Source organism: Oncorhynchus kisutch, linkage group LG13 (genome assembly GCF_002021735.2).
Source record: "Oncorhynchus kisutch isolate 150728-3 linkage group LG13, Okis_V2, whole genome shotgun sequence".
Lineage (NCBI taxonomy): Eukaryota > Metazoa > Chordata > Actinopteri > Salmoniformes > Salmonidae > Oncorhynchus > Oncorhynchus kisutch.
This window is the reverse complement of record NC_034186.2, coordinates 58,950,720-59,094,898: the sequence shown is the minus strand read 5'-3', so window position 1 is coordinate 59,094,898 and position 144,179 is coordinate 58,950,720. Positions and strand designations below refer to the sequence as shown.

The window sequence follows — 144,179 nt, the reverse complement described above, 5'->3', positions numbered from 1 at the left end:
AATTGGTCAACATAGCCTTTTGTGGAGCATTTGAAGTCAAACTGTTTGCCTTTAACAGTACTGATTCATAAGCAGAATGTGTGTCACAAAGCATAATGTATATTTGGAGCATTCAGGTGTGCCAACGCTACTAACGGTTTTCTAGGAATGGGTGTGCTTATCTAGGTATACAGTGCATTTGGAAAGAATTCAGACCCCTTGACTCTTTCCACATTTTGGAACGTTACAGCCTTATTCTAAAATGGATTAAATAAATAAAAATATTTGTCAATCTACAAACAATACCCCATAATAACAAAGCAAAAACAGGTTTTTCACATACTGTAAGTATTCAGAACCTTTGCTATGAGATTCGAAATTGAGCTCAGGCGCATCCTGTTTCCATTGATCAACCTTGAGATGTTTCTACCACCTGTGGTAAATTCAATTGATTGGACATGATTTGGAAAGACACACACCTGTCTATATAAAGGTCTCACAGTTGACAATGCATGTCAGAGCAAAAACCAAGGCATGAGGTCGAAGCAATTGGCCAATGAGGATTGTGTCGAGGCACAGATCTGGGGAAGGGTACCAAAAATGTCTGCAGCATTGAAGGTCCCCAAGAACACAGTGGCCTCTGTCATTCTTAAATGGAAGAAGTTTGGGACCACCAAGACTCTTCCTAGAGCTGGCCGCCCAGCCAAACTGAGCAATTGGGGGAGAAGGGCCTTGGTCAGGGAGGTGACCAAGAACCCAATGGTCACTCTGACAGAGCTCCAGAGTTCCTCTATGGAGATGGGAGAACTTTCCAGAAGGACAACCATCTCTGCAGCCCTCTACCAATCAGGCCTTTATGGTAGAGTGGCCAGACGGAAGCCACTCCTCAGTAAAAAGCACAGGACAGCCCGCTTGGAGTTTGCCAAAGGGCATCTAAAGGACTCTCAGACCATGAGAAACAATATTCTCTGATCTGATGAAACCAACATTGAACTCTTTGACCTGAATGACAAGCGTCACCTGGCACCATCCCTACGGTGAAGCATGGTGGTGGCAGCATCATGCTGGTGGGGATGTTTTTCAGCGGCAGTGACTGGGAGGAGAGTCAGGATCAAAGGAAAGATGAATGGAGCAAAGTACAGAGAGATCCTTGATGGAAACCTGCTCCAGAATGCTCAGGAAGGTTCACCTTCTAACACGAAAACAACCCTAAGCATATAGCCAAGACAACACAGCAGTGGCTTCGGGACAAGTCTCTGAATGTCCTTGAGTGGCCAAGCCAGAGCCCGGACTTGAACCCGATCGACTATCTCTGGAGAGACCTGAAAATAGCTGTGCAGCGACGCTCCCCATCCAACCTGACAGAGCTCATTTTCGGTTTCCATCCTGTCGCATGTAGCCAACAGTATAACTCTGTCATTGTCATAGAGATCGATCTGAGGACGTCACTCATTCTCTATTACATAGCATATTTCCCCTTAATTTCACAGAATGAAATCAACTGTGTTCAAATGAGCTAGTTAGATGTAGACACATTGACCTTTCACAAACATCATCTATCATAGGTCAGACATAACAAAAAAAATGTGCGCACAGAACATCACACTGCATCCCATTGTCAAGGAGTGAATGAGATGATCACACTTCCTTGTAGCCTATGCATCTGTGTTCAAACATTGTCATCAGTGCTGACCGTGGGGACCAGCATACTGTACAACCTGGAGTGTGTGTGGTCTGATAACTTCGAGTGATTAGGAGGGATGTACTGTGATGTGTGTGATGGGAATGGCCCGGTACAGGATCTGCTGTAGCAGAGTGAGGGATGAAGGAGAACGAGGAGGGAGTGGGGCTGATGGTAACGTTCATTACACGCTCTGCTGCTCACACACAACGGCATCTCAGACACAGAGCCATCACTCACACATGTCCCCACAGGGGGAGCCGGGACACAGACACATCCACACGTAGGCTGCACACACATGCACTCACGTACACACACACATGCACATGTCAGTACACACACACACACACACACACACACACACACACACATACAGACACATACAGACACACACACACAAGGCAGGACCTTCAAGAGGCTCCAGTCCTCACTTTCTCTACTCCTAAGGGATTCCTCAGATATTTCAAGCAAATCAAATGTTTTTTATTGCATTTCATAGCTCAATTATCTCAACGCCTAGAAGTTTGCACTGGACCTCTTAAGATTATTCAGAGTAGTTCTACATATTATAAAACAGGGAATTTCTCTGTGTGGTTCTATCAAAATTATGCCAAATTGAATACTATAAATAGTTTTTTATTAAACATTTTTATTTCACCTTTATTTAACCAGGTAGGCCAAGATAAAGCAAAGTAGTGCGACAAAAACAACAACACAGAGTTACACATAAACAAACGTACAGTCAATAACACAATAGAAACATCTATGTACAGTGTCTGCAAATGTAGAAGTGTAGGTAAGGCAATAAATAGGTAAGGCAATAAATAGGCCATAGAGGCAAAATAATTACAATTTATCATTAACACTGGAGTGATAGCTGTGCAGATGATGATGTGCAAGTAGAGATACTGGGGTGCAAAAGCAAGAGGGTAATTAATAATATGGGGATGAGGTAGTTGGGTGTGCTATTTACAGATTGGCTGTGTACAGGTACAGTGATTGGTAAGCTGCTCTGACAGCTGATGCTTAAAGTTAGAGAGGGAGATAAACTGGAACGAATTTTTGCAATTCGTTCCAGTCATTGGCAGCAGAAAACTGGAAGGAAAGGCGGCCAAAGGGGGTGTTGGCTTTGGGGATGACCAGTGAAATATATCTGCTGGAGCGCGTGCTACGGGTGGGTGTTGCTATGGTGACCAGTGAGCTGAGATAAGGCGGGGCTTTACCTAGCAAAGACTTATAGATGACCTGGAGCCAGTGGGTTTGGCGATGAATATGTTGCGAGGGCCAGCCAACGAGAGCATACAGATCACAGTGGTGGGTATTATATGGGGCTTTGGTGACAAAATGGATGGCACTGTGATAGACTACATCCGGTTTGCTGAGAAGAGTGTTGGAGGCTATTTTGTAAATTACATCGAGTCAAGGATCAGTAGGATAGTCAGTTTTACGAGGGTGTGTTTGGCAGCATGAGTGAAGGAGGCTTTGTTGCGAAATAGGAAGCCGATTCTAGATTTCATTTCGGATTGGAGATGCTTAATGTGAGACTGGAAGGAGAGTTTACAGTCTAACCAGACACCTAGGCATTTGTAGTTGTCCACATATTCTAAGTCAGAACCGTCCAGAGTAGTGATGCTAGTCGGGCGGGAAGGTGCAGGCAGCAATCGGTTGAAGAGCATGCACTTAGTTTTACGAGCATTTAAAAGCAGTTGGAGGCCATGGAAGGAGTGTTGTATGGCGTTGAACCTCGTTTGGAGGTTTGTTAGCACAGTGTCGAAAGAAGGGCCAGATGTATACAGAATGGTGTAATCTGCATAGAGGTGGATCAGAGAATCACCAGTTGCAAGAGCGACATCATTGATATATACAGAAAAAAGAGTCGGCCTGAGAATCTAACCCTTTGGCACCCCCATAGAGACTGCCAGAGGTCTGGACAACAGGCCCTCTGATTTGACACACCGAACTCTATCTGAGAAGTAGTTGGTGAACCAGGCGAGGCAGTCATTTTAGAAGCCAAGGCTATAGTCTGCTGATAAGAATGTGGTGATTGACAGAGTTGAAAGCCTTGGCCAGGTTGATGAAGACCGCTGCACAGTACTGTCTTTTATCGATGGCGGTTATGATATCATTTAGGACCTTGAGCGTGGCTGAGGTGCACCCATGACCAGCTCGGAAACCAGTTTGCATAGTGGAGAAGGTATGGTGGGCTTCGAAATGGTAGATGATCTGTTTGTTAACTTGGCTTCCGAACATTTTAGAAAGGCAGGGCAGGATGGATATACTGTAGGTCTATAACAGTTTGGGTCTAGAGTGTCTCCCCCTTTGAAGAGGCGGATGACCGCGGCAGTTTTCCAATCTTTGGGGATCTCAGACAATACGAAAGAGGTTGAATAGGCTAGTAATAGGAGTTGCAATAATTTCGGCAGATAATTGTAGAAAGAGAGGGTCCAGATGGTCTAGCCCAGCTGATTTTGTAGGGATCCAGTTTTTGCAGCTCTTTCAGAACGTCAGCTGTGTGGATTTGGGTGAAGGAGAAGCGGGGGGGGGGGGGGGGGGGGCTTGGGCAAGTTGCTGCAGATGCTGAGATGTTGGCCGGGGTAGGGGTAGCCAGGTGGAAAGCATGGTCAGACGTAGAAAAATGCTTATTGAAATGATCGATTATCGTAGATTTATCAGTGGTGACAGTGTTTCCTATCCTCAGTGCAGTGGGCAGCTGGGAGGAGGTGCTCTTATTCTCCATGGACTTTACAGTGTCCCAAAACTTTTTGGAATTATTGCTACAGGATGCAAAATTCTGTTTGAAAAAGCTAGCCTTAGTATATTGGTTCCTGACTTCCCTGAAAAGTTACATATCGCTGGGGCTATTCAATGCTAATGATGCAGAACGGTCACAGGATGTTTTTGTGCTGGTCAAGGGCTGTCAAGTCTAGGATGAACCAAGGGCTATATCTGTTCTAAGTTCTACATTTTTTGAATGGGGCATGCTTATTTAAGATGGTGAGGAAAGCACTTTTGAAGAGCAACCAGGCATCCTCTACTGACGGGATGAGGTCAATATCCTTCCAGGATACCCGGATTAGGTCAATTAGAAAGGCCTGCTCGCTGAAGTGTTTTAGGGAGCGTTTGACAATGATGAGGGCTGTTTGTTTGACCGCGGACCCATTACGCACACAGGTAATGAGGCAGTGATCGCTGAAATCCTGGTTGAAGACAGCAGAGGTGTATTTAGAGTGCAAGTTGGTCAGGATGATATCTAAGAGGGTGCCCATGGTTACCGATTTAGGGTTGTACCTGGTAGATTTCTTGATAATTTGTGCGAGATTGAGGGCATCGAGGACAGCTTAGATTGTAGGACGGCCGGGGTGTTAAGCATGTCCCAGTTTAGGTCACCTAACAGTACGAACTCTGAAGATAGATGGGGGGCGATCAATTCATATACTGTATGGTGTCAAGGGCACAGCTGGGGGCTGAAGGGGGTCTATAACAAGTGGCAATGGTGAAAGAGTTGTTTCTGGAAAGGTGGATTTTTAAAAGTAGAAGCTCAGACCTGGATAGTATGAAAGAACTCAGTTCTCTGCAGGAGATTACAACTCCGCCCCCTTTGGCAGTTCTATCTTGTCGGAAAATGTTATAGTTAGGTATGGACATTTCAGGATTTTTGGTGGCCTTCCTAAACCAGGATTCGGACACGGCTAGGACATCCGGATTGGCAGAATGTGCTAAAGCAGTGAATAAAACAAACTTAGGGCGGAGGCTTCTAATGTTAACATGCATGAACCCAAGGCTTTTGGTTTCATGCATGTTAATAAACATTAACATGAAACCATAAATATCTCTTACCAACTCATAAACACTTAATGAATCCCAATTAGATTTGAGCTCAATATCATAACCCCCTATTGTCATCATCAAAATATGTCCATAAATATCGAGAGCTTTAAAATAACACAATATGACCTGGTTCATAAGAACTTACAGAGACACAATGAGAGAAGGGACAAGAGCACTGACTGCTCTACAATCCATAACCATTGCCTGAATTACACCATACCCTAAATGGCTTGGAGGTTATCACTATCACTGACCATTTCAGAACTATTGACCGGGGTGCAGTGAATTTGGTCCCCTTCCATCACTGTGTGACTCCATCCCATTACCCCAGATTCAGTTCAAGGGACTTGACAAACGAGTGTCCATGTCTTCGTGACTCTCTGAACCAATCACAGCGGCCACTCAGATGTAATCACAGGCAGCTAATATTGCACCTAGACTCATCATCATTAATTACCAGCCCTCTATCAATAACTAATTATCCTAGCTGTCTCAGTGCATGATGGGAAACGGAAGATAGTCTTATTGCATGGTATTTATGTATTACAATCAAGGAACTATAGTGGCATAACCTATAGTATGTTGGTGCCATGTTGTTACATATGACCACAATTCATGTTCTACTTTCTATAGGGGTTTATGGTGCAATTGAAGTCACTTAAGATTATTTCGCCATAGTTAATCTGGATAGCCAGTATATAATAATCTGGTGGTCACATTGCTTAACAGTAAAGCATGCTTACAGTCCACATAGCACTCTACTGTATTAGCACTACGGCATGTGTTTGTACACAGTTCATGCATTAGCTCCAGTAGCCAGCCTCGTTCTATGGCCTGTGGTTTGGCAGAGAGATCATCACTGCATTAATGTGTTTCCCGTGAGAGGATACAGCTGTCCTTGAGTAAGGCACTTAACCACTACTGCCTCAGTAAACACTCAGCTATGCAAAGGCTAATAAGTAAAATGGCCCTCATGGTTTGCCATAGCATAAAGGTGTAATTTAGGCAAGAAAATAATGTCAGTGTTTCAATACATGTCATATAGCATATAGAATTTGTTTTAGAAAAGAGATAGCTAAGAATGTGAAAGGGAGTAGGGTAGAGTTGAGAAGAACCAATATGGCAAGTGAAGAGATGAGAGTAGTTCTACTGTATAACAAAAAAACACTAGTCAGAGATAACATGCATTCTTAGGCTCTCTCTATAAATCATAGACAAAAACATACAAGATAAAGCTATTTCTTCATTATGGCAGAATATAATGTATTCTCTTATGATGAAGAAATAGCTCTGTCTTGTATGTTTTGGTCTATGATTCATAGAGAAAATCTAAGAATGCATGTTATCTCTGACTAGTGTTTTTGTCATAGAATAGAACTACTCATATTGACAATACATAGATTCCTATATAGATTCCTCTGTGGTGAACGGTCATAAACTGAACAGAATCCGAGATAAATGAGTTCATATTCCAAAAGGAGCCGTAATAGCCCTCCATCACTCTGAGACATTGACCACTGCCTTTAAAAGAACATAACACTTTGGAAACGTTGAGGTCAATTATCCGCAGTTAAGCCCCAGCACCTCAGAGCACAGATTATTTCACAGACGACTTCTGGGAAAGATAATCAATGTTCCTAGCTGTCAACCTGAGCAACCTCGATCCCCAGGCTTTAAGGACCAGAATAACCTCAGCTTTAGAGACCGGCTGCACATCCCTGAAACAGTTATGATTTGATTATTTAACCTAATCCTGCCCAGTTTTATCATGTCAATGAGACGGCCTTGCAGTTCATTCCCAGTATGTTAAGCAAGTATTATCCAGAGACATGGAAATCGTCGTATCTCTTACTGAGATCACACACAAAGACAAAGGGAAAGCTCACATATACACATTAAAGTGAATCTATGAAAGTGAAAAGACATTGACATCCTTTGAAATCCATGATAAAATGATACTGTGTCCCTATTGCCTAATCCCAGTGAGATAACACAGGAAAAAAAGTATACATGTTGTGTTGTAAGCAAACAAATAAAACTGTTCACTAAGACCTTATTTCCATTCGATAGAAATCCAGATAAATTGAGGGCTGTGATAGAAGACGATTAGCTGACCCCACAGCTGTGAACATCGGAAAAACAAAATCAAGTCTCCAAGGATTTGGGGGAAACCTCGTTGGCGTGCAACAGCCTGTCTTAATTCCCTTTAAATCCTCTACATCCGCACTCAACCCGTAATCAATGCCACAGAAAAGTAAGTATCTAAACGACAGTGGGAGTGCAGAGACGGAGAGGTACTAGAACTATAGCCTTAGGCAAGGGAAGAGAGGATTAAAGTTATTGTATTACACTTAGAAATATGAGAAATATGTGTAAAATGTGAAGCCACAGGATTTGGAAACCTAGTATGCTGGAGCTTAATCTCACATCGTGTTGAATAAGGCAACGAGTTACAACGCTCCACTAGATACTTGACCTTACAATACCTTTACATTGACAGTCCATGCCACAGTATAAAACCAACATCACACTGTTGTTACCTAAACCAACATTATACTGTCTGCATATGGCTACATAGGTGAGCATTTGAGACAACTGTTTTTTATATCACAGTGTAACACTGCATATTGAAAGTGTCTTTCTAGCTGAAATATCCTTTCATATTGGCCTGAAACTAATAAAAAGTACAATAACACATAATGTCATATAATGTCCACATTTCATCAGGGAGTTAGCAAGAAAAAGTGTCATCTCCGGTCTCTCATCATACCCCACACAGCCATTACAATCCATTTAGCCTCTCCTCACTATCAGTAATGGCTTCTACTATCGCAGCTCAGCCTTTTATTGCTCTGAATTTATTTCTCGGATTAAAAAACAACTACAAAAATAACGTAGCCTAGCTACGACTCTGGTAATTTATAGCACCATTTTCTTTGGCCAGTGAAGCAAACCCCTATGTAAATCTACTATTAGACACGAATGTATAGCCCAGAGCGGGCATCATAAGACTTCCATTCAAACAACCTCTGGACGCTCAACTCAACACTCAACTTCCCCCGAGACAACAGCCTTCAAGGACAGAGCTAGAAGACACATCATGCCCACTGCATTAATTATTCACTGCATGAAGGTCTTGTCGGGAGCAGATAAATGTGTCTTTTAAAATTCCTCTGTGCTCTCCACTGCAATTTGGTTGGGGAAAAGAGCACTGTTGCCTGAGAGTTATCATCCACTTTATCTCCCAAATGCCTGTCCCCAAAAACAAGCGTAATCCACTGAATTGAATGTGGAAAATGCAGGGTTTTCACTGAGGGTGATCACATTAGTTTGAATAGAAGACAACAGAGAGTGCTTGAAAAGTGTGTGTGTGTGTGTGTTTGTGTGTGTGTATGTGCTTGCATGCGCATGTGTGTGTGAGTGTGTGAACATCAAAGCATCTCTTCCACATCACATGCTCTCATGTTGAATGCAATGTCTACACCACTTACGGTCCCCCATGGATTACAGAGCACTACAAAGAAATGCAGTTTATTAGAACTGACAACAATGACATTATTACAGCTATTTGGTGATAAGCACCATTGCGATATCCTCTGTGACCCCCATGGTTTCTTTCCCCTGGTAATCAGGAGTAGTGACAGAGCCGAGCCAGCGGGCAACTCCAGGCCATTTCCTCATCGTGCCTGGGAACAAAACAAACATCTCTCTCCACCAGCTGATCCTGTCCTCTACATAATAGACTTCACTCACGTCTCTCCCACTTCATTTCACCTCCCTTCCCAAAACACAGAACCCCCTTGACGTCCCCCATGTGTAGCATGTCCTTTATGGAGGTTGTAGATGCAGCTACCATAACACATGCTAACAGCGATTGGCACTGGGGTGTACGAGGCTAAATCTCTTGCCAACGACATCACTTTGTTGACTATGATTAGCATTTTGCAGCAGACATCCATTGTGAGATTCTCTAGCTATTAGCCTTGAGGTAATGCTCTGCGAATCCTTTCTCAGACTCGTGCACTGCCATGTGGAGTACTTTGAAGTCATATTAAGTGACTTTATGAGAAGCCCTCGACTTCCAAGACAGACCAATAAAATCCAGCCAAAATGAGTGATGTATTTGGCCCCTTGCTATTCCAGGACTGTGACTGGCATTTAATTGGACGTCCTGCAAAGCTCTCTGCTATAGTTTGAACAGCTGTATGTCAGCCCATTGTTTATTAAAGTGATCCAACCCCCTTGGATAGCGTAGAGTACATCTCTAAGTATAGTGTCTGTGCAGGCGCCTCCTCTTGTACTACCCTGTCTGGCAGGAACAATGAATCAAAATCACATTTTATTCGTCACGTGCTTCGTCAACAACCGGTGTGGACTAACAGTGAAATGATTACGGGGCATTCCCAACAATGTAGATTGAAAGAAAATCGAGAAATAATAGAAAAGTAAAAAGAGATACACAATGAGTAACGACAACTTGTTGTACTAGTTGTGCAGGGGTACAAGGTCATTGAGGTAGATATGTACATATAGCTAGTAATAAAGTGACAGAAAAGAAACAGTAGCAGCAGCGTGTGTGATGAGTACAAAAAGTTTGTGTGAAAAGGTTCAATGCAAAAAGTGCAGCCCCCAAAACACTCACCTCATCTGTCCCTAATTTGTTGTGTTGCTGTCATGCTACAGTACTTTCCTGTGTCTTAACTAACTAATTAACACACTGACTCCCTCACACGCAGCATGATGACGTCCAGCAGTTCAATGTGAGAGTAGTTTTTAAGTCCATATAAACTTGTCATGAAAATGTCTGCTTTGTGTATAAATAAAAGAAAACACTATGTCACCGTTTTAAATACTGAAGTGAAGAGTCAGCAAAGCCATTTCCTTCTCTTAGTGGACGTGTTAAAAAGTTTTGGGAGTGAGGTAAAAACTGAAGGAAAAAAAACGCTCCAGTCAATTCTGAATTGGCCCGCTCAGCAGTTCAAACCACACTGAGACATTATTGGAATTGTACAGGACTGTGAAATAAATGTCCCCACTCTGAACTAAATGAAGAAAAAAAAAAATCTAATCCATTTTTCACTTGAGTGCAGATCTGCTGATAGCTTCCTTTTTGGAGACGGACTGCTCCTCAAGAAAAAAGACCTCATATCACTGTTTAAAAGTAAGGGGACATATTGCACTGAGAATGAGTAGGTATGTGTGAAACCTTCCTTTTGCTAGTGAGGGAACATGAATCAAATAAAACGTGTTATCGTAGACTGCAGTGCAGGTAAGGGATGTCTTCTGAGTTTCTTTTTAATTAACCACAAAAAGGCTAAACAAATTCAGGAGAATTTCAGGAGAGAATAAGAAAACTTTGATTAAATTGGAGAAAATGCCCTTGTTGATACATTATCAGTGTTTTTGCTCTCTGAGGGTATGGTATTTCAGAGCATGTTTCATATTATGAACCAATGACTAGCAGTATACTGGCCTATAGCCAAGTAAAACTCAACTCCACAATGTACTTCACATCCACGGAGTTGAGCGGCGACTAGTGTGGGCTGACTAGAGCTCCGACATTGTTCCTTTTAATTGCGGGCTATTCTGTGGTTGCTGCTTTTTGATTTAAAAACAACAACTTTTTATGTGACGCTGGAGCTCCAGTTCCCCCACGCTAGTCGCCTCTGAACTCTGTTGACGTGAAGTACATCGTGGAGTTTTACTTGGCTAACTGGCCTACGGTTATGTTACGAGCATGCTGTTGCTGTCATCTGCAGGTCACACATGGAACTGCATAAACCATCCTCTCCTACCTCGTGTAATGATGTTTCCAGTGAACTATCAATTATGTCCCTATAAAGCAGGGTTTCCTAAACTCGGCCCTCAGGACTCCAAGAGGTGCACGTTTTGATTTTTGCCCTGGCACTACAACGATTCAAATGGTCAACTAATCATCAAGCTTTGATCATTTGAATCAGCTGTGTAGTGTACGGGCAATAACCAACATGTGCACCCCTTGGTTTGGGAAACCCTGCTATGAAGAGTATTTCTACTCTTATAGCAAATAACTTTGTGACAATGCATTTCAGCATCACACATTGAGAACAGCTTACAGTTGTCCTACCTGCTGAGTGTTTCTCCATTGGGTTCTCCTAACGTGAGACATATCCCTGTGGGACACTGGGGTACCTGGGGAGACAAGCTTAGGGACACACAACTGACATGAATACAGCCCTCGTTGGATCTTCTCTCATGTTGAGGGGGGGGGGGGGGTTAAATAGTAAGGTGTATTTTAAGGTACAGTATGAGGTAATATATAATGTTTTAATTGAACCTGCTAGACATTGCCACTGACATATGTATTATATACATATGGTGCAATAACTGACAGGACTACAAAGAAAGAAGACTGCACAATCCATATCACTTCATTGGCAACACTCACTTTAGTCACTTGAAACTTCTAAGGACTCTAAGGGGCGGGTTTGCGGACACAAATTGAGCCTAATCCTAGTCTAAATTGCACTTTTAAACTGGACTAACTGAAATTGCATTTCTCAGACATGGTTTAAAATAGTTTCAGATTTGCCCTAGTCTTGACTTAAAAAGTCTGGTTTTGAGAAGGACGATTAGAGTTAATCTAGATCTACACTGAACAAAAATATAAACGCAACATATAAAATGTTGGTCACATGTTTCATGAGCTGAAATAAAAATACAAAGCTTATTTCTCTCAAATATTGTGCACAAATTAGTTTACAACCCTTTTAGTGAGCATTTCTTCTTTGCCAAGATAATCCATCCACCTGACTGGTGCGGCATATCAAGAAGTTGACAATAAAGGGCCACTCTAAAATGTGCAGCTTTGTCACACAACATAATGCCACGGATGTCTCAAGTTGAGGGAGCGTGCAATTGGCATGCTGACTACAGGAATGTCCACCAGAGCTGTTGCCAGAGTATTGCATGTTAATCTCAGGCTCAAGGGGACCCATGCCCCCTTTTTTTTAAAGGTATCTGTGACCAACAGATGATTATCTGTATTCCCAATCATATGAAATCCATAGATTATGGCTTAACAAATTCATTTAAGTTGACTGATTTCCTTATATGAACTGTAACTCAGTAAAATCTTAGAAATGGTTGCATGTTGCGTTTATATTTTCGTTCAGTTTAAGTGAAGGCTTAAATGAAACCTTGCCAGAGGCAGATTTAACTTCAGATTAAATGGATGTTGGTCCCCAGGTTGACCTTGGCAATGGAGGAAAATGGATTAGCTGGACTATTTCAACGATGATCAAAGAGCACCACCAAGGCCAGACAGAATGACAGTTATAGACAGGAGCAACCCACAGAATGATTTGGATTAAATCCATTTCCGTGACCATTTCTGTATGTACAAAGAAAATGCAGCTGACATTTTTTTGCTTGTGCCAAGGCTTTCATCTGAATCTCTTCGGGGACTCTATGCAGAATACTCCAAAGTCTGCAACGCTATATGTGAACTAAAAGACAATAACATCAAGTTCCCTGATGCTGCTGCCCAAGCCAACTACAAGGTATAGATGGATGTCACATTCCCATCAAGTGTCCCTCGACAGCAGATGCTGAGGAGTACAGGAATCTTAAAAACTGGTTCTCAATAAATGTACAAAGTGTGTGCACTTCCAATGCAATTTTCAGTTCTCCGACATTGCCCGTTGAAAAGGTGCATCTAATGACTCAAGGATCCTCTTTGTATGCTCAGCTTGAAGGAGGACAATGTTGAATCATACTTGGTGACAGTGGGTATGCACAAACCAACTATCTTCACACAAAAGGACCTGAGCAAGAACAGTACATTCAAGCTCATATGTACACCAGAGACGTAGCGGAGCGCATGTTTGCGCTTTCAACAAAGACGCTGCATTGTCATAATTGCAACAGCAGTGTTTCACAATTACCTCAAACATGGCTGCCCAGATTCTCGCATTGAAGATGAGGATGACCCAGATGTTCCAATAGTTGAGGCAGACAATAACAGAAATGGACAAGCCTGCAGAGACGATTTTGCTATGCAGCACTTCTCACACCAAAGATAGCAACACCCATGTATTGGTAACAAAAAGGTATTTAATTCACAAATGGAAATGTCGGGACCCCGAACTGGTGCTGAATCAAGAATAACATTGGTACTGTTGCTGCTTCCTGTTTCTCTCCTCCTCCTTCATAGCCGACTCAACATGAAGGGTTTGTATCTTCCTATCGTGCTCTTTTAAATACATTAGTTTGAGCTTATGAAATTCCATGGGCAGTTTCTCATGCATGCACAGCCTCTTTGTCTTTGTCCTCCGGCACCGGATTAGTGACACAATCTTCCCTCCTGGCTGCTGCAGATGTAGCGAGCTGACCATCCCGTAAGACAAGTCCCCTCCAAGTTACGGTGATCTGCCTCGAGAAAATGATGACATTGCTGCATTAGAGAACATTTTAAGAGTTGAGTTCATTGCATCATTTTTATTATGGGAGTGCAAGAGATGACTGACAACATGACATATTCCCTGCAGTCCAGGGATGGCACATGCTGAATGAATGTGTCCTACCAAATGAGGATTGGAACGGTCCCCCATCTTAACTGTCCAAATGGTCATCATCGGGGATACCTTCCACGGGTTGTTGGCTATTAATGATTCCGGTCAGCAAGTAGCTCACCTCATCGGTCGCTGGTCTTACCAGTCTTGAAACGCTCCCTAAGAGCAACAGCATGTCTTCTTTAAGTAGATTTTTATATTTTTCCACAGGACCTTAGAAGGACAAGACCATATAGAAATGATGTTAGTAATTATGTATGGTATTGTTTGTGTTACATTTCTGTCACAGAAATACATTTAGGCCCCACTATGTTGTGTTACACAAGAAGCGGGCCAACAATAAATACAGTATTTTACCTGAAGTTGTTGTAGCGTCCTTTTGAGAAACTTTTTTTCATTTGAGTTTAATTCATTACAAATGGTAGGCCAGGCATTTCTTTTTTTTGTTTTCTGTTGATGAATCATGCTGTTTGTTCTAGATAACCTCTTGAGGCAAATTTTTCGTCGAAGTCATTGAAATTCTTTGAATGTTTTCTTTTTACCTCCATTCACTGTTTTGTTTAGGTGACTTGCTCCAATTCCACACAATGCTTATGTATTAGTGTCCCATCTCTGGTTTTTGAAGCATCCTCAGGTCAGCACCAAGTGCACATCCTTCATCTAATCAGGCTTCACAAAGATTAACTGGTTAGTCCTTAATTATCGTAGTCTGGGACGCCCTCATCTGGAGCTAATTAATCTAAAGTTAAGCATAGTCTAATGAAGCCATTTTTAAAATCTGGATTTATTTAAGTAGAATTAGCCTAGTCCTGATTTAAATTAAACTCTGTGTGCAAAATCGTCTCATAATGCACAGCGAATGCAAAATAAATCATTACTCTGGACCCACAGAAAGTAGCATTATGCCCATAGACCAACACAAGTTTTTTATTTTCTATAATTTAATTGTTTATTTATTTCACCTTTATTTAACCAGGTAGGCTAGTTGAGAACAAGTTCTCATTTACAACTGTGACCTGGCCAAGATAAAGCATAGCAATTCGACACATACAACAATACAGAGTTACACATGGAATAAACAAAACATACAGTCAATAATACAAAAGAAAACAAAAGGTCTATATACAGTGAGTGCAAATGAGGTAAGTTAAGGAAATAAATAGACCATGGTGGCGAAGTAATTATAATATAGCAGTTAAACACTGGAATGGTAGATCGGCAGAAAATGAATGTGCAGGTAGGGATACTGGGGTGCAAAGGAGCATAATAAATAAATAAATACCAGTATGGGGATGAGGTAGGTAGATAGATGGGCTATTTACCGATTGTCTATGTACAGATGCAGTGATCTGTGAGATGCTCTGACAGCTGGTGCTTAAAACTAGTGAGGGAGATATGAGTCTCCAGCTTCAGTGATTTTTGTTTGTTCCAGTCATTGGCAGCAGAGAACTTGAAGGAAAGGCGGCCGAAGGAGGAATTGGCTTTGGGGGTGATCAGTGAAATATACCTGCTGGAGCGTGTGCTGTGGTTGGGTGCTGCTATGGTGACCAGTGAGCTGAGATAAGGCAGATTTTTACCTAGTAACGACTTATAGATGACCTGGAGCCAGTGGGTTTGGCGACGGATATGAAGCGAGGGCCAGCCAACGAGAGCATACAGGTCACAGTGGTGGGTAGTATATGGGGCTTTGGTTACAAAACGGATGGCACTGTGATAGACTGCATCCAATTTGCTGAGTAGAGTGTTGGAGGCTATTTTGTAAATGACATCGCCGAAATCAAGGATCGGTAGGATAGTCAGTTTTACTATGGCAGCATGAGTGAAGGATGCTTTGTTGCGATATAGGAAGCCGATTCTCAATTTAATTGGATTGGAGATGGATTGGATTGGATTGAATTTGGATTGGAGATGCTTAATGTGAGTCTGGAAGGAGAGTTTACAGTCTAACCAGACACCTAGGTATTTGTATTTGTACACATATTCTAAGGTATAAGGTAGTTGTTGTGACATTTTTTGATTATTTGTGGTATGTCCCAGGGAAAGGCTAGTGGAATGTAAATCCCTGTTTGGGGTTCTCTTTGGCAGATTCATCTTGGTAATTGTGGCTGACATGAACCTGGTATACCCCAACCTGAGTCTTATGGTATAGACAGGTATGCCTGCTCTCTGCATTTTATTTTCCAATATCTATGTCAAATTAAGAAGTTTATAAATACATGTTATAAAAAAAATCATATTGCCAATTGCATCTATGGACCATCATTTTCAACAAATGAAAGCATAACTACTGTGCCTGATCCTGCCTGCCTCCTGCAACATTTCCACCCTTACGACTGCCACAAGGTCCCTATTTTATAGGCCGCAATGGGAAAACCAATACTCTGCTTCTCAAGGAATAGAGTTACTGTCCTATCGTGAGTTTGGACCATTTATTGAGAACTGATTCCCATTATCAATACATACAGTAATATTTACGTTCCGTAGCAAATCCATATTGATGCATGTTTACATTTGATACCCTGTTATCACTTAAAAGATTGTGGAACAGGTGTTCTATTTCAACATTTCTCTCTCCTTTCTTTGGAGGAACCGAAACCGTGTCATTGCCAATGAGAACTTGAACTCTTTGGATTCTGACCAACATACACTGCACCAATCAGCTGTGATTGTATTAGTAATTTGTGTGGAGTTGTCATTCCAAAACAAAACACTGTTGGTTGTGTTTGAATAGTTAGTGATTGATATGTGACCACTGCCAAGTTGTGCATTATATGCTGCCAGCTGCTGATGTGGGCGCATAAAATAACGTTTTGCCCGCGCTTCAGACGGCTACATTGGTCCGCTAATACAGGACTAGTATAGGCCCAGTGCACTACCGTCTCCCCTGATTGCTCTAAGAAGAGTCTTGGTGGTGGTTCCAAACTTCTTCCATTTAAGAATGATGGAGACCACTGTGTTCTTGGGGACCTTCAACTCTGCAGAAATGTTTTGGTACCTTTCCCCAGATTTGTGCCTTCGACACAATCCTGTCTCAGAGCTCTACGGACAATTCCTACAACCTCATGGCTTGGTTTTTGCTCTGAGATGCACTGTCAACTGTGGGACCTTATATAGATGTTATATGCCTTTCCAAATCATGTCCAATCAATCAAATTTACCACAGGTGGACTCCAATCAAGTTGTAGAAACATCTCAAGGATGATCAATGGATACAGGATGCACCTGAGCTCAATTTCGGGTCTGAATACTTATGTAAATAAGGTATTTGTGTTTTAAATTTTTAATACATTTGCAATCATTTCTAAAACACTGTTTTCATGGGTATTGTGTGTAGATTGCTGAGGATAAGAAATAAATCAATTTTAGAATAAGGCTGTAATGTAACAAAATGTGAAAAAGGTCAAGGGGTCTGAGTACTTTCCGAAGGCACTGTATGCTTTCATTTCCCCAAAATATACTCTTACCTTTCATTTGACACCCAATTTGATATACTATGTACTTCACATGTTGGTGCTCATGGGTCCTTTTAGATGGAAATGTCCATACATAGATTTAGCTGCTCATTTAACATTCAATAATTATTGTGGATATCTAACATCAAGATTATTGGACAGTTCAAAGTATGGATGCCTTGAATGATGCACATTTTTGTTGTGCTAAACCTCATTAGAGATAAGAAGTGTTTTATGGCATTCCCATGGTTGGATTGATGCTTAGATAATAGAAAAGCAACCAAAAATATGTATTGGGTCAGATACACAAGTATAAACCCCTGAAAATGTTTGTCGATTGTTTTTCTTCTTCTGAACAGAGGCAATCAGTCTTGAGAGCTGAGTGCAAAAGGAACAAACCTGGCAGGTGTCCAGCTCCATTTTGTGGCTGAGAAGAGAATCGGTTTCACACAATTCGCCCTGAAATAGGACAAGATAACCACAAAAGAGCACTCTTGCACACTTGGATGATTTCTACACAGTCCAAGGCCTTATGTGATTATTGGAAAAGTTTCAAGTCTGTCTCGGAGAGGCTCTTCTTGGATTCAGTGGGCTTGGGTGTGATAGGTAGGTGTGCTTGGTGTAAGTTTTTTTTAAAGGAATTCTTTGTGGCTCTCACAACAGGAGCAGCCAACTCTGAAATGAGAAGGCTGTGATGTCTGCAGGCTTACTGGTCAGGTATAGGACTAAACCACCGGCTTCAGTCAATCTCCTGAACAAGGACGAGAATCTATCTACACTGACTTAATCAGGATCAGGATTAGTTCAAATAGGGTTATAGTGGTGCCTGATGTGAACAAAAGTGCTGAATCTGTAAGACCAATGTTGGCATTGTAATGCTATAGGAGAATTGATCAATCAACATGTGGATAATAGTCATGTCATTCCCTTCTATAAGAGTTAAAGGAGACTCTCAAAACACTTTACTCTTGGTCTGGGTACCCATAATAAGATAATAAGACTACATTTCATTGCCTTTGGATGGACAAAACAGATGCCATAGAATAGATTTCTGGTGAAAAGTGTCAAAATTCAACCCCTGATTATAATCAATAAACAAAACACCAAAACACCTTGGTCTCTCTGCTTACAGGTCCTTTGATAATAGAAACCCCTCGAAGCTCCTATTGATTGTCACCCTCTGAGAGAAGAAGATGATGTGTGCTTGAGTGACCTTGGCATGTCCCTGGCTTCCTGTCCCAGTGTTGCCCCTGTCCAATCAGTGTCTCTCAGCCTGAATTGCTGCCAGTCTCTTGGATGGAGGAGTAGCAGACAGACAGACAGACAGCCCCCTGGCCTCCTCTCCCCTTGTCCTCACCACATCACCATGACATTAAAATGACAGAAATGTCACGGATGTCAGTGTGGCATCAGACCACAGAATAACATGGGGAGAGACAGGCATGAGGAGAACAGTACAAAAGACAGTGAGAAAGTGCAAGAGAGGAGAGTTGATTAGGCCCAAGTGGCAGGTGTCATAGCCAGTGTTCAACACCAGCAAAGGATTAATACACCCTGAATCTCAGGATGCTGAGCCATTTCAATGCCTTTTATGTCAGCCAGGATCTGATCACTGTGTCTGCCATGGGATAGGGCCTTCATATAGATTCAACATATAAATGTTGGATAACAACTGACGTGTGCACCATCAACATAAAGCCTTTATAATACACCCATATGCATAGTGCTAATTGAGCAGCTCTCAGGTCAAATCTTGGACAATTGATGACACAATACTTACTTATGCTTGGCTGCAGAAGGTATTGAATATGCTGTAGCTAATGCTATGTTGAATATGTTGTCGCTTTAATAACTCTCTATAAAGATGTTATGTCGTTTTTATTTAATTTAGTGTTTGTGTTGTCAGTGGACCTGTAGCCTATAACAAACTACAATTCAATATATCAAATTTTGATTCTACTTCCAAATAGGCCTAGCCTACATTTTGCTCAACAGTTTTAGTCGTTAAATACTACTTACACCCCATCCAATCCACTGACACATTCGCCCAGATGGACCTAATTGAATGTGTTTCTCTCAAGCAGCACAACATCTGTGTTGAATTTGTTTAATCTAATGCCACTCCACTCCACTCAACTGCTCAACGCACCAGCCACAAACTCAAGAGCCAGCCAATCTGAAGACAAGCCTAGATTGGTTTCGGGGAGGAGATTGGACCTGAGGAACATGGAAGACGAAGTTCCCACTTGTTCTGGGTTTAAACTTATACACTGCAATTTCCATCACAAAGGCCCTTAGCACAGTGCAGAGCTGACCTTGAGCCCTTTCAGGGGGAGACTCAGGAAGTGCTTGTGCTGCAGCCAACTCTATTCACACGCTTGCCCGTGGGTTGCTGTCAGGACCTTCCACAGCACGAAGGCTATTGTTATGTTGATCTAATGGCTGTGAAGGGTAATCCAAAAGGCCTTCATTAGAATGAATATCGGAATTCAATGAGGGAGGAACATGGAGGCGTTGCATGGGAGGGCTGCCGTGAATGATTTGATTGAATAAGTTTGGATCACATGGGGAATGAATGCACAGTCCATCCATCAGTGTGTCATCATGAAGTATTTCACAGTCCATACAGGAGAAGCTCTACCCTGTATGACAGTGTGTGTTGTATTGGTCTATTTTGGCATGGAAAGAATTTGCTTGAATTCAAACCATAAAAATCTGAACGAACATGGCCTTGCTTCTATTACAGCATATTGGACGACTGTCATTCATATTCCATTCACCCAGCTCAATGTAAAAATCGATAGGTTGAGGATACAACTTCCCTTGTACCCATCACAAGGTTGCTACAACCTAGCCTATGAATGACAGTTTATAATGTAGGTGCACATGGAGAGATCATTCTTTGTAATCAAGTTGAGTGACAAGTTGAGTTGCCTCCATTTAGCTGATCTAGGGTATAATCATTAGTCCAACAGTTGCAAACGAGAGTTTCTACCGGACAAATTCAGGTATGTTTATCCCTGTTTTGTTCAGTTTGCTTCCGTTTAAGATTTTTTTTCTCCAACAGAATTGGCCCAATGAAACGTTTGACCCAAGTTAAACCATTTAAAGGCAATGCTACCAAATACTAATTGAGTGTATGTAAACTTCTGACCCACTGGGAATGTGATGAAAGAAATAAAAGCTGAAATAAATCATTCTCTCTACTATTCTCTCTGACATTTCACATTCTTAAAATAAAGTGGTGATCCTAAGTGACCTAAAACAGGGAATTTTTACTTGGATTAAATGTCAGGAATTGTGAAAAACTTAGTTTAAATGTATTTGGCTAAGGTGTATGTAAACATCCGACATCAACTGTACATACACACATCAAATAGGCTACCTCACATGTATAAGACCCATTTAAGGGTTACCTCAGTAGTTGGATGAGCAAAAATGTCCCCTTCTTCTCCTTGACTGAAAACATTCTAAATGTAAAGACTGTTGTTGCTATCCCAGTGAGGCAATCCAGGTGTGCATTGGTCAGTCTGTTTCTCTGTTTTTGTTTCACAATGTACATTGTTGAAAATGCTGCTTCACATGAATACGTGCTGACAAAAAAGGATGTCACCTTTTGCACACACTGCTTCAGAAGTGGATACTCTGTGTCTGACACAAGGCTCCAGAAATAGGTAACACCTGATCTTAGTTCACCTTGCAATGTGTCATTTGCCTGCAGCTTCACAATCTCACTTTCTAATCCAGCACGGTCAGAGATTACACTGGCACATGAAAGGGGTTCTCAATGAAGTTGAAAATCTCATTGTACTCCATATCCTTGAATCTTGACTCAAACTCCAACTTAAACTCTTCCAACACTCTTCCAACACCCTTTGTTTTCTACTGTGTTATTGACTTGTTAATTGTTTACTCCATGTGTAACTCTTTGTTGTATGCTCACACTGCTATGCTTTATCTTGGCCAGGTCGCAGTTGCAAATGAGAACTTGTTCTCAACTAGCCTACCTGGTTAAATAAAGGTGAAATATTTTTTTTTTTTTTAAATAAACAAATGCATCATAGCTAAAATGTTGCAGTATGTCTGGGTTGGATGTGGTGACTGAGTTTTGGGAAATGAACAAACTGTCTATCAGGTATGAACAGTGTGGTGATTTTATTTTGAAATGCTGTGACCACACGCAGCATTTTGCCTGGAGTTTTAGCTTTCCCTTGGAGCTGGAGATTCACCGTGTTCGGGTGGCAGGTCACGTCAGTTAAAAAAGCCAGCTTTAATATCCACTGTGGATCATCCAGCTCTGGCTCCTCTCTCCCCTTGCTTGCAACAAATTCAAGGATTTGAGGGAGGAGAGAAATCTTTCCAAACTCTGCCACAAGACAGCCACCTCACCTCATTGTGAAATATTAAATCGCAGTATTCTGTCTGGTATTCCTCCAGCAACTCGCGGAATTGACCTTGATTCAGTGCTTCGCAATAATAATGTTCACCACGCGCATGACTTGCTGCATCACATTCTGTAAGTTACAGTCTTTGAGTTTAGTCACAAGTGCTTCCTGATTAATGATACAATGAAATGTAACAAATTCGAGAATATCCTGTCTCTTTCTTATCAGGCCTATGAATCCTCTCTCTTTCTCAACCGGCCTATGAGTCCCTTCTTCTTCCCTCGCATGTTTGGGGCGCCGTCAGTGCACACAGATGCCAGTCAATATAATTATCAGCTAAAAATTTAACAAGGACTTTCAGAAAATACTCTCCTCATGTTTGTCCCTGAAGGGGCAGTAAACATAAACGTTCCTATCTGAACGACTCGTTTTGAGGGAAGCGGACCCAAACATAAAATTGGGCAATGTCACTTACATCAGTGCTTTTGTCAAGCGCAATAGTAAAACACGGCGCCACGTATATGTCAGTAATCAGTTGCTTACCGGTGTCCTCTCCAATGTCTTCTATGCGTTAATTTGCTTTAAAATAGCTGTTTGTGAAATCAGCATACAATATTTCGTCAAAAAAACATTATTTGACAATCTCCGCATTTGTGATGGCCTTCGCGAGTATCCAAACAGTCTCATATGTCGAAGGGTAATCCAAAAGGCCTCTCGTTTTCTCTGCAACAGTGCTAGATCTGTCCATCATTTGTTGTTGTCCTATGAGCTGTCCTTTGCGTTGCGCTATTTTGTTGTTTCTGAAGTTGCTATGTGGCAGATATGTTTAGTCAAAGTGGGCATGGTGTGACTGGAAATGTTGCTCTAAATTTGCTCGTTTAAAACAATTGACTGCCTTCTGGCAAATAAGACAAAGTGAGCTAGTCCCATCATGCAGTACAAAAAAATATTTGTCTGTCCATCTCTTGGAACGTTAGCTCGCTGTAGCTGAGCAGTTGCATTCTATTTTGGTAAATGTTCTATTTCGGCCTTTCTGTTCAACAGCTGAGCTATACTGCCATCTATCTGCCGTCCAGGGAACAATATATATATTCAATAAAGTGATTCAGGCCTACACTAGACACATTGAATTTAAATTGGGTTAGTAAACCAGCTACAATCATGCAGTACAGTGTACAGTCAGCAGCGAGCAGTTTAGCAGTTACCCCAGCGGCAATACATTTATAAAAACAAAAGCTTACCTTGACTTGGAAGAGTTCCAATATTGGATAGCCATAGATAACATAGGATCACTTTCTGTCTGAGTAGGCTAAACTAACTAGCTGCATTCTACACTAGCTCTGTAAGTGAAAGTGATATACTACAAAATATAGTTAGCTCACTCTCTCTCTCGCTCACTCTCTCTCTTACTTCTCCTTAATTTTGGAAGAAATTAATTTGTTCAAAACTGTTCAATTAATGTAATTTCTTTCTTTGAGTCAACTACTCAGCACATTTTTTTTGCACTGCAGTGCTAGCTAGCTGTAGCTTATGCTTTCAGTACTAGATTCACTCTCTGATCCTTTGATTAAGTGGACAACATGTCAGTTCATGCTGTAAAAGCTCTGATAGGTTTGAGGACATAATCCAGAAGTTGTCATAATTACTATGTAAATCTATGGAAGGGGGTGAGAATCAAATCAAATCAAATCTAATTTATTTATATAGCCCTTCGTACATCAGCTGATATCTCAAAGTGCTGTACAGAAACCCAGCCTAAAACCCCAAACAGCAAGCAATGCAGGTGTAGAAGCACGGTGGCTAGGAAAAACTCCCTAGAAAGGCCAAAACCTAGGAAGAAACCTAGAGAGGAACCAGGCTATGTGGGGTGGCCAGTCCTCTTCTGGCTGTGCCGGGTGGAGATTATAACAGAACATGGCCAAGATGTTAAAATGTTCATAAATGACCAGCATGGTCGAATAATAATAAGGCAGAACAGTTGAAACTGGAGCAGCAGCACAGTCAGGTGGAAGTTGAAACTGGAGCAGCAGCATGGCCAGGTGGACTGGGGACAGCAAGGAGTCATCATGTCAGGTGGTCCTGGGGCATGGTCCTAGGGAACCATGAGCCTCCCAGGTTTTGTATTAAAGTCAATGTACCCAGAGGAGGACGGAAACTTGCTGTCCTCCGCCTACACCATGGTGCTATCCTACAGAGTGCTGCTGAAGCTACTGTTGACATTCATTGCAAAACAGTGTGTTTTAATAAATTATTGTGATGTGAATATATTTAGTATAATTTTACTATTTATTTATTTTGAAATTCAATGAGGAGGATGGTCCTGCCCTTCCTCCTCTGAGGAGCCTCCACTGATATACACATACACTATTCATCCCATTACACTTAAGTTATGTTGCCCATGGACAACTATGCATGCAAGTCTGGGTTTCCCAAAAGCATCATAGCACTAAGATCAAATCAAATCAAATTTATTTATATAGCCCTTCGTACATCAGCTGATATCTCAAAGTGCTGTACAGAAACCCAGCCTAAAACCCCAAACAGCAAGCCATGCAGGTATAGAAGCACGGTGGTTAGGAAAAACTCCCTAGAAAGGCCAAAACCTAGGAAGAAACCTAGAGAGGAACCAGGCTATGTGGGGTGGCCAGTCCTCTTCTGGCTGTGCCAGGTGGAGATTATAACAGAACATGGCCAAGATGTTAAAATGTTCATAAATGACCAGCATGGTCCAATAATAATAAGGCAGAACAGTTGACACTGGAGCAGCAGCACGGCCAGGTGGACTGGGGACAGCAAGGAGTCATCATGTCAGGTAGTCCTGAGGCATGGTCCTAGGGCTCAGGTCCTCTGAGAGAGAGAAAGAAAGAGAGAAAGAGAGAATTAGAGAGAGCACACTTAAATTCACACAGGACACAGAATAGGACAGGAGAAGTACTCCAGATATAACAAACTGACCCTAGCCCCCCGACACATAAACTACTGCAGCATAAATACTGGAGGCTGAGACAGGAGGGGTCAGGAGACACTGTGGCCCCATCAGAGGACACCCCCGGACAGGACCAAACAGGAAGGATATAACCCTACCCACTTTGCCAAAGCACAGCCCCCACACCACTATAGGGATATCTTCAACCACCAACATACCATACTGAGACAAGGCTGAGTATAGCCCACAAAGATCTCCGCCACGGCACAACCCAAGGGGGGGGGGGGGGGGCGCCAACCCAGACAGGATGATCACATCAGTGACTCAACCCACTCAGGTGACGCACCCCTCCCAGGGACGGTATGAGAGAGCCCCAGTAAGCCAGTGACTCAACCCCTGTAACAGGGTTAGAGGCAGAGAATCCCAGTGGAAAGAGGGGAACCGGCCAGGCAGAGACAGCAAGGGCGGTTCGTTGCTCCAGAGCCTTTCCGTTCACCTTCCCACTCCTGGGCCAGACTACACTCAATCATATGACCCACTGAAGAGACCCACTGATCATCTTTCGTCCATTTAGTTTCAATAGAATTAAGATGATCTTAGTGCTAAGATGCTTTTGGGAAACCCAGCCCAGGGTGTTATGCCATGCCTTGTTGAGTTTCCTTTAGTACACTCACGTTGTCATAGCCTACCTTGCTCATTCGACCTGCAGGGTCCATCATTTTCAGATAGCCGACATCCAACATTGAGTAGTTTGACTAGTTAAATTCTACCTTTGCTGTTTTGTGATAAAGCATACAGATTTGTTTCATCTCGGGCGACTGGGACCATCATACGTGCACGAGCGGCGCGCGCAATATGAGAGCGCGCGTGGAGGCGGTCCGGCTTCTTCAGTTTTCTGTAATCGTTTTTCGGTTGCTACCTTCAGTTAAATAGCAAGGACACGAGTGCGAGCAGACGGCCGTGTGTGTGGATATACTTTTCACCTGGGATTTTAATTCTAAATACAGCATCGACGGTCAGCTGCCAGGTAATATTTTTGCACGCATGTTACTGTCCATGGTATGTGTACAGAAACTAAGTAAATGTCCCGTGAAAGTGGCATTTTCCGATGAGGGGGTGTGGGACGTGCCTCCCTTTGTGCCTGAGCAGCTCAAAGCTTATTGTGGACACTTGAGAAACGTTGGATTCACACATTTCCAAGCTGTTCATTTGGCCCTCGCGTCGACTGGCCTTGACGAGCCCTTGATGCCATGTCGAAGAATCTCTAAAACGTGATGTTCTCTGCATATTTTTCCGAGTTTTAAACGCGCAGGCCTCTTCATTTAAATTCCCCATTGCAGGACATGACACAGCGGGTGTTACTTTTTCCCTGCAGTGTTATTGATGTTTGTTATGCATTGTTTTTTTTGACAGCCCTATTTGTGTCGCGGGCACATGCTATTTGTTTATTTTCTTTTCAGTCGACCGGGGGAGGCTTTCAAATTGTGTTGACCAATTGCTCATCTGGGTCCGAAACAACGACAGAAGAAAGTGATACATTGTTGTGTCCTATTTATTGAGGCCCATAGTCAACATGCGCGTCATATTTGATAAATGTAACTATCCATTTTCAGAATTTGTATAATTTCCAACGTTGCCAGCTCACACCTTTTTTGCAAGTTGATACATGTCTGGCGAGTGGATACGTTGATGTCCTTATCATAACACCCCCGGGAAAGATAGTGGTAAAGCGCTACTAACCGGTTGCATCTTTCACCGTAACGTTAAATCCTATTCCCCAGGCTTTTATTCGAAACAATATAAACTGATATCACTGACCGTAACCGATAAAAAAAATTACCTCACATTATTGTCATCAAAGCCTAAGGCGATATCTCAGTCATCTGATGCCCTTTGTCGAGGCACAGGCCTACTGTTCTAGTGTCTCATTAGCCTACTGAACTCAACTCCCTGATTAGTTGAGTTTTATCGGCTAGTGTCTCTTTCGGTCTATGTTCAATCAATCGATGTGGTCAACTACTCAAAAGGTTCATGTGGTGATATTGAATGAATTGTTTTACATACGACTATATTGTCAGTAGGCCTGTGACACTTGACTCTTCAAGTCAAGACATCTTAAAAGCATTGTTCTTTCATACTCCAAAAATGTGTAGGTGGTTTGTTAACACAGTAATATTGGATCTTCATGAATGAGTTTGAGATCTTAGTAGTTTGTCGAAATATTGATGAACCGCAAATAGCTTCACCACCTTGCCTTCAACACATTAACCAGAAAAGTGAAACAGACTTACATAATTACCCTGTTGAGAAAATAATGTCTGCCTGCTAGGACAATCAAGTATTCTGTTGTACTCAACCACACCATGGAGGCCGGTAACTGCTGTTGTGTGGTTAGAGAGATGAGCCAGAAACTGGAGGGTTACCAGTTTGTATCTGGGGTCTGGCGGGAAGTGAGCTGGCAACCGGTGTGTTGCTGGTATCAAATCAAATCCTAGATGCCATTGCCTGCTTTTGTGCCCTTGAGCAAGGCATTTAACCCCCACAACAACAGCAACCTGGGTGCCCAGTGTGGCAGCCCCCCACACCTCTCCTCCCAAAAATCTGTATGTGTGTCTTTCGGAGGGGTTGGGTTAAAAGCGGAAATCAAATTTTGGTTGGACCATGTGTGCAATTGACCAATACAGTCAATTGACCAAAGTGCCTTGCTCAAGGGCACAATGGCATCTTAATCTTAACCTGCAAAACAGCACAATGACTAATAAAATGATAGACTGTGCAACCTTGGAACCCTGGCAGTCCCCCCCCAAAGTAATTTATTTGAAAAGGCCTGGGAAGGCTAACATACCATTACACCACTCATTTATTTTGCATAGAAAACATAATGAAACATAAAGCGGTGCTGTTTGGTGTCTGTTTCCCAGGGCCAGGATGTCCAGTGAGGTGCAGAGACCGGACGACAGCCCCAGCACCAGTGGGGGGAGCTCGGATATCGAACAAAGAGAATCATCAGTACCCCCAGAACAGGAGCGGGAACAAGCACAGCCCAAAAAGAAGGAGACCAAGATCTCTAGTAAAACAGCTGCCAAACTCTCAACCAGTGCCAAGAGGTAAACCTTGAATCTGGCTCAGTTCAGTGGTATTTAAGTGGGGCAGGTTTGAGCACCTTCCTATCCTCAGGGTGGTGAGTTACACTGAGTGTACAAAACATTAGTAACACCATCCTAATATTGAGTTGCAACCCTTTTGCCCCCAGAACAGCCTCAATTCGACAGGGCATGGACTGTACAAGGTGTGGAAAGCATTCCACAGGGATGCTGGCCCATGTTGACACCAGTGCTTCCCACAGTTGTCAAGCTGGATGTTCTTTGGGTGGTGGACCATTCTTGATACACTTAAGAAACTGTTGAGTGTGAAAAACCCAGCAACGTTGCATTTCTTGATGCACTCAAGCCGGTGTGCCTGGCACCTACTACCATACCCCGTTCAAAGGCACTTAAAATATTTTTTCTTGCCCATTCACTGTCTGAATGGTACACAATCCATGTCTCAATTGTCTCAAGGCTTAAAAATCTTTCTTTAACCGGTCTCCTCACCTTCATCTATGCTGATTGAAGTGTATTTAACAAGTGACATCAATAAGGGATCATAGCTTTCACCTGGATTTACCTGGTCAGTCTGTCATGGACAGAGCAGGTGTTCCTAACGTTTTGTAGGCTCATTGTATATAACGCTAACCAGTCCAATGGACATTAGTATTATAGTCACACTCATGCTATTAATATATCCATTAGATTTAATCCATACAACATATGTAATGAAAGGTCACCCTGTTGCATCTATTGCAACATGACACTGTAATGCCTGTCATTCATCTGACAGGCAGATTACTATGATGACTATGCCCCTGAGTCTTTCCTGGCCGTGTGATGATAAGAGCTGACCAGGAAGCAGTCTGGACTTGCCCTGGTTATCCTTGGTTATAGCATTTTCATAGCGCTTTCCTTAGCAAGGTCAGGTGGCCTGAGCCGTAATGATGATGACCATACTTTTATTCATCACACATATCTGTGTGGTTAGTGTTGTCGCAAACAGCATTCCCACTTCCGCCCACCTAGTCTTGCCAGTGGAAACACAGATTGATGCGAGGTGATGATAGAATTATGCAACCAGCTGAGCCAGGGATTGGCTGAGACTACAGCGCTTTTTTATAACTACCCCTGATATTTGGAACATCTTCCTGATGTGTAGCACACTTATAAGACAGTCCGCTGTGCTCAAAACCAGGGTTTTAGTATTACAACCGCAACACTGGACACCACAGGTCTCTGTTGATTAAATGGGCTGCAGTTATGTCAGTGATGGTATAATGTGTTTCCATGGCGTTTTCCCCCCATGCCTGGTTCAACACAGATGGATGTGACACAACATTATGACTGATGGGTTAAATTGCACTGTTGTGTGTGAATCATTACATGTCATCCTTTTTATACGAAGATGTTTATATGATGTTATTAACCCTTCCCTCCGCAGGTGACTGCTGCAGGATTGAATTTGAAAGAGTAATTGAGAGATGTTGACATTTGTACAGGCCTATTGTAATAACACACACACACACACGCTGATAAACAGAGGTTGCCTCATCATGTTTGTAATGTGCCTGATGCTGCTTCCTCATGGAAAAGTCAGTTTAACAACAGTATGGCACTGTGTGACACCATTAGAGTTGGGTGATATTTGGGGAGACCTCATCTACGATATGCTAATCTAAATATCGTGATATCTGATATAATAGTTTTGCGCCGTTAATTACTAAATCATTTCAGACTGTATAATGGTTGTGCATATTTACAATATAGTGGCATTCTCATTAAATAACCTAAGCATTTTTACAGCCAAACTGATATAACTGCACTTGATACAGCCAAACTGATAAAACTGCACAGTTTTCTAGTCTTGCACATCACGATATCGTCTTGCACGTCACAATATATCGTCAATGTCAAATATCACAATTTTCGATTGAATCATATATCGGCCCAACCCTAGACATAATAAGCCTACAATGGATTGCCTTGACATTTGTTAAATTGAGATTTTTATATGTTAACTCATATGACTGCAATTTGTGGTCTGGTCTAACTGTATCATCATGTTCTATGGATTTATTAACAACATGATATTTGTGCATTTCATTATCACATGGAGTCAAATGCATTCTGGGAGCTTTTTCAGTTATGTGATTAGAGATATTCATTGCCGCAAAGATTAAAACAGAGTATCATTGTTTTTCAGGATTCAGAAAGAACTTGCAGAAATTACACTCGACCCACCTCCAAACTGCAGGTAAGGAAAGATTGCTCTCTACCAGCATTTATGTTTATTCACCTTGCTCATGTTGTGGCCTTGGGATTTCAGGATATACTGTATTTCTGTTAAGGATTGTTGGTTCTAAGAATGAAGGATGGACTTCAGTCTTTCTGGTTTTACATAGGCAGTCAGGTATTACAGTGGTATATCCTTGTTATGATAAAGATGTTAATCATACGCGTAAGAGTGATTTACGCTAGTACTTTTCACAACATTTCTATAGTTTGTTCTCTTCTACCTAACACAAGATGTAGGCCTACTTATCTAACCGTATAGGAAACGTACCATTTTAGATCATACGATTTCAGTTTAAAGTTTAAAAGAGAACATGTGATTTTAAAAAGTTTTGATTGTCACAAACAGACAATGGTTATTGTGTTCTGCTGCCTGTCCTTAAAGGGAGAGATATGGTGGCCAGCTAGCGAGTGGCAGACCGACCACGTGCATCAGCCGCTGAATGACAAAAGGCATCCCTGGGGGATGTTGTGCAGAGGCCTTATTAACTTAAAGAACACAAAGTGACGTTGTCATTGATTATCCTCCCCTGTTTATAACAGCACGGTAATTACCTCAGTCTCAGCATTCAAATGCAAATTACCAGAGAAAATGGAGGCCAGGCACAAGGCAACTGCTGCTTTTTGGCCATTTTAGATTGGTTGTGTTCATTTTATATGCACTTGATAAAACGGCAAAGAGACATGGCCCTGACTGACTCATCCAGTGCTAAACAGACAGTTGTGTGTGTGGTGCTGTGAACTTATCACTTTAACTGAGTTTCACGTAACACCCTTGCTGAAATGGTGTATATATATATATATATATATATATATATATATATATATATATATATAGGTAACCTTTTCATTCTAATTCAAAATGTAGTTACTGAAGGGTAAATGAGATATTGAGTATTGGCTCTTTACTCAAGGACTTCAAATAATTTGTTAAAATGGACTCTGAAAAATGAGGTTGTCACATTGGAAATTATTTTGCTTGAGGTTACACAGGCAGAGTGATTAAAGGCGGCATAATTTTAAAGTAAAATAATCACTAACAGAAATGTACGCAGCCATAAAAATAACTAGTTGTCTGGAAAACAATTAGGTGTTTTAAAGATTATCCTCTCTGTGTATCCCGGGGCTGCATATTCATGCTAATCCCATAACAACTAGGGCCGGGACGATACCAGTATAGCAATATGTTTTTCTGGACACAAAAATGAAAAAACGAAGCAGACCAGACTCTTTGGTCCTTTTTTAAAAACCTGCTGTATGTAAAATATTATGTGCTATAGCTTGAAAGTAAATACATGTGACTAAATGACAACATCATGTTTGTTTTCAACATCAGGGCTGTTTTCCTAAAGAAGTTAAATCCCATTTGTGTTTTGTTTCCTTGCCACGATACTAATGAGTATCGCGATACTGGTATCGTCCCGGCCCCAATAACTAAAATAAAATGGCTTTTATAACACATCCTAATTAAAATGTTCTTCCACTGTTATAATGGTCTGATTAGGGTTATAGAATATGTATAACAGACCATTTCAATAATCCTTAAGAGTCTATTGATGAACCCGTGCGTCAATATAAGTAACAAAATACAAAAATCGGTCGCTGTAAGCTATTTCTTTTTACATGGGCTGCGTCTCAATCCGCATCTGCCTATGTCGGTCTTCCGTATCTGCGGTAGAGGGTGGCCGAGCTATAGCATTGTTTGTCAGACCATGAGGCATCCAGAAAATCAGTCTTCTCACGAAAGCGGTTTTGTTCTACGAAGGTTTGGTTCTATCAATGGACTTGTCTGACGCTAACCCATACAAATGAATGGAGGTAGTTTAGTGACAACAAAAATAAGGGGTTAAATATGTGTCAAACTAAAATATTTCCTGAGCTTTCTTATATCTCCTAGATATAGGACAGACGCTTGAACCTTACTCTGTAAGATTTCTTTTACTGTCTTTTTTTGCCATTTATGAATGTGTTATACAGTGCATTTCTATGGTTTATGGTAGTTAAGGCCAAATTCAATATATTATCAAATAATTTTTAGAGATATTTTTGGTGCCTAAAAGGTTCCTAAAATTACAAATCAAATAGCTAAATGATCCATGGTATGACCATCTTTAAATGATTCCATATTTAAGCTTAGTAGATCACCCACACACACTTCTTTTTAAAAGTGAACTTCGATATGGGCTAAAAAACTATTTGCTTTGCATGAAAAAGAGGCTTGACAAAGTCAATGTCATCATTTATGCCTTACGCATCGCTCACTACCGACCAAGTTAGTCTCAAAGGTTATTCATTTTATTTCACACTGCAAGTGGTGTCACTGTCTATTGGCCCCTTCAGAAGACAGTGTGTGTTGTATTGAAAAGATCACCTCGCTCGGCACATTACACACAGAGTCGGGGCCGGCAGATTTATTTCCTCTCCTCGCTCACCCCACTGAGAGGCCTGCAGTCAGACATCCCCTTTGTTTAAGCAGGGGAGAGTCTCCCAGCCATATCATCCTGTAAAATAACATCTCTGGAGATGGCCTGCAAATTGAATCATGAGGTGATCGTAGAAGGTTGAAAGTAATGGTTGATGTGTCGTTGGCTACTGTCTAATCTCTTTCTAGTACTCTGCTTTATAACAGTCCTAAGCATCCATGATATGACATTGTCTTTCATCAGTGCTGTTACTAAATATTTGTTAGAAATTGCATTTGTTCCAAGCGTTTTGGAGCCTGAACACGAGGGCAGTATGATGTCATTCCCAGCTCCAGTTTACTGTCATTATTGTGACAGCTCTCTCACCTTGTCATTGTCACTCATCAAACAAGTTTTTCAAGTTTTTAAATTTAATTTTTAATTTCACCTTTTATTTAACCAGGTAGGCTAGTTGAGAACAAATTCTCATTTACAACTGCGACCTGGCCAAGATATAGCAAAGCAGTGTGACACAGACAACAACAATGAGTTGCACATGGAATAACATGGAATAAACAATGAACAAGCCAATAACACAAAGAAGTCACAGTAGAAAAAAATTAAGTCTATATACAGTGTGTCCAAAAAGCATGAGGAGTTAGGCAATAAATAGGCCATAGTAGCGAAGAATTACAATTTAGCAGATTAACACTGGAGTGATAAATGATGATGTGTGATGTGCAAGTAGAGATACTGGTGTGCAAAAGAGATACTGGTGTGCAAAAGAGCAGAAAAGTAAATAAAAACAGAATGGGGATGAGAGAGGTAGATTGGGTGGGTTATTTACAGATGGACTACAGCTGCAGCGATCGGTTAGCTGCTCAGATAGCTGATGTTTAAAGTTGGTGAGGGAAATATAAGTCTCCAGCTTCAGCTGCAATTCGCTCCAGTCACTGACTGCAGAGAACTGGAAGAAAAGATGGCCAAATGAGGTGTTTGCTTTGGGGATGATCAGTGAGATATACCTGCTGGAACGTGTGCTACGGGTGGGTGTTATCGTGACCAGTGAACTGAGATAAGGCGGAGCTTTACCTAGCATAGACTTATAGATGACCTGGAGCCAGTGGGTCTGGCGACGAATATGTAGCGAGGGCCAGCTGACTAGAGCATACAGGTCACAGTGGTGGGTGATATAAGGTGATTCGGTAACAAAACGGATAGCACTGTGATAGACTGCATCCAGTTTGCTGAGTAGAGTATTGGAAGCTATTTTGTAGATGACATCACCGAAGTCAGATCTGTAGGATAGTCAGTTTTACTAGGGTAAGTTTGGCGGCGTGAGTGAAGGAGGCTTTTTTTGCGAAATAGAAAGCTGATTTTGGATTGGAGATGCTTGATATGAGTCTGGAAGGAGAGTTTACAGTCTAGCCAGGCACCTAGGTATTTATAATTGTCCACATATTCTAGGTCAGAACCGTCCAGGGTGATGATGTGAAACCAGTTTTAACCAAATAGGCTTTGGGCATTGTGATTTCTCTAACTGTCAGATATTTCAAGTATTGCTGTAGATATTTCAAATATTGCAAACAGCAATGTTTATGTGATGAAACAATGAAATGGGTCTGCAACAGAATAGCATTTATTCTGACTGAATGTTGCCATTGATGTATAGCCTACTGTAGCACTGGACACGTCTCTCTTGAGGCCAGATGCACACTAATTTGTTTGATTAACACTGTCAGTCTTCAGCACAAATAGCTTCTGCTGGCCTCTGAATCCAAATGGCATGATGTAATGCCCTTAAAGATGCCCAAACCAAACCGTGTCACTTTTTGATGATGTTAGGCAGACAGGCCCATAGGAAGAGTCTGCACTCAGCAGGATTTATAACATGACATTGTGGACCAATAATACCCACACTGATCTCCATCCCCCTTTAAACGATGGGATCATCTCCACTACTGTGACTGAGTGACTGCTGCTTATTAATGTTGCGTTGGGTCCCTCTGGGGTTCTGTGGGAGTGACAAACTCGGAGCCATTTTTCACAGGCTTTACCAGGGGACTTAATGTCTACAAGGCCACAGCAGTGAAGTTATCAATATTCATGATGGCGAGGGAACGTGCGCCACAGTCGCCTCTGTGAAATATACTTGATCATTGTCATTTGCAGGTGAACTTTCAAGAATTTCAGCACATATATCCAAGATTCGTGAGAATGACTCTGGAACAGAACATTTATTTGAAAACTAATTAGTGTAGATCGTTGATGGTTTACGACATTTGTTCTCATGCAGCCTGTTCATGACCTTCTGATAATGGTTGTTTCCCAGTGGTGCAAAATACTGTATGTTTACAGATTAGGGTTTAATAACGGGAACCAAGTTATCAGGATTTCCCGTTCAAACCCACTCCCATTTCCCGGGATAAATAACTGCGAGAAAGTGGTAAATGAACAGCATGATGTGAAATAGAACTGTTAAATTATACAGAGTGGTTATGGATACAGAGTTTCTGTATCCCAATTTGCCCAGGCTAAAAATACAGATATTTCTGCCCATGTGCAAGATTATTTTTAATGTAGCCACTCCGCTTCCTACGTAGTTGCTGTGCTGGGTGCTCCGCTGCCGCTCCCCCTCCTTGATCGCCTTTGTCTGGTCACTGGTGTAGCCTACAAACTTCATGTTGTATACAACTGTCAGGCTAGCCAGTTATCTGCTGAGTTGCATGCAGCTAGTTAGTCACGCCATGATATCAGCATAAACAAACTCTCCCATTGTCAGACTATTTTCACCTGTCCAGATACATGCTCGGCAGCAAGACACCGACACGCAGTCTAATTAGCAATTTCATGTAATTTTTTCATCATCATTGTGAATATTGGCTAAGCTGCAGTGTTTCCTCTGCAAAAATGTGAAGTGGGGGGGAAATGTTGTGAGGGAATGTCCATATTATCAGGTATGCTATTAGCAAAAAGCATTATCACCATTATCACACAGTCACTCCTCAAACATTATTATTAATACCCGAGTTACATTTAGCATTCATGTGCTGAACTTTTTTAAATGGTGCAGTTCGCACATATTTAGAAGTTGAGAAATAAAAGTAGGAATGGAAGGCTGGGATCCTCCTCTATTTAACAAATGCCATTAAAGCTGCTGTTTTCCCAGCTATTGCAAGAATTGTTGTGCATTGACTACTTGTCAAAATGCATGTTTCCCCATGTTCCCCATAATTTGAATGTGCCTCGAGAGGAATATTTATCTTGCATAGAACACACAACAACAAGCCGACTAGGTAAATAGAAACCATTCTACTATGGGGTTGTCTGCAATTTTTTATTCATTACATTTTTTGTTTGCAGAGGACTGTTCTATCATGTTCAAAGTGCACCTCGGTAGAATATTTTTTCATGTTCCATATTTCTTTGCCGTGGCCTCAGCTTAATGACTGCAGTGGAAACAATGCTAAACTCACCAGGAGGCAGACAGGAACTACAATATGGCAGCAGTTAAAGATTAGCCATCGTCACACATAACACATCCGTTCATCTTTCCCTCTCTTGACTTGTCTCCCAGTCCCTGCCACTGAAAAACATCCCCACAGCATTATGCTGCTGCCACCAGCAAGCTTTACTGTAGGGATGGTGCCAGGTTTCCTCCAGACGTGACGCTTGGCATTCAGGCCAAGAGTTCAATCTTGGTTTCTTCAATCCAGAGAATCTTGTTTCTCATGGTCTGAGAGGGTCTTTTAGGTGCCTTTTTGGCAAACTCCAAGCGGGCTGTTATCTGCCTTTTTACTGAGGAGTGGCATCCGTCTGGCCACTCTACCATATAGGCTTGATTGGTGGAGTGCTGCAGAGATGGTTTTCCTTCTGGAAGGTTCTATCTCCACAGAGGAACTATGGAGCTCTGTCAGTGACAATCGGGTCCTTGCTCACCTCCCTGGCTTAGGCCTTTCTCCCTCGACTCCTCAGTTTGGACGGGAGGGCAGCTCTAGGAAGAGTCTTGGTGGTTCCAAACATCTTCCATTTAAGAATGGTGGAGGCCACTGTGTTCTTGGGGACCTTCAATGCTGCAGACATTTTTTGGTACCCTTCCCCAGATCTGTGCCTCGACACAACCCTGTCTCGGGCCTCTACGGACAATTCCTTCGACCTCATGGCTTGATTTTTGCTCTGACATGCACTGCCAACTGTGGGACCTTATATAGACAGGTGTGCGTCTTTCCAAATCATGCCCAATCAATTGAATTTACCACAGGTGGACTCCAATCATGTTGTAGAAACCTCTCAAGGATGATCAATGGAAACAGGATGCACCTGAGCTCAATTTCAAGTCTCATAGCAAAGGGTCTGAATACTAATGTAAATAAGACTACATGGTGAGATTATTATGGACAAAGGGGCAAAATCATTTTTATTTTTCAAACCGCAGCCAAGCAGTGATCATCATGTCACCAGAATAAGACCCTAGATGTTTATTGGAAAGGATCATCAAGCTCATCACCTTGCACTTTCACCACCATGTGAAGTTCATCATCATTTATTTCATCAGCCATCTGTAGCCTAATAAATTGCATGCTTTCCCGACAAGTCGTAGTGGGAGTACCACACGTCATCGCATTACTCCAAGTTTACGTCGATATGAAGGTTTATATCAATTTTTGAGCAGAAAAGCATTTCCACCGACATTTGCCGTACAATTAATTTTACAGACACAACAGATCTCACCTTGTCTAGCGTATTTGGTTTTGTCACCGAAAAATGTCATGACATATATTTTTTTAAACCTGGTGTACAAAAAGTGCTGTAGTTTCTAAATGGTTCACCCAATATGAATGAAAATACCCTCAAATTAAAGCTGACAGTCTGCATTTGAACCTCATAGTCATTGTTAATTTCAAATAGGAGAGTGCTGGAGTAATGAGGCAAAGCAAAACACAAATGTCACTCTTACAATACTTTGAGATCCCTTTATATTCAGTGGCTTGGAAAAGTATTCACCTCCTTGGCATTTTTCCTATTTTGTTGCCTTACAAGTCTATTGGTGTATGTCTCTATAAACTTGGCACATCTAGCCACTGGGATTTTTGCCCATTCTTCAAATCAAAACTGCTCCAGCCTCTTCAAGTTGGATGGGTTCCGCTGGTGTACAGCAATCTTTAAGTCACACCACAGATTCTCAATTGGATTGAGGTCTGGGCTTTGACTAGGCCATTCCAAGACATTTAAATGTTTCCCCTTAAACCACTCAAGTGTTGCTTTAGCAGTATGCTTAGGGTAATTGTCCTGCTGGAAGGTGAACCTCCATCCCAGTCTCAAATCTCTGGAAGACTGAAACCGGTTTCCCTCAAGAATTTCCCTGTATTTAGGGCCATCCATTCCTTCAATTCTGACCAGTTTCCCAGTCCCTACTGATGAAAAACATCCCTACAACATGCTATCACCACCATGCTTCACTGTGGGGCTGTGTTATCAGGATGATGGGAGGTGTTGGGTTTGTGCCAGACATAGCGTTTTCCTTGATGGCCAAAAAGCTCAATTTTAGTCTCATCTGACCAGAGCACCTTTTTCCATATGTTTGGAGAGTCTCCCACATGCCTTTTGACACACACCAAACGCGTTTGCTTATTTTTTTCTTTAAGCAATAGCTTTTTTTCTGGCCACTCTTCCATAAAGCCCAGCTCTGTAGAGTGTATGCCTTAAAGTGGTCCTATGGACAGATACTCCAATCGCCGCTGTCGAGCTTTGCAGATCCTTTAAGGTTATCTTTGGTCTCTTTGTTGCCTCTCTGATTAATGCCCTCCTTGCCTGGTCTGTGAGTTTTGGTGGGTGGCCCTCTCTTGGCAGGTTTGTTGTGGTGCCATATTCTTTCAATTTTTTTAAATAATGGATTTAATGGTGCTCAGTGGAATGTTCAAAGTCTCATCTTTTTTTATAACCCCACCCTGACCTGTTTGGAGAGCTCTTTGGGCTTTGTGGTGCCCCCTGCTTAGGGGTGTTGCAGACTCTGGGGCCTAATCTGTTCTGAAAGGTGAGTGACAAGTGTGTGTGTGTGTGTATGTGTATATATATACACTGCTCAAAAAAAATAAAGGGAACACTAAAATAACACATCCTAGATCTGAATGAATGAAATATTCTTATTAAATACTTTTTTCTTGACATAGTTGAATGTGTTGACAACATAATCACACAAAAATGATCAATGGAAATCTAATTTATCAACCCATGGAGGTCTGGATTTGGAGTCACACTCAAAATTAAAGTGGAAAACCACACTACAGGCTGATCCAACTTTGGTGTAATGTCCTTAAAACAAGTCAAAATGAGGCTCAGTAGTGTGTGTGGCCTCCACGTGCCTGTATGACCTCCCTACAACGCCTGGGCATGCTTCTGATGAGGTGGCGGATGGCCTGCTGAGGGATCTCCTCCCAGACCTGGACTAAAGCATCCGCCAACTCCTGGACAGTCTGTGGTGGAACGTGGCATTGGTGGATGGAGTGAGACATGATGTCCCAGATGTGCTCAATTGGATTCAGGTCTGGGGAACGGGCGGGCCAGTCCATAGCATCAATGCCTTCCTCTTGCAGGAACTGCTGACACACTCCAGCCACATGAGGTCTAGTATTGTCTTGCATTAGGAGGAACCCAGGGCCAACCACACCAGCATATGGTCTCACAAGGGGTCTGAGGATCTCGTTTCGATACCTAATGGCAGTCAGGCTATCTCTGGCGAGCACATGGAGGGCTGTAAGGCCCCACCAAAGAAATGCCACCCCACACCATGACTGACCCACCGCCAAACCGGTCTCCAGACTCTGTCACGTCTGTCACATGTGCTCAGTGTGAACCTGCTTTCATCTGTGAAGAGCACAGGGCGCCAGAATTTGCCAATCTTGGTATTCTCTGGCAAATGCCAAACATCCTGCACGGTGTTGGGCTGTAAGCACAACCCCCACCTCTGTTTCTGTGGCCTGCTGGAGGTCATTTTGCAGGGCTCTGGCAGTGCTCCTCCTTGCACAAAGGCGTAGGTAGCGGTCCTGCTGCTGGGTTGTTGCCCTACTACGACCTCCTCCACGTCTCCTGATGTACTGGCCTGTTTCCTGGTAGCGCCTCCATGCTCTGGACACTACACTGACAGACACAGCAAACCTTCTTTCCACAGCTCACATTGATATGCCATCCTGAATGAGCTGCACTACCTGAGCCACAAGTGACCAAAACATCAGCCAAGAAGCATAGGAACTGAGAGGTCACCACCTGCAGAACCACTCCTTTATTGGGGGTGTCTATAATTGCCTATAATTGCCTATAATTTCCACCTGTTGTCTATTCCATTTGCACAATTTATTGTCAATCAGTGTTGCTTCCTAAGTGGACAGTTTGATTTCACAGAAGTGTGATTATTATTTTTATTTTTTTTGTAAAAATTGGACCCCCTTTTTCTCCCCAATTTCGTGGTATCCAATTGTTGTAGTAGCTACTATCTTGTCTCATCGCTACAACTCCCGTACGGGCTCGGGAGAGACGAAGGTTGAAAGTCATGCGTCCTCCGATATACAACCCAACCAGCCGCACTGCTTCTTAACACAGCGCGCATCCAACCCGGAAGCCAGCCGCACCAATGTGTCGGAGGATACACCGTGCACCTGGCAACCTTGGTTAGCGCGCACTGTGCCCGGCCCGCCACAGGAGTCGCTGGTGCGCGATGAGACAAGGACATCCCTACCGACCAAGCCCTCCCTAACCCAGACGACGCTAGGCCAATTGTGCGTTGCCCCACAGACCTCCCGGTCGCGGGACTCTGATGGCACAGCTGGCGCTGCAGTACAGCGCCCTTAACCTCTGCGCCACCCGGGAGGCCTACAGAAGTGTGATTGACTTGGAGTTACATTGTGTTGTTTAAGTGTTCCCTTTATTTTTCTTGAGATATTTATACTTAGATTGCACACAGGTGGACTTTATTTAACTAATTATGTGACTTCTGAAGGTAATTGGTTGCACCAGGTCTTATTTAGGGGCTTCATTTCAAATGGGGTGAATACATATGCACACACTACCTTTCTGTTTTTATTTTTTTGAACTTCACCAATTTGGACTATTTTGTGTATGTCCATGAAATACAAATAAAATCCATTTAAATTACAGGTTGTAAGGCAACAAAATAGGAAAAACGCCAAGGGGGTGAATACTTTTGCAAGGCACTGTATATGATGTCCTAGCCTGCCTCTTTTAGGTAATACATTAAATGGAGTACTATTAGCTCTCCAATGGCTTCTCCTTAGCTCTTGTGGAGCCCCAGGAAAAGCTAGACTATAATAGCTTGTTGGACATTTTGTTTTGTGCAGTTCTAATAGATAATTCAAAGAGGGATGCATGCTTGTTCTTATTTGCTGAAAGTTAAATACAGCAGCCAAAATAACTTCTGGGGAGTTTGAAAGGAGAACGAGCACTCTTGATGGCGATAGGCTTTAGCGGTTATTTCTTCATAACCATTCTGTTTGTGAAGAGAAGCGAACGCCGTCTGCATCCTAGTCATTGTTCAAGCATGTCATTACAATGATGATGATGATGAGGGGAGAACCAAGCGTATTTCATTTAACTGTTGAGAGCGACGAAGGAAAAAAGGAACAATTGAGCATGAAAGAGAAGGTAATACAACATTAGGGGAAATATTATGAAAGGTAGGCTAATGCATCAGCCTACAAATGATCCGTGCTTGACTTGGGCTGGAGCTGTACGGAGCAATGTACACGCACCTGTCATTTTTGGGGGAATTGCATACCAGCTCCTCTTTAAAACAAAGTATCCTATCGCTGTCCCAGATTCACACATCGAGGCTAATCAAAGTGGAATGACGGCGGGATCTGCATTGAATAGCAATGGAGAATGGGCATTCCTTTCTGATTCTGCTTTGTTCAAGTATTTGCTGCTTGTCTGTGAATCTATGGGTGACAGTGGGCTGTTTTGAGATTGCGCAGATTGAAAATGCGCCGACATAAATGCACATGCGCTGCTCCAAATGATCAAATGAGGGTTTGTACGGTCATGAAAATTAGTTTCAGAATGTTTTGTTAATGTAATTCCTCAAGGCACGCGTTTAAATATTATCAATCACTCACTTAAAAATCGACATATCAACCATCATTGGAATGACCCTTCAGTGCGTGTCTGTGTGTATGCCAGTGCGAGTGGGCCGTTTCCCAAGGATAGAGATTTCAGCTGCAGGTATAAAATGACAGACAACAGACATACTACATAACTTGTAGCAGTTATGTTTTAAATTGGCTATCTCGCTAGTTAACTAACTAAGCTTTATTGTCATTGTTGCCTTTCCACAGGCACTGTGGATAGCCTAAAATAAATCTGCTGGAATTGCCCTCTATTTAACAGTAGCCATATGATTGCGACAAATAATGTGCATCTATCTCCCCTGAAACATGAATATTTTAGCCGAATATAGTTAGATGACAAAGGTATTGGTTTGTAATGTTGAAATAGTGGCAACCATCCTCCAGGATAGCTACTGGGTGTGCAGGCTTTTGTTCAAGCCCTGGCCTAACCGCCACATCAACTGCTCAACATGATCTTGATAAGTAGACTTGGGTGGTTCAGGGCTGAATCAAAAGCCAAGCCTGCACACCCAGGAGCTCTCCAGAAGAAAGGTTGACCACGTGTTGCCAACTTGACTGACAGTGGAGTTCTACTTTGTGGGGGGGGGGGGTTAAGCGCCTTGATCATGGGCATAACGGCAGGATATGGTAGGTCTACATGGGATCAGACACGGCAGCCTTCCAGTCAATAATGCTTACTTTTTCATGTAGGCTATAGTAATGGAAATGTGGTTAAAAGTATATAAACCCTTAATGGAGAACAATCGGAGGTCTCAATAGCATAATGTCATTTTGTGATTTTAGATGAAAAACGTCTAATGGACCAACTTGGGAAAAGACAGCGCCTGCATTCTTGCATCCCAGTCAAGCACGTCTAATTATACAAATTGTAAATGGACCCTATTATATTTCAAAATCAAAATCCTTTTAGTGTAAAACTGGCATGTCCTGATGGCCCAACATCTGTAGGATTACAACATAAACATCAATGATCAAATTCCCTATCATAATGTCTGGGTTTGGTTTTTACAATGTGGGTGTGGCCTGGTGTGTATTGGTGGTTTAGTGATAAACATCCATAGCATTACAACATAAACACATTGCTGATCAGTTTCACTATCATGACCAATGTCTGGGGTGGGATTTGTTTTATTTTATTTTGGGGTTTCTGTGTGCATGTCTTCCACCAGCATTGCGTGTTCTCTCCCAGCTTCATGGTTCGAGCGAGGTGCATAGTTCCAGTCCATATAATACAGTACAATAATACAGTACAGTAATACCGTCCAAGATTACTGGAGCTTGTTTCATTTATTTACCCAAGAGAGAAAACATCTATGGGCTTTTATGTTTTTCTGTCATACGTAATGTGCTGCTATAGCCTATCATATGTACACCTATTGGATAAGCTTTTTGGGGTTAGGGCTCCTAAAATGTGTTTAATGTAGAGCTCATCATGTGGCTCAGGTAGCATCAGGTTTGAATTTTCATGCTTTAAGCTTTAATCAAATCCAGACATATTTATATGCTTTATAATGACACTTCTGATTTTGGCGGGAAATTCCGGGTTACTCAGGAGAAAAGTGATTTAATCTTGGGATGGAACATTTTGTAAAATACAGGGAACATATTAAACCCTAGTACAAATACAGGATCTTAATTTGATCAGTATTTTGTTGCTGAGAATTGATTTACATAAACGAACACATGGTTATATTAACAGTAATGCACTTTTCATGTAGCCTACTTTTGGCCAGCTAATAGCCTAACCACTCATCAAGCAACATTATGTACTAAACGTTAAAATCCTTTTGCAGCAGGGTCATTTTGTGTTGTGGCTAAAGGTAGCATGCTCTGTTCCAGACCTCAGACATCATCTCACGTTAATGTATCCTTATTGTCCTTCATCAAGGCACTTGTTTGAAAGCTAACTCCGCCTGTCTTGATTCATGCGTTTCATTGGATTCTCAATGTCCTCGTTTGTGCAGCGCTTCCCACAAACATTTGTCCCAAATGTTATTAATGTTTTCTAGGGGACACCAAGTGTGACACATCACGTGGCCACTCTATGGTGAAGTCTAGCCATTACACAATTGGTTCACCGAAGCTGTTCAGGACATTGAGACGGACAGGATTGTAATCCACAGTAAGCAAACAGTGAAATCTTGACAAAGGAACAAATAACTCCTAAGTAAACAGTTGCTCTTCGATTCCATTACCATTTTGGCAGGGATACCATCTCAAAGTTTAATGGGTTTCAACGAATTACAAACAATAGACCGTTCGTTCCAAGAGGAATTAGGCTCTATTTTACCATCTCAGTTATTTCTATTGTACAGACACAAATGTACAATGTGTTCATCATAATCGACAGAGATTTCTGGTGGTGACAACTTGTAAATTAAGTGTCATTATTAGAGGAGTAATAACCTGAGAATGTATGTAAATTAATAATAACTTCTGCCATGTTGGCACAGAAATGTGGCTTAGGCCTAAAATATTTAATCAGTTGGACAAACTTTTTAATGAGGTAATACAGGATACCGATAGGGCTGTGACAGTCATGGAATTTTGGATGCTGGTAATTGGCCAGCCAAATGACGCGGCCTTTGTAATAAAACAAAAATAAATGTATATATTTGTTTGGGGGGGGCACATTTTTCCTTTCGACATTTTCTCCTTTCCCAGCTCCGGACTGCATGTGCTGCCATAGAAATAGAATTAATAGAACAGGCATCCCCATTCAAATCAATGATCGCATGGGAAGACTTCTCCTCAAAAGCCTGTAGGCTACTGGAGTGAAACCTGCTTTTGTAAGCTCAGTCATTGCGGCACAAATAACAATTCTAAATGCAATCGCGTGATAAATTTGGTGGCCACGATTAATTGAAAAGTAGCTATTTTTATTTGTCAATCTCAACTCGCGCCCTCCCAATCACCATTCGGACGCATATGCTATAGCCTGCCTTCCGTTGACCAACTTCAAACATCTGCTATCTGAGCAGCTAACCGATCGCTGCAGCTGTACATAGTCTATCGGTAAATAGCCCACCCATTTTTACCTACCTCATCCCCATACTGTTTTTATTTATTTACTTTTCTGCTCTTTTGCACACCAATATCTCTACCTGTACATGACCATCTGATCATTTATCACTCCAGTGTTAATCTGCAAAATTGCAATTATTCGCCTACCTCCTCATGCCTTTTGCACACAATGTATATAGACTCCCCTTTTTTTCCTACTGTGTTATTGACTTGTTAATTGTTTACTCCATGTGTAACTCTGTGTTGTCTGTTCACACTGCTATGCTTTATCTTGGCCAGGTTGCAGTTGCAAATGAGAACTTGTTCTCAACTAGCCTACCTGGTTAAATAAAGGTGAAATAAAAATAAATAAATTGTTGTGCCATTCATCCGCTGCCGTTTGAGCATGATAATGTATGACCCCATGTTGCAAAGATCTGTATACAATTCCTGGAAGCTGAAAATTACCCAGTTCTTCCATGGCCTGCATACCCACCAGTAATGGCACCCATAGAGCATGTTTGGGATGCTCTGGATCAACGTGTACAACAGCGTGTTCCAGTTACTGCCAATATCCAGCAACTTTGCACAGCCATTGATGGGGAGTGGGACAACATTCCACAGGCCATAATCAACAGCCTGATCAAGTCTATGCGAAGGAGAAATGGGAAATAATGGTCACACCAGATACTGACTGGTTTTATGATCCACGCCCCTACTTTCTTTTCTTTTTTTTAAAGGTATCTGTGACCAACATGTGAAATCCATAGATTAGGGCCTAATTAATTTATATTGACTGATTTCCTTACTGTAACTCAGTAAAATCTTTGAAATTGTTGCATGTTGCGTTTGTGTTGTTGTTCAGCTTCTCTGATGTTATGTGATCACATTGGCTGATGGTAAAAATGCATTAAATGGGGAATCCTCTGTTCTTCCAACACCCAATGTTTATGTTTACAATGAAATGTATTACATCAGAATACCCAATGCTAGAGTGTTTCCAATCAAATTTATGAAGTAAATTGGAACCTTTTGCTATCAGTTGCATTTGCATAAACGCTGTGATTGGATGATAGCGGTGAGGGTTAACGAATCCGGATCAAATCCTTTGATCTTCTCAAGCTCTTTAATGATAGAATTGCCAAAGGAGTGAAATGTAATAGCTGAATAGAGATGGGAGCCAGGCTACATATCGTGCTTCACCAACGAATAACACCGCACCACTCATCTCTGCCAGTAACCTTCTGGTAACGAGTCCATTTCCTTGGCCACAAGGCCGAGCAACTGCCCCGGGCGCTGAAGCTTTGTGGGGGGGGTTATGTGTATTGAAAAATACTCTGGTCGTGGCTGAATGGTTAAGGGTTTAGAGTGAGAGCAGCAGTGCTTTTCTGATGTAGCTACTTCAAGTATGGCCTCTTTTGTTTGTTGTGACATACTTCAGTTCAGTACACACAAACTCTGTGGATTAAGTGATTTAAAAAAACATTTTAATGACTCATTTTTGAGTCATTAATGTATGTGAAGCCTGTGTATTATGATAATGATATATGCTCTACATTATTTATTGAGTCCTGAGACACCAGCAAGGCTGAGAGGAGGATAATGCTTACCTACCAAAGTCCCCGTTTTTCAGAAAAATCTTCAGAAATTAGAATGGAGGAATGGGAATAGAAAATATTTGATTACCTATTGATGTCATAAAAGTATCTGAAGTACCTTCCGAAGTACACATTCTCATCAAGACCAAATGGAAGGTAGTTTAAATTGATTGAACCAGCATGTGAAATGGTCTGTTAGGGGTAAATATTGATATGTGCTTCACGTGGACTCAAGGAAACTGTGCACATATTCAACCATTTCTGCCATAAATGCTTGTTTCAGGATAAATCACAGGCAAATAATTACAGTATTCATAGTAAGGATGAACAATAAAAAGGCTTGATTTAAAAACAAACCATGTCATTTGTGCAAATAAAGACGAAAGGCCGGGGAGGGAGGTGTCACCTCTGCTGCTGAGCTACATGGTAATTGGTTGTCGGGGCTTTGCTTTCACGGTCAGGGGAAACGAAGATTGCTTCATTAAGTTCCCTTTCTGATAACCGCCACAGCCGCCGCGCCAATGGAACAGAAGATCTTAACTGAATGGCTATGCCATTAGTAAAGAAAAGTGCCTAAGGGAAATGAACTGGAATGGTGAATAATTAAGATAATAGCTCTATTTGCACATGGCAGCATTAAAAAGACTGAATCACATTCAATTACGGGTTCCGTTAGTCTTTTATATAACACCTTTGCTGTGGCGGTCAATTTTGAGACCATTTTTATACAGCAACATCCTGAACAGCTTGAGGTGTAAAAGGTTTTTGCTCAATTATTTTAAGGAATTGTAGTTCTGCAGGATTGGGCCGCTTGCACCAAGCACATGTTCAATTGGTACTGCAAAAGAGGGTACGTTCTCTAAACTCTACATCCATAAGGTTCCCTGGCCTTGTATGTTAACAACTCAACACATGAACATGAACATGCCTTTTCATTTTTGATTTTAATATGGTTGTTGGTACTTTGGCTTCTGGCAACATATATTTGAATTATTTATTTTGTACCCATTGACAGTTTGTTTGACCTTGAACTGAACTACAAATGCTGGCATAGTTTGTGTCTCTGTGCTTGGTTCTGTCTGTCTTCTGCAGTTATTAGCTTGTGTCAACAAGCTAATAAGATGAGGAATAAATTACACTCCCATAACCTTCTGTGCTCTCTTGTCTCTGGCTGCACAGCAGATGTCAAAGGTGGAATAGAGAGAACATTTTAGACATTCTGCTGAACAGACACACTCCTACGCACAGTGAGTGTTTGCCAGAAAACACCCCACTAAATTCCATAAATATTGAAAGTGAACGGCATGGGCCCTCCCAGAATGGTCTGAGTTGAGGGATTTTGTCTCGCGCACACATGCAATCAAGCAATGTTACCTGTAACTGAGGTCCGCAGCGGTAGAACACTGTCATGGGCTTGTCTCTGTCATCATGAGTAAGATCAATGACACAGGCTGATTACCTGTCTGCATCAGCTTGTCAACTCAACCTCTTCCCTAATGTCAGGGAGAATTACCAGAGCTGTTGATACTACCAGAGCTGTAGATAGCCCGGGGAGGGAAGGTTTGCCAGAGATTACTATAATCGCCATACCATATGATAAAGGTTATGGCATGTTGGCACAATCTCTAGATTGTCTGGAATCATGTAATATTGACCATGGTAAATGGGGCACAGGGTGCACTAGTCTCTCACAGCCACTGCAAGGAAAGGTTATTCAATAATATATGGAAATTATGTCTGGTCTCCGTTACTTTGTGGATCACAGCTTGTTACATGGATAGTTTCTAGTAACTACAACTTTGGTGTGTGTGTGTGTGTGTGTGTGTGTGTGTGTGTGTGTGTGTGTGTGTGTGTGTGTGTGTGTGTGTGTGTGTAACGGTGTATACATTGAGAAGGCGTGCAGTACACGGCCGCCATAAAAATGACATTTTCTAAGGGTTTCTTTGTGTCAGCCAGCCTAGCATATTTGATATTGTAATGGTGTCATTTGTATTTATTATGGATCCCCATTAGCTGCTGCATTGGCAGCAGGTACTCTTTCTGGGGTCGAACAAAATGAAGGCAGTAATGAGACGTATTTCAGAATAGATTCTTTGTCCTCTGTGCATGTAAGAGCATACATGAAATGAACATGGTTCATTATGATATGTATGTGGTTTGTCCATGTCGTCGTTCAACATCATGTAGACGATCTTGTCAGTGGTTTGGTGTCTGCGGTCATATGAATAGCTGTCTTTCATGAATTGACAGTTTCCATATGTATGCCAGATTTACCCGTTTATTATTCCATTTAGAATATTGCATGATCAAAGGATAAAACATCAGATACGTGTTGTATCATGTTAAAAAGGAGTTGACCATGCCTAGCTAACTGGCGAGCATGACATGTTTTAGCTTGGCATTGTTTTTTATTTGGATTCGATCAAGATAAGTGAGTTCCACAGCGGTTTGAAAGCAGAGTAAATCGGGCCTGAAGGGTTTTATTTGGGGATTCTGTTTGGTTGCATTCTGTTGCAGAGGCAGCACTCCAGCTGTTGGAGCCATTCCCACATGAGTGTAATCGCAGAGGATGGCTAGTGGTAGATTCTCACGGACACCCGCACACTAATGTATCCCAGATTCTTGGAAGAAATGACCCAAATACTCAGTGACTCAAAGAAATCTACCGATGTACAACAGATTTATTATAACTCTCAAGTCACACAGAGGATATTATTGCAAACCGTAGCGAATTCATGTTTAATGTCATGTGTATTGAACTTAACTAGATATGTCTGCATTAATGGATAAGAGTTTTCCCATAGTAGAGCGAGGAGAGCTCTATTACTGTTGCGAAATCGCAGTATTCAGCTATAGGCCTAGGTGCAGTGAAAGTACTGTCTGGGGTTAGATTATGCCACATGACAAAAACAGATATTTTGGTGCATTATCAGTCTCCTAACGTCTTGCGGCTTGACGTAAGATTTTGAGCAGGCACTTTATTTTCCTATAAATGTTTAAGCATCCTAAATTGCAATCCTCTGACTAGCATTAAAATCATTGTGCATTTTAAAGTTGCTCAGTAATGATCATACCCCTTGCTAGGTGAATAGGATCTGCTATAAAACATCCCTATTCATCCCATGACCAAAGCAGGATGTAAGGATGAGCAGTATCTCCCTTTCCCTCTCAGCCATTCAGGATGCTGATTCAGTCGATATCCTAAACCTAGACAGCCTCTCTCCGTCTCAGTCCAATGCTGTGGCCTCGACCGTGCTCCCCTGCTCTCCCACTCCACTGGTCTAATGAGAGACTGTCAGTCAAGTCCTGAATGCCCAGCCAGCGCTCAGGCAGCCATCACAAAGCACCACAACCCCTGCTGCTGGTGGGGTGGGGGTTGCCGGGCAACCTCCAGTCCTGGCATGTACTTTAAACTATTGACTTAGCCTTTACCTAGAGGTCCATGTGTTGTCAGATCTACACAGAGGTTGTGTAGAGTGGATCCTCTGCCATGCTGTCTCATCTATCTCTTCTGAGCTCAAAAGTGATTGGCCTCAAAGGACATGAAAGAGTCCCTGTATCTGTGCTGCTTTGAAAAGGATCACACATCTGGCACAGTGGGAGGAAAAATATATATTTTTATATTGCATCAAGCTACATTGAGTTTTTCACCTTGAATCATGTTGAATGTAGACGCTTGATTAAATTTGCATTTTTCCGTAAGTATTGAAAAGGAAATTGCCTACAGCCAAAGTGTGGTGTTCAAAATGGCACACTGTGGCAAAACCATTTTCAACGGAAAATGAAAACAAGGAGTTCTCATTGGATAATTTCACATACAACCTTCCCATTTTACTAATCTTTCTTCCGTTTCGGGCCTTATGAACATGACACATTAATTCTGCAGATTACCTCTGATGCAGGGATGTGTTGATGAGTAAATAACTTATTCCCCCACCCACATAAAAACAGTTCTCCCTGTCTGGTTGCAACTGATTTTCTCCATGAACAGTGCAGGGGTTACCTCACCCACCTAAGCAACATCAGAATATTTCTTAGATTTATTACAGCTAGCTATTAATAGGCCACATCTGGCCTGTTGCAATGCACTGACAATGAATATTGCCCAACATGGTCTCCAGATGCTATGCTTAGGTAATTTCCAAATCATACCAGTATAAAATTTCCTTTGTACCTCATCAAGATAAGTCCAGATTCGCATTGCTCTTATGGGCACAAAACAGCGATTGAAAAATATTCAAGTCCCTGGGGAAGAATGGATCATAATGAACTAATTAAAGAAGGCTTCGAACAAGATAAGTGAAATCTGCATGTGTTGACACTACAGGAAAGAGGAAGTGTCTAGTCCTTTCATTCTATTTGTGGAGACTGATCCATTCTCATGGGCATGCATTGAGCCAGACACTTGTTTGATACTCAAGTCGTGCTATTTGAGGTTATTATGTTGCGGAGAAAGCATAACTTGCTTGTCATTTCATTCTGACATAGCCATTTGGAATTATCAGTCACAGATTATTGGAGCTTGTCAACATGAGCAAAGCTATTGGTGACTTTGATAGTCAAGCATTTTCTGTGCTACTGCAATCCTGCTCCCAATCTCTAAGTATGTGTAAGTGTCTGTGAGCAGTCGTGTGTGTGTGTGTAGTCATTTGTGTGCGCCTGTGGGTTTAGTCGATGTTAAAGTTCATGTACAGAAATGCCATGAAATCTGAGGAATTCCGCATTGTCCTGGGCTTTCAGATCTGGTCGGTGTTCCAGACAGTCTTCTGTTGGGGGAGGGTGGAGACTTAATATGGAAATTACATTAATTACCAGACTATCCAACAGATGTGACCCTCACCCCATTCAACATAACTACTCATCTAATAAAGGACCTTCAAGAGACAATTATATTTTTGTGTATGAATTGACCATTTGTTTTATTGTTCTATATTTGTGAAATGAGATTCCTCAATCCAACTGACAAACTGCTTATTTCAATGGATGGATGGTGATATTAGCCATTGAATGTTGCACATTTTGGGGGGGTTTAATAATGTTTCAGATTTGCTTTGGCAGCACAACCTAGATGGCTTGAGTGATAATTATTGAACAGAACTAAACCTCGGGCTAAAAAGAGCAGACTGAGGATCTCCAATCTCTGCTTCTTTAACTTGTATGAAACAAGCATTTCCTCCTCACTCTCTTGCTCACTTGGACTCAGACTTTGTCTACTTTAGGCTACCCTGTCAGTAGCCGGTTGTCAATTCCAATGCCCCGAGTTGCTAAACATATTGACATGTTTCTGTTTCAGCGCCGGCCCCAAAGGAGACAACATCTATGAGTGGAGGTCAACCATCCTGGGACCACCGGGCTCTGTTTACGAGGGAGGGGTCTTTTTCCTCGACATCGCCTTCACACCCGACTACCCCTTCAAACCACCCAAGGTCAGCACCCCTTGCCACACTGACCACAAATGTTTTATAGCTTTAGTGCCATTGTGCTGCTCTCTTCCTCTGTGGAAAACTCTTGCTTTAATGTAATTTCAACAGCTAACATGATTTTCTGGAAATCTGGTGTGCTCCTTCAAGCCTTTACCAGTTCACTGTCCATATTTTCAATTCATTCTTTATTAGCCTTTTCATGAAATGTACCCTGTGGAGTATTTTCGGTTGTTGAGTGGATGTCATTATCAAGTGTATGAAATGTGCTTTTGGATATCTCTTTGTGCTTCTTAGAACCCAATTTTCATCTCACTTGCTTTCATTTTGAGTTCTGACTCTCTCTCTCATTTTGTCTGTTTCCTCCCCCCATTCTTTCATTCTCTCTTTTTGTCTCTGTTTCTCTCTGAGCTGTGTAAGAACCGGCTCTACTGTTTGACAGCAGACTCAAACAAATCCACAGGCTCAAGCTCTGCTCAGTGTAGCCAGAGGGCTCAAGTGTTTTGTCCCACTGTGATCTGTAGCCAGTCCTTCCGTCACTATAGCACAGGATACATGCTCCATTGGACTTTTGCTGTATACTATAGACTCTTACCAGAGCTTTTTTCAAGCCCCTAACTGAAACTCCAGTTTGACAAGCTTGTTGGACAGATTGGAAGTATAAGATTTGGTTGTTAGGGTTAGTGGGGCAGAGAGTGCACCATTGTGGGGTTATTTATCATGTCTTATTCTCAGTGTGTTCAAAATGCCAAGGCTCATTAGAAGTTTCCTCTGCAAGGTCAGGGTCAGTCTGTCCAGATGTTGGTGATTGGAGTACTGGGCCAGTGTCAGGTGTCAGGCCTAAACAGATGTCAGACTCACTGTCAATCAGAAACACGGTAGTAAACTTAACAGGGACGTTTGTGTGGATGTTTGTTGTACAAAGGTTTGACCTAAGCACATATGAAACCAAATAAAGTCATTTTGACCCATTATTTGATTCCCTGTGAAAGTCTTATAGGAATGATTGTTTTCCTCTCAAACTAATATGTAACGGTTGTAGTGAGATTAGAGATAGGCATGTTTTTTTTTCTGGGGAATTTCATGACAATTATAAAGGTTTTCTGCATATTGGTAAATGCACCATGCTGCCCCCTGTTGGCTATATCAAAGCCTAAGGAAATTAGAAGGCAAATTATATTTCTGGTATTTTTTATGGTATATCAAAACTCTGCAGCTGTGTTATACGGGTTGTCACCATCTTCTCAACAAAGAAATTACATAATTCTGTTTCTTACATTTCTATTTTGTCCAATTTAGACTATTCCACTGCCAGTATTGCCGCTGAAGCATGTTTCTAAACTATAAATGCTTTCTTTTCCTGTAATCGCCAGGTAACATTTCGGACGAGGATCTACCACTGTAACATCAACAGTCAGGGGGTGATCTGTCTGGACATCCTGAAGGACAACTGGAGCCCTGCCCTCACCATCTCCAAGGTGCTGCTGTCCATCTGCTCTCTGCTCACAGACTGTAACCCAGGTAAGAGACCTGTCAATGTCCACATCATGAGCTGCAGTGTTCTCATTTCAGTTGGTAATTCATGACTGATTTTAAATTACATTTGAGTTGACACTATCTACACACACAGATGGCGGTAGTGTAAACTCACCGCATGACGAATTATCACCATCTCTGTGTAGATAATGTAGACTCACAGCATGAAGGATTATCACCATCTCTGTGTGTAGATAATGTACACTCTCAGCAGGAAACATCTACACACAGAGATGGTGATAATATTTCATACTTTTGATAACTGTCTGCAGCTCTTCTAGTGGTGTTCCAGCATTCCCTTCCCCAGGGACAGTAGCTCTGTTGCTGTTGAACCTGTTGATGGAATTGAAATGATCTTATTCATATTTTAATACAATGTAATAATATGCTCTAAACTCCAAAAAACCATACACCGGTGAAATCCTATTCATTAATGCATGCTCTGATCTGCATCCTTTTTTTTGTTGTCATTGCAGCGGACCCTCTGGTGGGGAGCATTGCCACACAATACCTGACAAACAGAACGGAACATGACAGAATAGCCAAGCAGTGGACAAAGAGATACGCCACATAGAGCCCCCTGTCTGACTTTTCCACTGTCACCCCCCCCCCCCCACCCCCACTGTACTTCTCTACCTCTCTCCCCAGCCTTTCAAAGCACACTCACTAAGTGCAATGTTATACCTGTAATCCCCCCCCCCCCAAAACTTTGTATCTACCTTTTCTTTGTAAAGAACTGTCCTTTGTTCCTTGTTGACTTGAAAGCTTCTTTTTTTTATACAAAGAGTAGATTGGGATTTTATTTTCCAATATCTGAATGTTGGAATTAATGTATTGAAAAAAGACAATTATTCTAATAAGCATTGTCCCTCAACTATACAGTATGTATCCTTGTTTTCATAGTGGCTCCAGGAACAAAATGCAGATTATATACTCTTTTTACTTTACTCTAGGTTCTTGTGTATTTTTTAATTTCCTATTCCAGTCATCAATGGTATCTGCATGGAACAGGAGGAAGATTTGCATCAAATGACATGTCATGCTCTTCTACGCTTTCTGGTTTTGTTTGTACTGTATGTATTTTTTCAAACGCTTTTGAGGCAGACCACAGAAATATAGGTCTGCTTGTGAAAGAGGCAGGACTTGTACATTTACTGGCTACTCTGGCATGGCAGGGTGGTTTGTTGTGCACTTGTATTAATGAAGCACCCAATAAAACACTGGTTGGCTTGTGAGATACTCTTTTGTAACTGTGAACCCTCTGTGACAGGTCCAGAGATTAACATCTTAACACCTATCAGCCTTCTGCCTCATGACTGACACACACACACACACACCTGTGCCTGAGCATATAATGAACTGGGAAACCCAGGGAATCAGTGAAACCAGGGTCAAATAGACTACAGCAGAAGAAACTGCATCACAGGTCGAGGTTAGAGGTGGGCATGAACCATAGACCATATATGAACCTCTCTTTCACCTTGACTTGGTGACACCATATTCAGTGATGCTCCAAATTAGATTTTGGCCCTCATCCGAAATGTGCTTTTTCGTGCATCTTTTGTTTAATGTATGATATCAAAATGTCAGATCAGTCTACGAAGACCTAATGTTGAATGATCCCTGTGCGCCGATTTGCCTTCATTATTGTGAGTGCGCGATATGAATCCACTGCACCCGCGGCACTTCCGTTCCACAGAAGGCGATTTGCACGAGCTCAGGCAGTGGAGAGATCCAGACACAAAGGAGGTGATTTGCTACTTGGCTGACGTTACTTTTAATATTGAATATGCCTCATGAGTTATAAAATATATTGAAGTTCTCTGAGTGTATTCAACTTGTTTTGTATTGGAAAAGACGGCTAGTTAACGACTCAACAGACACATTTGTGGTGACACTGCCTGGCTCAGGAAATAAATATTAACGTTAGCTAGCTCAAGCTAGTAACGTTAGTAACTAAACTAGTTTCACTATGGTGTAACCTTGTTTGCCAACTAACGTTAGCTAAGTTAAATATCTCAATGTTGAAAGGTTGAGGTGGGCGTAAACGTTGATGTAACTACAGTATTTTTCCGAACTTTCTAGCTTAACGTTGGCTAAGGTCTGGGCAGTCAAACGGTCGGCTAATAACGGGGGGCGAGAAAATCAGCAGGTCGGACGTTTGTGACTAGCGTTAACTAGCTAGCTAGATGATTATGCTAGCCAGCTGTTAATGTCCACTTAGTTAACCAAACCTAGTCCAACCAGCTTGACTTGGCACAAGCAATTGCAAACGTAAACTACTGTAGGCGAACTCGCTAGCAAACTGCTATAGCCTCTTTGCTCCAAGAGACCTTAATTTACACACAAATTAATGTGTTAGATCATTGTCTTAACGTTTCAGGACTCCAGGAGCGAAGAGGCCATAGCAAGTAACTCCAGACCAGAGATATTAGCTAGCAAGCTAACATTAATTACTGTGAAGAAGGCCCGAGAATGTTCCCATCAAATGGTTGGCCACAAAGACTTAACTAACTAGCTGTTGTTCACCACCATGGATCCATTTGTTCCTTCTGGGCGCCTTTAGTATTAGCTGACGGTAAGTTAGCTACAATTTCACATCATTCATTATCTATTACATTTGGGGAATAATGGAGGCTTGCTATATCAGGGCTGTCAAACATTGTTTGCTCAACCATCCATAATCACAACATTATTGCCAGAGGAGGGATGGGGGTGGCAGCTAGCCAATTACCTTTATTTCAACTGAGCACTAGCCAAGCAGCAAGCTGTATGGGACTCCCTAACCCAGTGGTTCCCAACCAGGGTACTTGGCCTATCCACAGAGGGTACTTGAAGACTCATGAGACCATAGGCCTACTGGTGAAATGTACATGAGGGGGTACTCTGGGCAGAGCAAAATTCCGTCGGTGTTACAGTAACTGAAAATTGTTGGAAACCTCTGCCATAACCTAACGTAGCAGGTGTAAAAGAAAACGCCTGAGTACACTTTCCACATCTAGGTTTCAGCAGAAAAGGAAGCTAGGTTGAATAAGCTGTATCCCCGTAAACCAGATGCATCAGGTTGTTGGCATCGCCGCTAAGCCTAGGGACTCCCTAAAAACATGCCACTTCGATACAGCTACGACCGGAAGTAACTCTTCCTAGCAAGTTAGGAGAGCATTTTCACTAAACCTTTTCCTAAACTTAACCTAATTCTCCTAACCTACTGCGTACCTTCTCCTAACCTACTACGAAAAGGTCACTTCCAGTCATAGCTGTGTTGAAGTGGCTTGTTTTTAGGTAATCTCAGCAAGCTATGTTGAGGTAGCCATTTTTCCTAGAACGTCAAAGGTGTTCTGTCATAACTGTAACGTTACTTAATTTTGCAATGGCTTGAAAGCAATTTCATTTGTCAAAGCTACTGCTTTTTTTCTTCAACTGCTGCATCACAATCGCATTGTAGGTTCCTTCTAATTTCTTGTCCAAACCGGTATGTCGGATAAGGATTCGTGTGTCAGCACCAGCTCTTCGTCTTCTTCCTCCTCCAATCAAAACAAACCGAAGGACACACCTTGCAAGAAACGGGAGAGCAAAGCCAGTATGAGCAAGACCTCCAAGCTGCTATCCACCAGCGCAAAGAGGTAACACACCCAAACCTCATTAAATATTGGCTGGTTGTCACACAACACCAACAATGTGACATTTAGTCAGAGGTATGGGTTAATCTCCTAGATGATTGTAGCTAGCACTAAAATGTTCTCTGTACTTTATTTGTTTAAAAATATTCTAGCCTCACTGTATTGGACCAAAATATCTGTGCCATTTCTTTACCTTTGGAAGTTCATGGCTGAGAAAACAAAGATGTGTAAGGTATGGCTGGGCAATCAATGATTGATCTGAAGGCATGTTTGTTTCTGCAGGATTCAGAAAGAGCTGGCAGATATCACGCTGGACCCTCCGCCAAACTGCAGGTTGGTTTTATTTGAGCTCATCTTCTCTTTTTCAATCCGCCCCCAGTGTTTTGCGTATTGCCATGGTCCTTACCTACAGGCGACTCTCCAAACAATAATTATTTTACCACTTATTCATAAAGGATTGCGTTACTTTCTGATTTCTCATGTTGTCCCATATGCTGTTAAAATAAAGCTGCACCTATTTTAATCAAAATGTTTTGACTGCTGGTGGTGTTTAGAAATCTACATGAAGCATAATTTTACGTCTCCCACATTGTTGGATCAGCCTTGTAGTCATCACTCTAGATAATTTCCACTACGTGTTCAGCATGTACCAAGGATGAAGGCTGATCTGCTCTGAGGAAGTCAATATGGGTCGCGATACAGAGGCACGTCATCAGGGATTGGTTGCGAATGGAGGCTTCTTTGAAGCTTGAGAGAGAATGTACTGTTCTCTCAAGCAATATAAAGCTGTGTGTTGGGTACCAACCCAAGGGATAATAGGCTCTAAACCGTTTCAGACAAGTTTTTTGCAGGTGCAGTAAGCTTTAAAGGGACAATTGATTCATCCATTTTGGGACTAAATGGGACTAAATATACCCATAACTTATTCTATAACCATATGAGCTTTGTTCAACTGTTGTACCCCATCATAACCCCCCCCCAAAAAAATATATAAGCTTGTTTCTCTCTGACATTTGTAAACAAAGTAAATGTTAACAAGCACTATATAGCCTCAAATGGTTAAAACAATTTTTTTTTTATCATGGATGGTCTGAATTTAAGTGGTTATATTTCTCTAGCCCTATCTCTCAGCTTTTTACGTAAACTGGTGAGGAGAATGCTTTAAGGTATTTGTCCCTTGTGGCAATGAGACGAAGTACACACACAAGTGACCTGAGCAATAACAAAGAACGTGGTCCAGTTAACACCAATTAGGGAGACTGTTCTCCTTTGGTTTTCCAGGTGGGTAACGACAAAGGAGTTGGCTAAAGTACAGATCTGTGGCCAGGCTAATAGTATAACATAATCTGTAACTTTATCTCATTTAATTCCAGCGCTGGTCCAAAAGGAGACAACATTTATGAGTGGAGGTCAACCATCCTGGGACCACCGGGCTCTGTTTACGAGGGAGGGGTCTTTTTCCTCGACATCGCCTTCACACCCGACTACCCCTTCAAACCACCCAAGGTACTGGGCAATCGTCAGCTACCAGTCACTTTTTACCCTCTACACTATAAAACGGTCATCTTGGTTTAGTCCCACGCAATAAATGGGACAGATTTAATTTTCGTGTTCTTCAGGGTATACACAGCAAAAAATGCAACCGGCGATGATTACAGTGTTTGTCATATTGTGCTGCTGCTAAATTGTTGCCACCACAGCAAAAAAGAAAACAAAAAACGAGACTCGCTTTCCAGATGCTAGAGAGCTATTTACATGTGTGCCTCTGTTTTGTGTGTGTGCGCGAGTCGGGTCATTGCCAGAGAAGGAGGGACCGTAAGGTAGCCTATGCAATTTCATCCATAACAACACTAACTAAATATCCAATTTGAAACACAGCTTGTAGCTTGGCTAGTTAGCTCACTAGTTAGTGTGCTAGTTTAATTCCATGTGCTAAAAACAAATCCAAACGTTTCATAAAAATGTGCTCAAATGAAATTCTATTATATTTGGATTGTTTTGTCACATTTGACAATTTCATTACAATATGGAATTTCTTTTTGAGAATGGTGAAATGAGGATGACTGAATTTCCTCCAGTTTCTAGAACACAGCAGGCAGCATATGTACAGTACTTACAATCCCTGCGTTTTGCCAGGATTTCCCTGTTAACATGTTGAAGTACTCTCATTAACCAACAGAGGGCATTTGACACCTCCACTTGGCTCATCGCACTCTAGCAATTCCTTGTGGCAGGCAGTGCGCCTGCAGGCTGACACTCAGTTGTCAGTTGAATGGCGTTTTCTTCCGACACATTGGTGCGTCTGGCTTCCCAGTTAAGTAGGTGGGTGTTAAGAAGCGAGGTTTGGTGGGTCATGTTTCCGAGGACGCATGACTCGATCTTCACCTCTCCCGAGCCCGTTAGAGAGTTGCAGCGATGAGGCAAGATCGTAATATCTTGATTACAAACAGAAAATGTAACCAATAAACCTGCTGTATGTAAAATGTTGTGTGATATAGCATGGAAAATAAATACGTGTGACTCTGGAGGACAACATAATGTTTGTTTCCAACATTAGAGCTGTTTTCCTCAAGAAGTAAAAATCTGCTTCGTGTTTTGTTTCCTTGCCACGATACTAACAAGTATTGCAATACTGGTATCATCCCGGCCCTACATGCTTTGTCTTCTCCCCCAATAAATGATGATCCACTTTAATAAATAGTTATACTGAACAAAAATATAAACTCAACATGCAACAACTTCAATGATTTTACTGAGTTACAGTTCATATAAGGAAATCAGTCAATTGAAATAAAATCATTAGACCTTAAATCTATGAATTTCACATGACCTGGCAGGGGCGCAGCCAATCAGAATAAGTTTTCTCCCACAAAGGGCCTCATTAGAGATACTTCTAAGTTTCATCAGCTGTCCTGGTGGCTAGTCTCAGATGATCCCACAGGGCTCCCGAGTGGTTAAGTACATGTTTTATTTTTAAGAAGCAGGATGTGGTGGCCCTGGGCTGGCATGTGGTCTGTGGTTGTGAGGCCCGGTTGGACGTACTGCCAAATTCTCTAAAACGACGTTGGAGACAGTTTATGGTAGAGAAATGAACATTCAATTCTCTGGCAACAGCTCTGGTGAACATTCCTGCAGTCAGCATGCCAATTGCACACTCCCTCAAAACGTATTTGTGGTATTGTGACAACTGCACATTTTAGAAGCATTTTATTGTCCCCAGCACAAGGTGCACCTGTGTAATAATGATCATGCTGTTTAGTTAGCTTCTTGATATGCCACACCTGTCAGGTGGCTTGATTATCAACAAAATAAGCTTTTGTGCCTGTGGAAAATGTCTGGGATCTTTTATTTCACCCCTTACATGTTGCGTTTATTTATGTTCAGTATAGATTTTGATATAGAGTCTCTAGCCTTGTTATGTTAAATATGCCTATAGCATGTACATTTTCTACTTTTGTTTTTTTCCTCAAGGTAACGTTTCGGACGAGGATCTACCACTGTAACATCAACAGTCAGGGGGTGATCTGTCTGGACATCCTGAAGGACAACTGGAGCCCCGCCCTCACCATCTCCAAGGTGCTGCTGTCCATCTGCTCTCTGCTCACAGACTCTAACCCAGGTAAGATATCCATCAGGGAGCCTAACTGGCTTCCTTGTCCCCTTTTACTAGTTTCTCTTCAGATCTGCACCTGTCCCAGACTGGAAATATGATATCAGAACTAATATTAGTATTCCTGACTCCTGAGAAGGGTCAAATTAAATCTGCAGGTAACATGGTAAATAAAAAATACCGGTCCATTTCTTTGGTGTAATTTTGTGATCAGATGTGGAGTACTTTTTTATTATGGGTATCACTTTGAGGCCCACACACAATGCCTTTTTATATTGCGTTTATAATTCCTTATCATACCACTAAATTGGCATAACTCATAAGTAGTTATAAAAGGCTTAATACATCACTTGAAGCAGAGTAATTGTTTCAGAATTCACCACCCTCTAACTGTTATTTCCCTCATGTTGTTTTTCACTTTCAGCTGATCCCCTGGTTGGAAGCATCGCCACCCAGTACACGACAAACAGAGCCGAGCATGATAGAACAGCCAAACAGTGGACGAAGCGGTACGCCACATAGGCCCATAGAGCACAGCCGTGTGGGGGGGATTTCTATTTCAGATTTTTAGTACTTTATTGTCTGGTATATTTTTTGGGTTCCTGATTAAGTTATCTGTGCAAATATGAAAATAAAGAAAAACAATGAAACAATATGTAATGTCATATATTTTATTACGCTCTGTAGGATTCTCCACTGCTTAGCTAATCTCCTGAAATTGAATAGGCTATCCCTCAAATATAATGCATAAACAGTGCCATAAAAACATGGATTTCACCTTTTGCCAATTCAACTTTTAATATGGAACTACAGTACAGTTGTACCACAATAGCTACAAATCTAAGTACTTTTTTTTACACAGTTCTGTTGTCCATGCTTATACTTTGAATAGCGTTTACCATGTTATTTTGCAATAACTAATCTCTCATTTAAAGAACCAATGGAATTTGGTGCTAAAGGAACAGTGCAAGCTCAAAAACATATCGAGGGTGCTTAGTTATGGTCAGATGAAGGATTAGTGATAAATTGCCTCTACTACAGTGCATTCAGGAAGTATTCAGACCCCCTTGACTTTTCCCCCATTTTGTTACATTACAGCCTTATTCTAAAATGGATTACAATGTTTTTTTCCCACCCTCATCGATCTATAAATAATAATCCCATATTGTCAAAGTAAAAACTGGTTTCTAGACATTTTAAAAACGTTTAAAAAAATAAATCCCATTTATATCAGTATTCAGACCCTTTACTCAGTACTTTGTTGAAGTACCTTTTGGCAGTGATTACAGCCTTGGTTCTTCTTGGGTATGACGCTACAAGCTTGGCACATGTTTATGGGGAGTTTCTCCCATTCTCTGCAGATCCTCTCAAACTCAGTCATATTGGATGGGGAGCATCACTGCACAGCTATTTTCAGGTCTCTCCAGAGATGTTCGATCGATCGGGTTCAAGTCCGGGCTCTGGCTGGGCAACTGAAGGACATTCAGAGACTTGTTCCGAAGCCACTCCTGCATTGTCTTGGCTGTGTGCTTAGGGTTGTCCTGTTATAGGGGAACTTTCAACTCAGTGTGAGGTCCTGAGCAGGTTTTCAACAAGGACCTCTACTTTGCGCCGCTCATCTTTCCCTCAACCCTGACTAGTCTCCCAGTCCTTGCCCCTGAAAAACATCCCCACAGCATGATGCTCCCACCACCATGCTTCACCATAGGGAGCCAGGTTTCCTCCAGATGTAAAGCTTGGCATTCAGGCCAAAGAGTTAAATCTTGGTTTCATCAGACCAGAGAATCTTGTTTGTCATGGTCTGCGAGTCCTTCAGGATCCTTTTGGCATACTCCAAGCGGGCTGTGGAGTGCTGCAGAGATGGGAGAACATTCCAGAAGAACAACCAGCTCCACAGAGGATCTCTGGAACTCTGTCAGAGTGACAATCGGGCTCTTGGTCACCTACCTGACCAAGGCCCTTCTCCCCAGATTGCTCAGTTTGGCCGGGCGGGCCAGCTCTAGGAAGAGTCTTGGTGGTTCCAATCTTCTTACATTTAAGAATGATGGAGTCCACTGTGTTCTTGGGGACCTTCAATGCTGCAGACATTTTTTGGTACCCAGATCTGTGCCTCGACACAATCCTGTCTCGGACTTCGTCAGACAATTCCTTCGACTTCATGGCTTGGTTTTTGCTCTGACATGCACTGTCAACTGTGGGATCTTTTGTATAGACAGGTGTGTGCCTTTCCAAATCATGTCCAATCAATTTAATTTATTACAGGTGGACTCAAGGATGATCAATGGAAACCGGATGCACTTGAGTCATAGAAAAGGGACTGAATACTTAGGTATTTCTGTTTTTTCTTTTGTATAAATTTGCAAACATTTCTAACCTGTTTTCACATTGTCATTATGGGGTATTGTGTGTAGATTTGAGGATAAAAAAAATCCAATATAGAATAAGGCTGTAATGTAACATAATGTTGAACAAGTGAAGGGGTCTGAATACTTTCCGAATGCACTGTATTTACAACATGCCAATGTGGCTTTGCAGCAGTCCAATAAGTGTCTGTTTTACCCTTTACAAAGAACAGCTGTTCTAAATGGACGTGAAATTATTTGAATGAAACTACAGTAACTTGGGCCCTGAGGTTTAAACCATGAAATGAATAACAGGTATGGCAATATCTGATTAGGAATAACTCTAGGTTTTGTATTTATTATTTTTGTTGAAAATGGACGTAATAGAAGCAATCTCTGGACAGAGTTTTAGATGCTCTTTTGGACAATGATTTTAAGCTGCATGAATATACATAAAAATGTATATTTACCAAAATATTACTACTTATGCAAGTAATTCCAATAATAACAACATATATATTTCCGTCTCACATGGACCCGAGACAGTCATTTAAAGTCCAAGTACACTCACTCATCAGTAGTATAAGCCGCATGACTTTTAATCAAATGAACTCTTGCCTGTCAAAATACATCTGGCATTTGAGGTTGACAGACTTTTACCTGCAGTGTGGTACTTAACTACTAGAGCAGTAGGTCTATGATAGGAATGATACAGGCTTTTTAATGTTAATGACGTCAGTGCTCAAATTTGTACACACACAGATTGTAACTTTCTAGCATATTGTTAATTATTGACATAAGACCTTAATAGTAGACCCTCTATGTACCGTTATGAGTTTGTGTAGCGTTTCAGTTATATTTCTGAACTACATGTTGCATTCCTTCTGTACAACCTTAATGTAATCCAATGGATATATCACAATGCACTGCCTATGGATTCACGTTATTGCGAGGCAGTCAATATGAGAGCAGTCCAGAGATTGGCTTGGAGCAGTCACGATTATGTTTATCATTGTGTTAAAGGTCCAATGCAGCCATTATTTGTTTGTCTCTATCAAATCATTTCTGGGTAACAATTAAGTACCTTACTGTGATTGTTTTTGTCCATTACAAATGAAAAACAAAGAACTTCTCAGAAAATCGCAATTTCTCAAGCAGTAATTTTGCTAGGACTGTTTGGGTGTGGTCTAAGTGGAGAGATGAAAATGGAAAACTAGTTGTTATTGGCGAGGTTTGAAATTCTTATTTGTATATTAACTAATTTATGATGTCACCAGGCAGGCCAAAAGTCTATCCCACCAAAACAGGCTGAAATGTCAGGTGGTCTTTTCAAACAGCTCTTACACTAAAAAGGCATTATCATTTTCACAGTATTATTCCATGCTCATAGTGTGGATATACAGTGTTTGTGTGTATAACACAGGCAATTCACGTTTTTGATTGCACTGAGCCTTTAAGTCTGCCTCTGGTCTGTAAAAGTGTGTCACTGGGTTAAAGTGACTTTCAAGCGCCCACGCAAGTGGGAGTGGCTGACAACTGGGTCACATGGTTAACACACTATTTAGAACATTGAGTACAGAAGAGTCATCGTACAGAAGAGTCATCCAACAAGGGAGTTGTCCAGCGTTTCTCATCTTGTTACAGATCTTTAAATATACAAAAACTATTCGGGTTGTAATAGATGCCATTGAAAAGTCGCGGGAACATTTTTGCTGAAAGAAGAGCAGAATTTGTTTTGTTCAGGATACTGACAGTGGAGTGCAGATAATTATATTAATGCCACGAATATTTACTACAGTAATGTAGTTGAGATTAAAATAAGAAACAGTGTTGAGCTTTAGATGATCGACGCTTTGAATTTGAGTTTAACCCGCTGTGCTACTAAGGATAATAGCACCTTGCAATCCTTACAGAAAACATCCAGTTGACATTGTGAAACAAGCGAGTTATTGACAAGACATTTAGTCAGCATAGGTTGCTTTCTCTAAAGATTCTCAGAATCGAGGTGCCTGCAGACATGGGCTCAATCAAGCCTGGTAAGACCGGCTTTATTATCCGTGCTATTACAATGTTACAATGTATCTTGTCATGTCATTTAAAGTGTCCACCTCTCGCTACATTGACCAGTTACTTTGTTGCAAATGTGTTACTTTGTTACAAATCTGGTGTTACTGTTGCTGTCAAGAATTAATGTGTCGTTCTAAGCATCGGTTCTAGAAAACGCTAGTAAAATCTGTTCACATTTTATTTAGTTGTGTGATTTTTACAAGTTATATATGGACCACAATTAGAAACCTAATAGATTATTTAGATTTTCTGTTCTGCTTATTGTCAAGCCATGTATGTTGATTAGGAATGCCACTGTGCTACGTTTTTTTTTTGTTTTGACACTACAATGTTCTGCTTTGCTTCACCTCACATGGACCAAGCTGCCTAGCCATGTGCCAATGCTTCTCGACTCTCACTGCTCATTGGCCGAGAACAGGCTGTGACGCAATCATTGCATAATTCTGCTCTGGGTCCAAGCTCGAGGGCTGTATGCAGGTCCACGTGAAACTGAAGGAGACAATTTTGGTGACCTAGATTTGCTCTCTTAGACATGACAGGTCCACATGTGGGTGGGTTTTGGAAGCGAATTGTCATAGCTGGTTAGGTAATCATGGCCATGTCTTCGAGAGCATTAACTACATTTAGGGCTACATAGTATAGTATAATATATTAATTTATGTTGATTTTGTTTTCTGAGCCTCCTGTACACCAAGCAACAGGTGAATTATTTTCCTAGCTGGGTTAATTTAGCCCATATTTAAGCATTTGGTTTTATAATGTCAACATTCTTATGGAATAACGTGATTTAACACCAAATGACTACAAGAATAACTTTGCTTTTGACAGAAACTAAAAGACAATATTATTCTGCCCTTTCAAGCAAAAGAGCAGTAACTGCTCATAAATTTAAACTTTGAAAAATGACTTCAGTGTTTTTTAATTGTCGAGACAAATTAATTGTAGTCAGATCATTGGAGATGTTTATTTTGTATTCATATCAATCACATTTATTTATAAAGCCCTTCTTACATCAGCTGAGGTCACGAAGTGCTGAACAGAAACCCAGCCTGTCACGTTCGTCGTAAAGAGGAGACCAAGGCGCGGCGTGATATGAATACATCTTCTATATTTAATGAAGACCACTTAAACAAACTATACAAAATAACCGTGAAGCTATACTATAAATGTGCATACACAGGCAACTAGACATAGACAATAACCCACGAAATACCCAAAGGTGGCTGCCTAAATATGGTCCCCAATTAGAGAGAACGATAAACAGCTGCCTCTAATTGAGAACCAATCTAGGCAACCATAGACATACATAAACACCTAGATAGTAAACAACCCCATAAACATACAAAACCCCTAGACAGTACAAAAACACATACATCACCCATGTCACACCCTGACTTAACCAAAACAATAAAGAAAACAAAGAATACTAAGGTCAGGGCGTGACACAGCCTAAAACCCCAAACAGCAAGCAATGCAGGTGTAGAAGCACGGTGGCTAGGAAATACTCCCTTGAAAGGCCGGAACCCAGGAAGAAACCTAGAGAGGATCCAGGCTATGAGGTGTGGCTAGTCCTCTTCTGGCTGTGCCGGGTGGAGATTATAACAGAACATGGCCAAGATGTTCAAATGTTCATAGATGACCAGCAGGGTCAAATAATAATAATCACAGTGGTTGTAGAGGGTGCAACAAGTCAGCACCTCAGGATTAAATGTCAGTTGGCTTTTCATAGCCAATCATTCAGAGTATCTCTACCAATCCTGCTGTCTCTAGTGAGTTGAAAACAGCAGGTCTGGGACAAGGTAGCACGTCCGGTGAACAGGTCAAGGTTCCATAGCCGCAGGCAGAACAGTTGAAACTGGAGCAGCAGTACAACCGGGTGGACTGGGGACAGCAAGGAGTCATCTGGCCAGGTAGCCCTGAGGCATGGTCCTAGGGTTCAAGTCCTCCAAGAGAAAGAAAGAGAGAGAGAGAGAATTAGAGAGCATACTTAAATTCTCACAGGACACCGGATAAGACAGGAGAAATACTCCAGATATACAGACCCTAGCCCCCCGACACAAACTATTGCAGCATAAATACTGGAGGCTGAGACAGGAGGGGTCGGGAGACACTGTGGACCCGTCCAACGATACCCCCGGACAAGGCAAAACAGGCAGGATGTAACCCCACCCACTTTGCCAAAGCACATCCCCCACACCACTAGAGGGATATCTTCAACCACCAACTTACTATCCTGAGACAAGGCCGAGTATAGCCCACGAAGATCTCCACGGCACGAACCCAAGGGGGGCCACCAACCTGTACAGGAAGATCACGTCAGTGACTCAACCCACTCAAGTGACGCACCCCTCCTAGGGACGGCATGGAAGAGGACCAGTAAGCCAGTGACTCAGCCCCTGTAATAGAGTTAGAGGCAGATAATCCCAGTGGAGAGAGGGGAACCGGCCAGGCAGAGACTCCTGGGCCAAACTACACTCAATCATAGGACCTATTGAAGAGATGCGTCTTCAATAAAGACTTAAAGGTCGAGACCGAGTCTGCGTCTTTCACATGGATAAGCAGACCATTCCATAAAAATGGAGCTCTAAAGGAGAAAGCCCTGCCTCTGTTTGCTTAGAAATTCTAGGGACAGTAAGGAAGCCTGCGTCTTGTGACCGTAGCATACGTGTAGGTATGTACGGCAGGACCAAATCGGAAAGATAGGTACGAGCAAGCCCATGAAATGCTTTGTAGGTTAGCAGTAAAACCTTGAAATCAGCCCTATCTTGAAATTGACCCTGACAGCATTTACTGCCTTCTTGCTTGGTACTCCAACTGGAATTACCGTTTCTTTCTAACACAAACTTGTGTTCATACATTTATTTGTATGTGGCTGTCAGTGTCATATAGTTTGATACTTGTTTCAACAAACAACAATAAATAATGCCATGTTAAACCACAGTAACTGCAGCCCAAAGCTTAGTGATTCAAGGTAAAAAGCAATAACTGAGGTGAACGATTGCATTTACTGCTTTTTTCCTTGGCTTCACTAACTTTTTCCAGCTACTGCAAACATGACATCCCATTTTATCTGAAACACATTTTGTCCAAATGATAAATCATGTATTTAATGTATAAAAAATGTCAACACATTTTTGACCAAGAGTGCAGTTACTGCTCTTTTGTTTTGTAGATGGCAGTATTATTTAACATAATATAGTATTGAAGAACTGAGAAACCCAACCCCAACCTAGATGGAAAATAAATGTTAAAGTGCATACAAATGATTCCAGAAACACATTAGTTTTCACATTACACTGCAAAGTGTCATGTTTTGAAGGTACACCATTATGTAATTTAGGTCAAATGGAAGATATTTGCGATTTTGATTAGGTTTCGGGGTATCATGTAACACACCTTATCATCCTGTGCCCAAAAGTCTTTAAATCAAGTATTTTTGTGATTATTAGTGTTTTGGTTCAAACGTTTTCTTCAATAGTGGTGACATGTATGACCCTGACTTGGACTGCAGGCTTTGCTGTACTTTTTGGTATAACTGTACACACTCATAGAGCCAACTTGTTATGTAACAGTGGTGTTATTCAAATGCCACCTGAATGAGGTAGTAAAAACAGGTCAAACACCAGGATGAATGAACGAAGGGGGGAAACAGTCTGGCATAAGTCCTGCTCTATATTGGGTGTGGCAAGGGCAAACAGGCAGATGTTTTATCAGATTGTATTATGTTAGATTATATTATATTATATTATGTTTATATATGGTTTATTATTTACCTTTGACCTAGTTTCCATCACTATTATAACCTTACTCTGACTTACAATGGGGTAAAAACTTTTTAAAGATTATGAAGATCTTGACGTCAATATTATGTTTTTGATATGACGTATATTTGACTTATATTCCACTAACCTTTTGTCTTTTTTCCCCTTCTCCCCTCAGGTGGTGTAATAGCCTACATCTCTTCTGGCTCCGCCTCCAGCCCGGAGTGCTGTTTGAGTGACAGCTGCAGCAGCGGCTACCTGTACTCCTCTCCGCCTCATCCCTCACTGCCAAGCCGGGCAGTAGGAATCATGGTGGACATCGCCAGCCCTACCACAGCCAAGCACCCACGTAGCCACGGCACAGACAAGACTGGGCGATCCACCTCCACCAAGAGCAGCATCACCAGTGAGTGCATTTCAGCCCTGGAAATACATTCAGTATGGCAAGGATACTAGATTTATTCAGAATGACAAAGGATAGGAAATGCATTGTATGAGTTGCCACACTAATCCAGGTAATAGGTGCATTTCATATTCTCAAGTCTACATGAGTCATCATCGTGTACAGGTGGAATAGCACATTTGTTAGAGAGGTGTGAATTAGTAGTAACATTGCTGTGCGTTTCTCCTTACAGAGATCAACGGCATGGTGTTGTTGTGTAAGGTGTGCGGCGACGTGGCCTCGGGGTTCCACTATGGCGTCCACGCCTGCGAGGGCTGCAAGGTAAGACTAGTCCTGACTGCTTCTCACGGAATGCCACACTGCCAGTCCAAGGCTTCATTCATGTTGTTCAATGGCTCTGTGTCGTAAGTGTTTTGACAGTGTCGTTCCTGTTTTAACTAGGTAATAACCGCGCACAAACTATGTTCTCTGTGATTGTTCTCAGGGTTTCTTCAGGAGGAGCATCCAGCATAGCATCCGGTATAAGAAGTGCCTGAAGATGGAGAACTGCACCGTCATAAGGATCAACAGGAACCGCTGTCAGCAGTGCCGCTTCAAGAAGTGTCTGGCTGTGGGCATGTCTAGAGACTGTGAGTCTTCACTTTTAAATGTACATAGAAAATAATAACGGCATTTTTCCCATAGGGAAATACAATGGTTAATGGTGTGAGGGGTTTCCTTTTACAAGTTGGATGGATTGACTGACTGTTGGGATATCTGAGCCCTTATTAGTGATATATGTACTAATGTGTGTTATATTTGATTTCCTTCTCCAGCTGTTAGGTTTGGCCGCATCCCAAAGAGAGAGAAGCAGCGCATGCTGCTGGAGATGCAGAACGCCATGAACAACATGATGATGAACAACAACAGCCAGCTCCACAGTATGCTCCACGGCACCCAGAGTCCACCCTGCCCCATGGAAGGGCTCCCCAATGACGGCAGCTCCTCTTCATCCGCCTCTTCTTCTTCCTCTATCTCGTCTTCATCAGGCTCCAACCCTTCCTCACCCTGTTCCGCTCAAGACTCCATGGAGACCAGCTCCGCCTCTTCCTGTTCATCGGATAGCGGCGATGACGAGGTTCCTCCTTCCAGGGTGTGTCACCAGGGCACATTCACGTACCGCCGTGAGCAGCAACAGTCCATCAAAGAGGAACCGGAGGAGTCACCTTCGCCGGTCGCCAGGGAAACTGAAAAAGACAGGAGAGACAGCCGCATGGAGGAACTGCAGGAGAGCTGGAAACGCTGCGACCAAGACACCAGGGGTTACCAACCTAGTTGCAACAGCCATCAACACGTCACCAACGGTCCATACCGGGAAGAGAGAGTTGTTTACCAGCAGCAGCCTGCGCAGCTAAACGGCGCCCCCAGTGGTAGAATGCCAGAAGATTCCTACAGCCTACATCACAGGAGCCACAACACAATGCACAACATACAGACCGTCTCCAATGGTTACAGTAGACCATCATACAGCCTACAGGACCATAAGACAAACATGGTGAGTGTCCTTTTATCATTTAATTAGCCATCGTTGAAACATTGAGGAGATTGAAGGTCTCTTTACAAAATGTTACAGTAGAAATGCATTGTATACTGCACACCTGAAATTACCCCATAACCATGCCTAAAGCACACATGGAAAAGACCTAAAAAAGGCCTATCCTCTAAATCCCCTCCATTTAGTTTCTTCTGCATTATTACTCCAGCATTCTGTTTTCCATAACTGAGGGCCCTGTTCTCGACTCTTGTCACCCCAGGTCACTCCTAGTCTCTATGTGGACCCCAGCCAGCGCAGCCAGGAGATCTGGGAGGAGTTCTCCCTGAGTTTCATCCCGGCCGTGCGCGAGGTGGTGGAGTTTGCCAAGAGGATCCCGGGCTTCCGAGACCTCTCCGAGTACGACCAAGTCAGCCTGCTCAAAAACGGAACATTTGAGGTAAGAATCCCTGGACTCTCTGATACCAAAAATTGATCTTTCCCAACTCTGGCTGTCGTGTTCCAACTGAACATTGCACTCTCTTTAACTCTGAGTGTTGAATTGGCTAAATATATTACAGTCTGTAGATATGTTATGACAGAGTATCAGTGTATTTGAACTCAACATTGAATTCTCTGCATTATCACTGTTGAATTCTGCCAGTATGGTGCTAGTCACCATAAACCCCTGTTCTAACACACCCTCTCTCCCACCTCTCTCTCTCCAGGTGCTTATGGTGCGCTTCGCTTCTCTGTTCGACGTGGCCGAGCGCACCGTGACCTTCCTGACGGGGAAGTGTTACAGCTTGGAGCTGCTGCGCTCGCTGCGGGCCGGGCAGCTGCTCACCTCCATGTGTGACTTCAGCGAGAAGCTGGCCGCTCTGCAGCTGGACAAGGATGAGATGAGCCTCTTCATTGCTGTCGTCCTCGTCTCCGCCGGTAAATAACACTGTCCCTGTAAACAGTGTCCTTGTAAAACACAGTGTCCTTGTAAAACACAGTGTCCTTGTAAAACACAGTGTCCTTGTAAAACACAGTGTCCTTGTAAAACACAGTGTCCTTGTAAAACAGTGTCCTTTTTAACAGCGTCCTCGTCTCCGCCGGTAAATAACACTGTCCCTGTAAACAGTGTCCTTGTAAAACACAGTGTCCTTGTAAAACACAGTGTCCTTGTAAAACACAGTGTCCTTGTAAAACACAGTGTCCTTGTAAAACACAGTGTCCTTGTAAAACAGTGTCCTTTTTAACACACTGTAATTGTAAACACACTGGTTGGTTGGCTGGCTGTCCTCTAGCTGGCTGGCTGTCCTCTGTCTGACTGGTTGGCTGGTTGGCTGACTGTATTATGGTCCTGTGTCTAAAATGGCACCCTATTCCCTATATAGTGCACTACTTTGGTCAAAAGTGCCATTTAAATCGTAGTCCTGTACATACCATTCAGCCACTGGTGTTAACACACAATACTTATGTGTACGATTAAAATTAAAGCCTTCTTTGATACTGACTGTTCTTATGCTCTGTTCTGTGATCAGATCGTTCGGGGATCCAGGACTTGAAGTCAGTGGAGGCGCTGCAGGACACGCTGATCCGAGCGCTGCGGAGTCTGATCATGACGAACCACGCCAACGAGACTACCACCTTCACCAAGCTGCTGCTGAAGCTGCCCGAGCTGCGCTCCCTCAACAACATACACTCTGAAGAACTGCTAGCCTTCAAAGTGCACTCACAATAGGGCTCATCTGACTCCTAATACCCTCCTTCCACACTTTAAAACCAGGACTGACTTCCTCTGCCACTCCTATACCAGGACCAAGGGGAGACCTTGGTCCTGGAAATGATAAAGTGCAGAACTACTTGGTTTTGTTTGTTAAAGCCGTTTAATTCCAAAGTGTATTGCTCACGAGCAATGTGAATGTGATGATTATTCTATCTTTTGGATGTTTCAAACGACGCGCAATATCAATTGGTCACTGTTTTCGACCCAATATGTTTGATAAAAGCACTCAAGACTCAATGTAAACATCTATATCAAAAATAATGCTTGATTAATCAGATAATTGCTGCAATTGCATGGCTATCCTTAGGTGAACAACTTGACGTTGTCGCTCCCAACCCTCCGAGGAAGGAGTCATTTCTTTATTTTTGAATTGTTCAACTGCATTGTCATGTTTACTGTCCTTTGTGTACATAGGGTATTTCATTTGTCTGAATATTTGGAATATTTTATTATTTGCCTGTCTTTGTCTCAGCTGCCTCTACTACGCCTCCTTCTGGGGACTTGTTGATAGTACACTTTTTCAGCAACACAACTTTTGCACATTGTGTTGTGGACCTCAACCTCCAAAATCTCACATGCCACCACAGACCCACATCATGTGCGCATGATGTGAACACGGATGATACTAAAGTGTTCCTTCACTGATTCCCCACCTTCCTCACAGTGAGGAGTTACTGGGTGGTTTTGACTTTACCTCCTGGCATTTCAGCACAGCACTGACTTTTAAGATGGATATTGTTTCCCCATCTGTTGTTTTTTTTGGGAATGTCTATTTTTCTCCTTTTACGGACAAGATTGCAGTTTGTAAATAAATAGTTATGCCATATCTATCATATATATATATATATAAGTAGTATAAATAAATACAAGTGAAATTATTTACGGTCTTGAGTTTTTTGTGTGCAATATGTTTGGACTCATTTGGTGATCTAATATGAGCGTCTATGAGGGGTAAAGCATTAAGAACTGTAGGTTTGTGGTTAGTTACATTGCGATATCATTTGTAGGGGTTACTGTATTGTACAGTGATTTTCCATATTACAAACCAGGTCCAATTAAGTGGCTTAAAGCACAGGTGTCAAATTCATTCCAAGGAGGGCCGAGTGTCTGCGGGTGATTGATGAATTAATGTCACTAATTAGTAAGGAACTCTACACATCTATTTGTCTAGGGCTTAATTGAAAGGAAGAACCAAAAACCTGCAGACACTAGGCCCTCCATGGAATGAGTTTAACAACCCTCGCTTAAAGTGACCACCCAACTCTGTAACCAAAACGTGGACCTGAAATGCAATGACTAAGTTCCTCCACAAGGGCGCGCTGTCCACTTTTATGTCGTACCACTATTTCCATGGTGGAAACTGATTTTAATACAGTGTAGAAATGTGCAGATGATTATTTCAGCAGAGGAGCTGCCCAGAGACCGACAGAAGTGGAGTCTTTGTAGCTGGTTTATACGCTAGCCAAGTTAACGGATGCCTGAGTGTAAGTAGCAAAGTACACTCAATTCAATACAGTTCTGACTTATGAATAAGTTATAGCTTGTATCTTACTGATGTAAGACCTTGCATTATAATGCCCCGAAGAAGCAATGAGCAGAAATATTTTTTAAATATTTGTATAGTTTTATGGACAGTGATAGTTAGAATGTAGGAGGGAGACAGGAAGAGCTGAGATGGGATTCATACCCAAGTCGCCAGGGATATATGTGTTTCGGAAACTGGGAGGCCAACCATTACGCCAGACTCCGGCACAATGAGAATCAATTCCGTCCTAGAATAACACATTTCATTTCAGTGCTCAGAGAATGATGTTTTACACATAGTGTCAACAGGGATTGACGCACGGTTGCACCAACAGAGCTGTGAACAAACCACGCCCCAAAATATTAGAATGAGACGCTTCTACATTTTAATTATCACTAAAAGAGGAAATAACCATTGACCTCGGCCTAAGCACAGAGCTACTGCAGTGAGAAGTATATTGACCTGGCCACCATAGACAACATGTGGGATATGACCACACTGAATACCATTACAGCTGATTATACTGACTTGGCCTGGATAGGACTGTATGATAACATTACCAACTGGACATGGTCATTGGCTAATAGCACTGGTGAGAAAGATCCAAGGTTTCTAAACTGGTGGACTGGTCAACCTGAATAATAAGCATAGCGATCAGCACTGTGTAAACGATAGAGAGGAAAATGGGTATGGTGTAGAGACTGGAATGATGTGCCCTGTAGTGATCGAAAATCCTTTGCTATGATGGTCAGAGCCATACACAAACGGCTCCGTCAAATCAACAGCAACTGTGGAATGGTTTCCACTATGGAAATTATACATTGTATTGGGACTTGACAGGATTGTGGTTGGGTTTGAATGTCCTAGTGTGACATTTAAGGAATTTCATTTTATTGTTCGTTTTACAGTAAGAGTATAATGTTTATCTCACGGTATACATAAAACAACAAAAAGTGTGCAGAGGTTTGGTAACAAAATCAAAATAATAAAATTGATGTGTGCAGTGTTTTCTCAAGTGTAATCTGCAAATTGTTGTTCATTTGTGTTGCATTTAATAATTTGTGTAAGTAATTATGTAGTCTGTTCCGCTGCTTTGAAGATACTTAATATTTTGAGTAAATGTTTTATATATATTTTGTAATGTTTCTGGTTCATTACAATGTTGGACAATGATAATATAGCTCAGCCATTTTCAATGAAACAATTGTGTCATCATTTGAATACTCTGCTCTGTGTCACATGACCCATGGTATAATCCATGCAACTCATCTATCTACTGGTGAAGGATCTTCATTTGATCCGTCTTTTTCTTTCCTGCACCACACGAAATGCAGATGGGCTTCATAATTTACATAAATTCACTGAAAACCTGCACTAACATATGGTTATATTAACAGTATTGCACTTTTTAGGTGACTAATAGCCTAACCACCCATCAACCAACATTATGGACTAAACATTCAAATCCTGTTGCTGCAGAATTATTTTTCTGTGGCAATACCAGTCAAATTTAGATCCTACAACTGAATTAATTGTCTTTTACAAATATGGGGCAAGTGCAGATGAATGTCAGCTTCCAGTCTTAATTCCACATAGATTAGTTACAACATGGTCCCAAAACAGAGACAGTATGGATGTCCTCAATCCCCATTGGCCATAGATGCCCCATTTTGAATAACCATGGCAACCATACATCAATCAAGAAGATGGTTTTCCTTTGTTCGCTTCTTAATAGGCCTGACACTTTCCCTTTAGAAAATCAAACCCCCATTTCAAAAGAGTTTGATTGAACATTGGCGGCTTTAAAGCCACTTTGTCCCGATCATCCTGTTGCTGGTTGTGTAACAGCCCGTATAAAAGATATATAACTCCAATAAATAACTATTTAAAGATGTGATGAGCTGAGTGAGGGCTAACAACAGGCTGTAAACAGCTAAAAAGCAAAGCTAATGTTAAAGAAAATGTTGCCTTCACTCGTAGTATCTCTTTTCCAATTCTTCCCTTTTTAAGGGTGGGAAGAAGAGTATCTGTCATTCCTTCCAGAACTAAGCTACAAGGATATTCCCTAGGCTTTGGAATGGGATGGGTGCTGTGACCCATCATTCAGGGTGAGTGGGGCAGAGTCCCACAGAGACCCACATTTTGAGCCCCACATTTTTAGCAAAATATAATAATAACATATATAAATATATATATTTCTTTGGGCTTGCATGTTATTGCATGTATTTTGGCATTAATACGTGTCACATATCAGTTTGCAAACAATGTAAAAAAAAAAATACAGTATATCATTGAGTTAACCTAAAGCCTCATACAAACATGTTTTATTGAGTAGGGCAGCTCCAATATGCAGGTGTTTCAGCCTAGCTCAGTGCTTTCTGTGGTGGTGGAGTAAGCCATCAGAAAATAAACTCAGCAAACTTAACATGTGCAAATATTTGTATGAACATAACAAGATTCAACAACTGAGAGATAAACTGAACAAGTTCAACAGACATGTGACTAACAGAAATTTAATAATGTGTCCATGAACAAAGGGGGGATCAAAATCAAAGTAACAGTCAGTATCTGGTGTGGCCACCAGCTGCATTAAGTACTGCAGTGCATCTCCTCCTCATGGACTGCACCAGATTTGCCAGTTCTTGCTGTGAGATGTTACCCCATTCTTCCACCAAGGCACCTGCAAGTTCCCGGACTTTTATGGGGGGGAATGGCCCTAGCCCTCACCCTCCGATCCAACAGGTCCCAGACGTGCTCAGTGGGAGATCCGGGCTCTTCACTGGCCATGGCAGAACACTGACATTCCTGTCTTGCAGGAAATCACGCACAGGATGAGCAGTATGGCTGGTGGCATTGTCATGCTGGAGGGTCATGTCAAGATGAGCCTGCTGGAAGGGTACCAAATGAGGGAGGAGGATGTCTTCCCTGTAACGCACAGTATTGAGATTCCCTGCAATGACAACAAGTTCAGTTCGATGATGCTGTGACACACCTCCCCAGACCATGACGGACCCTCCACCTCCAAATCGCTCCCGCTCCAGAGTACAGGCCTCGGTGTAACGCTCATTCCGACCATCACCCCTGGTGAGACAAAACCGCAACTCGTCAGTGAAGAGCACTTTTTGCCAGTCCTGTCTGGTGAGGACCTGCCTTACAACAGGCCTACAAGCCCTCAGTCCAGCCTCTCTCAGCCTATTGTGGACAGTGTAGCACTGATGGAGTGATTGTGCGTTCCTGGTGTAACTCGGGCAGTTGTTGTTGCCATCCTGTACCTGTCCCGCAGGTGTGATGTTCGGATGTACCGATCCTCTGCAGGTGTTGTTACACGTGGTCTGCCACTGCGAGGACGATCAGCTGTCCGTCCTGTCTCCCTGTCTTAGGCGCCTCACAGTACGGACATTGCAATTTATTGCCCTGGCCACATCTACAGTCCTCATGCCTCCTTGCAGCATGCCTAAGGCAAGTTCACGCCGATGAGCAGGGACCGTCTTTCTTTTGGTGTTTTTCAGAGTCAGTAGAAAGGCCTCTTTAGTGTCCTAAGTTTTCATAACTGTGACCTTAATTGCCTACCGTCTGTAAGCTGTTAGTGACTTAACGACCGTTCCACAGGTGCATGTTCATTAATTGTTTATGGTTCATTGAACAAGCATGGGAAACAGTGTTTAAACCCTTTACAAGGGTCTGTGAAGATCTGTGAAGTTATTTAGATTTTTACAAATTATCTTTGAAAGACAGGGTCCTGAATAAGGGAGTATAGGAGCATTGTGCCGTGATTGGCTCAGTGTTCTGTCACTCAACACTACGTCATCGTGAAGTTTAAGTCCTTAGTAAGGGTAGACATCCAAAATTTCAGCCCTTTGGGTCCTGCCATAGAGTTATATTACAAGTGCCCTTCCAAGAAGGCTCAAGGTTATTGGCCACAGATAAAATGACGTCAAATCAAATGTACAGTAGCTTTGATTGGAATGATCATGTCAACATCTTACTTTCAAAGTCTTAGCTAGCAGTCATCATCATGAATCAAGTCGACAATCTACTGGCAAATCCTTTTTAATCCTTGTCATATGAAGAGAAATAATGAAGAGAAATGATGAAGTGAAATGATAGATAAAACATCGGTGCTCATCGGCCATAAACATTACACAACAAGTTGGAAATCGCAAATTCAACAATGAGTGGTTTGGAAGGAATCGTGACAGTGGCTAACCGCAAGCATTGCAATTGGAAAGTCGGGAATAAACGAGCTCAGACTGGTAAAATACATTTTGAACGGTCATCCAACTCGGAATTGGACCACCGCACCACCTTCCTGTTCAAGTGAGCACAGCACAACAAGGTGAGTCCATGTCTTATATGCTGTTGCATAAATGATGTAATATGCCAGGAAGATATGTATGCTGTACATAAGAAAGTAATACTAAGTGTATGTTGTGTAGTAAACTGTTCGTTGCCCATGTGTCTCACCCTAATAATTTGGTCTATTTTCACCTCTTAATTTCGCCTAACGTTACTGTTCTGACTCAGTGGTGCACATGTAGCCTATAACCTGTTTTTGAGAAATGTCATCATCTAACATTGTAAGAGTTTTCATTGTCTGCTTATATGCCCCCTTTATTTATCACACGGTTCTGACTTGGTGTACAGGGAAAATACTTTAAGAGCAGCCCATGTTCTGCACTCTGTCGCTGTACATTTCAAAAGTGCTGAACACACAGTTATAGTCTTAGCTCGCTCATTAATGTCTTAATCAGAATTACGGAATGCCTCTTATCCCATTATCGTTCCCTCATGCCATAGGTTGTACATCTCGATTGTCAGTAGAAACCACATTTGTTTAAGTGAGCCATATCAGCTATGTTTTTGAAAAAGGCAGTAAACGAGGCTGAATGAATTGTTCCGCTGCCAGACAAGGCTCCGCTGATAGCCAGGTGTAGCAGTGGTAAGGATTCACTCCATTGTGCTGGAGAGAAAGCTCTGCTGTTGGGACAGCTATATGTAAGCCCTAACAGTTTGTGGGCACCGCTTGTCGCCGTTATAGTGCAATTAATGTATTGTTTAGTGTCGTGTTGTGTAGTGGCTTTTGAGTTTGCCCCACCAAGATTTACATGCTAAAATCGCCACTGGATGGGTGTAATGTAGTCTGATGTTGAACGTGCTAATATTTAGTAAATTATACTAGTTCATTGATGATGTAGTTTATGTGGGTAATGAGTTTGTGTAATTGGAACAGATATATTGGATAATGTGGGAAGAGAAAGAGGACAGTCACAGTGCCATATACAAGACCATAGTTATACAACAATAATAAATGATTCATCACAAATAAATGTACTGTGGTATCAATGTTTCACTGGGATCTGAGTAGCACTGGGGGAGGGTGCATTGTGACAATCGAACTATGGTGTTAAGGTATGGAAAGCTGCTTCCCATATTAGGGCATAGATGAACAGACAGGCAGACCGACGGGTAGACTGAATGACCAACAGACAGACAGAGCTCAGGTCCTGTACCATGTCCGTGGTTCGGTGGCGCTGAAACATATTTACAGAGAAAGAGAGTGAACGGGGATGTATGATGGAAATGAACAGATTGAAAGCGAGGGACTACATACCAGCAGCATACCACCCTGCATCCCACTGTTGGTCTCTGAAGCTAAGCAGGGTCGGCCCTGAGACTTTCCCTGGATGGGAGAACAGATGCTGCTGGAAGTGGTGTTGGAGGTCCAGTAGGGGGCACTCTTTCTTCAGGTCTAAGTTAATAATACAAATAATAGACGTTTTATTGTCACATACAATGCCATAGGGCAGGTGCCGTCTTTCGGATGGGACATTAAAACGGGTGTCCTGAATCTGTTGTCAATAAAGATCCCATGGCACTTACTGTAAGAGTAGGGATGTTAACCCTGGTGTCCTGGCTAAATTCCCAATCTGGTCCTCATACCAACATTGCCACCTAACCATCCCCAGCTTCCAATTGGCTCCATCCCCTCTCCTCCCACTGTAACTCTTCCCCAGGTTATTTTATTATTTTTTAAATGATATTTGATTTAACTAGGCAAGTCAGTTAAGAACAAATTCTTATTTACAATGATGGCCTACCCCGGCCAAACCTGGACGACGCTGGGCCAATTGTGTGCCGCCCTATGGGACTCCCAATCACGGCCGGATGTGATACAGCCTGGATTCAAACCAGGGACTGTAGTGACGCCTTTTGCACTGAGATGCAATGCCTTAGACCACTGCGACACTCGGGAGCCCAGTTGTTGCTGTAAAATATATGTTCTCAGTCAATTTACCTGGTAAAATAAAGGGAAACTTTATTACTTTACTTTAACTTGAGAGAGAGAGAAAGAGAGATACTGTAAAGGGAGAGGGAGTGAGGCTGCCTGGGCTGGGTGATGGGGGCCAGCAGGCTGCAGGAATGCTCTGCATGCCTGTCCTCTGAATGACCCCTCCTCCCTGGAGTGTGGGAGATACTGGGTAATTAGCTTCCTTTAACACTGGAGCTATGGTCCCGTGAATGGGGTTAGCAGTGGCATTGAGGGAAACTATTAAGTGTATTTACCGTGTAAAAAACTCATTCTAATATTTTTATACTTATTCTCTCAGTCAACCCCCCCATTAGGTTTATATACATTCCCAGTTGATATTTCTGAGTTAATCCCCCACTCCTCCTATTTTCTTTGGTTTCATCTCCAGTTGATGTACGCTGCAGTTGGTGCTGTTATGTTGAAATTTAGCAGACCCCCCCCCCCCCCCATCTTGATGGCCTACTTTATCTCTCCTGCACTAAATTTAATTATGGTGCTCTCTCTCAGTGATTTTGTCTTCCTTATGTCAGGAATGAGAAATGGAAGAAGACATGGATTAAGAAAAACGGAAGCTAAAGAGTATCGATTTTCCAGAGACATGGTAGTTTAGATAACAAAATGCTAATACTGTGACATCCTCCTTATTAGTTTAATTTTAGACTCCTGTCATTTTATTGAATTCCGAGCGTCCCTTTAAAAGCGACAGTTGAAGTGGCCTTTTCTGACAGTTACAGGTTCTAAATTTGCTTTAACCACCTTTTTGCATTAAAAAAACACACATTCTCAGGGAAAATATATTTAAAAAGTTAAAAACAACTACGCAAATCAGCTTTAAAGTCACACACTGTGAGATGCATAATAATGTTAAGGTTTTTCCAAAGGTGTGCAGTCTTTTTGGTTAGGAAAGGCAGTTATGCTACTCTCATTGAACTGTTTAACGTGTCATATCTGTCCTTTGAAATCAAGGGGTATAATTCTTCAGTTTAAATTAATGCAAATCTTACAGACTGGGGCTTTAAGGTTCCTTATCTGAGAATGCCTTGTTATTTTAGGTTTTACTTAAAGCAGAGGAATTGTACATGTTTCAAATTAGAATCAACATACCTATACAGACCTTTCCTTTCTATTTCATTCCATCGCTATCTTTAGCTCAAAGCTCTATCATTTTCTTATCATATATTTTCTGCTGATGTGAGAGCTTAGAGAATGGCCTTTGAAGTCTTTGTTATAACACTGTTCAATATTTGAACTGCTTATCTATCTCACCCACCCAAGATTTACATTGTAGTTCCATTTTTAGGTGTAGATGACACAATTGGCTTTACTGTGGAAAAAAGAGTAGGGCCTAGGTCATTAATATTAGGCCTACTTTCCAGATATGAAAGACAGCCTAACTTCCACTTATTCACAGGCTGAGATGTAGATGATTGCAGATGGTTGCTAGATAGCTTACATTTTGAAAAGTATGTTTTTCCAAGTATCTATTTTATTTGATTCGTTTCTGTTCTGTTCTATTTCATTGTGTTCTATCGTATCAGACTTATAAAATACATGTCATTTCTATTGCCAGTAAAAAGTCAGAATCCTACAACTTGCTCTGTATTTCTTCTATTTCTACTGTATTTCTACCACCATCTGACCTAACATTCTACCCAACATTCTACCCAAGCGCGCACAAAATATTGATGTCCATCACGTCTGGTGAGGGAATCCTTGTACTTGGTGATGTCAGACAGTGTTTGGGTCATTTGAAGGTTAGCGGCCGCCAAAAAGGTTCATGGAAAGTTCACCAGCATATATTAGGTAATTCAATCGGTCCCTGTGACATAACTAGTATGAAGTGGTTGTGTAGAGAAAGCGTAACCCATTCGTCAATAAATGGGAGCTAAGAACTCCAAAACAAACGTTGTTATGTAAAATAGCCTACTATTCTGTTTTACCGGGTTTTCACAAGGACGGGGTATTTTACTGTGCTCCCTGCGCGAGATGGACGCAAATATTTTTTGATAAATGCGTCGATGGAAATCTTCTCGCGCATACAGCTGTAGATTTTGTTTTTGCATCGACTCAAATTAATAAAATATAATTTTGGTCAATTTCCAAACTTTTAACAAAAATGTCCATCATACGCTTGACTGAGAGGGAAAACAGAATCCTACTCGGGTGTGCGAATTAAGGACAGTTGCATTCCATTGGTTCCATTTTTACATGTCATTAGATCCTGACGCATCTTGATAAGGACTCGGCCTTACGCCTATGTTATTAAAAAAAACATGTTTGACTATATGGATTTTCTCGCAGTTGGTCCAGGAGAAACACTGGACTTCTATACTGCAAGTCCTTGTATGCTCCAGGAACCATCTGTAACCGCATGCTTCACTGGACTAACAGAAACGGATTGGCAAATTCATCGGATCGCGCAATGTAGGTGAAGCTTTATTTTTATTTGGTCTATTTGAGGATTGAAGTAATTATCCCTCACTTGCCAACTGTTTTACTCTACACTAAATCGAAATATTTGTTGTGATCATGTTACACCAGGAAATACTGAACGTGGGACTTGACATGATACATCCAGTTGTATCTTCTTCTCACACCTTTGATGCACTGTTTATAATATAGCCTATTCCTTGCGTCAATTGTTCGTACATTGTAGCCTGAACTGTTCCCTGTGCAGTCTTGTGTCATTGCATATTTAATCCAAAGACAATGTAAACATATTTATTTAGGTCATGTTGAATGCAGGCTACCATCTTTTTTTCAGAGGCTGTAGTTCGAAGGCATTTCTTCATATATCTTTCTGAATATGTAATTGATGTCATATATCTAGTTCAAATGAACTAAAATTATAATGTGATTTCAGATATAGGGCTTACATCAAATTCAATATATAAGCCCGCACAGTAAAATCAAGCTTAAACTAACACACAACAGCACTTATGTAGGCCTACACATTAAAGTTTATGTTTAAGGCACAATCTTCAATATTACTGTTTTTTTATGGTAATTTCAGTTAATGATACCCATTGAATCTTGAAGAATAACTTACAAATGCCTAATGCATTTAGTACAAGTGTATTACACCACTATATAACCCAAAATATAAGGTTTCTTTTTTTTACTTTTACGTTTGTAAATAATGCCTTTGTAAACGATATATAGCTTCAAAATATGTTTCAAACTATAATGTTGATATAACTGTTAGTCCTTGCATCCATAGCTTCATTGATAATTGGACTGTGGTTACTTTTCTCCAGCCCGATCCCTCAGCTTTATAGCAAACCAAGTGACAGGGCTGTCATTTGGCTGAAAAGGCAATGACAGATTGTGTCTTTAAAGCTTTGGAATAGGGTCAATATTGTTGTTATTTTACATGTGCACATTGTTTGCTTTGTTGCAACTGATGATTGCATTTATTTAGTATTCGTAAACCCACCTCCTAGTTTATGGAATGAATTCACCGTTGTGCAATCAATCAGTATACTTACTTGTTATCCTAAATCAATAATACATGGATTATTACTGTGAACCCATTGATAATGAATTGGCCATAAAATGCACTCTTATTTGACTCTACACACCTCTGTTGTCACCTACTACACTCACTGTTCCTCTTGATTCTATTCTTTGTTTAACTAGGCGTGTCAGTCAAGAACAAATTCTTATTTACAATGACGGCCTACCCCGGCCAAACCCGTACGACGCTGGGCCAATTCTGCCACACCCTATGGGACTCCTAATCACTGCCAGTTGTGATACAGCCTGGAGTCGAACCAGGGTCTGTAGTGACGCCTCTAGCACCTCGAAGCAGTGCCTTAGGGCCCTGCGCAACTCGTGAGCCCATTTCCTCAACTTGTTGTTGATATTTGCAGATCAGATTAGGAAGTCAAATTCCATTCAGATACCTTTGGTTTCCTCTATCTGATGGTTTATCTAGCTGTCTCTTCTGAGGTTTTTATTTAGCCTAACACCAGTGTGCTTCTGACAGTCAGTCTCAAGGGCTTCACAGGACATTATGTTCCTTGTAAATTATATGCGATATCAAAGGCGTATCGAAGGCAGCACCAAAGCCTGTTACAACATTAGACCTTCTCTGGCAGCGCTCAGTGTTTTGAGATGGAGGAGCATGTCGACCGAAACCCAGCCAATGTGGTCAGTGGTCAGGACGGTCACTGGGGGTCACCGAGGGTTCGTTGGACGGTCACCAACAGGAGGTCAGACGAGACCCAGACTGCTTGGCTTGTCTCCCTCACAGCATAGTAGTTGTTGGGAAACTCTGCAAGCAAAGCCTAATAATATATTTACCTTATTCATCACTTAGGCTATTCTATAAGCACATTAATGTTGTATGAGCCAGTGATGATATCCTAATAACTATAATTATTGTTCCTGTTTACATGTTGAGTAGCCTACTCAGAATCACAGACATTTCCTCACCACAGATTGCCTTTACTTTCAGCATCTAGCCCCAAAAGTCACCCAAAAGACCTCAGTTGAGAGTGTGACAGCATTGTGATAGTATTGTGATAGCATTGTGATAGTATTGTGATAGCATTGTGATAGTATTGTGATAGCATTGTGATAGTATTGTGATAGCATTGTGATAGTATTGTGATAGCATTGTGATAGTATTGTGATAGCATTGTGATAGTATTGTGATAACGTGCAGAGAAAGTGACTTTTCTTTGACATAGTGGAAGCAGATCGTGGCACACATCTTAAAACCTTACTCTTTACCAGTTTCTCTCTTAAATGTTGGTGAGCGCCTCCCTCCCCATTCCAAACCACTTAGTCTAGCTTAATATTCCACTGCTTCATCCTCAGTCAGTTGAATCTTGTGGCATCCTCCGCCATTGTTTTGCAGTGGAGAGAATACTTGCTAACTGGTGTGTTCTCTTGTTTGACCCGGCGAGGGTAGGTTCAACTGGAGGTCATGGGTTCAAGGGGATAAGCACTTTTTCTATTTGTGTCCCCTCAATTTGGCTTTTTAAGTTATCTGTCACTGGCCCTGTGTGCTTTAACGGTGGAGGCGATAAGAAGCCAGCGGGGATGCTTGCCCTGTGGCAGTGGAGGCGATAAGAAGCCAGCAGGGATGCTTGCCCTGTGGCAGTGGAGGCGATAAGAAGCCAGCAGGGATGCTTGCCCTGTGGCAGTGGAGGCGATAAGAAGCCAGCGGGGATGATTGCCCTGTGGCAGTGGAGGCGATAAGAAGCAAGCGGGGATGCTTGCCCTGTGGCAGTGGAGGCGATAAGAAGCCAGCTGGGATGCTTGCCCTGTGGCAGTGGAGGCGATAAGAAGCCAGCGGGGATGCTTGCCCTGTGGCAGTGGAGGCGATAAGAAGCCAGCAGGGATGCTTGCCCTGTGGCAGTGGAGGCGAAAAGAAGCCAGCGGGGATGCTTGCCCTGTGGCAGTGGAGGCGATAAGAAGCCAGCGGGGATGCTTGCCCTGTGGCAGTGGAGGCGATAAGAAGCCAGCGGGGATGCTTGCCCTGTGGCAGTGGAGGCGATAAGAAGCCAGCGGGGATGCTTTCCCTGTGGCAGTGGAGGCTCTCTATAAAACTGAAGAGATGTCTTAAGAGTGTCTGCTGTCGTCATTTTCCCACAAAGTATGGCATTAAAATAGTATGACTGTATCTTGCCTCTTCTTCACCCTTGCACTCTCTGTGAAAAGGACGACACAGCAATCTTAAAAGAATAGTGGAACATTATCTCAGTCAGATACGCCGATCAACACAAGGCCTCAACATGTCCTTGGGAACACAAGTGGACTTGGAACCATGGGCTGACTTTACATATGTTTTCAACTCATCTACATTAAATTCGGAAATCAATTTCCATAGAGATAGTTCTACTGCTGAGTCACTCAGTACAATGTTTACTGGCCATAGAAAATGAGTACTTGTTCTCCGATGAAAGATGCCCAAGCACTTTTCTGTTTGGTAAAAAAAAAAGAAGAAAGATTGAACGCTATGTTGCGTAGTCGCTTTGCAGAATGTTTACTGACCATAGAAATAACTTTCGGTCCTCGAATAAAAGAGGAGGCCCAAAGACATAATCCAATATGTTTGACATTTCAATAGTTTTTAGGGATTTAATACTGTTTTACTTCAACACATCACTGTTTGAAGAACATGAAGCTACATACATTTGTTGTATGACTGCATTTTCAGCAGCTGCATTGGAATTTTCTCCTTCTCCCAGCTTTGTCCGAATTGTACTTTTCTCTCCTCCTTGTCTTCACGTTAGAGAATTTTGCAAATTAAAGTGACAGAAAAATGATGAAAACTCAGACACAGCTTATGATAGAAAGACAATAAGGAAAGGAGGCCATTTCAAAGTTTATACAGTGGCAGCCCTCATCTCACTCCCAACATTCGGTGCCTGTCTTTCTTCCCAGCGCCTCATCATCCCTCTCTCCCTCTCTTCCTTCCTCCCTCCCTCCCTCCCTCTCTCCCTTTATCCCTCCTGTGTGTCAGCAGCTGTGGAAACCCAGAGCTCCAGCTCAGAGGACCTGTTCGCCAGTCCTCTCTCACCTCCGCCCCCTCCTCGCACCTACAAACCCTGCTTCGTGTGCCAAGACAAGTCTTCAGGCTACCACTATGGCGTCAGTGCTTGTGAGGGCTGTAAGGTAAGGGGCCAGACTGATCATGTACATATCCCAAGAAACACATCTGACTGCTCAAATGTGGCATAATTCCACCTTTTTTTCATCAGCGGTTTCAACGTGTTCACCATGTTCATTTCTACTTTGGAGTTCAATACCAGATCTAATTTACCTGTGATATGGATAATGGATATGTAAAGGAAGGAACTGCAACAAGCACCACACACACACACACACACACACAATTCCCACTATTCTCTGGGGTTCTTAAATGTCCCCCCCTCTACCACTCTTTGACGGTCCTTGGCAGTGAGCTATAGTGAGCAGGTGTAACTCAATTGTTCATGAAAGTTAGGCCGATTGGCCCTCCGCTTTCGCTGAACGCTCGGGCAACAGAAGACTCCACAAAGAGAAGGTAAATAATTGATGGGCAGCACAGTGAACAAGACCAAGAGCGTGGAGGAGACCATGACTACAGATGACATTCTCTCCTCAGCGTCTTTCAGAGCAAGATGAAAGGCAATGGTCCTAATTATAGATTAAGTGTGAGATCACATCTGTGTTAGAGATGAGAAGTGGCGTTAGTTACAGAGTCGTCTCGCTGACTGTTTAGTGCAGAAAGTGAGCATGGAGCTCATCTCTCTCAGCACCTTCACGAGCCTGCCCCTGGAGCAGCATGAGAGATTTGTCGATTGTTCGTCTTCTCAACCGTAGCAGGTCGAAAGTGGAAATGGCATACTTTAGAAATATCAGTTGGTGTCTGTTGATACACGTGTCGATCTGACCTGGCATATCTATTTAGATGTTCAAATTAAAAATATATATATATATATTTTTTTTACTCTAAAAGAAATAAAGCGTATAGATGTATTTACATTTTTATTTAACCTTTATTTAACTAGGCAAGTCAGCTAAGAACAAATTCCTATTTACAATGACAGCCTACCAAAAGGCAAAAGGCCTCCTGCGGGGACGGGGGTCTGGGATTACCCAGAAGTAACCCAAATTACAATATAACTATGTAACGTTACTCAACCTACTGTATTTAACCCTAAAGAGTAGACTCAAGACCACTAGGGACTGTTTGACTGCCGTGTTTACCCAGAGCAAACACGAGTATCACTAAAGGGCCTGAATCTTGGCCCTGATAAAACAGCTCATGTGTCGGGATCACACAGCACCAGTCAATACTATCGACTGACTATGGACAGGTGCCAGACACAACACGTGTGGTGTTACCCTGCTACACCCTACACTATTGATGTGTTTCACAACATAATTCCGGTTCCATTTGGCCTGTGGTTTTTTTCTTCCTCTAATGTCATTGTGATTGTGCGATAACAGTCATTCATTAGGTATGAGGTATTTACAAGTCATTTGTTTTCTTCTTTGCATATGGAAAACACATGTTGATGTTAAAGGGATACTTGGGGATTTTGGCAATGAGGCCCTTTATCTACATCCCCAGAGTCAGATGAAACGGTGGATACCAAAATTCCCGAAGTGTCCCTTTAACGTCCTCATTTTAGAAGGATATATGTACTTGGAGGGTGATGTAATAACACTACCACCTCCAAAGTCATTCGAGCTCCTTTCAGACGTCTGTAGAATGTTAGCTGCTGGTAGCAGAAAGTACAAGGGAGATGTCTTCTCTATTGAAAACATATCCTTTCTGTTGGTGCCTCCCAGGGTTTCTTCCGTAGAAGTGTCCAGAAGAACATGGTTTACACGTGCCACCGGGACAGTAACTGCATCATCAATAAGATCACCAGGAACCGCTGTCAGTACTGCCGGCTACAGAGTTGCTTCGCCGCGGGCATGTCCAGGGAGTGTAAGTGTCAATAATATTTCAGAGTGTCTCCATTCAACCACTGAAGAGCAACATTTCTAAACAACGTCCAACTCCTCTGTGATATACGCCAAAACTGCAAAACACTGCTATGCAACATTCCCAAACGTTTTCATAAAACTCTTACCCAAAGTACTCAGTGCCTTCAGAAAGTGTTCACACCCCATGACTTTTTCCACATTTTGGTGTGTTACAAATTGGGATTAAAATTGATTGTGACAATATGTAACTTTTGGGCGAGTCGACCAAATTCACTTATAAATATGGGTTCTAGATCTATCATTCCACTTGAAAGCAATTCTAAGAAGTGGTAGATCTGTTCTAGGTGTGATATTTCTATGCGTCCCGTTCTTAAGTTTTGTTTGTTTGTCTTCTACTTTCATTTTGTACACCAGCGTCAGACAGCTGAACAAAATATACTTTTGGTCATGAAAAATATATTTCACAGCGGTTTAGATGGTACAATGATTCTCTATGCAATACTATCTTATTTTGTCACATAAACTGAAATTAAGCAAACTATTAGAGTTCTAGCAACCAGGAAATGGAGTATCGATTTATGCATGGTGCACCTTTAAATGTCACTTTTTTCAACGATCTACACAAAATACAGTGAAAAAACATTTTAACATATATTTTTTTACTTAATGGAAAATAAAACGCTCATATATTTTGATTATTCAACCCCCAGTGTCAATACATGTTAGAATCACCTTTGGCAGCGATTACAGAGTCTTTCTGGGTAATTTGATTTAAATGGCAAGACTTGATAATGTCTGTCTGACAATGATCAACATCCAACTTGACAGAGCTTGAAGAATTAAAAAAATAATGTGAAAATATTGTACAGTCCAGGTTTGCAAAGCTCTTAGAGACTGTTTTGAAATATTTGTATTCTGTGCGGGCTTCCTTCTTTTCACTCCGTCATTTAGGTTAGTATTTTGGAGTAACTACAATGTTGTTGATCCATCCTCAGTTTTCTCCAAGCAGCGCCATTTAACTCTGTACCTGGTTTAAAATCGCCATAAGCCTCACGGTGAAATCCCTGAGCTCTTTCCTTCCTCTCTGTCAACTCCGTCAAGGACGCCTGTATCTTTGCAGTGACTGGGTGTATTGATTCATCCAAAGTGTAATGAATAACTTCACCATGATCAAAGGGACATTCAATGTCTGCTTCTTTTTTTTTTACCCATCTACCAATAGGTGCCCTTTGCAAGGCATTGGAAAACCTCCCTGGTCTTTGTGGTTGAATCTGTGCTTGAAATTCAGTGCTCGACTAAGGGACCTTACAGATAATTGTAATGTGTTGGGTAAATGTCATGTTAAACATCATTATTGCACACAGAGTTAGTTTTAACTCAACAAAATGTGGAAAATGTCTAAGGGTGTGAAACGTTTCGGAAGGCACTGTACCTAAAAACCTGTCTAATCATGTCAATGCTTCTGCTGTCCGAACGTTTTCCAAGAAAATGAATTCTACCTCCGCTGTCCAAACACATGACAGCACTTCAAACACCATTTCCCAGAAGGAGCACTGACCCAGATACAATCTCTGTTGTGGGTAGGGGGATGGTGTCATGGGGATGGATGCCTGCTATTCTGAATGTCATTCATCCCTTCTACCCAGCATGTCAGCATTACATAAATCCATCAGCACATGTATCAGCCTTGTGGCCATGTGGCTAGTATGTAACGGCTACTACTACTACTGCTGCTCCATCGTCTGCCGCTGTCACTGATTGGTGTGTAAATGCAGCCCAGAGTGAAGGGTTTACACAGTGATTGCAGGAAGTAGGGCAGACTAGAGTAGATTATCCATTGACTGCACAGATCCGTCCGTGGCGTGCGTCTGTCTGAGGAGACCAGGTGCATAAAGATGTATCTCTCCCTGAGATCCGGCTCAGTAAAATGAGTGGCCTGTGTTGAAAACCAATGGTCGAAGTACGTTGCCGTGATTTATAGATCAGTTGGAAGGCAACGTGATTATTTTTTTACATGACTTACACACTCATTGGTAAATGTGCACGGCTTGTTTAGAAAAATATGGTCATTTAACAGACTCTTTGCTGTTAACACCTACTATATATTCTGCAGGTGTTGCCCACAAGGGAAATCACACCAGAAGTATTGTGTTACAAGCGCCACGATCCAACCAACTTAGCTATTGCAACCAATTCAATTTCATTTTCATTTTCTTCTGGAGTTATCTCCGTTCATGTTTCATCCTCTCTTCCCAGCTGTCAGGAATGACCGGAGCAAGAAGAAGGAGAAGAAGGAGACTCCCAAGATGACCATCATCGAGACATATGAGCTGACAGCGGAACTGGGCGGTGTAGTGGAGAATATCTGTAGGGCTCATAGAGAGACATTCCCTTCCCTCTGCCAGTTGGGCAAATACACTACAGTGAGTAACAGCCACTGCCGGGTTGGCACCATAGATACAAATGATATGCGTCATGGATAGTGTTCCGTTTAAGCCTGTCTCTGTTGACGCTTAGAAGCACTATCCCTGGACCAAAGTCCATTCATCTAAATTAATCATACTGGTTGTATTGTTGAGATAATACTCAGAACTAATTGCTCTCTCTCTCTCTCTCTCTCTCTCTCTCTCTCTCTGTCTCTCTCTCTCTCTCTCTCTCTCTCTCTATATATATATATTTACTTTTTTTTCTTTTTCTTTTCAATGTAAAAATGTGTCTCTAATATGGTCATACATTGGGCAGGAGGTCAGGAAGTGATCTCATGTTCCACCTCATTTTGTGGGCAGTGTGCACTTAGCCTGTCTTCTCTTGAGAGCGAGGTCTGCCTTCGGCAGCCTTTCTCAACAGCAAGGCTATGCTCACTGAGTCTGTACATAGTCAAAGATTGCCTTCATTTTTGGTCAGTCACAGTGGTCAGGTATTCTGCCACTCTCTGTTTAGGGTGGCAGGCTAGCCTAGTGGTTAGAGCGTTGGACTAGTAACCAGAAGGTTGTAAGTTCAAACCCCCGAGCTGACAACGTACAAATCTGTCGTTCTGCCCCTGAACAGGCAGTTAACCCTGTTCCTAGGCCGTCATTGAAAATAAGAATTTGTTCTTAACTGACTTGCCTAGTTAAATAAAGGTAATAAAATAAAAAAAAGGGCTAAATAGCATTCTAGGTTGCACAGTTCTTTTGTGTAAATTCTTTCCAATGTGTCAAGTAATTCTCTTTGTTTTCTCGTGATTTTCTCTCTTCATCCCATCCCTCTCTCTCTGCCCACCCCCTTCTCTATCCCTCCCTCTATCTATCCCCCCTATTCTCTATCTCTCATCTCTCCTTTACCCTTCCCCTCCTCTCTCTGCCCCCCCCTTCTCTCTCCCTCCCTCTATCTATCCCCCCTATTCTCTATCTCTCATCTCTCCTTTACCCTTCCTCCCTCTCTCTGTAGAACTCAAGCTCAGACACTAGGATCCAGTTGGACCTGGGGCTGTGGGATAAGTTCAGTGAGCTGGCCACCAAATGTATCATCAAGGTTGTGGAGTTTGCCAAACGGGTTCCTGGTTTCACCGGCCTGACTATAACTGACCAGATCACCCTCCTTAAAGCGGCCTGTCTGGACATTCTGGTGAGCGGTGTGTGTGTGTGTACTGTACGTTTGTGTGTATATACTGTATGCGTGGGGGGATATATATGTGTGTGTACGTCCACATCTCCAAAGCACATCTCGCACCTCATCAACTGGGCTGTGTGGTGTTAGAAGGGTTCAGCCACAGTGTGCTGTTTGGTGCAGACACTATGGATCTGCTGTTCCATTGTCTCAGCATACGTTTATGCTGAAGACAGACACAGTGGTGGTGGGTTCAGACAGAGTGTTACCGCTGAAGGCATGTTTTATTCTCTTTCATCTCCCGATATCTTCTGGTTTTCATTGTCAACTCTGTGCACCATCAAAGGTTGGTAGATTCTCACTAGCTGCACCATGGTGATTCACTCATGGCTTTATTTTCTCGATGGGAACTCTTTAATATCGTAGCGTTATCATGTTTATTTTACATTACTGAGGTGGTTTCTAATGAGGCGTGCAGGGATAATTACTGTGCAGATTGATCTCTCTTTCTCAACCTGAACCCTCTCTCTCTATCTCTCTCTCTACCTGATCCCTCTATCTCTCTATCAACCTGATCTGTCTATCTCTATCGACCTGATCTGTCTATTTCTTTCTCTATCTCTCTTGTCGTGTCTTTGGCTATGCCGGATTAAGTAATATGACATGCTATTCTATAAATTAATTTCTCCGTAATTACTATTACCTGATTGAGCTAATCATGTAAATGTAATTAACTAGAGAGTCGGGCACCACAAAATAATATTTATAGAGTTGTTATCTTCTGAATAAACTCTTAAAGACCTAGTAATATTTTACATCAATAGCAGTCAACATTAATCCTCACCTTAATTCAGTCTCATCTGAAAGTTGTAAATTCTTGGTTATCTGCACGAACCCTGGCTCACAAGTTGAATCAGCAATACAAAATTGGGTTTAATTATTTATTTACTAAATACCTAACTAATCACACAGAATTACACATACACATAATTAAATCATAACTTGATTACAAATTACGTCATAAAGGAAAACGTCCCTAGCGGGCGGAACAGATGTGACAGCTTGTTACACAAAAGAAAAGGGGCTGGGTTTGAGTGAAAGAGCGGGAAGACTGAGGAACAAAGGGAAGAAGCTGTGCTATTGTAAATACAGTATCTTATGCATTCTAAATTACCGCCCATTTGGAAAAGGAAAATGCAATAAATATTTACTCTGAGCTGCGCTTCGGTAGGTTGGTGGTAGTCCTTTGAAGAATATCTCTGGTTGTCTATTGGATACATTGTAGTAACGTCGTTGGGTGATAGATTGGATACTCTGTCTGTTCCTTCCTAACCCTCGTTGCATCTGCTGTTGCTAACTCAACGGCTAGGAGGTATCACTTCGGTAGTGAATAAGAGTTCAAAGTTCATACCATTCGCAACCAAAGCTCACGCTGATGTTGGCTTCGTTCTGTAGTTATTATCTGAACCATTCTGACATAGGACTGTCGTCCTACATCCTCGGAACAGGAAGTTATATTGTCGTCAAGGGCTTATATAGGAAGGGAGAGGAGGGCGTGTTTGAAAAGTTTTATAGCCCATGTCCCTTCACAGGGGCGGGCCAATGATTGAGCAGCCCTATCTTATGAAAACCCAAATCTCTCATTTTAGAAGCTAAGATCACATTTCATCCCATCACAAATAATTTCATATTCAAACATTTAAATTAAACAACAATTCCATATGAATCCGATAACTCTGATGTGTAGACTTTCCACTGTAGAGTTTATGTCATCTGATCATTGATGAGAATGTCTCAGATGACAACCGAACTGACATCATATTCATTAAGTACCACCGCATATGTTCCATTGGTCAGATTACCAGAATATAGTTCATTTCCCCCCACCTTCTGACGTTCTCAGAAACTCTATGTTAACCAAGGGTTTTGCAAATGTAACCTCAGTAGGGTAGAGAGAGGAAAAAGGGGGGAAGAGGTATTTATGACTGTCATAAACCTACCCCCCAGGCCAACGTCATGACACTCTCTACCTGATCTGTCTTTCTCTATCTCTCTCGACCTGATCTGTCTATCTCTTTCTCTATCTCTCTCTCGACCTGATCCCCCTATCTCTTTATCTCTCTCTCGACATGATCTGTCTATCTCTACCTCTCTCTACCTGATCCCTCTATGTCTTTCTCTATCTCTCTCTCGACCTGATCTGTCTATCTCTTTCTCTATCTCTCTCTACCTGATCCCTCTATGTCTTTCTCTATCTCGACCTGATCTGTCTATCTCTTTCTCTCTCTCTCTCTACTGGATCCCTCTTTCTCTATTTCTCTCTCGACATGATCTGTCTATCTTTCTCTATCTCTCTCGATCTGATCTGTCTCTCTTTCTCTATCTCTCTCGATCTGATCTGTCTATCTATTTCGACCTGCTCTTCCTATCTCTTTATCTCTTTCAACCTGATCTGTCTATCCCTTTCTCAATCTCTCTCGATCCCTCTATCTTTCTCTACCTGGTATGTCTATCTCTTTCTCTATCTCTCTCAACCTGATCTCTCTCTCTATTTTTCCTTATGCAGACTCCATATAGGTATGTGTTTTACCTCTATACTTCCCTCTCTCTCTCTTTCGCTCTCTTTTTCTCTTTGCCTGAACTGTCTTTCATGTCTTTTAGTATTTTAATTTACATCCCCCTCTTCTTGAACATGCATCTCACCATTACCCTTTTCTATACTGAGTATACTGTCCCTTTCTATACTTTCTGTACTACCCCTCATGTCCCCTCTGTCTCCTGTAGATTCTACGGATCTGTACGAGGTACACACCTGACCAGGACACTATGACCTTCTCAGACGGGCTGACCTTGACCCGTACACAGATCCACAACGCTGGCTTTGGCCCGCTCACAGACCAGGTGTTCACCTTCGCCGGCCAGCTGCTGCCCTTGGAGATGGATGACACAGAAAGTGGCCTACTCAGCGCCATCTGCCTGGTGTCTGGAGGTACTGCAACTAGCCATAGCTTCAGTACAGGCAGAAAGTTCACGTTCCATATAAAACAATATTTTTTGTTGATTTATGAATGAATGTACTTTTAGTATTTAATCCAATAAATGAACCACATTGTCGTTTTTCTGTATCGATACATATAGGCCACGTAGAGGAGTCACACAAACAAAATAGATGAGCTGAATTAGCAGATGAATGATGTGTCGGTGTCACACGGACAATGTTTCTCCTGTGTCAGACCGCCAGGACCTGGAGGAGCCGTCTAAGGTGGAGGTCCTGCAAGAGCCCTTACTGGAGGCCTTAAAGATCTACTCCCGTAAACGCCGGCCCAGCATGCCCCTTATGTTCCCCAAGGTCCTCATGAAGATAACCGACCTGCGCAGCATCAGCGCCAAAGGTTAGAGGTCCACTCCCTATTGGCCATGACACTTACTTTGGCCTGAACTACAAACCTCTTGGCTTGGCTTCATGACTGTTATAACCAGGTGTTATGGCATACTGTGATTTTACAACACCAATGAACATCCAACCACATCCAAGGCTAATTTAAGGATGTAGAGTAAAGAGAAAAGTAGAAAATCGGGTGACCTGTGGAGGTCAGTGTGGGCAACAAGTCTAGTCAGTGTAAAAACCCTTTCAGACATGCTGGGTGGAGGTGGGTTAAATAGGGAAAAGAAAGGAAATCTGCCTCTGATGGGAGTGATATGGTTAAGAGACACTTCGAACACTCTATAAAGTGTCATTGACATTTTCCCTTCTAATTACACAGGAGCTGAGCGAGTGGTGACGTTGAAGATGGAGATCCCAGGTTCCATGCCTCCTCTTATCCAGGAGATGCTGGAGGAGATGGAGAACCTGCAGAAGCAGTCAGAGGAGGAGCAGAGAGCAGACAAGAACATCACACCCACACACACACCATGTCCACACAGTACATAGACACTGGCCTGTTTGCTTGAAAACCTTACGAGAAAGAAAATATATACCTCCAATGGGATGTCCCGGAAAGGAAATGATGAGGATGGTCAAACGTGAACAATACCAGTGAAAACAGTGTATTCAGAGTTGAATATATAAAGGGAATTGTAAATAGAATCATGCTGCAGTACTTAGTTGTGATGTACATACAGAGATAAAAAGAGAATACTCATAACTGGATGTGACTGGAGATATAACAGGACTAGCCTGTGTGTTGGTCAGTATCATAAGGTGTTTAGAAGATGGTTTGAGTACTAGAGAGTAGCTTAACGTATTAACCTCACAGAGAGCCTTTCTATACAGACGGGAGTGGAATTCGCGTGAATTGTGACTAGACATTCCATTGTGGTGCGACACAGGGGCAAGGGCATGACAATGCATTTTTTTAGAGGTCATTACTAGGTGTGTGTGTGTGTGTGGGTCACAAATGTACGAGAGATTTTAAAACAGGTTTCCTATTCTAAAGTAAGGGGCTTCACGTTTCCATTATTTCAAGTCTTGCATGATTGGCTTTGTTAAGTAAGTGCTATTACTCTCACCATGTCAACATGTATTCTACATACCGTTGTATGGTTATGTTTATCTCTATGATGAATGGCATTGGTGCTTTTTTTGTGATATTGATTATGATCATATTTCAGATAGTTATTGGTCTATTAAAGTATTGAAACTATATATACCCTGGGTGTGTGACTCATTTAAACAAAAACAAAAATATATTTACACGATCCAGTGCTCCATACAAAGGTTGATACTGCCCCCTGTGGTCTTTGTTGAGAATTACACCCATTGCCTCAGTGGAAAAACTACTGAAAAACACAATAATATGAAAGATTCAAGAGTGGCGCAACAGCTTCAGCGTGTAAATCAGCTAGAAAGATGTGTCGGCATCAAGTAATTGTCTCTGGCCCCCTCCCAGTTAGGGGGAGTGATAAGCTCTACAGCAGAGTCTCACAACTCAATTGCTGATTGAAAACTGTTTTCTGCCCCTCCCAAAATATAGAATTTGTAGATAATTGGCCCTCTTTCTGGGACTCACCCACAAACAGGACCAAGCCTGGCCTGTTGAGGAGTGACGGACTCCATCCTAGCTGGAGGGGTGCTCTCATCTTATCTACGAAATAGACAGGGCTCTTTCTCCCCTAGCTCCACAATGGGATAGGGTGCAGGCCAGGCAGCAGGCTGTTAGCTAGCCTGCCAGCTTAGTGGAGTCTGCCACTAGCACAGTCAGTGTAGTCAGCTCAGCTATTCCCATTGAGACCATGTCTGTGCCTCGACCTAGGTTGGGCAAAACTAAACATGGCGGTGTTTGCCTTAGCAATCTCACTGGAATAAAGACCTCCTCCATTCCTCCACTTCCATTATTGAAAAAGATTGTGATACCTCACACCTCAAAATAGGGCTACTTAATGTTAGATCCCTCACTTCCAAGGCAGTTATAGTCAAAGAACTAATCACTGATCACAATCTTGATGTTATTGGCCTGACTGAAACATAGCTTAAGCCTGATGAATGTACTGTGTTAAATGAGGCCTCACCTCCTGGTTACACTAGTGACCATATCCCCCGCGCATCCCGCAAAGGCGGAGGTGTTGCTAACATTTATGATAGCAAATTTCAATTTACAACAACCAAAAAACAATGATTTCGTCTTTTGAGCTTCTAGTCATGAAATCTATGCAGCCTACTCAATCACTTTTTATAGCTACTGTTTACAGGCCTCCTGGGTCATATACAGCGTTCTTCACTGAGTTCCCTGAATTCCTATCAGACCTTGTAGTCATGGCAGATAATATTAAAATTTTTGGTGACTTTAATACCCACTCCAAAAGGTTTTTGGAGCCATCATCGACTCAGTGGGTTTTGTCCAACATGTCTCCAGACCTACTCACTGCCACAGTCATACTCTGGACCTAGTTTTGTCCCGTGGAATAAATGTTGTGGATCTCAATGTTTTTCCTCATAAGCGTGGACTATCGGACCACCATTTTATTACGTTTGGAATCGCAACAAATAATCTGCTCAGACCCCAACAAAAACCCATCAAAAGCCGTGCTATAAATTCTCTGACAACCCAAAGACTCCTAGATGCCCTTCCAGACTCCCTCCGCCTACCCAAGGATGTCAGAGTACAAAAATCAGTTAACCACCTAACTGAGGAACTCAATTTAACCTTGAGCAATACCATAGATGCAGTCGCACCCCTAAAAACAAAAAACATTTGTCATAAGAAACTAGCTCCCTGGTATACAGAAAATATCAGAGCTCTGAAGCAAGCTTCCAGAAAATTGGAAAGAATTGGCGCTACACCAAACTGGAAGTCTTCCGACTGCAGTTCCATGCAGTATCGAAGAGCCCTCACTGCTGCTCGATCATCCTATTTTTCCAACTTAATTGAGGAAAATAAGAACAATCCAAAATTTATTTTTGATACTGTCGCAAAGCTTTACTAAAAAGCAGCATTCCCCAAGAGAGGATGGCTTTCACTTCAGAGCTCCAAAGCTCAGTTGTCCCGAGTCTGCACAAGACCTAGGATCAAGGGAGACACAAGTTTTTTTGTACTATATCTCTTGACGCATTGATGAAAATAATCATGGCCTCTAAACCTTCAAGCTGCATACTGGACCCTATTCCAACTAAACTACTGAAAGAGCTGCTTCCTGTGCTTGGCCCTCATATGTTGAACATAATAAATATATAAATATTACTGCCACTAAAAGTGGCAGTAAAAAGCCTCTCTTTTGATAAAGCCAAACATTGACCCAGAAAATATTTAAAAAACTAGCGGCCTATATTGAATCTCCCATTCCTCTCAATTTTTAAATTAAAAGCTGCCTTTTTGAAGACAAACAATGTATACGAAACGCTTCAGTCTGGTTTTAGACCCCATCAAAGCACTGAGACTGCACTTGTGAAGGTTGTAATTGACATTTTAATGGCGTTAGACCTAGGCTCTGCATCTGTCCTCGTGCTCCTAGACCTTAGTGCTGCTTTTGATACCATCGATCATCACATTCTTTTGGAGAAATTGGAAACCCAAATTGGTCTACACGGACAAGTTCTGGCCTGGTTTAGATCTTATCTGTCGGAAAGATATCAGTTTGCTCTGTAAATGGTTTGTCCTCTGACAAATCAAATGTAAATTTCGATGTTCCTCAAGGTTCCGTTTTAGGACCACTATTGTTTTCACAATATATTTTACCTCTTGGTGATGTCATTCGGAAACATAATGTTAACTTTCACTGCTATGCGGATGACACACAGCTGTACATTCGATGAAACATGGTGAAGCCCCAGAATTGCCCTCCCTGGAAGCCTGTGTTTCAGACATAAGGAAGTGGATGGCTGCAAATGTTCTACTTTTAATCTCGGACAAAACAGAGATGCTTGTTAAAAGGTCCCAAGAAACAAAGATATCTTCTGTTGAATCTGACAATTAATCCTGATGGTTGTACAGTCATCTCAAATAAAACTGTGAAAGACCTCGGCGTTACTCTGGACCCTGATCTCTCTTTTGATGAACATATCACGACTGTTTGAAGGACAGCTTTTTTTAAATCTACGTAACATTGCAAAAAATCTGAAACTTTCTGTCATATTATTCCAGTGCTAGTCTCTCTACACTGGCTTCCTGTTAATGCAAGGGCTGATTTCAAGGTTTTACTGCTAACCTACAAAGCATTACATGGGCTTGCTCCTACCTATCTCTCCGATTTGGTCCTGCCGTACATACCTACACGTACGCTATGGTCACAAGATGCAGGCCTCCTTACTGTCCCTAGAATTTCTAAGCAAACAGCTGGAGGCAGGGCTTTCTCGTATAGAGCTACATTTTTATGGAATGGGCTGCCTACCCATGTCAGAGACGCAGACTCGGTCTCAACCTTTAAGTCTTTAATGAAGACTCATCTCGTCAATAGGTCCTATGATTGAGTGTAGTCTGGCCCTGGAGTGTGAAGGTTAACGGAAAGGTACTGGAGCAACGAACCTCCCTTGCTGTCTCTGCCTGGCCTGTTCCCCTCTCTCCACGGGGATTCTCTGCCTCTAACCCTATTACAGGGGTTAGAGGGGCTAGAGTCACTGGCTTACTGGTGCTCTTCCATGCCGTCCCTAGGAGAGTGCGTCACTTGAGTGGGTTGAGTGATTGACGTGATCTTCCTTTCCGGGTTGGCGCCCCCCCTTGGGTTGTGCAGTGGCGGAGATCTTTGCGGGCTATACTCGACCTTGTCTCAGGATGGTAAGTTGGTGGTTGAAGATATTCCTCTAGTGGTGTGGGGGCTGTGCTTTGGCAAAGTGGGTGGGGTTATATCCTGCCTGTTTGGCCCTGTCCGGGGGTATCGTCGGATGGGGCCACAATGTCTCCCGACCCCTCTTGTCTCATCTTCCAGCATTTATGCTGCAGTAGTTTGTGTCGGGGGGCTAGGGTCAGTCTGTTATATCTGGGGTATTTCTCCTGTCTCCGGTGTCCTATGAGAATGCCTCGGGGCTACCTGGCCAGATGACTCCTTGCTGTCCCCAGTCCACCTGGTCGTGCTGCTGCTCCAGTTTTTACTGTTCTGCCTGCGGCTATGGAACCCTGACCTGTTCACCGGACGTGCTACCTGTCCCAGACCTGCTGTTTTCAACTCACTAGAGACAGCAGGAGCAGTAGAGTTACTCTGAATGTTCAGCTATGAAAAGCCAACTGACATTTACTCCTGAGGTGCTGACATGTTGCACCCTCGACATCCACTGTGATTATTATTATTTGACCCTGCTGGTCATCTATGAACATTTGAACATCTTGGCCATGTTCTATTATAATCTCCACCCGGCACAGCCAGAAGAGGAATGGCCACCCCTCATAGCCTGATTCCTCTCTAGGTTTCTTCCTTGGTTCGGACCTTTCTTGGGAGTTTTTCCTAGCCACCGTGCTTCTACACCTGCATTGCTTGCTGTTTGGGGTTTTAGGCTGGGTTTCTGTACAGCACTTTGTGACATCAAATCAAATCAAATCAAATGTATTTATATAGCCCTTCGTACATCAGCTGATATCTCAAAGTGCTGTACAGAAACCCAGCAGAAACCCAGACATCAGCAGATGTAAGAAGGGCTTTATACATACATTTAATTGAATAATCTAAAGCCAGACATACAAACAGAATTCTCCACAGCAATATATTTATTTCCCATGTAATGGAAATACATGCAATAGTTTCTATTAACACACAGACCTGAGGACACGGATACCTGTCTGAAGAAAGTTAAACATAGGTAGAAAGTGCATCTCGCTTCACCTGAGATTTCCTCAAAGCATAGCTGTTTAGAAAGAAATGAAAATGTACAATTAATAACATTTAACATAGAATATCATCTGGAAGTAGACTATTTAACTGTGCAAAAGTCCTCAACAACAACAACAACAACAAACACGTCATTGTATAGCGACATTAGGAACATGCCGTCTGATGCAGGTCAGACAATACCAGAGATAAAGCGGTAATATCCCTATCCTGAGTCTACTTAGAGTTAAAGAAAGTGTAACCTGAGAGAGAGAGATCACAAAATAACCACACAAACATCACACAACACTGAGAAAGACCCTAGAATCTGTATAGATTTGTACATATGATCAATGCATGAGTACATTAGCTCAGTGCAAACTCCAAGTGACCATACAGCTTCAATTTCATAGGCCATAAATAGTCTAATATGCATATGTGTTGAAGACGTATGACTGCTTTCTTTGACCCGAAATCAGTACTATTTGTCTGTTTGAGCCTGTCGTGAAACACTTCCCCTTTATGCAGACTGTGTATCATTGATCTACTTCCTTCTCAAGGTTATCAGCCTCTCAAAGAAATGTAGTGCTAGCCCATTTCGACAGTGTGACTGGAAAACACTAGCATGCCAATGAAGATATGACTTATAAGGATGAAGGTCACTGGTTTCTCCCTGTTGCACCCTGGTCAATCCTCATTGCGTTGTAGTATCCATTCTCCTCCAGAACCTCCTCTATAATGGCCTGAAATGAAAGATCACTTATAGCATTCATATTTCCTAAACAGATTCACAGTTTCAGCCAGACATAGACATCCACATGTCCAGAAATATGTCAACTACAACAGGCTATCCTATTGTATTTATTTCTATACAATAAAAAAAAACTGATATTAACCTGCATCTGCTCATAGCTGATTCCCTCCTTGAGATCACCATTTTCCATATCACCTGTAGCACAAAGTTACATTTTAGGCTTCTAAACACCTAGACAAGGGTTATAGCAACCCCCATGGGAGACAACATGAGAACACAACACTCATCACGTAGCTTTGGTTCTTGGCTCAGTATTCTGTTAGGTTGCTACGTGTCACACCCTGACCATAGAGAGCTTTTTATTCTCTATGTTGGTTAGGTCAGGGTGTGACTAGGGTGGGTCATCTAGGTGATTATATTTCTATGTTGGCCTGGTCTGGTTCCCAATCAGAGGCAGCTGTTTATTGTTGTCTCTGATTGGGGATCATATTTAGGCAGCCATTTCCCCTTTGTGCTTTGTGGGATCTTGACTATGTATAGTTGCCTGTGAGCACAATTGTAGCTTCACGTTTCGTGATTTATTGTTTTCTTTGAGTTTCTCTTCAAAATAAAGAGGATTGAACCATACCACGCTGCATCTTGGTCCACTCATTATAATGATCGTGACACTACGTTAACCACCAGTATGCACTAGCACTGAGGTTAGGGTAGTAATGAGGTTAGGGAGTAATGGATTACATGTTTACATAAAATAAAGTAACTAATCCGTTACCAGCAAAAATATTGTAATCAGATTACAGATACTTTGGAAAAACTAGATAATTACTTCAAGGATTACTTTTAAATTCAGAAAGGATGTTTGTGAGAAAAAAAATCTTTGACACTTCTCTGTTTTCTCAATGACGTTCAAATCAGCATTGAAAAAAGGTCCAAGTTTAAGTTTGTTCCATCTGAGCGAATCTGACCACAAGTCTGAGACCACTATGATGACACACCAAATGTGTTTGATGGATCGCGGGAAAAGAGCAGGAATAGGCTTTTGTAGGCTACAGTCCAAGCTATGTCTTCCAATGGTGCGACTGCTGTCGGCATCCAAAGATTATCCCACTTGAAGGAAAGGATGACAGTAGTTGTGTCGTCTACGTGGATACGGATATCACTTATTATTGTTATCTATATAGCGCATTGATGTGAATCACACTGCTCCTCTCTCATTTAGCTATTTGCGCCGTACGGATTGTGGTTGTTGTGGATGGCTGTTCACAAACCTAAATGTGTATTTGAACCCAATAATGTTTGAATTTAGGAAGATGCCTATCATTCGTTATTTTTGAAACCAGTGGACAGCCAGTGAAAAAACGTATAAATACCTCATGAGCTTAGTTCAACTGTCACACTCCATGAGAACCCAAAATATAAGCTTGTTTTACTCCAATTTATAAACAAACACTGTATAGCCTCATAACATGGTTAAAACAATAATGTTGATATCATGGATGGTCAGTCCCAGCTTCCATAGCTCTGTCTATTCATCTGAGAGTGGTTACATTTCTCCAGGCCCATCCCTCAGCTTTTTTTACCAAAAGAGGTGGGGCGTCCATTTTGTTATTGTTTCATCTGTGGATTTAAGCAGCTACATATTATCAAGATATCAAAGTGTCACCAACAAAAAGGTAAACAATAGGCCTGTAGCAAATACAGCATATGGCATTCCTTTTTCACATGTAAATAGCACCTTTCAGTAGTGCTCAAAGCATGCCATTCCATGAGAGCAGAATTTACTTTTCAACTCGAATCAATGATCCCAATCAGTCCTCCATGATAACCATCATAAATCATAAGACAACAGAGTAGGGCTGGCTAATAAGTCGTTCGTTTTGGGGTCATGCTCAGGTAAAACAATTTGGCTAATCTATACTTCCACATTTCCATGTCCTATTTTTGAAGATCCAGGGTGTAAAACATTTATTGGAATGACTGGAATTCTGATAGACTTTGGTTTTTAATGTAAAGATATAATTTAATGGTATTATTATATGTAGTAGAAAGCGATGGGTTAGAAGAAGTCTACATAACCAACCCATAAAGTCAAATGTAACATCCATATATGGCCAGCTATGTAAACTTTAACTATGATTTATCCTGCAATAGACGTTGTTCAATTGGTAACATACATTTTTGCCTTCTTCTAATGCCTCTTATGGGGAAAGTAATCTAAAAGTAACCGAATGTAATCAGATTACGTTACCGATTACAATTTGGGACAGGTAACTAGTAACTGTAACGGATTACATTTAGAAAGTAACCTACCCAACCCTGCTTGCTTGGCAGCACCTAGATGGTCTCCTCCAAAAGACTGGACCAGAGACCACCAGTCTGAGCTGGCAGAGCCTGACTCCATTAGCTCTGGAGACCCCTGAAGCAGCTGGAAACAAAATGGAGATCAACACATACAGGGTTTGACCTGTTAGATGAACTAGACTGGTATATAGGCTTACAATGCCACGCTGACTACCGCAGCGCAAATCCATAGTTGAGGCAGACCGCTCTAACGTTGGTGTAAGTTCCTGGTGTCTTGTACTTACCTTGTTAAGCTCCACCTTGAGATTGTAGGGACTGCTTTCGTAGTGGAACAGGGACTTTTTGAATCTCTCAATCGCCCGCCGTTTGACACTGTGCTGAAGAGCTGGGGGAAGCTGAACATAAAATGGTTAGAAACAGTACGATTTAAAATATAATGGCTCAAATGTCTAGACATACTGTATACACCAACCAACTGGTACATAGCTCTCATTATTATTACCGGAACTCTAAATCAAATAAAAATCTAAAGTACATTTAGACTTACCTGAGTGATGTAAATGATCTTATGCAGTTGTACCAGGAGTCTTTGGACGGGATCATCGATCTGCCGAACCTTTCTCTGAGACACACAGATTCCTGCTGACACTATGAAACCCACATGTTTATTAGTTGAGTTGAACCCACTTAACCAAAGTTGAAGGAGGAAAGAAGAACATCCTTCAAAATGACCCAATTTACCTGGTCGAGGTTTTGGCTTCGGAACAGCAAACTCACCACTGAGGAAAACAGGATGGTTATTTTATCACTTGACTGACAAACTGTTGTCATGACACAAACAGTATAGGCACTCTTCAGATGAAATGATGATATGGGTAACATTCAACAACATATAATATATCAGAGTATGATCGTATATAGACTCACCCAGCTAAGTTTGGTTCATCTACCACAGAAGCACTGACACTACTCTTTATCGGCCCTTTAACAATAAAAAAAAACATAAATTGATTCCAATCCAAACATTACACTTGGAAATACTCCTAGTAATTGAATGATCTAAATTCAAGTGAGCATATTGAATTAAAGTGCTCACCAGCGTCTTTATACCCCGAGACAGTGGAGATGTTAGTGTGAAAGGGATCTAGATCTTTATCTGAGCCATTATCTATATAAACACATAGATCATAATCAAGATGGTAGCAAATGTTTTATGAGAAACATTAATTATGGCCATATAATCCAAGAAAGATTTACCTTGGCTGGGTATTTTTTTGCTTTGATTTGAGCTGTGGCCTAAAGAGAAATATGGTACCATGGACTCATCAGAGTCAGTCCTAGTACTGGTTTTCTCCTGGTCTTTAGAGGAGTGGCAGCAGCTGACCCTGCCCCGATGGCTCTCCAGGAAGTACTTCTGTGCTCGCTTCCTGTCTCGCTCTGCCCTCCTCTCCAAAGCATTCTGGGAAGTATACAAACTGTCCATGAACCTCATCATGATGTCAGAGATCTTGGAGCTGACTTCCACAATGTCTGGACGCAAGTCTGCGTCGGTTGTCAGGCAGCTGAGGGGTATTATGGGAGTTATTTAGGTAGGAATCAGATAATGTAGCATCTTATCAAGCATTGTCCATCATTGATTTGTGTGATACAATGGGAGCTCTTTGCTATCCACATCAAAGATCTTTAAGTGAAACATAAATGAATTAACTTCATCATATTTGAATACTTTTATACTATATTTATACTTACCATTTAATCATGTCTGTGACTCTCTCTGAGAAAATGCCTTCCTCCACTGGTTCATAGACTGCCTCCACAATCTACTAACACAAACCACAGTTTAGCAACAATAGCCCTAGATACATAGAGAACCTATGTGAGTTGTGTGTGTGTATATGTGCGTTTGCATGTTACCTTGGTGGCGAGGGAGAGCATGTTGCTGCTGTAGAATGGAGGCCTCAGTGTGGCCATCTGGTAGAGGATACATCCGCTAGCCCAGACATCAGCCTTCTCCCCATATGGCTCACTCTTCACTATCTCTGGACTATATACACACACACACACACATATACACACACACACGCAAAATGGCAGTTGTAGAGATCATTCAAATGATATTGGAGTGTCAGTAATGAAGCTTGATAAAGGCAGTCATACCTTAAGAGACGACCTACTTCATCATCAGGACAGATCTCCCTGAAATCTCTCCTGAGTATGAGTAACAACTATACACATAACTCACCAGGAGTACAGTATGGTCCCAACCACTGATGTTAGCTTGCTGTTCTCCTGTTTCTGTTTAGCCAGCCCAAAGTCAGCTGAAATGGATTCAGGTCAAATGTTTTACCGACACATATACCCTCAGGCATAAGGACATGATGTATGTAAAACGAATGGTAAGTGGTGTGCGGAAGGATTGGACTCATTCATATTTACGTGTGCCTCTGGTTTTAGTAGAAGATGCCATGAGGAGAGAGAAATAGAGCATGAAAAGGACAACTGTGATTGACTGACTGATAGTGACTTTGTCCCTCTCTCCCAGCATGACGTTATTAGGAGTGAGGTCTCGGTGGACGATCCTCTTCTCCTTGTGCAGGTACCTTAAAGCCAGACACATCTGAGGAATTTCATCGGGAGAAAAAAAAACAGGGATATGCATTCTTTAGTAAACAACATCATAGCATTGAACGATTCATTCATTCATTCATAGCAATTATCCAAGAGAGAATTCACGGTTACAGTAGCTTTGTTGTCAGTGCAAAGCAATGGAGGCCGATACTTACCTGGATGAATATGTTCCAAAGTCTCTCCTCTGTGAATTGCTGCTCCTTCTCTTTCAGAGAGTTGAAATGGTCCCAGAGGGGAACACCTTCTATCAACTCCATGACAATGTATAGCCTGTCACCTGAAACAGTGTTCATAGCCATTTAAAAATCTGATATCTTAATAATGTTAACTCGATGCTTTGTGTGATGTATTGTTGTCTCTACCTTCTTGCCCTTTGGGCTGTTGTCCGAGCCCAATAATGTTTGTACCATGTTTTGTTCTGCTACCATGTTGTGTTGCTACCATGCTGTGTTGTCATGTGTTGCTGCCTTGCTATGTTGTCGTCTTAGGTCTCTCTTTATGTAGTGTTGTCTCTCTTGTTGTGACGTGTGTTTTGTCCTATATTTATATTGTATTTATTTTAATTTTTAATCCCAGGCCACAGTCCCCGCAGGAGGCCTTTTGCCTTTTGTTAGGCCGTCATTGTAAATAAGAATTTGTTCTTAACTGAGTTGCCTAGTCAAATAAATGTTAAATAACAAATACAGACATTTTAAAAAATTGTGGTGTGTGTCTGATACTTACCTTTCAAGAATGTCTTGTAATATTTCACAACATTTGGATGGGTCATCTTCAGGGAACAGAGAAAAAAAAGCATGAGTGCTCATCATTCAAAAAGAGGTACTGACTGGTGTGTTGTGGGTAATATGGTATATAACCACATGGTAGAATATCAACAAACAAAAGCAACGTGTGAGACATGAACTACTGTATCTGGCCGATAGTAAACCAATGCTAACCTGTTCCTTAATGATGGTGAGCTCAGACACTATCTTCTCCACGTTGCTGTCTCTGGACTTCTTATCTTTACCGAAGGCAGGGTTGTGGAGATTCACTTCCTTCAGAGCCAGAAGGTTCTGACCACTCTGTTTCCTCACCTCTCAGCACAACCGCACACAACAATCAAAACCAAACAGGTAGAAAATATACCAGAAAGAATGTTAGACATGTGTGGAGTAATATTAGTGCCAAAATACACTTCGGATTCAATTTCTTTTGGCACTAAAACCACTCCATAGTCATGCCAAATGGTACAAATTCAAACTCAAGCATGTAGAGGTAGCAAAATTCTAGTGATCATGAGTCCTTGAAATCAAAGCACAATCAGACATGCCACATCAATCACAACCACATTGTAACCACATTGCAACCACATTGTAATTGTCATGTGTCCACTCATACAGGCACATTAAGGTTGGCACTGATGAATGGCTCAGTGGGAGGCTCTACCTTGAACACACTGCCGAATGCCCCAGTGCCTAGATGGTCCAGTATGGAGTAGCCATTGATCACTCTCAGAGGAGGGCGGTTCTGGTCGACAGTCTCAATATTCTCCCTCAGGCTGTCCAATTCCTCCTGCTAAATGTAAGCCAACACGCCAGTAAACAATCCTCACAGAGTGGAGTAGAGTAGTAATGACGGCAGAGAATAGTTCATGAAAATAGTAAATTAATCATTATTCTGATTATACAGGGCTTTACATTACAAAAGGAGACAGGACAGGGCCCTTGAACGTACAGGTAACTGCCAAAATAATGGAAACACTTGAGTAAATGAGGGATAAAAAGTATATTGAAAGCTGGTGCTTCCACAATAGAGTTCCAGACACTTGTAGAATCTATGCCAAGATGCATTGAAGCTGTTTTGGCTCCTGGTGGCCCAACACCCTTTTAAGACACTATATGTTGGTGTTTCCTTTATTTTGGCAGTTACCTATATGTTACGTATAGTCGTTTTTACAGTATAGCAGTTTTCTCACAGTGTAGAGAGAAACTTTTGCTTGAAGTGCTTCATAGACAGTGATGTCTCTCACATAATGCCCAACATCAATGAACAGCTCAAATAAATCTGTAGGAAAGAGCCTGAAACATATATTTAAAAAAATATATACATTTTCTGAAATAAAAAAATATGTACACTGACTTTAAGAAACAATGTCTTATGTCATCACCTTTTAAATAGATGTCGGTTACATTCCATGCTGAAGAGGAAACGTAGGGTCCGAAATGCATAGCACTGTCAACATCAACAATAACATAATGACTGTCATTGTAGTATAAGGACAAACATGACATGATAATTGTAATTACACCATTATGTAATGTGTAATACCTGTAGGGATATTGCTTTTGGTCCATTGCGAAAGCTTTGTGGCAGAATCAATTTCGCAATTACATAGACCCCATTCTCCTGACGAAGCAAAGAGAATGCATTTCAAAAATGCTCTTTCCACTAACACAATTCTGAATCAATATCATAGTCCTATATACAGTGCCGTGCGAAAGTATTCAGGCCCCCTTGAACTTTGCGACCTTTTGCCACATTTCAGGCTTCAAACATAAAGATATAAAACTGCATTTTTTTGTGAAGAATCAACAACAAGTGGGACACAATCATGAAGTGGAACGATATTTATTGGATATTTCAAACTTTTTTAACAAATCAAAAACTGAAAAATTGGGCGTGCAAAATTATTCAGCCCCTTTACTTTCAGTGCAGCAAACTCTCTCCAGAAGTTCAGTGAGGATCTCTGAATGATCCAATGTTGACCTAAATGACTAATGATGATAAATACAATCCACCTGTGTGTAATCAAGTCTCCGTATAAATGCACCTGCACTGTGATAGTCTCAGAGGTCCGTTAAAAGCGCAGAGAGCATCATGAAGAACAAGGAACACACCAGGCAGGTCCGAGATACTGTTGTGAAGAAGTTTAAAGCCGGATTTGGATACAAAAAGATTTCCCAAGCTTTAAACATCCCAAGGAGCACTGTGCAAGCGATAATATTGAAATGGAAGGAGTATCAGACCACTGCAAATCTACCAAGACCTGGCCGTCCCTCTAAACTTTCAGCCATTAAAGGAGAAGACTGATCAGAGATGCAGCCAAGAGGCCCATGATCACTCTGGATGAACTGCAGAGATCTACAGCTGAGGTGGGAGACTCTGTCCATAGGACAACAATCAGTCGTATATTGCACAAATCTGGCCTTTATGGAAGAGTGGCAAGAAGAAAGCCATTTCTTAAAGATATCCATAAAAAGTGTTGTTTAAAGTTTGCCACAAGCCACCTGGGAGACACACCAAACATGTGGAAGAAGGTGCTCTGGTCAGATGAAACCAAAATTGAACTTTTTGGCAACAATGCAAAACGTTATGTTTGGCGTAAAAGCAACACAGCTCATCACCCTGAACATACCATCCCCACTGTCAAACATGGTGGTGGCAGCATCATGGTTTGGGCCTGCTTTTCTTCAGCAGGGACGGGGAAGATGGTTAAAATTGATGGGAAGATGGATGGAGCCAAATACAGGACCATTCTGGAAGAAAACCTGATGGAGTCTGCAAAAGACCTGAGACTGGGACGGAGATTTATCTTCCAACAAGACAATGATCCAAAACAGAAAGCAAAATCTACAATGGAATGGTTCAAAAATAAACATATCCAGGTGTTAGAATGGCCAAGTCAAAGTCCAGACCTGAATCCAATCGAGAATCTGTGGAAAGAACTGAAAACTGCTGTTCACAAATGCTCTCCATCCAACCTCACTGAGCTCGAGCTGTTTTGCAAGGAGGAATGGGAAAAAAATTCAGTCTCTCGATGTGCAAAACTGATAGAGACATACCCCAAGCGACTTACAGCTGTAATCGCAGCAAAAGGTGGCGCTACAAAGTATTAACTTAAGGGGGCTGAATAATTTTGCACGCCCAATTTTTCTGTTTTTGATTTGTTAAAAAAGTTTGAAATATCCAATAAATGTCGTTCCACTTCATGATTGTGTCCCACTTGTTGTTGATTCTTCACAAAAAAATACAGTTTTATATCTTTATGTTTGAAGCCTGAAATGTGGCAAAAGGTCGCAAAGTTCAAGGGGGCCGAATACTTTCGCAAGGCACTGTATTGTCCAGTTCATTGATCGTTCTAATGTAAGCCAACACTCTGTTTCTGTTTGTGGCTAGGTGCCCTTACCTGAACCACCTGATGTGCAGTGGTGTCATCCAAAACGAGTTCAGTCAGAGCCGCACAGCATGCTTCAATAAAGACAGACATTTACACAAGATCATGTTGAACGTAGATCAATCTATATGATCTATAGTCTAAATATCTAACATGTCCAGTGTATGTTCCTACCTGACTGTAGAGACATGGTGTCGTCCACATCCTCCTGTGGACTGAGCTCCTCACTGACGTGCTGTCTCTGGATGCGTCCCGCTGCATTGGCGCTGCAGAGGGCCTCGATAGAGGAGCGGTCCGAAACGTACGCCCGCTCACTGGAACAGACAGCATACAGTACATTACGGAACCTTACGGGTCTGGGTTGCATCCCACTTTCTCATCATCTGAATTTCCTCATGGTCATAATAATCACTAACCAATGTTTCAACCACTGTCTTTGACCCACTAAACTCTCAAGTAACTCTTGACAATACTATATTAGCTTAACCAGAGGTTGCATACCATTTTCCCATAATCACAATTTTCTCAAGGTCATAATATGCACTAACCTAGGTCTCACCCAATATACTGCATTTGACCCAGTGAACTCCTGAGTAATCTATGCTCTCCATGAACTTGTATGATACTTCTTTAGTCTATCCAGGTAGCCTCTCACCTGTCAAGGATGTGAAGTAGCTGTTGCACCCCTCCCCAGGTGCGTATTTCGGCGCTGGTGTCTGGCTCCTCACACAGCTGGACCAGGACCCACACTACGCTCCATAGCAGCTTCAGGTGCTCCCCGTGCAGCAGGCTGAGCAGCACCGGCAGGCCTTCACACTCCCTCACCTGCTCCCGCACCTGCCGCACCGGGGAAAGCAGCCGCAGCAACTCTGCACTCATCCTGAAAGGGACACAAAGAAAAATGTATACGCAAAACACATATCAAAGCAAGACATTGGAAGATGCATGTTATTGCTAGTGATATAGTCATGCTGTTGATGGGGGTGTAAGGCAAACTGTTATTTGAGGCAACTTTGTTGTGCAAAGATGAACGCATAGAGTGGGACTGACAAGGGAGGTAGGTACTGTACCTTTTGGACAGTAAGTCATAATCTTGTAGTATAACAAGAAGATTCTCCACGATTGACAACTCTCCTATCGTCTTCTTGCATTCTGAACTAGGGGATAGATCAAGTGATGTATTTAAGTGTTAGCTACAGTGTATACTTTTACTAAAGGTATGCATGATGTCCCAAGGTCCCTTTATAAGAGCAGTTACCTCTCAGCCAATGAGGTGAGTGCTAGGAGGGCACCTAGTAATACACTGCTGTCACGTGTTGATAGGAGCTTTACCAGGGTCTGAGCATGAGCATGAAATCTTACATCATTATATGCTCATTAGTTACTACTTTCCAAGTCAGAAAAAAACAAAAACCTATCCACAAGTAATGGGGAACAGACATTGGACTAACAGTCAGTTAGGAGTACAGTTCTTCATTTAACACAATCCTACAGTACATTGTATGAGGCAGTGACATTTGTACAATTGTTTACCTTATGAGCGCCACTCTCAATAACCCACTGCCTTTGGTCCTCCACTGCAGACAGTTTCTGAAGCATATCTATTCGGGAATGAAGAGACAAGGGACAATAAGGAAGGACATTGAGGGAAATACAGGCTACTTTTTGGGGGGATTTGATAACTCACACGTCATGGTGACCAACTTCTCCATGGCAAATGTCTGCTCTCCACACCCCAGATAACTGCTGCACACCAACTCCATGTACTAAAGAGGGAGGGAAAGGGATAGAAAGTGACAGCTATAAAAAGCAACACAGGACTGTCAGACTAGAAGGTTTTTTAAATAGATTTAAAGTACATTTACCCTTGCGAGAAGATCAACACCTTGGAGTTGATGAAAAACTCTCTGAAAAGACAGGGTATGACGAGAATTAAAAAGATACCTGAAATCAGAGTGTTGAATTGTCCTGCTTGCTTGTCAGGTTTTTGTCAACAAGTCAAAAGAGAAAGGCAGCACGAGTCATTTCTATTTTACATCATACGAAGTTGAAGGAAGAAAAGGCACATCATTCGTTTTACCTGATAAAGTGGTTCTCTTACGAGCAATCGTAGACAGATGAGTACTCTAAGGACAGACTCAGGTGGTGCATGGTCGACCCAGTCACTACAAAGGAAGTACACACACAACTGAGCAACTTTCAAGACCTTCATCAGCTGCACAAAAATTGTTGATACCACATGAGACTACCTGCACAGTCTGTTCTTGACCAAAGAGGTAAGGATCTCCAAAAAAAGCTTATGTTGAGGATGACTGTTGAAACAATGTTGATTTCTGTATGTTGCACTGTTAGACGGAAAGATGTGAAAGAAAAGTTAATTATGTGATCAATCATATTCAAGGGATCCTAAATGAATTATTTAGGGATATACCTGAATTTCTCCAGCTCATGATCTTCAGAGGTTATGTGAATCTGACTCCTATTGTTGCTGGCAATATTTAGCTGGAGAATGGTCTGGGATCTTCCTCCACTGTTGCGGACCTTACATGACTGACTCAATACTGCAACCTGGAATGTCAGGCAGACAAACCTGATCACATCATACTGTACAGTCACGGCCAAAAGTTTTGAGAATGGCACAAATATGAATTTTCACAAGGTCTGCTGCCTCAGTTTGTATGATGGCAATTTGCATATACTCCAGAATGTTATGAAGAGTGATCAGATGAATTGCAAAGTCTCTCTTTGCCATGCAAATTAACTGAATCCCCCCAAAATGATATATACACTATATTTCAGCCCTGCCACAAAAGGACCAGCTGACATCACGTCTGTGATTCTCTCGTTAACACAGGTGTGAGTGTTGACAAGTACAAGGCTGGAGATCACTCTGTCATGCTGATTGAGTTCGAATAACATACTGGAAGCTTCAAAAGGCGGGTGGTGCTTGGAATCATTGTTCTTCCTCTGTCAAATATGGTTACCTGCAAGGAAACACGTGCCGTCATCATTGCTTTGCACAAAAAGGGCTTCACAGGCAAGAATATTTCTGCCAGTAAGATTGCACCTAAATCAACCATTTATCGGCTCATTAATAAGAAGTTCAAGGAGAGAGGTTCAATTGTTGTGAAGAAGGCTTCAGGGCACCCAAAAGAGTCCAGCAAGCGCCAGGACCGTCTCCTAAAGTTGATTCAGCTGTGGGATCGGGGCACCATCAGTACAGCTTGCTCAGGAATGGCAGCAGGCAGGTGTGAGTGCATCTGCACCCACAGTGAGGCGAAAACTTTTGGAGGATGGCCTGGTGTCAAGAAGGGCAGCAAAGAAGCCACTTCTCTCCAGGAAAAACATCAGGGACAGACTGATATTCTGCAAAAGGTACAGGGATTGGACTGCTGAGGACTGGGGTAAAGTCATTTTCACTGATGAATCCCCTTTCCGATTGTTTGTGGCATCCGGAAAAAAGCTTGTCCGGAGAAGACAAGGTGAGCACTACCATCAGTCCTGTGTCATGCCAACAGTAAAGCATCCTGAGACCATTCATGTGTGGGGTTGCTTCTCAGCCAAGGGAGTGGGCTCGCTCACAATTTTTCCTAAGAACACCACCACGAATAAAGAATGGTACCAACACATCCTCCGAGAGCAACTTCTCCCAACCATCCAGGAACAGTTTGTGACGAACAATGCCTTTTCCAGCATGATGGAGCACCTTGCCATAAGGCAAAAGTGATAACTAAGTGTCTCGGGGAACAAAACATCGATATTTTGGGTCCATGGCCAGGAAACTCCGCAGACCTTAATCCCATTGAGAACTTGTGGTCAATCCTCAAGAGGCGGGTGGACAAACAAAAACCCACAAATTCTGACAAACTCCAAGCATTGATTATGCAAGAATGGGCTGCCATCAGTCAGGATGTGGCCTAGAAGTTCATTGACAGCATGCCAGGGTGGATTGCAGAGGTCTTGAAAAAGAAGGGTCAACACTGCAAATATTGACTCTTTGCATCAACTTCATGTGATTGTCAATAAAAGCCTTTGACACTTATGAAATGCTTGTAATTATACTTCAATATTCCATATTAACATCTGACAAAAATATCTAAAGACACTGAGGCAGCAGACTTTGTGAAAATTAATATTTGTGTCATTCTCAAAACTTTTGGCCACGACTGTACAACACAAAATAGAGGGTTCGACATTCAGCTGAATTGACATGTCCTTACCTGGTGTCTGTGAGCATTAGTTTCAAGCAGGGACAGTAGTTTCCTGAGATCATGTGATTCTCTAAAAATGTTACATTTTTGGTCAATCCTTTTATTCCAGTCAAAACAGGACATCAGTTATGTGTGAATATTTTAGTTGAAAATGTCCCAAAAAATACTAGGCCTATTTTGACATTATGTATGTGCAGCATCTGAATTGACTGAAACTACTTCTATACAACTTACTTGTTGTCTGGTCCCTTTAACTTCTGGAGTAGTTTGTCTGCTCTTCTCACCTTTTTAACTGGGTTGGGCATTATATAAATTCCCTTCTGCTTCCATGGGTCATACCTGAGGTACAACTTCCGATAATTGACACAATATAACAATGCATTCAATATCATGGCATTTGGTACATTGTAACGGCTCTCAATATACAAATAAACATAGTCTGTTTTAGAAACATTAGCCTAGCGGTAGCTGGTAACGCTGAACAACAACAGGTGCGACATAATCGTTCAGGAATAATGCACCCATCCACTACAAGGGAACACAAAACAAAGGACAAACATGTTTCCTTTGAGCCACTGAGCAGTCCCTTACCCTCCTTCACCATGGCAAATATGTAGGATACACCTGTTATTTTATTATTATTTTTCAAGCTTGTTTTCTCCTTCAAGGTTGCAGTTTATTAATGGACATATTATTGGAAAGTTTGTGCCCGAATTGGAAAAGGACATACTGAAATTGATGATAGTTTTAACCAATAGGTGGAAGCAACATTATTATGTGGTAGTTTCTATGGATACAACTGACGCCTTTTCGCATTCCGTCACCAGATAATTTTGTCTTTGGAATGTAGTTGTTTGTTGTTCCCCTGTTATTATAGCTCAGTGGTTGTTGCAGTTTCACCAAGTGCATAAATAAACACATTAATACTAAATAACTGTAAATTAACAAGTAGGTTTATAACTCTTATTTTGATTCATATTTATTTCCATACACTACTAACCTGTGTGCATCTATCTATATATGCAAAATAAACTTCCGATTTGGAAAGTTAAGTAGATGCACAGTTTCTGTCAAGTTTCTGTTGATGGAAAATAATCCAGATGAAAACAGATCTACATTTTTTGAAAAATGTAACACTGTTGTCGCGATAGCATGTGGATAACTCAGGCAATGAACAAACTACCGCGAGATGTTTGGTCCTTAATTTTTGCTATTCATAATCGCAGTACGCATTGTATCTGGCGTACTCTTCGTCGTTCAGGTGTGACATTACGTCGGCCATAGTACGTAGGTATGCGCTAGTGAGAAGGGGAATGTTGAGTTGTGAATGATCGGTTTCTGAGCGGCAGCAAACGTCAACATTATGGGTGAGCCTACTTACTGTATAAAAAAAATGTCCGAAAACTGCGTTGGAAATTACATTTATAGCTTGTTGTATCAGAATGGCTATTTTAAAGTAATGGTTGTTCGTGGCTTTCTAGTTGTCTGAGTAACCAACGCCCAGTCGTCCCCCCACCAGTTGTTGGATGAGTTGCTAGCAGGTTAGCATTAGCTTAGGCATTTCCTGTGTAAGTTATTTTGTCCCTCATCGCGAATTGCTTGCGCCAATTTTATCTACCTAGTGGTTCATTCCAAAAGCTAATGTTTTATGTTATGTATCTGGTGTTTGTTAAGTAAACTCAATCGAGGTAACGCTAGCTAGCTTTTTTTATTTATTGTGGCGATAACGTCATGTTCACCACCTAACGTTAGCCAGCTGGCTTGCTAGCCTACGATTCCGAAAATGCTAACGCCAAATCCTTACCCTTAAATTAAATGACTGTCCCAGTATTCACCGAGCAAGCCATTGTTTATTGTTAGCTAGCAAAACAATAATGTCAAGCAATGTATTTACTTCCAGCTATTTCAAACACTTGATTTGACCATGAGTGTTACACTGAAAGTAGATTAAAGTGTGTGTGTGACACCATATAGTGTAGAAAACAGCAAACCAGAGTATGCTCTGATTATCTGAGGCAAGGGGACAGATGAGGTTAAACACTCGCTCAAGCCAACACAGCTAGATTCTCAGACCTTGGATAGATCTAAGGACGTGTCAAGTCTGAAGATGGGTATCTTTGGGTGTCTCCCTTTTCATAGTGGTTTGGGGGTAGGACCGAGTGAAAGTGAGCCAGGTTTTTTTATTTATTAAAGAATGCCTATTAAATTGCGATGAAGATGCACTCATGACTGCATGAGAAAAATGTGTACTCCTCTCACCACTTCCTTCAGTTGACCCGCTAACTGAAACGGAAACCACACTAGCTAGCATTATCGTGAAGAAGGATTTGAATCAGTTGCCAGAAACATTTTCCATGTAACAGTGTAAAGCAGTAGGTGCTGGTGGGAGGACGGGCACATTGTGATGGATGGAATGGAATATATGGAACAGTATCAAACACATGGAAGCCAGGTTTGATGCTGTTTCTTTCATTCTATCCATTACAATGAGCCCGTCCTCCTATAGCTCCTCCCACCAGCCTCCACTGGTGTACAGATAGTGATCTCACTTATACCATGCATGGACATAAAGAAGACTTACAGTTTGAATGGTAATTTCGCACAGACATAGGCTTTCAATTGAAAACATTTGAACAACAGTCCAAGGCTAAGGGCATCACAGAGATTGGACTCTGTTATACCCCATAGGAAAGCCAACAACAGTGAATAACATTGTACCATACTATCCAACTCTGTGATGTTATGCTTGCTAGCCTAAACACACATTATTTATCCCCAGGCTTTACAGTTTGTGAAATTGATTCTGAAAACAGAATTCTTTGTTAGGATTATTGCTGATATTGATTGTTGTCGCCTGTGTTCTCTCCTCTGGCTCTTACCTCACTTTGGACCACATCGCATGATTATTTCCATAAAACAGCTGTAAGTATGGATGGATTGGAAAGTTAGGCCAATGTTTATTTGCCTGCTTATCAGAATTACTTTCCCCTAATTTTGAAGTAACCTTGGCCTGTTACATAACATTGCAAAAGCTGTGGTGGTGATGTTGTGCTCGTATGTTACTTTCCAGCAACAAAAGAATCTGGAGGGGTATGTGGGCTTTGCTAGCCTTCCCAACCAAGTGTACAGAAAGTCGGTGAAGAGAGGCTTTGAATTCACCCTGATGGTTGTTGGTAAGAAAATGCTATTCATATATTGAGGTCATGGTTCAACCGAGTCATGTTTTCAGTCATTTCAGTTTTAACAATACAGTTGACTAGTAAAAGCTGTGTATAGTAAGTTTACATTTTGAGAAAGGAATAGTTATGTGCAAGCGAAGTGCATGTGTGTGGTTTTAACCTCCTCTCAGTCGGGGGAGGGAAGATAACCTCTCTCGTTTATTTTTTCCCCACATCTGCCTGCCTTTTTAAAATAGCATTGCTTTTGATTGGATTTATAAAAAAACTGCGCATTATTATCAGAAATACAAGAGTGCTGTTGTAGTACTTGGATGCGGTCATTGAACTCGGCCAGGACCTTCATTTGCTAATCAGTCACTGTTTGGAGGGAAAATGTTTCTTTGGGTCAAACCATTTCCTGTGGTCGGCATAGCAGGAGTTCTCCCTCACTGCTAAGAATAGTTCATCTCGCATTTCATCTGAACAGCAGCCTCTTTCTGAGCCAGTCATGGGTTTATCATTGATCAGTTTAAGAAGTCAGGCTATACTTGTCATTCTACACGGGTCATTCTACACTGGTCATTCTATCTAAACATGTCTGCCTTGCCAGGCACTCTCATGCAATATGGTTCCTCTTAAACAAGTCACCATGATTTACCCTGCTCTATAAAATGTCCTTTAAGGCAGTGTGTTGGATGGTGCCCAAGTTGGCTGTTGGGGCCCAGAAATGCCTTGAAGATTTCGCCAGCCTGATTGGTGCAATAATAATAATAAGGTTTTTAAAGTCCTATTTCTGTGAATGCAAAAACGCAGCACAAACAATGCATATTTTGCTCATGTGAAGCAGGCTAGTTTATATAAATACACCAGTGTTTTCCATGTAACAGGACAGGTTGGCGTGCTGCGCTCAGTGAGGCAAAGTGCGCTGTGCCAGTCACCGCCGATAACGCTAGCCCTTTCTCACACTACCAGTGACCTAAGCCAGCAGGGACATGTGGGCTCAAATCTCCTCAGGACTTGGCAGTAGGCAGAGCTAGCTCCTCTACCGAGGCAGTGTGTATGTAACGGTGTACGAGACTGATATTGCTGAATTAGCAAAGAGTCAAACTATCAACCATTTTAATTTTTTTGCTGAGGATTTTGTATCCATTTTTGTACATTTTAATACAAAATCTACAGCAAAAAAGAAAGTGGTTGCTAGTTTGTTAATTCAGCAATATCAGTCTCGTACACGGTTACATACACAATGCCTCGGCAGTAGGCAGAGCTAGCTCCTCTACCAGGTCCTGAGGAGATTTGAGCCCACATGTCCCTGCTGGCTTAGGTCACAGGTAGTGTGAGAAAGGACTAGCGTTATTGGCGGTGACTGGCACAGTGCACTATGCCTCGCTGAGTGTAGCACGCCAACCTGTCCTGTTACATGGAAAACACTGGTGTGTTGATATAAACTAGCCATCCATATTCATAGGAGTATGATGGGCATTGAAATGCACGTAGTCAAGTGCAATCACTCAACACAGAAACGGTAGCTCTCATCTCTCAATACTGTAGCCTGTAAACAGCAGCCCGTTGACGATCGAGGTCAGTGCCAGTGGTAAGTTCCACTGCCCTAATGATTTAATTCCCCAGGAGCATGGAGACCAGGCACACAATGGCTAGCCACGCTAGAGAAATGGGACCACACAGCCGGCATGATGAGAGGCATTCTCTAGCCACGTTCAGACCAGGAGCTGTTGTCCTAGCCCTTTACACAATCATTAGATGGATGGTTGTCTTGGACAAATGTCAATGGCCCTCAATCAAAGACATGACCTTTGATGGGATTTATTGGCTGGGCTTTATTAGAATCTTCTACAGTACCATGGGATGCCTCTAAAGTTGCATGAATGGCTATCACACAGTGGGATATACTTGCTTTCAACCTGTATGGTTAGCTGTTTATAATGTCTTTGAATGTTAACCATACAGGTTGAAAGCAAGTATATCCCACTGTGGGATAGCCATTCATGCAAATATATATATATATATATATATATATTTTTTTTTTACTGTGCATACTAGGCCAATATGTTGAATTGCATTGACTCACTCATTTAAAATGACAATGATCCTAATGTAGCAACACTGTCATTAGGCTATATGAGCCATGCTTACATTTTTTAATTAAACAAAATAGATTCATTTTTATTGCAACAGTTTTTGTTTTCTTCTAGGTGAATCGGGATTGGGCAAGTCCACGTTGATCAACTCTCTGTTCCTAACAGACTTGTACTCGTCAGAATACCCTGGGCCTTCACACAGAGTCAAAAAGACTGTACAGGTAGTTTAAAACACTTCTGCTTAGCAGTCCTGGATTCTCTGGTTGAATATCCTTATTTCACTGGTGACCATGTTAGTTTTCCTCAGTGTTGATACCTTGGCATTTGAAACACATTCTGTGATCTAGAGCAGACTAAAGTATTCATACCCCTTGACTTATTCCACATTTTGTGTTACAGCCTGAATTTTCTCACCCATCTACACACAATACCCCACAACGGATTTTTTAGTTTTGCGAATGTATCGAAAATGAAATACATTTACATAAGTATTCACACATCTGAGTCAATACTTTGTAGAAGCACATTTGGCAGCGATTTACAGCTGTGAGTCTTTCTCTATAAGTCTCTAAAAAGATTTCCACACCTGGATTGTGCAACATTTGCCTTTTTATTATTTTAAATGTTTTCAAAGCTCTGTCAAATTGATTGTTGATCATTACTAGACAACCAGTGTCAGGTCTTCCCATAGATTTAAGTCAAAATTGTATCTCGGCCATTCAGTAACATTCACTATCTTCTTGGTAAGCAACTACACTGGAGATATGGCCTTGTTTTAGGTTACTGTCCTGCTGAAAGATAAATTAATCTCTGTCTGGTGGAAAGCAGACTGAACCAGGTTTCCCTCTAGGATTTTGCCTGTGCTTAGCTTTATTCCATTTCTTTCTTTTTTTTCCCTGAAACTCCTCAGTCCTTAACGATTACAATCATACCCATAACATGATGCAGCCACCATTTTATGCTTGAAAATATGGAGGGTGGTACTCAGTAATGTGTTTTATTGGATTTGCTCCAAACATAACTTTTGTCCTGAATACAAAGTGTTAATTGCTTCACATATTTTGCAGTATTACTTTAGTACCTTATTACAAACAGGATGCATCTTTTTGAATATTTTTTATTATGTACAGGCTTCCTCTGTCTTTTAGGTTAGTAATTGTGGAGTAACTACAATGTTGATCCATCCTCAGTTTTCTCCGATCACAGCCATTTAAATGCTGTAGCTGTTTTAAAGTCACCTCTCCGGCAACGGAGTTAGGAAGGACGCCTGTATCACTTTAGTGACTGGGTGTAATGACATAACATCAAAAGTGTAATTAATAACTTCACCATGCTCAAAGGGCTATTGAAGGGCTGCTTTAAATTATTATTCTTTTACCCATCTATGAATAGGTGCCCTTTGCGAGGCATTGGAAAACATCCCTGGTCTTTGTGGTTGAATCTGTGTTTGAAATTCACTGCACGATTCAAGACGTTTCAGCTTTATATTTCATTCAATGTGAAAATTAAATTAAAACAAAATTTTCCCACTTTGACATTATGAGGTATTGTGTATAGGCTTGTGACGCCAAAAAAATCTCTATATAATTTATTTTAAATTCCGGCTGTAACACAACAAAACGTGGAAAATGGCAAGGGGTGTGAATACTTTCTGAAGGCACTGGATGTCATTTAGTCCAGAAACTTGCTCTACTTGGCCTCCAAAATGCAACGTTATCTCCACACAGACGCCCGTCTGTTTTTCTGGTTCCTCTGCATAGTTCGGTAATAGCACACTGTTAGACTGCATGCTGATACATGCAGCTAGAATGAGCATCACCCACTGGCCTCAATGTGTGCTACACATTTGGCGACAAGTTGTCTTCCTGAGAGGTTGTTTTGGTCCTCTTCATTCCCTTCATTGGGATTGGCAGTATGCTCATTTCTTCTGTGTTGTGGCAAACACTCTCTTGTGGAGACCGGTGTTGGCTCAACGCATTAGGTACTGCATTGTTGTCCAAAAGTTAAATAACCAGAAGTGTAGTGGGTGCTTAATATTCTTATGATGGTTCTTAGGAAAGTTGTATTGTTCACTATCTCACTGTCATATACCATATATGAACAGTAACAGTATGCATTTAGACAAGGCAACTATTGAAGGCTAATATAATTCTCTATTTCCTAGGTGGAGCAATCCAAAGTGTTAGTAAAGGAAGGTGGTGTCCAGCTCCTGCTCACAATAGTCGACACCCCAGGATTCGGCGACGCTGTGGACAATAGCAACTGGTACGCAAAATTTGACAACTCTATTTTGGCTCCGATAAATGCATTGATCTTGGCCCATTTGATAGCCATTTCAGCTCATAGCTTGCGAGCAGGTTTCCAGGAAGTAGCGTCCATTTTTGGCTCAATGTGTGTGGGTTTGTTTCCTCCCTGTGGCTGTGTACCGCGCAGCTGGCAGCCGGTCATCGACCACATAGACAGCAAGTTTGAGGATTACCTCAACTGTGAGTCGCGGGTGAACAGACGACTGATGCCTGACAGCAGAGTGCAGTGCTGCCTCTACTTCATCGCCCCCTCGGGACATGGGTGAGTCTGGGTGGGAGGGAGAGAATGAAGGGGGAGGGCGTCTTGAGATTTACTAAGATTTCACAAGTGTAAAGTAGAATACCCAATATTAGAAATTCCAATAATTTTTGGCTACTGCCTCTTATAGGCTTTTTTTTCTCACTCTTTAGGGTTGTTTTGCAATATACCTACATAGTTGTTTCATATGACTGTTAGTGCTAAAGGGCATTGGCCATCTGTCAGAGAAGGCTGTGTATATCGTGGCTCTGGGGTAAATGGGATGTGTGCATGCGTTCACTGTTCATTCTCTGTTCTACGGGACATTGTCGTTACAATCCCCCAGTTAATGTTGAGGCAGGCTCTTAGGATGAGCAGCTTATGCTGGCCTCTCACACACTGACCCCTCACACACACTCCTCGCAGCACCAGCTGATATAAGCTGACTCGCACTCGAGTGCCTTGCACAGTGACAATGCTCACGGGAAACAGCTGGGGAAAGTGTTCTGGACACAGACATTAGTTATTTGTGTTGTCGTTGAATTACTTGTTTGTTTAAACTACTAGAGCTCCATTGCAAACAATGTTTTATTAGTTAATAGATGTAAGGAAAGAAATGTGAGCTTCGTGGTTTGCTATGAAAATAGTGGACCTGTCAGGAATATGTCCATCAGTACCCCTACCCCAGCATTTATGGTATTAATGTACATTTTGTCACGTCTCCCTCCAGACTGAAGCCTCTGGATATTGAGTTTATGAAACGGTTGCATGAGAAGGTGAACGTCATCCCACTGATCGCAAAAGCAGACACTCTCACCCCAGAGGAGTGCCAACGGTTCAAGAAGCAGGTCAGTAGGCTCTGTCTGGGGGGGGCTGGGCTCTGTCTGGGGGGGTGGGGCGTCAAGGGTTTACACAGAGGAAGACTTGATTGTTGCAGATAGAAATAGACTGTTTGGGCAGAATGGGAGGTTTCCCATTCCACATACTGCTCTGACGATGCCCTCTAAATTTCCCCTGGGCAGTACAGTCTGAATGGAGTTGATACCACATGATAAAAATAACTGTCTCGCACGTCTTTTGTATGTTAATAAATCATACTGAACCTTCCCTCAGATCATGCGGGAAATCCTGGAACATAAAATCAAGATCTACGAGTTCCCAGAGACTGATGATGAGGAAGAGAACAAACTGGTGAAGAAGATCAAGGTATAATACATATGTACCTCGAGGAGTTGTAAGCACCATGCGTGCACCAACGAACTTAGCCATTTGAACTCTTAGGCACTTAGCTGCATCAGTCCCGCCTGGATATTGCGATCGCAATTGTTTTTGCAAAATCAACAATTCCCTGCTTATTATGCGAGGGTGTGCAAATTACCAATCACTGCACTATTACCACATAAAACAGTCAAATCATTGCAATATTACCACATATAGCTCTCCAATCACTGCACAAAAAAAAGAGTGCTGGACATTTTAACCAATAACCTACTTTTACTGCATAAAATGGTTCAATCAAGCAGCATGTCAAACTTTTTTCCAAATTGGTCAAAATTGTTGCAAATTGCCATGTAAAATATCTGAATTTCTGCAGCAAAACCAAATATTTTGGCCCACAACTAGCCTATCACAAAATTCTGGAGGGGCTGTTGCATACACACACACACACACACGTCTCACACGCCGTTGTGTTATTTTGCTTGCAGGACCGTCTGCCCCTGGCCGTGGTGGGCAGTAACACCATCATCGAGGTGAACGGGAAGAGGACCAGAGGACGACAGTACCCATGGGGAGTGGCAGAAGGTACCAGGCATGATGGGAGATGAAGTTAAGGGGAAATCTATTAAGAGGCTCCTTTTGGAGAGGGGTTTGAATATGTATTGATTGTCTTTCCTTGCAGTTGAGAACGGAGACCACTGTGATTTCACCATCCTACGAGACATGCTCATCAGGTACAGACTCAAAACATGAAGTTACAAAAATGTATAGGAAATGACCATGCATTTTTTTTTTTATACAAAAATTCTAACATTGTCAACCACATTGACCATAGCCTCAACATGGTTTCTAAGACTTGTTTTGTTGCGTACAGAACCCACATGCAGGACCTGAAGGACGTGACCAATAACGTCCACTATGAGAACTACCGAAGCAGGAAGCTGGCAGCAGTCACCTACAACGGACAGGACAACAACAGGGTCAAGGGTCAACAGTCGACGAAGTGAGTCCAACAGCTACCAGTGGTTCTCTATTTAACATGCACAGCCTAACTTTTTTTGTTGCTTAAAGGCATATTTTACCTGACAGATAATCTACTGGACATTTGAAATGTTTTATCATATTGACGTGATATTTAGGCTGTGTATAAATGGATGATTATTGTTGTAGTGTTCTTGGGGGTAATTTTTTTCCAATATAGGTCCATCATTCCAAATGCAGGTATTACAGCTTAAAGGGACACTTATGGATTATGGCAATGAGGCCCTTTATCTACTTCCCCAGAGTCTGATGAACTCGGGGATGCCATTTTTATGTCTCTCTCCATGCAGTTTAAAGGAAGTTGCTATCTAGTACAATGCTAACTAGCGTAAGCGCAATTGCTAACTAGTCTTACCCTTATACTTCCGGTCATTGCGCTATCTGCAGATACCCATAGACTTCCAGTCATTGTGCTAACGCTAGTTAGCATTGGCTCGCAACGCTATCTCGAACTTCCTTCATACTGGACACAGAGATATAAAAATGGTATCCACAAGTTCATCTGACTCTTGGGAAGTAGAAAAGGGCATGGTTGCCAAAATCCATAACTATCCCTTTAAATTCCACACTGCTGCTCTCTCACACCTAAGACCCTGTTATGTACACCAACCACGCTCTGCAGCGTAGCTCTTTACTGAGAGACACCCTCACACACTGCGGTTCCTAACGCACAGCTACGCACCAAACACATGCTACTAATGTAAGGCTACTACTGTACACTACTACTACACACACCGTTTCATGCCTCTAGAAAAGTGGTTTTGTTTCTTTGTGAACTTTTCCTTGTTTACCGCGAGAAAGTAGGTGTTTCGTTCTAAGTGTATGTTTTAGTTAGTGCGGTCAGTCCGTTTGAGTTTTTCCGTTGTCGTAGTGCATGATTTCATCGCAGCATGCTAAGTGTGTGTGTTTCTGTTTTTTTAGACATGACACAGGTGAAGGCATGTAAGTGGTCAATTTATGTTTCCTTAGATCATTTTTTTTTTTTTAATATACCATTTTCCTCCCTTGTCTGGATTCTCTTTCTCCCAGTTCAGGGTGTTTTCTTCTCTCCTTTCTCCCCCCTCATGTCAGACAATGTCTCAAGGAACCCTGTAGATGCCAACATTGAGAAGTCAACTGGGAATTGATAAACACGCATATTACATTGCAAATACTTCAAGTGTAATTAGCGTAGTTAGACTGGTGGCTTCTTCTCACTTTCAATTGAGTTTACTAACATTTAGCTAAGCTAACATCCCAAAGCACCACTTTTTCTCTACAGTTACTCACTAGCCTATGCTAACAGCTTAGCTAACTCAGCTCTGTGATTGCTTGGTGCTGGTCTATGAGCAAATTGGGTTTCTTCTTCCCTCTGCTTTTCCACACTTCAGTCACCACATTGAGTCCTACCATTCCTTTCATGCATAGATCCTTGTATGTGCCAATTCCCTGCAAAGAAATGGGGGTGGCATTACTGTGCGGATTGTTCCACTGTGTTGGTGATGGATGGTGACGGTGCACTGTGGGACTGCTCTGACTGTTTGCCTGCATACGTGTGTGTGACCCTGCAGGAGCCCCCTGGCTCAGATGGAGGAGGAGCGGCGGGAGCACGTGGCCAAGATGAAGAAGATGGAGATGGAAATGGAACAGGTGTTTGAGATGAAGGTCAAGGAGAAGATCCAGAAGCTGAAAGATTCCGAGGCTGAGGTAACATCAGTCACATTGGCTTACTACACTACTGACCCCTACCGTATGGTTTGGCTTCTTACTTCCTGATGCATAAACACTCACTTTTTGGTGGGTGTTGATGCACTGAAAGTCTTAGTGAGACAGGGAGTGGGGGGTGTGAGCGGATGTGTATAATGACTAGTTATCGTGTGTGTGTGTGAGAACTTCACTGCCCCTCTCTCTGAAGTGTTACATTTCCAAATGCACACTTATTTAACCAGGATAGTCCTCTTCGCAACAATTGTCAGTTATTCAGTGAGTCACAGTTGTGAGCATGTCTTTTCAATTGTTTTCAAAATGTCTCTTCTGCAGCTGTCGAGGCGTCATGAGCAGATGAAGAAGAATCTGGAGGCCCAGCACAAGGAGCTGGAGGAGAAGAGACGCCAGTTTGAGGATGACCGGGCCAACTGGGAGGCCAATCAGCGCCTGGAGCAACAGAGACTGGATGCCTCCAGGTAACAGTGTCTGTCACACAACTGAACTGTAATGGTGACTTTGGTTGTTACAAAAGTAGCTCTATTTATTGTTGTCTGTTGGCTAGAGAAAAAAGCTCAACTGGACACACAAACAAGGGTGTGTGCAGAACGTAATACCAGCGTGTCCCACTAGATGTCACTGTTGTATAATCATATCTCAACCACTGATTGTAAATGTTTGCATCATTATATTGCCTTATATACTATATTCACTTTAACATGATCTCCTCTACAGGACTCTGGAAAAGAACAAAAAGAAGGGGAAGATATTTTAGACAGTCTGCAGAAACACCAAGTTGTACTTGTTGCCAGCTTGGACATCTATGTGTGGCACCAAAGCTCTTGTACAGCCCAGCTGGGTCTGCATGTACTGTCACAATGACCGGAAGAGAGCTGCCTGTGGACTTCTCCAAGGAATGTGTTTACCTTAACCAAACTTACCGTCTTAGACAGGCCAAACCCATATATAACTGAATACTGCCCAAGGTTGCAATGTCTATTTAACAACTGATTACTACAGTTTTATGCAGAGCAACAATCATGTTTCAGTGGTTTTATTTGTTTACATGCACAAAAGCTCTTCCATGATGTGGAAAAGGAAATGGCATTTCCAAAAACCGTTTTGTTTAGTAAAGTGTAACAGATAAACCTCATACTGAACAGCTCCCCATGCAATGTAGCCTAACAGGAAACTACAGTCTCGGTCTCTCAATAGGAGGAATGGGAAATCTAAAAGAGGCTAAAATGCACCTTGGGCTTTTTTTTATTTTTTATGGCTGAAGCTTTTTCCAAAATGTAATGCTTTCTTCTGTTTTTAGCCAATTTCACTAGCCTTGGACCACCATTAACTTCATAAATGTTATATTTCAGTTAGTTTATTTTTTATATATACACCGAGCCAGCTAAAGTCCTTTTTTTTTTTTTTTGTATGTAAGAATTCATCTGAAGCTTTGACCAGTTTCTGAGGAGGATTGACTGTTTAAAATACATTCAGTAGTCGTACAAAGAGCAAAGAAATAAATGAAAGGAATATTTCTGTAACTCCACATGTCATCAGATTAAGTGGGACAAGAAAGTCAACCATATTTTGCTTTGCCTATGTACTCATCTGTATTTTTTATTTGTATTGTACAAAGTCACTTAATAAACATGTGATAGACTTGCAATGCAATGAATGCTGCTAAAAGATGCATGTTGATACTGCCTTTCTACATTCAGAATACCTATTATGTAAGCCTACTGATATTTAAATGTGTTATTTTTGCTCTGTAGTTCAGTATTAATCTGCTTTGTCTCCACCATATCTCCACCAGAGGGCAACATGGGTTTCCTTTTCAGCGTTTCTCAGTTTAGTGGTTTTACTTTTGATGTAAGTATTCTGCCACATTACATGCACAATATGAATGTTTTCAGAGCACTAGCAGGTTATTTTGCCTGAATAGATTTGACATTTCACACAGTAATATGGATATTCCTTCATTTTCTAAAGCTATTTTTGCAAGTACTGTTAATTTGCTGACGCAAAAATGTTTTCAAAACATTGGACTTCACGCTTGACTGAAACAATCATGCAAACACATGTTCAGTGCATCCTGGTTCACATTTAATTATTTTGATGCAAGTTGTATGTAGCTGCTATGGAGATCCATTAGAAGGAACCTGCATGAATAACAGTAATCAACAGTATGTCCTAAGAGAAAGAAAAAACTCACTCAGAATGAGTCATGGATACACTAAATGCTGATATTTTACCTTGTTCCTCTGAGCTCCTTTTACCCATCAGTCCAACAAAAGACTCAAATTTCTGCCCTGGGAAAGAGGTGATAGTAGGGCAATTTCAGACTGAGAAAAGTACATCTCCCACAGCGATCCCATTTTGACATTACACAGCAGTCTCTCGTGGGAATTGTATATGGCATGAGAACAGTTCCACCTTAGTGGTTTTCATACCTTCTATCATAGAATTACATATTTAATAGGATCTCTGTGCCTTATATCCCATGAATATCTTCATAATAGTAGCCTCAGTAAAATTGAGTTGAAATGGTCAGTACCAACAGTGTAATGCGGGCAACACTTACCTGGTCTTGTTACCTGGGACTTTGTAAAGAGTGGAAGGGAAAAAGCAAAAATACAGATGAGCTTTTATAGAAATAGAATATATTAAAAATATTGAATTATTACTAGAAAGTAGTTAGCCTACCAGAGCCTCTTATCCCCATAAGACCAAAGAATTGGCGTGACTCAGGTTTTCGAGTCATTCTTTTCAGGATTTCTTTATATTGCTCAGATAGTTGCAATTTCCTCTGAATAAATAAAATACACAATTTAGCTTATTCATTTGATAGTAGCCTAGGCTAATCACGAGAAGATTATTATGAAGCCTATCACTGCCCGTGGCTGCTTCCTAAATAGTCCACATTTACAAATGTACGGGACAGTGCTGAAACATTTTTTTTATCTTAATATCGACAATGCCACTATATAGGCTACAGTCAAATATTTTAAACATATTTTTGCCCATTTGAGAGGTGTCCTACCGTATCATTGTCTTCTCTCCAACTGCCATCAAAATGTATTTTTTGGCTGAGGACAGGTGCCATAACGAGGGAAAATACCATAATGAGTAGAATTATCCTCATTGTGGTAGCAGCTGTGCTGTGCATAAAGTTGTTCCTCTTCATGCGTTTATTTTATTTGATGAGAGTAACTTTACTGATAAAATCAGACCAATGGCCTGAATAAATACTGAATTCCTATAATATCAAGAGTTTCAAAGATGCAGCCTGCTGCAATACCTACACGGAGCAAATTTTAACAGAGAAAAGTGCGTCTATCCATTGGCGCGACATTACAATCGGCGCATCTGTGCGCTCCGGCGTTTTTATGCACAGACAGAGCTGAAGTGGATGTCAATGTCAAGCCGTTAGGTCATATTATGAGTCAGTAGGTATGTCTTTGTGTTTCAATTTCTGAAGGGGAAAACCACTGTTGCTTCTGTTCAACAGAGGCCTAAAATCTACATGTCTGGAACAAGGCTAGTCTACTTTTGGCACTGTGCTGGACTCGCAATCACTCAATTCCATCCAGAAGTACAACATAAACAAGTGACGTCAAAACGTCATATTTAATATATGGTAGCCTATGTATACCGATTTTTAATGACACAAAGACGCTTTATATAGTATAAAAGAAACACAAGAAACGTTAAACAAGAAGTAGGGAGTAGGACTCAATAACAAGAAAGAGTGTGATGGGTCAGAGTGAGCGAGAAAGCAGGTGTGTGTGTGAGAGAGAAAGAGACTATGCGTGCGTGTATGTGTACAGTGAAATCCTTCAACCAAGCATAAACACACATACAGTAATAATCCTTCCGTCTGTAAGACTTTTTAGCATTTATGGGGCGCCGTACAAGTGCACGCGCCCACTTCACAAATCCCTTGGAATAAACAATGAAGTACTCGTCCTTATATCGTCTGTCAACTCCCGGCTCAATGCTGTCAATTAAAAAAAGATATATACATATTCTGCATATACAGCAATGACCAAATATACTGCTGTGTGCATATTGATTTAGAACATTGTCGACATACCGCCACCGTTGTGGGTGGAACATGGGGCTTGGTTATTATCAACTTTGGTGCTGTGCTGCTTAATAGTAACGTTCGACCTACATGTCATTCAAAAAGTGTAAACAGCGAAAATTATAGGGAGGAAGTCAACTCATAATTTATACTACGACGAGCGTGCATTCTCAACATCTACATTTGCGCACAGCACCGTCAACGTCATATCCAAAAGAACTCCTCAACAAGTCACGGTATTGGAGCCAGGTAACACAGCTCCAGCTTTCTGTGGTAACCCTGGATGGAGAATTCGTTTACCCGCCACATGCAGGGTTGGTAATTTACCAACAAGTCTGCCTTTTTGGTGTGCCTGTGGAACTCCGAGTCGTCATTAACCGACTTGGTCCAGGACCTACACGATAGCACCCACCCATAGGTATCATTACAAAGGAGCAACACACATTTTTACTGTTGTTTGTTAATATAGAGGAGACAGGACATTAAACAGAACTGACATATTACAAGTTTCCCCTTGTGTTTCTGTTCAACAGAAAGAAATACGTTTTGTCCAGATTGCACTTCTCCCCTGTTCCAGTATTTGGCTATGGGAAAAGGATTCACAGTGTGCTGTACTCCTGGGTCCGTTCGGGACACAACTGTGGCCTTTCTCAGGCAGTTTGTACCTCTACAGGTAGGGAATACTCGCTATGCACTGTAGGAATGGTGCACTCATCAAAGCACCTGTGGAAGTTTCATTGCCCCTTGCATTTAGATCCCAACTGTCTGTGATCCATTTAACTTTCCTTTTTGACTATTATTATTTTTTATCCTGGATGAACATATTATAGTTCAGAGTTCTCAGGGTGCCATCAGAGTTATTTAATGACAGATGGGCCATGTATTTTTTTTTTTCTATGTTCATCTTCTGGAAGTGACGTGTCTATTGAAATGTTAATTACATACAGGGTGGAATATGCCAGTGATTGTCAAGAGACTTGATGTGCGATATGATTGGCTGATGGGTTCCTGGAGCTAGATGAAACACCAGTTGATTGATGCAGGCGACGGGTGTGAGCCGGCCCCCTCCGCTGCAGGTGTCGTTGCCTGGGTTCCTTTTTTCACCAAGGTCAGTTATGAGACGGAGAGAGGGATAGGTGGAGAGACGCTGGGAAACATTTAACTGCCATTTTCCAGGATTAACAGAAGAGTTGTTATACAGTTGTCCATAATGTTTCCCATAGAATGTGAGAGGTTGTGTAAAGACTCACAAGCAGACTTTCCATGTGCTTGAACTTGACATGAAGGAACACATTGACACTGTTTGTTACCGTCCCCAGGTGAAGAACATGGTCAAGTCCAACGCCACAGGTGTCCTTGTCCATATGCATGTCCCGGTAACCCGATCCAGGATATGAACTGTGTGGGAGACAAATATTCTACACTACTAGGCATACCTGCTGCCATAGTGCACCGGGAGCCCTCTGTCGCCCAGGCCCTTAGGTAACTAACACTGACTGACTGACTGACTGACTCATACAGTGTTTGGTCAAGTTGGTTTCCTCACTTAACTCACTGGAAGCCATGCTTCCTCTAAGGATGAAGTGTTCTCTCTGTAGTCTTGGATGGATTACTCATGGAAATGATCTATCGACTCCTGACCTGATGAGATATGCGAGCAATGGTCAATAGAATGTACGGTGTATGTTATTTTACATTTGTTGATTGTCAAATTCGCAACCATAAATGAATATTGGACCAAATAAAGTGAATATATGGATGTTTATATTCTATGTTTTGTAGATATGGGCACATGGTGACCGTGTCCTTTCAGAGTACCCCCTCTCCAAACTTCTTCATTGGCATTGACCAGCAGGGGGCACTGTCTGAGATGGGCTGGTTCCTCTACCCCTCCTTCAAGTTCATCAACTGGCAGGCCCAGTGGTAAGCAGTAAGCACACTATGGATTCCCTAGTTATTACAGTAAACTGAAGACATCGGGAATTCATATGTCAGGAGTATGCGAAGAAAGAGAAAGATTTTCAGCTATTTGGTAACTATAACCATTCCTTCATAGGTTTGATTTCTATGAGGGGCTTCAGACTATACTCCGTGACCAAGCCTGGGTGGTCCCTGTGTTTGAGGAGATCCAGATGTGAACTTCCGGCGCCGAGAGAGATGGCCGCCTCGCTTCGCGGTCCTAGGAAACTATGCAGTTTTTTGTTTTTTTACGTGTTATTTCTTACACTAGTACCCCAGGTCATCTTAGGTTTCATCACATACAGCCGAGAAGAACTACTGAATATAAGATCAGCGTCAACTCACCACCAGTACGACCAAGAATATGTTTTTCGCGATGCGGATCCTGTGTTCTGCCTTACAACCAGCGCCACGGGATGGTTCCCATGCAGCGACCCAAAAAAACGACTCAGAAAAAGAGGGAAACGAAGCGGTCTTCTGGTCAGACTCCGGAGACGGGCACATCGTGCACCACTCCCTAGCATTCTTCTTGCCAATGTCCAGTCTCTTGACAACAAGGTTGATGAAATCCGAGCAAGGGTAGCATTCCAGAGGGACATCAGAGACTGTAACGTTCTCTGTTTCACGGAAACGTGGCTCACTGGTGAGACGCAATCCGAAGCGGTGCAGCCAGCGGGTTTCTCCACGCATCGCGCGGACAGAAACGAACATCTTTCTGGTAAGAAGAGGGGCGGGGGCGTATGCCTTATGGCCAACGTGACATGGTGTGATGAAAGAAACATACAGGAACTCAAATCCTTCTGTTCACCTGATTTAGAATTCCTCACAATCAAATGTAGACCGCATTATCTACCAAGAGAATTCTCTTCGATTATAATCACAGCCGTATATATCCCCCCCCAAGCAGACACATCGATGGCTCTGAACAAACTTTATTTAACTCTCTGCAAACTGGAAACGATTTATCCGGAGGCTGTATTCATTGTAGCTGGGGATTTTAACAAGGCTAATCTGAAAACAAGACTCCCTAAATTTTATCAGCATATCGATTGCGCAACCAGGGGTGGAAAGACCCTGGATCATTGTTACTCTAACTTCCGCGACGCATATAAGGCCCTGCCCCGCCCCCCTTTCGGAAAAGCTGACCACGACTCCATTTTGTTGATCCCTGCCTACAGACAGAAACTAAAACAAGAAGCTTCCACGCTGAGGTCTGTCCAACGCTGGTCCGACCAAGCTGACTCCACACTCCAAGACTGCTTCCATCACGTGGACTGGGAGATGTTTCGTATTGCGTCAGCCAACAACATTGACGAATACGCTGATTCGGTGTGCGAGTTCATTAGAACGTGCGTTGAAGATGTCGTTCCCATAGCAACGATTAAAACATTCCCCAACCAGAAACCGTGGATTGATGGCAGCATTCGTGTGGAACTGAAGGCGCGAACCACTGCTTTTAATCAGGGCAAGGTGTCTGGTAACATGACTGAATACAAACAGTGCAGCTATTCCCTCCGCAAGGCTATCAAACAAGCTAAGCGCCAGTACAGAGACAAAGTAGAATCTCAATTCAACGGCTCAGACACAAGAGGCATGTGGCAGGGTCTACAGTCAATCACGGACTACAGGAAGAAACCCAGCCCAGTCACGGACCAGGATGTCTTGCTCCCAGGCAGACTAAACAACTTTTTTGCCCGCTTTGAGGACAATACAGTGCCACTGACACGGCCTGCAACGAAAACATGCGGTCTCTCCTTCACTGCAGCCGAAGTGAGTAAGACATTTAAACGTGTTAACCCTCGCAAGGCTGCAGGCCCAGACGGCATCCCCAGCCGCGCCCTCAGAGCATGCGCAGACCAGCTGGCCGGTGTGTTTACGGACATATTCAACCAATCCCTATACCAGTCTGCTGTTCCCACATGCTTCAAGAGGGCCACCATTGTTCCTGTTCCCAAGAAAGCTAAGGTAACTGAGCTAAACGACTACCGCCCCGTAGCACTCACATCCGTCATCATGAAGTGCTTTGAGAGACTAGTCAAGGACCATATCACCTCCACCCTACCTGACACCCTTGACCCACTCCAATTTGCTTACCGCCCAAATAGGTCCACAGACGATGCAATCTCAACCACACTGCACACTGCCCTAACCCATCTGGACAAGAGGAATACCTATGTGAGAATGCTGTTCATCGACTACAGCTCGGCATTTAACACCATAGTACCCTCCAAGCTCGTCATCAAGCTCGAGACCCTGGGTCTCGACCCCGCCCTGTGCAACTGGGTACTGGACTTCCTGACGGGCCGCCCCCAGGTGGTGAGGGTAGGCAACAACATCTCCTCCCCGCTGATCCTCAACACTGGGGCCCCACAAGGGTGCGTTCTGAGCCCTCTCCTGTACTCCCTGTTCACCCACGACTGCGTGGCCACGCACGCCTCCAACTCAATCATCAAGTTTGCGGACGACACAACAGTGGTAGGCTTGATTACCAACAACGACGAGACGGCCTACAGGGAGGAGGTGAGGGCCCTCGGAGTGTGGTGTCAGGAAAATAACCTCACACTCAACGTCAACAAAACTAAGGAGATGATTGTGGACTTCAGGAAACAGCAGAGGGAACACCCCCCCATCCACATCGATGGAACAGTAGTGGAGAGGGTAGCAAGTTTTAAGTTCCTCGGCATACACATCACAGACAAACTGAATTGGTCCACTCACACAGACAGCATCGTGAAGAAGGCGCAGCAGCGCCTCTTCAACCTCAGGAGGCTGAAGAAATTCGGCTTGTCACCAAAAGCACTCACAAACTTCTACAGATGCACAATCGAGAGCATCCTGGCGGGCTGTATCACCGCCTGGTATGGCAACTGCACCGCCCTCAACCGTAAGGCTCTCCAGAGGGTAGTGAGGTCTGCACAACGCATCACCGGGGGCAAACTACCTGCCCTCCAGGACACCTACACCACCCGATGCTACAGGAAGGCCATAAAGATCATCAAGGACATCAACCACCCGAGCCACTGCCTGTTCACCCCGCTGTCATCCAGAAGGCGAGGTCAGTACAGGTGCATCAAAGCTGGGACCGAGAGACTGAAAAACAGCTTCTATCTCAAGGCCATCAGACTGTTAAACAGCCACCACTAACATTGAGTGGCTACTGCCAACACACTGTCAATGCCACTGACTCTACTCCAGCCACTTTAATCATGGGAATTGATGGGAAATGATGTAAATATATCACTAGCCACTTTAAACAATGCTACCTTATATAATGTTACTTACCCTACGTTATTCATCTCATATGCATACGTAGATACTGTACTCTATATCATCGACTGCATCCTTATGTAATACATGTATCACTAGCCACTTTAACTATGCCACTTGGTTTACATACTCATCTCATATGTATATACTGTACTCGATATCATCTACTGTATCTTGCCTATGCTGCTCTGTACCATCACTCATTCATATATCCTTATGTACATATTCTTTATCCCCTTACACTATGTATAAGACAGTAGTTTTTTTTGGAATTGTTAGTTAGATTACTTGTTCGTTATTACTGCATTGTCGGAACTAGAAGCACAAGCATTTCGCTACACTCGCATTAACATCTGCTAACCATGTGTATGTGACAAATAAATTTGATTTGATTTGATGCAAGGACAGAGTGGAGCAGTAGCCACAATCAGTGTAGGTGAAGGGGGAGACAGGTTAAATAAGGATTTTTAAGCCTTGAGAAAATTGACACATGGATTGTGTGTGTGCCATTTAGATGGTGAATGGGCAAGACAAAAGACTGAAGTGCCTTTGAATGGGGTATGGTAGTAGGTGCCAGGCACACTGGTTTGAGTGTGTCAAGAACTGCAATGCTGCTGGGTTTTTCACGCTCAACATCCCGTGTTTATCAAAATGGTCCACCACCCAAAGGACATCCAACCAACTTGACACAACTATGGGAAGCATTGGTGTCAACAATGGCCAGCATCCCTGTGGAACACTTTTGACACTTTGTAGTCCATGCCCCAACAAATTGAGGCTGTTCTGAGGGCAAAAGGGATGCAACTCAATATTAGGAACGTGTTCCTAATGTTTTGTACACTCAGCATTTATGGTCGTGCCATACACTAAGTCGACAATAAATGCACCAGCTTTGAATATAATTAGAATTTGATAGATATTTTAAAGGAATTTTGACTTTGCCATTTCACTGTGTCGGTAGTCATGTTGGATTTTGACATGTTGGAGTTGGACGCGTTTCTGTCCTGTCCCAGCCAGAGGAATGACTCCCACTGGGATCACACTGTGCAGCTGTTTGTGTGCTGTAACGATTTCAGTCCCCATTGCAACATGGAGATGTGGCGCTGTATAACAGCCTTCCCGCAGGTACAGTCTGTGCATTTGTTGTCACATGATATTGATACCATTTGACATGAGTCCCCAAAATGCATTTTGGTATTTGTTAAGATCACTCTTGAAGGGCAAAGCTGTTCCATTTCCATTGACTTCCATTGATGTTTTTTTTTTAAATCTCCATATCAAATCATTTCTGGGTAACAATGAAGTACCTTATTGTGGTTGTTTTCAATTAAAAGTGTAAAAAAGAAAACCAAAAGGCTTCTTATTAAGGTGCAATTTCTCAAAGAAGAATTTTGCTGGGACTGTCTGGTAGTGGTCTGATGGGCCTAATGGGAGGGATATGTAACCTGAAAACTAGCACTTATTGGCAGAGGTTTGAAACTGTTTTTGTTATTGGTCTACTAACTTATACCACCTGGTGATGTCGCCAGACAGGCCAAAACACCCGTGCAAAACAAGCAGAAATTCCAGGCAATCTTTTCAAACTGCTCTTACACTAAAAGGGTATTATCATAATCTTCACAATTTTACAGTATTACTTCAACTTCATAGTGTGGAAATGTATACTGAATGAAAATATAAATGCAACAATTTCAACTGAGTTACAGTTCATATAAGGAAATCAGTGAATTGAAATAAATTCATTAGGCCCTAATCTATGGATTTCATATGACTGGGCAAGGGTGTGCCTGGGAGGGCATAGGCCCACCCACTTGGGAACAGGCCCAGTCAACCAGACTGAGTTTTTCCCCACAAACAGGCTTTATTACGGACTGAAATACTACTCAGTTTCATCAGCTGGTCTCAGACGATCCCACAGGTGAAGAAGCCGGATGTTGAGGTCCTGGGCTGGCGTGGTTACTCGTGGTCTGCGGTTGTCACGTACTGGATGTACAGCCAAATTCTCAAAAACGACGTTGGAGGTGGCTTATGGTAAAGAAATTAACATTAAATTCTCTGGCAACAGCTCTGGTATTCTTGCAGTCAGCATGCCAATTGCACGCTCCCTCAACTTGAGACATCTGTGGTGTTGTGTGACAAAACTGCACATTTTAGAGTGGCCTTTTATTGTCCCCCGCACACGGTGCACCTGTGTAATGAAAGGGCTGTTTAATCAGCTTCTTGATATGCCACACCTGTATTTTTACTGTATAGAAAATGCTAAGTGATGGTTAGGCAATAGGACTGACTCTTTCACTTTAAAAACCCCAACATTAAATAGGTTTCCAGTGTGTATGCCATCCTGTTGTGTACAGTTCTACTAGTGACAATGGACAGAAATCACTCTTCTTGAGCAATTTAGACCATTTCATCCCTCTTTCATCATGGGTAGAAAAAGATGTGCACTTCCATCCTAAGCAAAGTGTCATAGAAAATAACAGGATGTTTGCAAATAGTTGCTGGAAAGTTGTCCTGGCAAAGGACAACCCCCCCCTATGAGTCTCGGTCATGACAGATTAGTCATAGAGGGAAAAGTACTCCAGTATCAGCTTTTTCTCACTGCACCAATGCAATACCGTCTAAAGACAGTATCATTACAGTATCATTCTGTATTTCTTATATGGTAATAAGTAACAGGATGAACTCTTCAAACAGATGTTATAACTAGATTTTGCTCTTGTTGTAGCCAATCACTCATCCAAGCTTTACCCCTTGAAGCTGATGTCATTGTACAGTGGAGGCACCTTTGACAAGGAATACAACAAGAGACACCAACCAATCAAATTCCCTGTCCCAGCCTCAACTTAAAAGGTATGATGCAGAATTGATATTTATTCTGTTTACATTCACTCATAATAAAGGGTAATTGTCATATACTGCATGTTCTTACATTTTTTAAATATGCCTTTGTTTTAGTTAGTACTTTGGCCATAATGTGGGTAGAAACTGCTTTACAAATCAAGTTATTATTGCAATCAGTCATTTTATGTACCATATTGTGTCTTAGGTGGAATAGTATGCTGTAATCCCAGGCCACGGGAGCGACGAGAACAGCTGCGGCGAGTTCTGTGTGACATCACACCACTTCCTCGTCAAGGGAGCATTCAATCACACTCGTATTTTTGACTCGGCAGGTGGGAAATGACTAACGTTCAAGTTTGGTCATGCAGATTCATATAATCTTCCCATAGTCTGGGCCATAGTTACATTAGCATGATGAGGCTGTATTTCTCTGAGGGCAATTAAATTGAACCGCGGGACAATTTTTTTCTTCTAATTGGAAGGACAGGGGGGGGGGGGACATTATTGTTTTTACACTGTAAATAAGCCCACATTTACATTATATTTCACAATAGCATAATCATTTCATACTTTGATTACATTGAGACGTGGTCACATAGGTCTCTTTATGTATTCGCAGAAATACTTGAGAACAGATTTCCTAAATTAAAGGATTTAGCTAAATTCCTGGAAATTCGTATTTTTAGCCCTAAAACAAAAATAATTTGGGGGCCAATTTGTCCTGCAAGCTTCCTGTTGCTGACCCCTGTCCTAGCGCGTTTTCCTGCTTGTGTCCCTATTCTATTCTTATTTGAGTGAGTCAGGTGTGGGTCTTTTGTCATGCATTTTGTTCCAAATGAATGTAGGTCCTACCATATCAATGCATTATACTGCATTTACCATGTTTTCAGTGCAGCATTCTTTAACGATCCCATTGTCCTGACTGTTTCCTGGGGTTGTGTTATTTTCCAGGTTCAGCCCTGGGGTGTGCCATGCGGGTGGGAGAGGGGGCGGTGCCCAACGAGCATGGCACCTGGCTGTACGGCCGTGGGGGCTGGTGTGGTGGGCTGCAGGTCAACCCCTGGAGGATTGACATCACCACACAGGTAATAGAACTATCACCAGACCTCGTCATGAAAAGTTGCCCTTGCGGTTCGCCATCAGAAACCTCTTTGTTTAGCTAGTAGTGGATACGATCACATGCAACTTTAAATGCAGCTCATGCAAGTTAACAAACACGTAATCAGATGGTTATCGTCTGCAACATCACAGGTGTCATCAGAGGATTGATAAAATCACAATTAGAGCTAGTTAAAGCCAGAAGAATAATGCACTTGTTGAACATACTGTAGCTATAGCCATGAGTCTTGCATGTTTTCATGGTCATCACTCAGTCACTGTTAAGTTGGTCTGGGTCCTCACTTTAGCGCCGGATATCCTGCTACAGAGCTTTCTGGTGTGGGGATGCGTGCGCATCACTCGAATGTGACAATTGCTTGTAAACGAAAAATGGTTTTATACGTCCTTTCCATAGAAATATATAATTTATCTAATTTAATCATTCTATTTCTATGGTTCTTTCATCCTCACCTCACCTCGTTTTGATTGATATTGAACTATGAAATGATGACGTAACATATTTCTATTTTCCAGCTTCAGAGCACAATGTTGCCACCTTCAAATGCATACTAAATAGGCATTCTTTCACCATGTAAACAAGACCATAACACAGTACATTTGTACATTTGCATGCCTTTTTTGGTGTTTTAGCTGTTATTTTTGACATTGAAAGAGTTTCAAAGACAACAATTTTGCTAATCTTCTATCCCACATACTGCAGGGTTTTTGACAGAAAGGTTAAGCATTCAATTTCAAAATGTTTGCTACAGTAGGCATTTGTGTCCATTAGTTTGCAGTGGAGTGCCCTTCATGAAATGTCCTTGGAAAGGCACACATGACCCTGTCTTTCCAAAGCTTTAGTTATATTTTATTTATTTGATACACACACATCCTTTTCATGGCCACTTCATTTGATTACCACAGGCTTAATTTGTAATCCATGGATATTACAGTATTGGGGCTGTTGTTTATGGTTGTTTTGATCGTGTTTCTCCCGAGGCCTTGAATTGTTCTTTCTTGTTGTCTTTCTCAGCTGGACATGAGTGGGATTAAAGCTCAGAGAGTGTGAAAACGTTGGAAGGCGGCTACTTAACCTGGTCAATTATTTGTAACTGCACAGACGTAGCTTTTAGCGTCAAACTTAAACTTTCAGGTGATGACAAGACACTTTCCCCGACGCAAGATCAACCACCTTCTGCTTCTTCAATTACGCAAGTATGTCTTTTTAAACGGTTTAACTGCGAAGGTTGGAGGAGTGGGGGTTGGTGGGGGTTGGTGGGGGTTGGTGACATTTGCTACCACAGACACGAATGCATTAAACAGTGTAATATTGCACCAAATGTTCAAATATATCTGGATGTTCAAATGAATGACATTCTCTTTGTTCATTTAATTAACTTTAATGAAATTGTGCAGTGTAATAAACAATAATATCCAGCAGTCAGTTTTCATACAAATTAGTTACTTATAGGAAAGTTAATCCGAGATAAAAGGTTAGTGTTATGAACTTCTGCCACGTTTGTAACATTGCCATTTAGTGTTCAACGGTGTTTTTGGAAACCAATACGGTTCGCACTGCCCTTATTGCTCCATCTTGAACATGAATAAATGGAATGGTTCCCTCACTGTATACTTCTTTCAAAAGCCCTAAGTCTCATTCAACTTACAGTTAGTTACCTCCAAGAAATGAGGGAGTTTATGTTAAAACAAAGACACACATATACAGAGTTATATAAATAGCTTATTGCCCCTGAGGGGATAAATTCAATTTAATTCAAGTTAAATTGAATTGGTGCCATGTTACCACCAACAGTTCCAAGACGAGGGAATACGAATCCAAAATAACTGTGATTGAACATTTGGTCCCAACATCACCTAGTACTCTCTTTGTTCTATCCATTTCTATCCCCATGTCAAAGTATTGGTGAAGAGATAAGGCACTGATATTGAAATTGACCCACCTTTGACCCAAATGTATCATGTCTTTATCAATACAGTCAAGTAGATTTGCAAGTCAACAACTGTGTGTATGTTAGACCTTCACACAGGTTTTTTTGCAGCTCTTCTCCGACTCAAATCGGTTTTGGTTTCCCTGACAACCTCCGAACCAGAACTGGGCACAGGCATTAGCCGTAGTGTCATAGTACCACTTCACAAAGTAATTCCTGCAAGGCCCGGGGTCCAGAGTCTGTCCACATCTCTCATCTGGGGAAAAAGGAAGAAAAATGGGGGACATTGCTTTTACTTGTACTGTATAGCATTCTATGAAATGACAAGAATAGGAAATATCAGCAAAGGCTACACAGTAGTTTGAGCTCTGGAAAAGTGCTACATCCTATCAATCAAATCACCCGGTATTAAAGCATCCTGGGGCAGAGGTGGAGAGGTTGGGGGGAGCCCGGGTAGCTTTACGGTAAGGGGCCTCTGGGTTGGGGCCTGGGAGCCCGTCATGACCACACTGTGGGAGGGGTTCTTCATCTCTGACGGAAGAAGGAACTCTGGTAGGCGCTTGAAGGGTTCCCTGTCAAAGGATGGGACCCTGTAGGTCTCTGAGTTATCTTGGTCCCCGGACTGGGGGCCCTGTGGGGTAAAGACTCTGTCTGACTCTCCTGGTGGACCTGGCTGTTTAACAGAGGGTAAAGAAATGGATATATGTATTTTGTACATCTGCTATAGTATGTGATTGCAATCAAAATCTTGACACACAGATCCATGTATGAACGCATTTGCAAATGAACATGTGCACACACACACACACACACACACACACACACACACACACACACACACACACACACACACACACACACACACACACACACACACACACACACACACACACACACACACACAACACACACTCAATTCATGGCTGATTTAGCGGAAATTCAACTTTTCTTATGTGGGGCCTTTTTAGCAATCATTTGGTTATGGTGAGTTCTCCTAATTTTCTTCACAATATTATATTTTACAATGACATGATATATTGTACTGCAAAGCTTAGTGAGCTCCGTAAAGCTCGGTAAATGTGCAGCCCTATTCTGATCATGACAGAACCATTATGTAAAGTGGAAGTGTCATCATTCTCACCACCATATGTGTTTTTTTAAAGTCTCCATTGAAAGTGGGCGTGTCAGTATCAGTCCTCTCTGGGGTTTCCCTGACAATCCCGGCTTGTCCAGGGGTTCCGGGGGAGTATCTGGAGCTAGGGATGGAGCTGAATTGGGCACCGCCATCACTCTCACAGATCCGACTCAGCAGCTTGCTCTCAAGGGCTGGACGAGCCAAGACAAGAAAGTACCCCGATATTATTTGGACTAGGCAATAAGACACAGCTATGTAAAACGTACAGATATTTAGGACTGAATTTTCTTTGGATAATTTTAACAGCACAGGTGTTTCTCTGGCTTTAGAAGTATTTAGGCCCACATTACCTATTCAAATATAACTGTGGCTTTACAAGATGTTCCTTACAGGGAACATAAACTTCAGTAAGAATGGACATCATAGTGAAAGGTACTTCCTGCTTACTAGGAAGTGTCCTGAAGTCATCAATCAGGTAGACATGTTCCCTGTCTGGGTCAGAGGCCATGAGGTGGAGCTCTTTCTTAAACTCCTCGTACAGCGGATCACTCTGGTTCACCACCCCGATGACAAACGTCTCAATGTTACTGCCATTG

General features: G+C 42.0%; 7 protein-coding genes, 2 long non-coding RNA genes and 1 pseudogene across 15 annotated transcripts in view; 6 read left to right on the top strand and 4 right to left on the bottom strand.

Annotated features, from left to right (window-relative positions):
• Window positions 1-13,577: 13,577 nt before the first annotated feature.
• On the bottom strand, window positions 13,578-22,853 carry LOC109901515 (uncharacterized). The gene is made up of 3 exons (XR_002256745.2): window positions 22,421-22,853; window positions 14,053-14,253; window positions 13,578-13,897 (listed from the first exon to the last, which is right to left on the bottom strand). It is a non-coding gene; the product is annotated as an uncharacterized LOC109901515 (long non-coding RNA).
• A 2,771-nt stretch (window positions 22,854-25,624) lies between these two features.
• On the top strand, window positions 25,625-54,519 carry LOC109902074 (ubiquitin-conjugating enzyme E2 E2). The gene is made up of 6 exons (XM_020498140.2): window positions 25,625-25,830; window positions 27,725-27,910; window positions 30,096-30,146; window positions 51,618-51,750; window positions 53,118-53,265; window positions 53,757-54,519. The coding sequence occupies exons 2-6, from the start codon at window positions 27,732-27,734 to the stop codon at window positions 53,852-53,854; spliced, it is 609 nt and encodes a 202-aa protein (XP_020353729.1). The 5' UTR covers window positions 25,625-25,830; window positions 27,725-27,731; the 3' UTR covers window positions 53,855-54,519.
• Window positions 54,520-54,663: 144 nt separating this feature from the next.
• LOC109902075 (ubiquitin-conjugating enzyme E2 E1) lies at window positions 54,664-61,165 on the top strand. 3 transcript variants are annotated; one of them, XM_020498142.2, is made up of 6 exons: window positions 54,664-55,029; window positions 56,726-56,903; window positions 57,183-57,233; window positions 58,274-58,406; window positions 60,372-60,519; window positions 60,935-61,165. In XM_020498142.2, exons 2-6 carry the CDS (start codon window positions 56,755-56,757, stop codon window positions 61,030-61,032), a joined length of 579 nt encoding a protein of 192 aa, XP_020353731.1. In that variant the 5' UTR covers window positions 54,664-55,029; window positions 56,726-56,754; the 3' UTR covers window positions 61,033-61,165. The 3 variants fall into 3 exon arrangements, with proteins under 3 accessions (XP_020353731.1, XP_020353730.1, XP_031642574.1); XM_020498141.2 differs by having other exon boundaries at window positions 54,705-55,029; window positions 56,767-56,903; XM_031786714.1 differs by lacking the exon at window positions 54,664-55,029 and adding an exon at window positions 55,189-55,858.
• Window positions 61,166-64,406: 3,241 nt separating this feature from the next.
• nr1d2a (nuclear receptor subfamily 1, group D, member 2a) lies at window positions 64,407-73,248 on the top strand. Its single transcript, XM_020498143.2, has 8 exons — window positions 64,407-64,888; window positions 68,859-69,086; window positions 69,316-69,404; window positions 69,568-69,712; window positions 69,899-70,617; window positions 70,877-71,053; window positions 71,322-71,532; window positions 72,126-73,248. The coding sequence occupies exons 1-8, from the start codon at window positions 64,870-64,872 to the stop codon at window positions 72,323-72,325; spliced, it is 1,788 nt and encodes a 595-aa protein (XP_020353732.1). The 5' UTR covers window positions 64,407-64,869; the 3' UTR covers window positions 72,326-73,248.
• An 8,817-nt stretch (window positions 73,249-82,065) lies between these two features.
• On the top strand, window positions 82,066-96,871 carry LOC109902077 (retinoic acid receptor beta-like). The gene is made up of 8 exons (XM_020498145.2): window positions 82,066-82,629; window positions 86,684-86,832; window positions 88,498-88,639; window positions 90,895-91,061; window positions 92,068-92,244; window positions 95,011-95,215; window positions 95,460-95,618; window positions 95,991-96,871. Exons 1-8 carry the CDS (start codon window positions 82,479-82,481, stop codon window positions 96,155-96,157), a joined length of 1,317 nt encoding a protein of 438 aa, XP_020353734.1. The 5' UTR covers window positions 82,066-82,478; the 3' UTR covers window positions 96,158-96,871.
• A 4,468-nt stretch (window positions 96,872-101,339) lies between these two features.
• Window positions 101,340-116,216, bottom strand: nek10 (NIMA-related kinase 10). Of its 4 annotated transcripts, none has more exons than XM_031786712.1 (34): window positions 116,099-116,216; window positions 115,742-115,846; window positions 115,517-115,577; window positions 113,728-113,864; window positions 113,546-113,641; window positions 113,377-113,461; window positions 113,162-113,203; window positions 112,984-113,062; window positions 112,830-112,897; window positions 112,555-112,634; window positions 112,367-112,453; window positions 111,952-112,176; window positions 111,471-111,610; window positions 111,309-111,370; window positions 109,451-109,528; window positions 109,290-109,354; window positions 109,098-109,200; window positions 108,569-108,697; window positions 108,079-108,216; window positions 107,864-107,909; window positions 107,296-107,417; window positions 106,949-107,129; window positions 106,755-106,830; window positions 106,427-106,556; window positions 106,262-106,332; window positions 105,770-106,074; window positions 105,609-105,680; window positions 105,440-105,494; window positions 105,254-105,291; window positions 105,060-105,160; window positions 104,797-104,907; window positions 104,522-104,636; window positions 102,354-102,406; window positions 101,340-102,200 (listed from the first exon to the last, which is right to left on the bottom strand). In XM_031786712.1, the coding sequence occupies exons 2-34, from the start codon at window positions 115,810-115,812 to the stop codon at window positions 102,117-102,119; spliced, it is 3,306 nt and encodes a 1,101-aa protein (XP_031642572.1). In that variant the 5' UTR covers window positions 115,813-115,846; window positions 116,099-116,216; the 3' UTR covers window positions 101,340-102,116. The 4 variants fall into 4 exon arrangements, with proteins under 4 accessions (XP_031642572.1, XP_020353736.1, XP_031642571.1 ...); XM_020498147.2 differs by having other exon boundaries at window positions 107,027-107,129; XM_031786711.1 differs by having other exon boundaries at window positions 115,742-116,111.
• Window positions 116,217-116,651: 435 nt separating this feature from the next.
• Window positions 116,652-128,925, top strand: LOC109902080 (septin-7). Of its 2 annotated transcripts, XM_020498149.2 has the most exons (15): window positions 116,652-116,874; window positions 118,428-118,429; window positions 118,578-118,680; window positions 120,879-120,985; window positions 122,929-123,029; window positions 123,198-123,332; window positions 124,039-124,156; window positions 124,422-124,514; window positions 125,015-125,111; window positions 125,209-125,260; window positions 125,401-125,529; window positions 126,489-126,509; window positions 127,118-127,253; window positions 127,587-127,729; window positions 127,986-128,925. In XM_020498149.2, the coding sequence occupies exons 1-15, from the start codon at window positions 116,871-116,873 to the stop codon at window positions 128,023-128,025; spliced, it is 1,281 nt and encodes a 426-aa protein (XP_020353738.1). In that variant the 5' UTR covers window positions 116,652-116,870; the 3' UTR covers window positions 128,026-128,925. The 2 variants fall into 2 exon arrangements, with proteins under 2 accessions (XP_020353738.1, XP_020353739.1); XM_020498150.2 differs by lacking the exon at window positions 126,489-126,509.
• LOC109902081 (uncharacterized) lies at window positions 128,824-130,050 on the bottom strand. Its single transcript, XR_004202476.1, has 3 exons — window positions 129,954-130,050; window positions 129,832-129,850; window positions 128,824-129,559 (listed from the first exon to the last, which is right to left on the bottom strand). It is a non-coding gene; the product is annotated as an uncharacterized LOC109902081 (long non-coding RNA).
• Window positions 130,051-130,372: 322 nt separating this feature from the next.
• On the top strand, window positions 130,373-141,568 carry LOC109901738 (uncharacterized; annotated as a pseudogene).
• Window positions 141,569-141,883: 315 nt separating this feature from the next.
• Window positions 141,884-144,179, bottom strand: part of LOC109902082 (collagen alpha-1(XXVIII) chain) — a 16,512-nt gene continuing 14,216 nt past the window's right edge. Inside the window, exons 33-36 of the mRNA XM_020498152.2 lie at window positions 144,031-144,179; window positions 143,590-143,774; window positions 142,851-143,121; window positions 141,884-142,704 (exon numbers count right to left, since the gene is read on the bottom strand). The exon at window positions 144,031-144,179 is cut by the window's right edge and continues 185 nt beyond it. Coding sequence (XP_020353741.2) covers window positions 142,532-142,704; window positions 142,851-143,121; window positions 143,590-143,774; window positions 144,031-144,179 — 778 coding nt within the window. The 3' untranslated portion in view covers window positions 141,884-142,531. The remainder of the gene's footprint in view (window positions 142,705-142,850; window positions 143,122-143,589; window positions 143,775-144,030) is intronic.

Bases quoted from the DNA above. Each gene is read 5' to 3' on its own strand.
- LOC109902074 (XM_020498140.2), top strand. From the start codon at position 27,732: ATGTCCAGTGAGGTGCAGAGACCGGACGACAGCCCCAGCACCAGTGGG. The intron at 30,147-51,617 runs GTAAGGAAAGAT...TTTCTGTTTCAG, and splicing joins GACCCACCTCCAAACTGCAG to CGCCGGCCCCAAAGGAGACA. The intron at 53,266-53,756 runs GTAAGAGACCTG...TTGTCATTGCAG, and splicing joins GCTCACAGACTGTAACCCAG to CGGACCCTCTGGTGGGGAGC.
- LOC109902075 (XM_020498141.2), top strand. From the start codon at position 54,943: ATGAATCCACTGCACCCGCGGCACTTCCGTTCCACAGAAGGCGATTTG. The intron at 58,407-60,371 runs GTACTGGGCAAT...TTTTTCCTCAAG, and splicing joins ACCCCTTCAAACCACCCAAG to GTAACGTTTCGGACGAGGAT. The intron at 60,520-60,934 runs GTAAGATATCCA...TTTCACTTTCAG, and splicing joins GCTCACAGACTCTAACCCAG to CTGATCCCCTGGTTGGAAGC.
- nr1d2a (XM_020498143.2), top strand. The intron at 70,618-70,876 runs GTGAGTGTCCTT...TTGTCACCCCAG, and splicing joins AGGACCATAAGACAAACATG to GTCACTCCTAGTCTCTATGT. The intron at 71,533-72,125 runs GTAAATAACACT...TTCTGTGATCAG, and splicing joins TGTCGTCCTCGTCTCCGCCG to ATCGTTCGGGGATCCAGGAC.
- LOC109902077 (XM_020498145.2), top strand. From the start codon at position 82,479: ATGTTTGACTATATGGATTTTCTCGCAGTTGGTCCAGGAGAAACACTG. The intron at 86,833-88,497 runs GTAAGGGGCCAG...GGTGCCTCCCAG, and splicing joins GTGCTTGTGAGGGCTGTAAG to GGTTTCTTCCGTAGAAGTGT. The intron at 95,619-95,990 runs GTTAGAGGTCCA...CTAATTACACAG, and splicing joins GCGCAGCATCAGCGCCAAAG to GAGCTGAGCGAGTGGTGACG.
- nek10 (XM_031786711.1), bottom strand. From the start codon at position 115,899: ATGATATTGAATGCATTGTTATATTGTGTCAATTATCGGAAGTTGTAC. The intron at 113,204-113,376 runs GTAAAACGAATG...CTGTCTTTTCAG, and splicing joins TAAGAGAACCACTTTATCAG to AGAGTTTTTCATCAACTCCA. The intron at 107,910-108,078 runs GTTAGCATTGGT...TGTTCCCTGAAG, and splicing joins TCACCATCATTAAGGAACAG to ATGACCCATCCAAATGTTGT.
- LOC109902080 (XM_020498149.2), top strand. The intron at 123,333-124,038 runs GTGAGTCTGGGT...GTCTCCCTCCAG, and splicing joins ATCGCCCCCTCGGGACATGG to ACTGAAGCCTCTGGATATTG. The intron at 125,261-125,400 runs GTACAGACTCAA...TGTTGCGTACAG, and splicing joins CTACGAGACATGCTCATCAG to AACCCACATGCAGGACCTGA.